Source organism: Polypterus senegalus, chromosome 18 (genome assembly GCF_016835505.1).
Source record: "Polypterus senegalus isolate Bchr_013 chromosome 18, ASM1683550v1, whole genome shotgun sequence".
NCBI lineage: Eukaryota > Metazoa > Chordata > Cladistia > Polypteriformes > Polypteridae > Polypterus > Polypterus senegalus.
In genome coordinates, this window is record NC_053171.1 from 93,237,759 (window position 1) to 93,381,937 (window position 144,179).

General features: G+C 37.3%; 1 protein-coding gene across 4 annotated transcripts; it reads left to right on the top strand.

Moving 5' to 3' along the window:
* The first annotated feature begins 4,836 nt into the window (after positions 1-4,836).
* On the top strand, positions 4,837-100,219 carry bcl11ba (BAF chromatin remodeling complex subunit BCL11B a). 4 transcript variants are annotated; one of them, XM_039741856.1, is made up of 4 exons: positions 4,837-5,809; positions 18,914-19,288; positions 94,395-96,352; positions 98,550-100,219. In XM_039741856.1, exons 1-4 carry the CDS (start codon positions 5,752-5,754, stop codon positions 98,592-98,594), a joined length of 2,436 nt encoding a protein of 811 aa, XP_039597790.1. In that variant the 5' UTR covers positions 4,837-5,751; the 3' UTR covers positions 98,595-100,219. The 4 variants fall into 4 exon arrangements, with proteins under 4 accessions (XP_039597790.1, XP_039597793.1, XP_039597791.1 ...); XM_039741857.1 differs by lacking the exon at positions 4,837-5,809 and adding an exon at positions 7,407-7,425; XM_039741858.1 differs by lacking the exon at positions 4,837-5,809 and adding an exon at positions 14,107-14,123.
* Positions 100,220-144,179: the final 43,960 nt, after the last annotated feature.

Genomic DNA, 144,179 nt, shown 5'->3' on the forward strand with positions numbered 1-144,179 from the left:
TTTCTATATATATTTGAATATTGAGTGTGGTTTCCTAACATTTCAATTCGTGCCAGTGTCATTTATTAGGTTATTAGGTCATAAAATCCACAAAGGCAATGAAGTGAAAACAATTTCTCCCCAGCAGGTCTATGAGAAAACGAATCACAAGAACTCTTTCAATTCTTTCCCACTGTTAAATTAACAAAGAAGAAAATCGCGAACGGATCGTTGTAAACGTTACTGAGAAGCATAAAGCCGTGCAATTCATGTATTGAATTAGTTTGACAAAAAATAGACATTTGAAGAAGCCTGCATTGATTCATACATGAGGCGCTATCATGTCTACATGTCTTTTTTTTTTCTACACACTAAATAGTGGAAACCAAATGGGCAGTTCCTTGAATTAAAAAAAAAAACCAAACAAACGGTATTATCTTCCGTCCGCTGTAATCACGTTCTGGGGGGCCGCCCGTCCAGAGCTGGCTTGTGCCTTTACCGCTGAAGCCCCCGAAATAAGCCCGTCTTGGATAGCCCTGGTTCTGAAATTGGATGAATGAATGATCAGATAGTGTTCAATGCTGGTACTTTCGAGTGAACTGTCAATCTTATTAAAGTTTGAGACTATAGGGGGGGCTGTTTGACAATACATGCAGATATGCCATCTTTTAGCACTTCGACTGACTAATGGCCTAAATCACACCAGATTTCATGTTGGATAGAAATATGCTGTGCGCTCCCCGTAAAAACAAAGACGATATAGAAAATGCCTACGACAATATCAAAAACAAAATAATAAAAATAGTAATAAATGTTTCGATTCTGCAAAGACAGTTAAATTATCAAGAGAAGGCGTTAACTGCAGTGCAATTCACATGTTAACATTTGAATCAAACTATTTCATAATGTGGCATCTCGGAGCAGTATGGGGGAAGGGCACTGAATGACAAATGAAGCGGGGCTGAGTATGTTTTAAGATGTACATTTTGAGCACTGTACACACAATTGTATTTGATAATAATTCACTTTTTTAAAATAAAAAAGAACACTTTTGGCGTAACTCATATTCGACGAGGGCATAGTGATGAACAGTAGTATACTTATGTACTGCATTTTCTTTTTCAATGTTGAATTGGTACCTGTGAAATAATCTTAAGTAGAACTCTAGCGATAAAATCTATGAAGGTTTGATTATTGACAGTTGATGTATCATTTATCTTTGAAAGGAAAATCTGAGGTTTGAATTGTTCTATCTATCTATCTATCTATCTATCTATCTATCTATCTATCTATCTATCTATCTATCTATTATATAGTGCCTTTCTTATCTATCTATCTATCTATCTATCTATCTATCTATCTATCTATCTATCTATCTATCTATCTATCTATCTATCTCGGATGTTTCCCCTCCCCTTCAGGTTTATATGATATGAATATGTAATTGAGTAGCCGGTTTGCGAAGTGGTCGTTGGGATTCTTCTCTCACTGTCTCTCGTGCACGTTTTATCCGGTAAGCTGATCCTCCGTGCCTGTTACGAAGTGCTAACCCACACACGTCTTCGTGTACCTGCTCCAGGAAAATCCCAGGAACTTTCGGCACACATGTCGCCACAGCACACAGGACCGTCGCTCAAAGTGCGTCTGATTTATCCATTTTCTTGAAGAAGCCTTCAGTACAGTCCTATCAGTGCACAGCTATTATTATTATTATTATTATTATTATTATTATTATTATTATTATTATTATTATTATTTCTGCCTAACTTGCACTCCAGAAATTATTTTATGAAAATCGCTTTATCGGTAGGAGCAACATGTGAATGACTAAATTCTTACTGCAAACATTTTCAAAGGTATTGGAGCTTTTGATGTCACCCCATGTCTGTTTTATATGATATAAATTTGCTGCCTGATTTTTATAGATTACCTCAATTTCTTGAAAAATATGTCTCCTTCCTAGGGACTTAATTAAGTGGAACCTCATAAGCAAAAACTCTTTTAAGATAAATGCTCTGTTGGTACAAAGTCAACAGCCAGTACAAAGTCCCATTATATGCAATTATAGTGCAACTGTTTCTTAACTAATGAGATAAACGTCCAGTGATATAACCGGAGTCGGAGAGTTCCGTCACAGTTAATGCGGAGCCATTGTCATACAGGTGCTTCTCTTTTATTTCGTCCCATAATAAGATGAGCGCGCACTTTCTATATTTTCTCATAATTTACGCAGCGCTTTATTGGCTAGCAAAGGATGTTTTATCTGGTTGAATTTGTCTAAATTATAAACGCTAAGCCAGGCCGTCGCCGGGATGGTATACTACAGTTCGCACTGCAGTTGGAAATTTGAATTTTATTAACACGAAAATGTACGCAATGACTCACTGGAAGAAAAATACAAATAAATCAATTTGTCATTAAAGCAAGAATAGCAAACGTGCGGAGACATAAATGGGACAATAAAATGTAACAAATTGACAATTTCAAATTATCTTGAATAGAACGCATACTAAACGTTGTTGGAATTGCATTTGCATCTTCAGGTGATTTTCAGATGAATTTATTCCAATTTTAAAACATGGACGGGGATTAAAATACAAGACACTAGGTTAAATATCGTTGAGGCTTATTTTAAAAGTAAGATATTAAAAACAAAATTCTTCACCAGAGAGCGTGTAAGATAGCTGTCAGCAGTCTAATCTGATAACAATTGGGAGTTTGAAGAAGCTGCGAGGAGGGTCAGCCATAAGTCGCTAATACGTTCATCCTCCACTTTATCTGTTTTCCATCTTTGCAAGTTCCAGGTCGTATTTGCTTTCTTAACCTTAACCTAAAGCAGTTACACTTGTGCCCACCTGTCAGCTTATTTTAGGGTCCTATTCTTCAGTTAATAACTATCAGTGGCAAGTACTTCCAAGAGCGACTCTTCCAGAGGTGTATGTCAAACTATAGAAGGTAATCGGAATCGTTTATGAAGCATTTGCGGCGTTTTTTATATTAATAAACTCGAGTGAACACGCACCGGACATTAGCTGAGCATTACCCGGATTCGTCCTGCAAAGCTATGAAGCAGAAGGCAGATTTTAACCAGATCAGTGCAAAGCAGTCTGCGCTGTCAGAAGACATGCATGTGTGCTATAAAGGCTACACCATCATATAAGAAACGCCGTTATTTTATTGTTACTGCGATCACCATCAGAGCAAACAACATAACATGATCCTCATTATTTTTACAGGACAAATTATAATTATCAATGAAAGGTTTAGAGTTGCATTGTGCATCCATCCGGCTATCTCATCCTGCAATGTAATAATAAAGTTTTCTTAACATGTCAGAAGGTTGACAAAAAAATAAAACAAAATACAATCCGCATTAAAAAAAAATCGAAGATTTAGAAAACGGCTAACTTTATTGGAAATAATATCTTAATGACGAACGAGTACATTTATAACTGGAGATTGCTGTTGAGAAACTGAGTAACATCAAAAAAAATGAGACGGGCGCAACACATGTCAGATCTCCACCATGCAAGTGAGCGATCACGGCCGAGGATTTCATATGAATCAAAAGATCTGAGCTGGGCATCTTGAGTACACCGTGCTGTTGGAATCATCTCGCTTCTAGTGGACAGGAAAACCAAAGGTAATAACTAAGACTCCAGATTTAGTATAGTCTAAGGCAAAAAAGTATGTCTACCTTTATTTTTTGGTACGTACATAAATCGTCCTTCTATATATAATATGAATCTGGAAAGTGTCACGGGGTGCCAGAACAAAATGTGTCGGCGATGGACGCCGCAAAGCAGGAACCAACCCTGTACTCACACATGCACTCACGTGCAAGGGTACCTTTCTTTCTTTCTTTCTTTCTTTCTTTCTTTCTTTCTTTCTTTCTTTCACTCATTATCGATCCCGCCACTCTTATCAATAGTTTTCAGCAGCACTACCTGACATAGAAGGGAGAGAATATCACTTAGATAGTAATGGCCCTTTCAGATCGATCTGTTTTTGCTTCAAAAGTGGCCACAAAAAAAAAAAACTTCATGCACCACACAGTGGGCTGCACTCCTGTAGCCGTCCACCCCTAACGAAGCAACGTAACATTATAAGTAATAGCAGTGCATTATTAAGTGTGCGGTTAAAAATAAACGTGAAGTGTAGGAGTAAATATCCCTTTCATCAACTTGTCTATAATTACACACGTTTATAACAACTGTATCCCTTGATAAGCCGAGGACTTCCATGCACGTGCCTTTACTATGAAAGGCGCTATATTAAATGGTGGGCAAGGAAGCACTGGGTCTGTTCCTTACAGTAATTTACTGAACTTGTTACACACACACAAACAAAAATCTGTATTTTAAAAATGAATAGAAGTCCACAATTTTTGGCCGAAATAATTTCTCAAAATCATAGCAGCTTAATGCCAAAGCCATTTTCTATGCAAATAATTAAGCTTCACAATGCAAAAACTCCTTCGAATTGAAACCTATTATTATTATCGTGGTTATTGTTATTATTATTATTATTATTAGCCATTGATCAATACATTTTATTTTTTTCACGTTTCCTTCTGTCGATCTTGTCACAGATTTCCTCTCTTCGCCGTTCATTCTAGCAGCAGAGAGAAGGCTGCTTTTCTCTTGGTGAGAGTGGTGAGCACAGGCGCACGATGTCCATGTGTGCTTTCCTTTCATTATTATTTTTTTTTTTTCTGCTTAGGTGATCCAATGTGAAAAGCCACCGCTAGTCGCCCCCAGTGCTCTTGCAGTCTCGCAGTCTCTAATTTTTCTTTCTCACTAGACTTAACGTCACGTCCGCACTTGAACTTGAATTTTATCCCATTGTACAGAGGCAGCCCCAGCCACAGAGAGACAGAGAGCTCCCAGAGAAGCAGGACTCCGCCATCTTCACAGTGAAAGAAAAAAGAAAAAAAAAAAAAAAGCCAGCGGGTCTTGTTTTATTTGGAAGGAGGTGGCAGTCAATGTCCTTGTTCTCCTCAGTGCCAGACAAGGGGAGCAAGTGAAAAGAGTTGGGAAAGGCAAAAAAGTAATTGGCATTCCATGCACTAGGGTAGTGTCAGTGCAGAGGCAGGAGTGAAGGTACCCATCGCAGTGCCAAAAGGACATTGGATTTTCTTTTTGAGAAAAAAAAGGTGAATTTTACCCTCTTTTAACACAAGATCTCAATCTGAGTGAAGAATATCCGGCGTACCTCCGCTGTCAAACACTGTAGGTCTTTTTTTATTTAATTTCTGAAAAGGGTAAAAATAATAATAATAATAAAGACATTTGCAGTAGTCTACCCACAACTGTCAGCCACAGGCACTTAAGGAATATTTTTGCTCGTACCTGGACACATTTAACTGGCAACATCGGTTTTCAGTAGGTGGGACATTTGAACATTTTTTTTGCTTTTTTTTTTTTGTGTGTGTGTTTTTTTTTTTTATTTTTTTGGACAGAAAACCAAGTTAACGATTTTTTTCTTTCTGTTTTTGGTCAACGAGGAAAGACTATACTACTACACTTTAAGTCACTGCCACTCGCAAAGACAGTTTCGGTCAAGGGGACCCTTATAAAAAAAAATCAGTACTCCTCGCTTGGAAGTCTAAACTGGAGTGCAAAGCCAGTTATTTATTTATTTAATTTTTTGGGGGAAATCCCAGGCAAGGTTACTAAAGGAACACAAAAAAAGAAGAAAAAAAAAAGGGGGAAACCAGCCAGTTCTTCTGAGTACAGGTCTCCGTGCGATGCCAGTGTAAATGCCAGGGCAATGTCCCGTCGCAAGCAGGGAAACCCACAGCACTTGTCACAGAGAGAAATAATCACACGTAAGTAAACCTGCAATGGAATTACTGTTGTCCTGTCCATTCGAGGAATCTGAACATATTTGAAAAAGTTTTGTTTCTACCTACCTAGGATTTAAGGTGGTTTGGACAGTTCAGTGTCCACGCGTATTAGAAAAAAAGTAGTAATTGTTTTTACGTGCTGGATGCTCTGTATTCTAGAGTAAGAAATGCTAATGATTTCCTATTTAAAAGTTAATCGTAACTTAGCTTGGGGGTGCGTGAGCGAGTGTGTATTTTTGACGGGGTGGGGGAGTAGTGCGATGTGAATAGTGGTGCTTGCTGGTGGCGGTAGTTGAGTAACTATTGCACCTCAGGGTTTCCTATGCCTTCCAAAAATATTAACGAAGGGAAATTAAACCTGAAAACCTCGAAGTGAAAAACAGTTAAATGAGCTTTATTTATTGATTTTTTTTTGGTGTGCACCAATTATCAGCTACAAATAAATGAATTACGTTAAGCCGAGAAAAGACTTGGGAGCGCATTTCTGTTTATAAAACGCTGTCTATGAAATCGTAACGCATCGCTGTCGGACTCGGTGTATACGGCCGGACGCGTGTGCACGGATCGATAGTTGTGCAGGCGATAGGCCAATCAGCTTGAAAACCGGCGAGTGTAAAACCTACATTTTACAGCACGCATTCGTTTCAAATTCCGGGGCATTTAAGACTTGGCTGAACATTTTCTTTTAATTTAAACCTCTGGAAAGTAAAGTGGCTTTTTTTTTTGTATCTGTTTTCTTTTCATCTTGGCCAAATTGTGTTATCGACGACCCTTTGACAATTATTTTTACCCTTCTTAGGTGCAAGGGCAAAGATGAAAATCAGTGTTGTTATTAAATGTGATATGTTAAGCGCAGTCACCTTCATAAAGGTAATGTGCAATTTGCATCGATCTTAATAGATCACCTAGATCAGCCCCTCTGTCTCTGTCTCATACACACGGACGCACACACACACACACACACACACACACGTTGGTTTCCCAATGAAGTGCTGCTGGAGACTGGCTCGCTTCCTTTTTAGCGCTCACATTTAAACTTACAGTACGTTTAGGTCGTCTGCTTCACTTTCCTCCCTTCGAGATCGGCGATCTAAAGTAATAATATTATTGATAAGAACGATAATAATAAGGAAGAAATCAAAAAACTCGAAAAGTTGCTAGCAAGTGCGAAGCGCGTGAGACGTGGAGAGGAGGTGGAGGAGGGAAGGTGGTGATGGGGGTTTGGGGGGTGGGGAGGGGGAGAGAGAGAAGAGTCCTGGCGCGAGACGCCCGTACATCCGAATATTTATGTTTTATTTTACAAGAGAATTTAAATAAATAAATATTATAGAGATTTCCCCTCCCCTGGCAAATCTACAGTCGAGAAACCATATCGAGACAGTCCAGCAAGCAGCAGCTTCTCAGTGTTTAGCGAGTCGTATTTTCTTTGTGCTTCTCTTTTTTTTCCCTATTTTTTGGGGGGTGGTTTCTTTTCTCCCATAATGTTGTTCTTTTCTTTTATTTCTCGGTTATATAAAGGCCTGGATTATAGGTATCAGATGCTCCGGCACGGAGCTTTAAATTTTATTCTTTCGCATCTGGTGCTCGTTTTGGAAAAGGTAATTATTATTATTATCATTATTATTGAAGCAATAAAAAAAAATCGCTATCCTTTTTGTTCTGTACTTTAAGAGATCAAACTGTTAACACTGCGAAGATATTAGCTTAATATTCAGCTGGCAAAAGGCGACGTTTTGTGGTATAAAATTCTTGCATGTTGAAAACGCAGAATGGCAATATCGGGCCAGTTTCACAGAGGAAGGGCGCATTTTTCGTGTGTTCCAGCCAGCTGTTTGGGTAGGATGGAGCCACGGTCTAGTGCAGTCGACATTGTCTTGATATTTCAATTATTTGTTACTGTCATAGCAGGCTGTTAAGCGAAGTATCTATTAGTCTCAAGTGATTTGTGTAGGACAATGGTGAATTTTAATGCACATACCTCCAAGGGGTGCAAAGCCAAGGTTGTAAAACGAAAAGGTAGCAAAGCAAACGAGAAGGTGGCAGGAAATGCAGACATTTTAGAAGAAAGGCAGCGTTTCTCTATGTATTTATTTACCTGACTTGTTATAATGCCCTCTGGAAGAAGGGAAACCCGCATCCCGAGCCGAGACTCCGTGCCCACAGCACAGGCACACTTCGGCGGGTTTGATTCCAGTCAAAGAAACAGAGGGGGAGCTTTGAACTGGGCAGCACCTCCACAAAACCTTGGTTAGAAACACTTCGCTGCACTTATGAAGACATCTTATGCAGGGACCTTACAGCCTTTTAAAATCCACAGAATAAAAAGAAGGGGAAGAAAGGTGCGAAAAGATAATCAAGAAATAAAAGTCGGTATATTTTAGTATGATGCTCAGACCTGACAACTTTAGTACATTCGTATTGGATCTATCTATCTATCTATCTATCTATCTATCTATCTATCTATCTATCTATCTATCTATCTATCTATCTATCTATCTATCTATCTATCAGTGGCAGAAAGGACATCCATCCCACAATCTCTTTATTCATAACCCTTACCATCTGACTCGAACCAAAAGCAGACCAGCTACATTTTTAGTATTTGATATATTAACTGAACAGTTTTCACAGTTTACTACATATGTCTGATGCAGGTAAACCCTTTTATAATGTAGTGAATAAAGATCCCAAAAGCAGCACATTTTTCCATATTCACATGCGACAGACAGTTGTATGCTAGGCCACTTGTCATAGTAGAAAGGGTTGGAAAGGCATTCAAGTACAATTGCTGGTGTTTAAATTTAAACATGAAAAATGACAGCGTCAAAATGTATTAAAAGCAATTGCAGTGCATGAAAGCGAAGCCTAATATGAGCTATCCTTGTGTTTTTATAATATTTTATTTTAAAACACAACTTCCTAATGAAAGCAAACCTATTTACTAGTTGCTCATCCATTTCTAAATGTCCAATAACTTTATCACTTTAAAATGTTGCGTAAAGAAATAAAACCTGGCAGGATTTCAGAAAAGAAAATGGAATACTTTTCAGTATGCTGAGTTAAGATTATCATACATATACACTGGGATATTCGTTCAGTCAGCTTTTTAAAAGACAAGGCAAAATGCTAGCCTAATCATAAAAAAAAAAATCAAAATTGTTAAATCAATAATGTGATCGCAAATATATGTGTAGACTATCAATTTTCAGCTTAATGGGCAAAAAAAGTTTTAGGTTGTAAACTTGTACTATTTCAAATAGAATGACACAATAGCCTTTCTGTACAGGAAAGCCATTGTTTTTTTCTCCGGCAGCTAGAATCAATATACCTGGAAGGTGAACATTTGTTTTGGCTTCCAACAGTCCATTTTAGAGGCTCGGCGTAGAGAGTATGTTGAGAATTTGTTTCTGAGTATTTAGAAGTAGGCTGTGCTTTTTTTTTCTTAATTGAAATTTGTACTCTGTGTGTGTGTGTGTGTGTGTGTGCATAATAAAGGGATGCATGCTGGTGCATGTTTATGTGAAAAGTAATAAAGAAGCTCATGATCTGAAATATGTACAAACATGAATTGTGTATATAGCAGATCTCCAGTTACTTACACAGAAATACAGTGTGTGGACTGTGAAAATGTGTTTGTAGATGTATGCATATTGTAAATTAAATAAGAAAAAAACAAAGAAAAATAGTCATCAATGAAAAACACCAAGTGCATCTGTTTTGAATGATATTTTAACTGATAAGGTAGAGACGTCTTTTAAATGTTGACTTTCTGTATTACACCTGACTGAATGAACAGATATTTTTATGAGCACAAAAGCATGAGTTATTATTTAAAAGAATTATATTGCCGGAGTTAAGATTCAGATATACTCATAATGAAGTATTTATTTCAAAAATGTCTTTTAGTGATTCCCAAATTATAGTCTATCTTTGGGAACTAAACTGGAAAGAGAAATGCTTCCAAACCCCAATTATGGCTTGAATTATGAGGGAAATTGATCACTGTGGACTCTTCATTTAGTAATAAAAATGCTTTTGCAGATCAGATAAGCACAAGGCTAAGGCATACGAGTAAAGAAGTAGATTTTTCCTTCTTATAGTCTAAGTCGATAAACAATGTGGCCGACTGTAAAGTTTAGTAGTCATGAAAAGCAGAAGCATATCACATTGAATTGAGTTCCATGAGCCCTAGTGAATGAAGCAGGACTGTGCAGAGGAGTCCCAGGGTTTCAATACAGAAGAGAGACTTAAGTATTGCAATGAAAAAACATCAAAAACTGTTGCTCTTTATTTTAGTGCGTGTCTTACAGTCAGAAATATATAGAGGTATTTTTTAATCTTATGAATTTGGGAACAGAATTTGCTTAAAAGGATCATACAGATGGAAAGCAATTTTTGCTGTCCAAGGGTCTGGGGAGATTCTGCACACAAGGAAACAGTTCTGGGTCCCGTTTTCTCAAAGTGCTTAGTTGAGCCACGTCTTTTAAAGCCGACTAACATTTCTTACTTTTCGTGAAAAGCAAAAATGACACCAAAAAATGTGCATTTCAAGTTTAATTTTCAAGTTGATTTATTAAGTAAATTATTAGTTACATATATATCTTGAATTTTTAGGTAAATTATTAGTTACATATATATATATATATATATATATATATATATATATATATATATATATATATATATATATATATATATATATATATATATATATATATATATATATATATATATATATGTAAACTGTGAGTTCCTTTAAACAGGCAAGTTTAAAGTTTTTATATTTTTTGACAAAATTGCACATAAAGGCTTCTTACACTTAGCAATAAAATGTAGGTGCCTGTCAGGTATATGCTGCAGGATTTATATGCTGCATAGGTTTTTCTTTTTTTCTTTGCAGTGGAGTTTGAAAATATTTACATTTTCAATTATGTAAAATATTTAAACAAAACCACATTTAACTTTTCAAGTTTGTCAAAAGTATTTCAGAACACAAGATGAGACCCTAGCTTTTCAGGTCATTTATTTTTCATTATTCCAAGTAAGCCTTATTTAAGTAAACCCAATTTGCATGCCTTTTTGCCCAATTTTTGTCTCCCAGTCTGATTATGGGCACATGCTGAGCAAAAGCTGGGCATCACACGTAAAGTTTATCACTTTAAAAGCAGGGGGGGTCAGACAATAAATACGTGAATGGGGCACAACCAAAATGCCTCCGTTGTTTAGACCTAAATCTTTGTTAGGCCGCTGCTCGATAGGAGGTGTACTGATGTTCCTGTGGCTTACAGTTAGTGAACTAAAAAAAAGCAAAATGCTTGTGACCGGGTACCTTTAATCTTGGGGGTGCAACATTTAGAAAGAATACGTACAGTATAATGTATATAAGCCCTCACTGGGAATGTGACTGCCAAGTCGAAAGTTCTCTTTTTTTTTTCTTGTTAAAATTTTCTTCCATTGTAGCCATTCTAGTGTATGTTTAGACCATAGCGTGTGTGCATGTGTGTGTGTGTGTATATATTTACATATATATATTCATGTATTTATTTATTGATATAGATGCTGTAAAAAGTCATATCTCCTCCTGGAGACAAATAAATGAATGAGTGGTGGTAAACAAGCAGATCTATCTATCTATCTATCTATCTATCTATCTATCTATCTATCTATCTATCTATCTATCTATCTATCTATCTATCTATCTATCATATAGCGCCTTTCACTTCTATCTATCTATCTATCTATCTATCTATCTATCTATCTATCTATCTATCTATCTATCTATCTTATAGTGCTGTATCTGCCTATCTAATAGTAAACCTAAAGTTAATGGTTGTAGAATAGCGCAACACATTTTACATCTGACAGTGCAGTGCAAACACTCCTGTTCAAGATTAACTAAATTCTGAATTCTGTTCACTTTTAAGTCATCATTTTTTATTTCAAATCTAGAGCATTTTTATTCTACCTGCCTAAGGAAGCCATTGACTATATTAACATTAACTCGCAATATAAAATTCACTATTTACAGTAGCTGTGCTATTATGCACAATTTTATCATGTTTTTTGTAGTTAATGTGTTTTTCTTTCAAAGGGTAATTTTTCATTTTTAAATTTTGCTCTTTGCACCATTCAAACGGTAAACCTGATCATCATTATTACAAATTAAAAAGCAACAATTCTAATAGTCTTCCACCATTCCACCATCTCAGCTGAATGCCCTGTTCTTTAAATGTGTGCATGCTGAGTATTTTAGTTGCCAGTGTCAATTAATATTTCATCACATATTGTTGACTAAAAAGAGAAATAATTAATTTATCCAGTTATGTAATAAAGTCTGTTGGCTTTTTACTAAAAATCCCCTTTCTTACTAGACAACTCTTAAGGCATGAATCTTCTGTAAGCAGTGAAAATGATTCCAGTTGTTCTAGTAACCTCCGATCTCTTGCACATGTCTCAGAAATTGTAGCACATACATTGCAATGTTGCGCAGAATCCAACTCTTTTCTTTATGAAGAGGAGGAATTCCACTTTACATTTTGAATCAACATCTGGTTAGTGCGATCCTTGCTTTGGATTGTGTTTCCTGATTACTTTGCTGCGTGCAATTCATTCAGTATATTTTACTCAATTTCCCCAATCCAGCTCAGTTCTCTTCTTTCCTAGAATGGCACTAAACTGTTCAACTTTCTTGCAAGGCCCGATCTGCCTAGAGTGTTATTTCTAAGTACAACCTGCCAGGGGGCGCTCACAGCCTGCGAGTCTCCGTGCGCGCGGCAGGAAGAATTCAAGCGCACATTTCTTATGTCTTTGTTTTCATGGGGGATGGGTGAAGGAACTTGTGATCAGTTGCCCCTTACAACTTCACCTATTTGTGCTTTTGATCTCCTCATTTGGAAAACTTCACTTATACATTTACGTGATTACGTTTACAGCTGCTGCTCTTATGATTATTTTTCATTTTAGCTAGTCATTTGCTTTTTAGAGCTTTTGCTACTCATTTAGAGAAGCACTGTATTTATATTGTAGATATCAGTATTGTTCTGTAATTGAAAAAGCAGTTTGTATATTGAAATATCGCTCCACCTGCCTAAACACTATTATTACATTGATGCACTTGCTAGATTCAAGAGGTCTTCACAATTAACTTCATTTCTGTATTTTGAAAATGCAAATCAGCCAATGAATACAGCACACGTTTTTCCAAATGTCTTTAAGATGAGTGATATTTCAGGTGACTGACTCTATTGCACTGTATTTGTACTTAATAACAAAAAAAATCTTCATTTTTAATTAGCGAAAAACATAAAAATAATGGTTTAGATTACATGGAGGAAAATGATTTCCTTTCAAGCTCTGAACTGCAAAATAATCTTTACCACTAAGCCCATTGGGTTGAGATAAAACGACTGTTTATTAGCCCTAATCATTTACCTTTGTTGTAGGCTACTTTCTCAGATTAAAAAAAAAAAAATGACAACATCTTGTGTAAATGTTTGCGTAATATTTCCTTCAAATGCTGCTGTAGATGTTATCTAAATCTGCACGTTTGCATCCAGTTTTAAGAGCACGAGCATGCCTTCGCTTGAAATTAATTGTTATTTCACAAGTGCATTTGCCTGCGACTATAAACGTATGCGATGTATTGTCAGTTTTATTGTGATGCTGCTTTGTAACCCTGCAAAAAAAAGGTGACACGTTATGAACATACAAAATGTTTTAATATCTGCATGTAAAAAATCAATAAAGCAATTATTTATCCAGCAGAATCAGTTTCATGCTGAAAATGTAAGTAGTCAGTAAACGTCTGACTGTGTGAAAGGTGTTTAATGTTTGCATGGCTTCAGAGATGCCATTAAACTCTCAATAGTAGAAGGATTTTTCGGGAATCATTTAATGGCCTACTTTCTAATTGAAAATTGAAGCCGTTTATTCAGAAGTACCTATAATTAGCATACCTGATCCTTATAATTGATCTCATTTCTGTTGTAGTTGTTTTAATACCTCTACACCATTTCCATTTTCAATGTGATGCAAGAAATATTTTTGGAAACAAGCTTGCATCATGGGCTGATGTGGCTTTTTTTTTTTTTTGCAATATGAAACACGCCTTTTTTATTATGCATTTATAGTCATAAAGGGTTCCTAATTATCCTCAATATTTAATATTACAATTCATCTGGCAGAGAAGATGAACATTCTAGTTTGTAAGGAGTGCACACAATTTATTTGGGACATTGGAAAAAGCCTGCAAATGCCATGTTATAATTCAGTTCAGGACACCTAGGAGCTCAGTGGGGTGAGTTTTTATTATCAGAGGTAATGTACGTATTCCTGTTAGATAAGGCTGCAGGACAGTGTGCATCACGGAGTCATAACTAACTTGGACAAATGCATTATATTTGAATTATACTGTATTCTTAATCGCATTGCTTTCACCCAAGCAAAGAGGCAGTTGCCCGTTTATTATTCTGATAGAATGATATTACGTATAATGATATTATATGAATGCTTACAGTGAGGCTACTGTAATCTATATTCATTTTTAGTGTGACAACAGAAGAACCTGCAGTCGATCGTTTAGGCTCCACGTTACATGGCTTCATTTGTTTGTAGACCATCTGAATCAGACGGCCTTTTGAAAACACTTTCTGTTACGCTAGACTCCAACTTCACCCCAGAGATGCAGCGAGTCTCCAGATTCTAATTCTGCAGGGCGTGGGGTGCCTTTCATCATTGATGGGGTTTGCATTTGCCCTTAGGTGACAGGCAAGGGGCTGAGAAATAAATGAAGATCCTTTGCTGAGAACTGTAGGCCTGGCTGCCAATCAGCAGCTGGCACTGAAATGCATTGGTTACAGGGTTGCCTGGAGCTACATGCCGCTATATGTTTTAGAGCAGTGGGACAGTCTGTAGTGAAAGTGATGGTCGGGCGAAGTGTTCATGAAAAATGTGATCATTTTTTAAATATGTCATCTTTAAATGAATGAGTGGTGGTAAACAAACAGATCTATCTATCTATCTATCTATCTATCTATCTATCTATCTATCTATCTATCTATCTATCTATCTATCTATCTATCTATCTATCTATCAATCAGCAGCAGAAAGTAAATCCATCCCATAATCTCTTTATTCATAACCCTTACCATCTGACTTGAACCAAAAGCAGACATGCTACATTTTTAGTATTTGATATATTATCTGTCTGTCTGTCTGTCTTGGTAGGGCATTATCATTTTGTCATTCCATTATTTATTGTAATAAGAATTGCAGTGACATCAACAGTTGTAATTAACTTTTTTTAAAAATAAAACCGTAAGAATCTGTCAAAATTGGGTCCCCTGTTTAGGCTATCATTATGAATTTTCTTCTGTCTGTGAAAGCCAGATTTATCTTTGATTAATATACAGTATATATTATATGGCATTCATTATGACAGGTGATTTCACTCTATTTACTTTTATTTCTAATTTCCTGTGGCTTTTTTTTTGGTGCCAAGAAGTTTATAGTCACATGTTAAAAGATCTACATCAGTGTGATGCTGTGTGTTTGTCACTTTTCTATCTTAACTCATGCTATGTTAACATTTGTGAATGTATTTTATCCTTACATTTTGCATAGACTGTAGAATCAACAATTGTTTCATGTATCCTTTGGTGCAATGCATAGATAGATAGATAGATATGAAAGGCACTATATAATAGATAGATAGATAGATAGATATGAAAGGCACTATATAATAGATAGATAGATAGATAGATAGATAGATAGATAGATAGATAGATAGATAGATAGATAGATATGAAAGGCACTATATAATAGATAGATAGATAGATAGATAGATAGATAGATAGATAGATAGATAGATAGATAGATAGATAGATATACTGTAGATATGAAAGACACTATATAATAGATAGATAGATAGTATTTGCCCCCAAAAGGAACTTAGAACTTTACAGAAACTCATTTTAAAAGAAATGAAAGCATTTTCTGTGCATTACTTTACCTCAACATGCACCTTCTCCCTGTGCCTAAGTGAATTTCCACCAGACCCTTAACTTTCGTCTAACATCCCAAAGATGTGCAGACTCCATTTTGACAAAATGGGTGAGCGTGAGTCTGCGTGTGCGTGCGTGTGTGTGTGTGTGTGTGAGTGTATCCAGCAGCGCTACTTCCAAGGTTTGTTCTACCACCCTAAACTGGATTAAGCTGGTCCAGAAAATGGATGGATGGATAGACGATTAGTCCGAGAACTGAGGATATTTTCCAGAACCTGTTGATCTGCGGCAGACTTCTTTTTGAAATGCAAGAGGCCCATAAAGCCAGCTAGAGATTTTTAATGTTCCAAATGATGTCAATATCAGGGCTACATCCTGGGAAGCTGAGGGCTAATTGATTTATTGGGATCTGCATATGAATCTTGAAACGATAGTATTAGTTATAATATCCGTGGAGGTTTCAGAATTCGTGGTGCCTGAGGCTATTTGGCTTCTGCTGATTCTTGTTTCTAGGCAAAAAGGTGCAGCAGCTTTGGAAGGTTTCTTTTTTTAATGAAAAGGTAAAAGATAAATAACATTTGACATTCCTTTTAGCTGAAAGAATTGTATGAAGTGTTTATTGAAGGATCAAGAAAATGATGCTCCTTAATGTTACCTAGGTGATGCATTGTTATCAGTGGCATATCATGGGCTGCTTGCAGGCTGTTGTGCTATACAATGTGACCAGTGTACTACATTGGTATTATTAATTCTACAAAACATAGATATTTTTAATCATTTGTGTAATTAATTATACAGTAAATCAGGTACTACACTTTGTAAGGATTACGTTATAAGTTATTGCATGGTAGGCAAAACATTCAGTCATATTGGGCAAATACAAACAGGACAAAAGAAAGCACGGACCACACGTTAAGGTGTTTTGCAAGGAAAATAGTGGCAAGCTCTATCCTGAACAGTTAAATAAAACAAGACAGACACAATCGTGTAAGGCGCATTTGCTTAACAATATTGACTGTATATGTTATTCTTGTAACCTTACACAGGAAGCCTGCAAGAGTTTAAAGCTTGTAATTTAACAATTCACATATATGAAAAGTGTAACACGATGTTTGATGCAATGGAGAGCATGTGCAGTCATTCTGCTGTCATCATCGTTTAAACATTCATAATTCTGACTGTTTTTAGGTCTTCATGCTACCAAGATGTACAGAATGTGGCACTGGTGCTAATCTCCTTTATTACCTTCTCTTAGCCCAATTTATTATATTTTCCTGGCTGTACCTAAATGTATTTATGTAAAACTGTACCACATATAGCCAGTTTTCGATAATCTCTTCAACATATGTGCATTCTTGCACTTCAGCAGGTTTCACTTTATAAAATGATCTGCTGACTCACCACCTTGTAAACACGGAAGCGAGAGGCCATTTAGTGGGTCTCATCACGTAGCACAGATAACCGTAGTGCCTACCACTATCTGGAAATATTATTGGTCCAGTTTATGACTTTTAAGAAAGGTGGGGTTATGTCAGGCAAGGGGGGAGTGGGGGGAGTTATAGAGAAGAAGAAAAAAAAAAAAAAAGACTGAAAGAGCCTGACATAGGAAGAAACAAATCTGTCAAAGCCCCTGATTGCCACTTTTACTGCACGGCATTTATTTATTTATTTTTTCACGTTGTCGTCAGGGCAGTTTTAGCAGGTGTGCACTTTAACCTTAGGAAGAGGTAAAAAAAAAGTTAACTGTAGCAATCCAGGGAAGTCTTCAAAGTGGAGAAAAATGCAAAAGGACAATCGAGGCCTGGACTTCCATAACACACTGCACTTGGGTCATTTTCTCTTTGGACGCATCCCGCAGCTTGCTGACTAATTCTCTCACGGGGCCACGGTTGTACAGAAACTGGAACTGGCACTGAAAAGCTGCTTTTATTTAAAAGATGATTTAGCTAATGTGGAATTTCTTCACATTGGTCTTAATTGTCAATCCGCAACAACTAAAAAGGATTCGATTAGGCTGATTTATTTTTTGCATGAGATCTGCAAATAAAATGCTGTTGTTAAATTCTTTCCTTAGGTTTTTTTTGTGTTGTCTATACATATTTTGATTGTGCCATTCAACTTTTCCTATCTATGTGTCTATTAAAGCATTAGCAGAATCCGAAAAAATAATGATTGCAAGATGAGTTTCATCTGTTTTTTTTCCTCTGTGTGGATATACGGAGAAAAGGGTTCATTAGTAACACGAAAGATCATTTACGCTAAATCAAGAAATCCTAACATAACATACATTCAAAAATTCAGTTCGTCCAAACCGTCAGAGTGTACCCTTCAAGCATCAGACGCAAGGCAGAAAACTACCCAGCACAGGTCGCTAGTGTATAATAATAATAATGAATTCTTTGCATTTATATAGCGCTTTTCTCACTACTCAAAGCGCTCAGCAATTGCAGGTTAAGGGCCTTCCTTGCTCAAGGGCCCAACAGAGCAGAGTCCCTATTGGCATTTATGGGATTTGAACCAGTAACTTTCCAATTGCCACAGAGCCAGGCATCCCAGGTGCTACTTGTGCACTCAGACTTAGGGAGAGCTGCTTACGTGCAGTTCATGGGCATCTGATTCAATCTCAAGGTTCTGAGTAAGCTAGCAGGGCTAACTACAGTGCCACTATGCCACCTTTGACAGATCTTGTGGTGCAATGTTTGTAGTTTTGGTTGACTTTTTAAAAGATTCAATCAGATATTTTTGTTAGCACTTTTCTGAATTTGCAGGACTAGAAAGTAATTTAGAAGCAACTTCACGGTGGCACATGACTGCAGCCGTCAAGAATGCTTACCTGTTCTGTGCAAGTTCAGAAACGTGAAAAACATGCGTCGGTAAGACACCAGTAGACACACTCGTGCTTCAAGAAGTCAAACCAGCCAAGTAGTACCTTTGGGTCAGTGGGCTTAGAAACGTACACCTTCCATTATAAAGCTTCAATGTGCTGTGTGTCCTCTATGCCCTCACTTTATATTTTATGAAAAGTGTATTATTCATGTTTCTAACGTGTATTCTTTTGATCTGTTTGTTTTTTTTTTCTCTGAAGCCGAAGTTGACCATGTGGATCCGGGGATCGCCGATGATGATATTCATAATATGCTGGATCCAAATGGCATTGGGTCCAGCGTTGGCATGGGGGACCATGATCTCCTGACCTGCGGACAGTGCCAAATGAATTTCCCACTGGGGGACATTTTGGTTTTTATCGAGCACAAAAGGAAGCAGTGCAATGGCCTCAGCAGTGTCCAGGGCTATTATGAAAAAAGCCTGGACAGGGGAAGCCCTTCACCCCAACGCTCTGAGCTCAGGAAAGTGGTGGAACCAGTGGAAATCGGCATCCAGGTCACACCAGAGGAGGAGGACGAGAGACTGTTGACTCCCACAAAAGGAATTTGCCCTAAGCAAGAAAACATCATAGCAGGTATGTCTCACCTTTCACTTCTTTCCACGAGTCCAAAAGAAATATGAGAGAAACACGAAACAAAGGAAAACAACAGCAACATGGCAGATAATTACATCAAGTGACGGGGCGTTTTTAGGACAAACGTTGATATGAGAACACTGCTCAGATGGGACGTGTTTTCACCATGAAGGCTGGCAGTACAGAAATGCATGTTGAACACAAAGTTTTGTCTTATGCTTAGGAAAGCTGAGGGGAACCTAAAGCTTCAAAAAAGGGCTTATTATGTAAAATAGTTTGTGCCAAACACACCATACTTTCTGGGGGGAATCCAGACAGAGAAATCTGCTTAAAAGGTAAAAAAAAAAAAACTCATTAAAATTCAAATACTTTAAGAATTGAAGAGGATTAAAAAGTCAGTCTGTACTGAGAAGAGTGGAGAAATATTTCAGTGAAGTCTTCAAGTAGTACACATTTTGAATATTGTAAAACATTATAAAGCAGATAAAAAAAATAAAATGTTTCCTAAGCTTATTTAATGCCTAATCTCTGGACCATTCAAAATAACATCCTCAGTACTGCGTAATCCAAGTCGGGGTCAGAATCTATACTGGCAGCACTGAGTGCAAGTCAGGAAACGGCCCAGTCCATCGCACCGCCAGTTTGGAGTTGCCAGTTAGCCCCACCTGCGGGTCTTTGGGGATGTGCAGGGGAAACTGGAGTATCAGAGCGCCAACACGGGGAGAACCCACCCAGCATGCTGTATCCGTGAGGCGGCAGAGCTACCCGCTGCGCCCCCCTGTGCCACTCCACTGTTTTAAGTAGTTGCTATCAATTTAACTTTATCATGTGAGCTGTTAGGCTAACCTTTTGTGAAGTTTGCTCTATAAAAGTGAACTGCATTGAATTTAAGCATAACTTGCTAATCATCTTTTGACTTCTGGTCAGCTCGATTGTGCCAGATTAGATAGACTTTCCTGTTAAAATATCAATTGCTTTTATTCTCATAACACCAAAACATTTAAAGGTGACTTTTTGTTAGGACAGCATGCCAGGCAAGCAAGCAATGCTTGTTTTCATAGCAGAAGGAACAGCCAGAAACTTCCTCCTCATACTAGAAAGAACACAAACAATCCCCAGGACACTAATGTAGGATCTGATACGTTTTAAAATGAAACACTCTGTAGCAAAGTATTTTGTTGGGATAATGTGGGAAACATTGCAGTTTCTGTATTGCAGAAAAATCTAAATAATTTATACTCTTTCCAAAATAAGGTTACATGAAATTATAATCATTATGTATCAATAGAGTTTCATTAAGAAAAGGGAAGATGCCTCCTATATGAAGCTGAATGAAACCTTGATACAAATTGTAGCACTGTCATCTTAACACAGCCAGCATGTTACGCCATGCTATGAAAGGTTTAGTAGTTATTACTATAGATATTATAGTTCAACACAATAAACATATTAAAAAATGAAGAAAGCTAAAGTAATATAACATTGTCAAAGCAACTTAATCCAGTTCAGCGTTGCAGGGGCCAGAGGTTATCAAGGCAGAAACCAAAACTTGGACAGGAGAAAATGAATTATTATACAGCATACACATTTACTGGTATTATCATAATCACATAAAAATTAAATCCAATGTATATCATTTAGTGGCTATTAAGATAATGTGTTTATTAGATAGATAGATAGATAGATAGATAGATAGATAGATGTACTATATAACAGTGATGAAAGGCACTATATAATAGATAGATAGATAGATAGATAGATAGTATATATTATATGGCATTCATTATGACAGGTGATTTCACTCTATTTACTTTTATTTGTAATTTCCTGTGGCTTTTTTTTTGGTGCCAAGAAGTTTATAGTCACATGTTAAAAGATCTACATCAGTGTGATGCTGTGTGTTTGTCACTTTTCTATCTTAACTCATGCTATGTTAACATTTGTGAATGTATTTTATCCTTACATTTTGCATAGACTGTAGAATCAACAATTGTTTCATGTATCCTTTGGTGCAATGCATAGATAGATAGATAGATATGAAAGGCACTATATAATAGATAGATAGATAGATAGATAGATAGATAGATAGATAGATAGATAGATAGATAGATAGATAGATAGATAGATAGATAGATAGATAGATAGATAGATAGATAGATTAAAAGGTGTTTTATAACATAGATAGATAGATAGATAGATAGATAGATAGATAGATAGATAGAGGTACTATATAACAGTGATGAAAGGCACTATATAATAAATAGATAGATAGATAGATAGATAGATAGATAGATAGATAGATAGATAGATAGATAGATAGATAGATAGATAGATAGATAGATAGATAGATAGATACTGTGGATATGCTTAAAACAGCCTCTAATTAGCTTTTCATAGATAAATCTGAATAGCTGCCTCTGTTGAGCCTTTCATTTTCTACGTGCGTACAATAAACCAGCTGTGTCTATCCAGTCTTTCACAACTGGCTACATTTGTTGCTGAATAAAATGTCAAACATCTGTATTTTTCAAAAGACATTAGAAGTTGTTATTCATATTTGTCAGAAGAAAGACTACAATGATGAAGGATAGTATTGTCTGGGTGTGGATGTTATACTGTATGTGTGTGTATGTGTGTGTGTGTGTGTGTGTGTGTGTGTCGGTGCCCACACCTATAAAGAGTGTGAGTTCCTGCTGCCTGGCCACACCCTCTGGTCTAAATTCTAGGATTACTCTTTCACAGTAACTGTACTGTATGTACAGTAGAAGGGAATGCACTGCACAGCCTGCCTTTTCTTTGGCCCAAACTAGGTGTGCTACACTTTTTAATGAAAACACTCAGTTTTTGATGTTTTTTTTTTTTTTTGCAACATGCAGATTAGAAAGGATTAGATTTTGTGAATTATCGTGTAAAACTTTTGAATGAATTTCTGCATTAAAAGGATTAAAATGACTTTTTTTTTTTTTAAAAAAAGAGAGCGTTGAGCCGATATTTTATTGAAATTGCACTTTCCTTCGTTATTTTTCTCTGCTAAAACCTGGCACGATATTATAATCCTGAGAGCTATGATAACTGCCATCACTAGAAAGGGCCTTTGGTAATTTCCATTTTTGAGCTACAGAGGCCTTGTCACCATGCTGTGAAAAGCTAAATTCACAGCTTCAACAAGACAAGAAAGATTGAAATAGCTATGGAGTGCTTTCAGATGCACACAGGTCTTCAATTTGAGCTGTAGACATGTTGAAATTCAACATTTATTTTTTTAGGGAAGGAGTTGTTCAACTGACACTCTTTGTATCTGCATTCACAGCTGGAGGGAAGAGATGAATTGCTTAAAGATTTGATGTGCGACACATTGTGTATGCAAGAAAAAAAAATGATAATAACTTAGAAATTAACATTTTCTCTTTCTTGATTTACAAACAGTTCAATGGCGGTTGGAGCAAATAATGACGTGAATATCAGTTTCTAAGTCGCTGAAAATCTTGTAATTCTCACGAATGGCCAAAGAAGCCCAGGCTTACCTGTATGTGCGTCTGTTCATTTTTGGTTTTAATCTGGCTTGTTTCATAAAGAAGACTTGTGTGTAAAACAGCATCAGCATGCATCGTCAGGAAAACGCTGTTTGCAGTGAATGTCTTGCAGTGATAAAATAATTGGCTTTATAGTGTGATATTTCATGTAATTGGTCTATAAATGCACAAAATGATAAAGTGCAATTGTTTTGGATTAATAAAGTGTGAAATTAAAAAAAAAGTACTTTTAAAAAATATATTTTTGTTTAAGTGATCGGATTTGAAATTTAATTTTATACCTGAACAGATTTTGTGTGTGTGTGTGTTTGTGCATTTTGTTTCTAGATTAGTAAATGTGACAATCCTAAAATATAACAACAAAAAAAAGAGTAAATCTGTCTGAAAGAAATGAAGACTTCGCCTGAATGTCAGGCTGGGTATGCGCTGAACTAAATATCTATTGTAGGACACAGTCTCATAATTGCCTCACAGCAGGTTAACATATTCTTTTATGTTAAACCTTTACAGCTCCATTTGCTCTCAACATGCATCTTAAATCCGGAGAAAACACAGGAAAATAAAAAATGTATCTGTTAGAAAGGTCCACTTCTTTATGGATTTGTCTTTGAGTAACTCTCATCTCACTCATGGAAAAAAAGAAATAAAGCGTTTCGTGCCGAGTCTGCTCTCTGATACACACCTACATTATTTGGGCACAAGGTGGATCCTCTCGAAGCAGACCCCCATCTAGTAATAAGACAAGATGGTTTAAGTCGACCAAAAATATGCCAGCATTTGTGACAGGACACACAGGCTTGATCATTTTCAATGACAGATTTATTTTTTTTGATTAGACAAGTCAATCACTGTGTGTAAATTCTCTACCAGAGGCTGACTGCCAGCCTGCAAACCTTTCTGACAGCTACAGGAAAGAGGGTTGGGCACCGAGCCCATATTACTGTAATTGCAAAACAGGCTGAAGCTCAAGGTAAAAAATATGATAGCATGAGACAACCCACATTTACAGAGTTATTCTTTTACATAGGCAGCCAAATTCATTGTATTACAGACATACAAGCTAAATATTTCACAAGGAGTGGTTATTGTTTTGGGAAAGTGTGTAACTGACTGCATGTTTCCTATCTGTTTGCTTAGTAGGTGGAGCACGGATAGCTCGTTCTGTTCAGGCAAGTGAGGAAGATAAATTCACACGTTGCAATAAAGTGTGAGAAAGACATTCTTTCAGAACAGTCCCGGAAATCGTGTAACTGACAATCCAAGGCTTACATAAGCGTTCATCCTTTGATATGTTAAAAGGGGGAAAAAGTGAAGGCAAAAAAAAAAAAAAATATATATATATATATATATATATATATATATATATATATATATATATATATATATATATATATATATATATGATATCCTGCATCTTTTGTTATTTGTACCAGTGCCTTTAAGAACTTTTTTTCATTTTCTAAAGCAGAATTAAAAAAATATATCTTATCAGTGCACTTTTTAAAATTTTAATATTTGCATGGAATTTAGCTAGTCTTTTTAATCATTAATTTAGTATGAAGCAGCCTCCAACTCCCTGTGTGCTGCTTTGAAAGGAAGTGAGGTTGGCAAGATGATCCAAGATCCAGTTAGTAAAAGGAATAAAAGGAATAAAGAAAAGATACAGTAGACAGATAGACATGAAAGACACTATATGATAGATAGATAGATAGATAGATAGATAGATAGATAGATAGATAGATAGATAGATAGATAGATAGATAGATAACTATATAATAGATAGATAGATAGATATGAAAGGCACTGTATAATAGATAGATAGATTTAAAATGTGCAGTATTTGTTCAAATATGAAAGATACTATCATAACAGACCAACATGAAAGTCACTATATTAGATATGCAAATATAAAAAATTACTATCACAGATTGATAGATAGATAGATAGATAGATATGAAAGGCACTGTATAATAGATAGATAGATAGATAGATAGATAGATAGATAGATAGATAGATAGATAGATAGATAGATAGAGTTGTCCAGAAAGTTTAGCAATATCATTTTTACTGTTGCAAATTTATCATGCATACTCATGATATAATTCAATGATTTTTTTCTATTTACTGCACTCCTCATTTTTCCACATAAGACATATCTTCAAAGGCCTTGCACCAGTGTGAACCAAGAGTATGTATCCTCTTCTTGAGCCAGTCTGAATCCGGCCATAACCTCGTAATCCCTCCCAAACCACCTTTCTCCAAGTCCCACAATTCATGAAGACCGGCGGTGTTTTAAATTTCTGCGTCAACTCTGTATATCTTTTCTAACCAGCTGTGCTCAATAGTGACTACTACTTCATCACTAGAAATTTAGCATTGGCCTGGTGTTTAAAATGCACTTCACTGCATGACGCTATTTACAGGATTATCTGCGCATGCACTAGCAAGCATTTTGTTCTGCATTTCTGCCATAGCAAGTGGGACATTTTAAGGTTACTTCACAATAAGGTGTAATCATTTGCTGGTAATTTAAAAAAAAATTGACAAAACTAATTTATAGATAGATAATGTATGTATGATCAGTTGCTTGATCAGCAAGGATTTCTCTGGAACAGACATGGCAGCAAAAAGGCCGAATATGGGCCACCTTCTAAAAGATGATCTCTCTAAAGCTCCTGGATATGATGGCATGTGTCCAATAGGGCCTCCAGGAGCAGCATCCCAAGGTGCTTGGCCCTTCAAAAATTTATTCAGTGGTTTTGGGACACCATGGATTATTGTGACCATTTAGCTCCATTTATTTATAGGGCCACATAAATATATCTGAGGGCACTTACAAGTGAAGACCACGTGGGATTCACAGTATCATATCCAAGCAGGACATGGAAAGTCTAGATGCGGTGATGAATATATCAAAGAGTAGATTGGAGTTAGCAGGCAGGTCAAAGACACAGCTAGCAGGTAGACGGGCTAACCTGATATATAGTCAATCAGGAGAAGCAATGGTGGTTTCTTCATTTTTGTTGTTTGATTCAGGAGGAGTAGAAATTCTCTCTCCTCCTCCTCCTTCTCCTCCTCCATTGGTGGTTAGTACTGAGTGAGGAGGGCTATAAGTTTTGGTGAGAAACTGAGATGCATACTGCTAAACCTCAGTGGTTCAGTAATTTGTTTTTTCTATTTATTTACTCCACTGTTATTCCACTGCATTAAACTTTCTGTGGTATTGTTACTCGAAACTTATAAAAAATTATCACCATTGATAATTTCATTGTTTTTTAATGAATCAAGCTAACTTAATTTTGTATGGCACATTTCTCAGGCTGCATTTTAAATAGCAGATAAGGATAGCATATAAAACAACACAAGATAACAAGCACTTGAGTAAACTTACAAGGTTATTCAAATACTGTATACGCTAAATCACAAGGAAACAGTGGGAGTCAGGAGAGAGCGTTTAAGTGTCCTGGCAAAAAGTCCAATTTTTATAGTAATAACTGAATGTACTGCATATGGGGGTTAGTAGGTGCAAAGAGTTGACTCAAACAATAAAGTAACACTAACAATTGTGTTGCAGGAGCAAAAAGTATTTTAGAAGTATGATATACGAAAAAAGAAGGTTAATTCAATAAAGAAAATAGTTTGTGTTATATTATATATGATCTGTCTCTCTTGGTAGGCTATTATCATTAGTTATTATAATAAAAATTATAGTATCATCAACAGTTGTAATTAACTGTTTTTTTTTTAATTAAACTATATAAATCTGTCAAAATTGGTTCCCCTGTTTAGGCTATCTATCTATCTATCTATCTATCTATCTATCTATCTATCTATCTATCTATCTATCTATCTATCTATCTATCTGTCTGTCTGTCTGTCTATCTATCTATCTGTTATTCTGTCTTTATATTCATATATATATGTGTTATACAGTACCTGTGAAATAACACAAAGAGCACCGCGACACGTATTTCACCCTAATTGGGGCTCATCAGGTGTATCCACCTTTGCTCTCCCTTGAACCTTGGTAACCATCCAAATAATCAGATTGCGATTTAGACCTATGAATGTACTGTATGTGTATATATAGTCACCAGTTTACCAGTCTATATACTATATATGTGTCAATTTGTTCATTTATAGATTTTCTTCATTTCATACACACACACATATATATATGTATGTATATTTTAATATAAACTATCATCACTTAAACAGAGTACAATGAAACTCTTATATGCACATGCTAATTTAGATGCATCACGTCACCACTCTCCAGCACTATGACTAGTGAGTACAATTTCCTGACCTGAACATTTCTGTCTTCCTTACGATAAAAATATTAGAGCATAGATTTAAATTTTGAAAATAATCCTAAATTTCGATTACCTGCGTGGCAACTGAAATTGAATCTGCATAGCAATTTAATAAAAGAATAGCATATACTGTAAGAGCTAATATGTCTGAACAGTTTACATGCGTGAAGTGTATGTATGTGTATTGCATTTGCACTTTAGCAGTGATATATATAATGATATATATATATATATAGATATACTGTATATATATTTATGTATGTATGTATTCATTTATTTATATATATATATATAGTTTTTTCTGTTTAAAACAATCTGTCCATTGTCAGCATTCAGTCCATCTTTCTCTTTGTGTTTGTTTAAACGACTAATGAAGATTTTCTTTTATGGAGACCTAAGGGCGCCACACAGACACTAACATAAGATCACCTCTTCAAAGTTAAAGTTAGTTTTTGTTTTGACTGAAAATTTTATTACCAAGGATCAACCAATGCTATTAATTGCAGCCATTCTTTTATATTGATATTGTATGTTCAGAGAGGGATATGAACTGTTTAATATGGTTATAATAATTCTAAGCTTATGGTGGTCTTGCTTGTCAGGGAGGTTTTGAACCTACTTTGCTTTTTCACAAGACGCCTTGTTCCACATTTGAAGTCAAAGAGTTAAGGCAGAAGAAAGCTGTAAAATTTAATATGAATGTCAATGTGGCTTTTGTTGTCACATAAAAACAGTAAAGGAAGTATCATAAACTGCGTTTTTTAACAGCACCAGGCTAAACTGGCCCTGTTCCAGCATATATTTTCCTAGGAAGAGAGACATTATGACCCAAAGTTGCATAGAGTAAAAGAAACACAGTCTTTTCTTTATTATTTTGCTCCGCTCCCTTTTACTTCTTTATTGTAGCTCATGAATTCTTGCTTGTAATAATCAATTATGACAAACTCGATGAAGGTTGCTCCCTTGTAACTTATGCAGATAATCAAGTAATGACTAAATAATATTATATTAGCACAAAGGTGAAAACAAATCACAGTGGCTTTTCAGTGTGATCTTAACAAACACATTTCTGTGCTACACAATATATTTCTGTATACAACAACAATTTATTTCTGGCATAGCCCAAAATCACACAGGGGATGCCTCAATGGGCTTCAGCAGGCCCAGTTTTTTTGACAGCTTAACCTTAAGAAGACAAGATAAAAAAAAAACAAGAAAAAAGCATGTAATCTATTCAAAGTGTATACTGTACATGCTTTTTTTGTCATGAACACTTAAACAATACTTTGTTTTAATATTATCTTCTCAAAATGTCTTCTGTGTGACTTCACAAGCACACAAAAAGTGCAACCTCAAAGACAAAAACCTCTCCATAATATATTGAAAATATTAAGTTCCAAAAACAGATGAATAGACAGTAAAAATTCACTCATTTCAAACTGATGAATACAGTAGGCTTGTGAAGGTTTAAAATATTTTGTTGTTTATGATGACAGGTTTCCTTTCACAACACTAAAGGCACATCTTTCCTTGGATGGAATATCATTGCTGTCATTGAGAAGCTAAGCTGTCAACAAAACAAGTTCAAATGAAAAGATATATTTGCGTTAAAAAAGTTAAATATGTTAAGATTTTATTTTTGGATGGTGCATAAAGAAGCTTGCCTTTCTTCTATAAATGAAAGTAGTGCATCCTGGAAAATATGATTACTGTCTTTCAAAACTAGTAGAAAAAGAAACAAACTATATGTGAAAAAATACCCCAAAAGAATTTGAATGTGTGGACGACAATTCGATTCTGTACTTGTAGGAGCAGAATCTGAGCAGCATGCTCATGTGTGATGAATGTTTTATTAGTACTATATTCTGTTTATTTTTTTAAATAGACCTTCTCAATACCAGTCGATTTCTGACACCGGTAGAAAGTGAAGTATTCTACTAAATTATGCTCAAAAATGTAACGCAGAATGAGAAAAACATTTGAAGATACGAGAGGATCTCAGCAGATCCGTATGCCTTAAGAGTGCCTTGGCACTTCCTAACAGCAGTCAGTATTGTGTGTTTGATACCTACAGTAGAGCGAGGTGGAGGAAGGCTCAGTCAGAGTGCGTGTAAAGCAGACAAAATGAGGAGTGGAGAAGACCGCACTTTAAAATATTTGCAATCATGGTTTTGTTCTTCAGGTTGTTATATTTCCTTAACGCTAATGTACTTCATTGAGTACTTCGTAATGTGTAATGAACATGTGTATTGAAAATATACAGATACTCATAGTAGTTTAATTGAGCAAATCTTTTAAAGTCGATTTTGAAAAAAATGCTGCAATGGAATATTGTAAAAATGTAAGGTATTTAACACCCAGTAGTTCATGATGCTTACCTAAAATAAGATAATGCACCTTCTTTCTAGCATTTAAACATGTAACTATCATTCAGGGCTTACCTGATTTCACTAACAAGGTGTATTGGAAAACTTTCGATGTCATGAAACCTACACACAGCTTTAACCAATTTGGTAATGAACCACAGTTCAAGTAAAACTGACAGAAAGAAGAGCTGCCCTTCGAGCAATTATGCATTTGTATTCTAACAGAAAAAATCTGCTTTATTTGAGATTGATGCATGCCAGAAGGTCGTTTAGGCAGATTTCTCAAATCATCACACTGATATTAATAAAATTTACCAAAATATACATGCAATCAAAAAAATCTCGTAAAGGTAATGTGCATCCTTCATTGCAGTTCCTTGTGAAGCATCTGACTGCTGTTTATGGGAATCATATTCCACGTTTCATGGCTGCAGTAAAATATTTTTAGTTTTCTTTGTGTGTATAGCTTAATAATGATATTCTGTAAATGTTCCAGAAATGTAGATTTCTTGAGACATTTTCAGTTTTAGCTAGAATTAAACTGTATACGTAACGTCAATGACAAAATCTGCATTATCTGGTATACTGCATTTGTATCAGCATACTGTCACTTTACATTTAATGTCTGTTTAGTTTGTAAAAAAGAGATGGGGAATATGGCACTGAAATTTACAAATAAAATGTATTTAATTTGCAATTAAAATTTAGGCATCTATCTATCTATCTATCTATCTATCTATCTATCTATCTTATAAAGTACCTTATCTATCTATCTATCTATCTAAAAAAGTAGGAAAAATAAACAATGTGGGAAAGGAACTGTGGACATCCGCTTACTGTTTAAGCTGAATATTCACTTGAGAATCAAACTGGAATTTACTTACTATAAACTAATGCACAAAATTCACATTTTTGAGAATGTGTGGTGTACAAAAGGGGTACTGTGTGCTGTTGAGGAGGGGGAACTAAAAATCATTTTATAACTCGGAAAACTGTAAAAATTGAAGTTCTTTGTAGCAAGTGATACTTTGTGAACACCACTGGGAATTGGGGCTGACTGGGCCTTAGTTGTATTTATTATGAACATAAATGAGAAGGGAACTGGGGGGGATGAGATAATCTAAAATATTTATATGATAACTGAGTGTGGGGTTACATGGGATTAATCAGGTTTTTTTTACTTTTTATTTCTTTGTATTGGTTATTTATAATACGTTTTGTTGTATGTGTACTTTAATATATATTGACATTTGTTATATTTTCTGGTTCAATAAAGTACTTTTAAAATTAAAAAAAAATCATTATCTATCTATCTATCTATCTATCTATCTATCTATCTATCTATCTATCTATCATATAGTGCCTTTCATATCTATCTATCTATCTATCTATCTATCTATCTATCTATCTATCTATCTATCTATCTATCTATCTATCATAAAGTGCCTTTCAAATCTATCTATCTATCTATCTATCTATCTATCTATCTATCTATCTATCTATCTATCTATCAGTGGCAGAAAGGACATCCATCCCCTAATCTCTTTATCCATAACCCTTACCATCTGTCTTGAACCAAAAGCAGACATGCTACACATATAGAAGATTTTTTTCTTGAATGAATAACTGTCTTTTGATGATTACAGCAAATGTACAAAAATATAAATGAATAATTAACTTGAAGAAGATTATCTATCAAGAACAATTATGAACAATTTTTGTTAAAAACAGCAGTGATTGAAATTCACATCTGTTTGCTACCTTATTCCATTTAGTGAGAGTATTATATAATCACATATGCATAAAATTCAGTTCAAGACACGGATACTTGTAATTATTTTTTTTTGGATAAGAGCAAAATATATTCACCACCTAAGTGCCAGCTGTATTTGCACTAAGGTATATTCTGAAAAGATATTTTTCCTTCTTAGTGTAGGGGTAGCATGAAAGTGTATGCAATATTATATTTAAATATCTTGATTGATATTTTTTTCCTCTAATTATTTCACATTTTAAGAACAACAAAATCTTGCATGTCATGCTAGGGACGTTTATGCGTAAAAAGCCAACAGTGCATACGGTATGTTGTTCAAAGATGTTGGTTAGGCAGACCACAGGGATGATACTAATCAGCTGTGCTTTAAAATACATTCCTACAGAATATACAGTAGTGTTTATTTTTTTAAATACTACTGTTGTAGATAAGGCTTACTATATGTATGTATGTATGTATGTATGTATGTATGTATGTATGTGTGTATGCATTTGAAAAATGTATTCTTTTTTGTCAGTTGTTGTAGGGGGAGAGCCACACAGGCCCATGCGAATGATGTGAAATGTACAGTGCTGTCTACTTGTTAGAATATTTTATCTTACCTTGGAAGATAACCTAAATTCGTACTTGGCTGAGGCAGCACAAAAAGTGCCTGGCCAATTTAACTTCCTGTTTCAAAGCGCTCTCTTCCTACCTGTTTTTGAATGCCTGCCCAGAAAGATTTGTTTCAGCAGAAAGCTTTCTCTCATGCCAGCTTCTGTTTCCCCTTGCCAGCTTGATGCTTGCATGGTATACCTTAGTGACATATTTTTCTAGATGTAGCAGGGAGGGATATTTTGCAACAAAATTAACTTTGCTGTTTAATTTCTTGCCATTTTATTTTAGCATCAGGTATGAATTAGAAATGTATCTTGTGCTGGATTTTATGGGAGGCAGAGTAATAACCCAGACCCTTAGTGTAAAATGGATGCCTGGTATATAACTGACTTGATAGTACGTCAGATAGCTGGAGCAGGTTCTCTAAGAGCTGAATGTAATCATTTTAAACAGCTAATGAATTATAGTATTTATCATTTGGAGCACTGAAATTTTGCTACACTGATACAATGCTGCCAATGACTTACTGATAAGTAATTTGTGCAGGGCGATGGGTTAAACTGGAAAATAAGCGGAATCATTTAGTCAGTCGATTAATTCCCTTAATTCATTCTTCCAATTTGGACTAGTGATATATTAAATCATGTAACTACATTGGTCAGTCAATTAAGCAATCATTTGGTCAACAAGTCATTTTACTTTTTATTTAAAAATCCATATATTAGTGTGACGTTGTCGTCGTCCCCCGTCCCCCTTTTTATTTTCCCATTTGTGTTTTCTCAAAATAGTAAGCGTGATTTACGCAGGAGTTATGATCTAGGAGGAGAGCAAGCCTGATTGCAGGCCCATTTTTCTCCCTAACAATAGCACATCTTAATTTTTGCTTAAAAAGCTATGTCTGTAAAATATTTGCGTCTTGCTTATTTCATTATTCTCCTCACAAATCGTACATGCACACTAGAGTATTTACCTGTATTGAATTTTAGCAATAAAACAAATCAGGCTTTGCCACGGTCTATTAAGAACTTGACATCAGCACAATGAAAATGTAAGTCTTTCTTTTTTTTTTTTCCAGATGTTAATTAAAGCACTGGCTGAAAGTCATTAGGAGATGGAGGGAGGATTTCTACTGATGTGAGAGAGGGGCTACTGTATAAACAGAATAAGCTCGCGTTCAACACAACATGCACATGCTACCAAACATACATATGATTCACCACATATTGCCTTTCACAAATATCAAATAAGAATTTTTTAATTTGCATGAAGACCTGCAATGGCGGAAGTGCTTGTCTTTCAACAACCATGGCATGATGCGGAAATAACAGGCCCTCTTACAAAGACACTGCATTATGGGGCTTTTCTACTCGGGGGTTCTTTAAAAGAGAAACTTTTCCTGAATTTGCACCACTTCTGTGATACATGTTAACACTGAACCCTTTTCATAGGGGTCTTGAGCACACAGTACTGTATATACACTTCATTCGAAGAGGAATATTTTCAAAAATAATCAAGGCAGCAAATGAGACATGAATCACAAGGGTACAAATGTCTTTATTTGAAGCCACCAGAAAATAAAAATACTGACAGCAGTTTCATCGATTTTTGTTTTTGAAACAAAAAGGTATTTTGCTAGCGTTGATGCTTTCTCCTGGTGATTCTATCACTGCATCTACTGATCCCAAAGTGTGATCTTCTTTATTTATCTTTTGTTAATTGGTTTATTTTATTTTATCGTGTCGTGATAATAGGTGTGCACAATTTACCAGCAGTACCCATAGAATGCTCACCTGTTAACACTTGCCATCGTACCGTCCTCTGAGGGTAAACGTCAAGTTGGCCTGTAGTTTAGAGTTGGGTGAAATAAGTCAAGAGCAGGAAGAATTAATAAGTGCGGTGGAGGTTCGAAGAGGCTGTGCGGCCGTATGTGTTCATGGCTTATAATAGGGAAATGGGAGCTGTATCTTGCTGGATAATGCAAGTTATACTGTACATATGTGTAATTATTATATATTTTTTTTCCCACGGCATCAAAATGTTTGTTTTAGTGTGGTACGAAATTTTCAATATGTAGTGGGACGTTTGTATTTTCACGTATTTCGTTATGTCAATTTGGATACATACAGTAGGTCCAGTTCACAAGTGAGACTTTGAATACATGGCTACAGTATATGAGTAGAAACTCATTGGTTTTAATATTCATTTCCATGTTTACTGGAAAACCAGGGTACTTCTTTTGTTGCATAAGATTCAGAAATTGATGTGTTAATTGGTAAGCAATTTAAGTGAGAGTTTTGAATAAATGGCTACATATATGAATAGCAGCTTTAATGCAGTGTCTCCCAGAAAATAAGAAATATCCTTTATTAAGGAAAGATTCAGAAATGAATCTGTTAATTGATCATCAATTTGTACAAAAAGTGTAAGCTTACTATGCATGAACCAGAAAATAATGTGGTCACCTCTGACCCTGAAAGATATGGGTGGATGAATGGGTAGAAATACATTTCTTGTAAATGTAAAAATGAAATATATTTATATTTTTGAACTCCCTACATATATTCATGCAGTGTTTAATTATAGGCAGCAGATGGCAGTGTTAATTAATCAGATTTCAATAAATTCATGCATTGTTTGAATCAAAAACCTGTATTGGATCTGTGCAGATGAAATCCGTCAAGCTTATGGCGGGCTTCGCAGTGAACTTCTTGATTGTCACTATATACTTTACACACCATTTTAGCTTTCACTAATATTCATATACTTGGATAATTATTTAGTACTTGAACCTGTTTCCAGGAATACAGTTATTTGGGAAACTGAAACCCAATCTGACAGCAACAGCGTAAGGCGGGATGCCAGTACAGTCACCGACATTGGCTTCATTTAGACTCAACAATTATCCCTACAGCCAGCATGAAGGCTGTGTGAGGAAACTAAAGTCCTTAAAGGAAAGCCACTCAGACACGAGAGATACTTTGGAAACTCCACGGACTACACCCACGAATCCAAGTGGGCTTAAGGGGCTGAGAGGCAGCAAGTGCATCCACATCTTTAAGATGCCCTAGAATATAACACGCTGCTGACATTGGTGACAGATTATTAAGCGTAATGTAACAAGTCCAGATGGGTAATTGTAACTCCACTCGCCCAATAATATTTTTTATTATCAATTACTCCTTCGCCTACTTTATTTCTTTTAGAAAAAGGTTTTTCCTTTCTCAGATTTGTTGTCTTGTAAGCTAGATCTTTGTTAATTCCAATTGAAACACAGGTTGAGCTTTTCTCACTTAAAAGTGTTAATTCCATTATGTTATGGAGGCTCAGCTAGTTAATCAATCTAGTTAAGGTTAAATGTTTGACACGACTAGCTACAAAGACTGTGAGGGCAAGTGGGTCTGACATGGCCTGGGAGAAGAAGCATTTTGGTATGCGATGCTTCTTATTATGCAATACAAATAGACAAAGAAAGTTAAATCACTGGCTCAGTTGGCAAATTTGCATGCTCCACTTACCTGATTTCGATAACATGTCTCATTTTTGGCTTTAGAGTGATACTATTGACTGTTATTGCGATTGGGCTGGCATTTTGATAAAACATTATCAGAGATTAACTAAAATGACATAGAAATGCCAAATTTGTCGGTAATTTGAAGAATCCATCTTTAAAGCTCACACCTACAGCTAGACATAAATCTCCTCAACACATGCAATCTCACTGTTATTCTCAGATATTTAAAGTAAAAAAAGGCACGTGTTTGTTATAGTCGTGAATGACGTGCCCGTAATTAACTACCGTTTTTCATGAAAGATCCATCCATCCATTTACTAACCCGCTGAAACCGAATACAGGGTCACGGGGGTCTGCTGGAGCCAATCCCAGCCAACACAGGGCACGAGGCAGGAACCAATCCTGGGCAGGGTGCCAACCCACCACAGGACACACACAAACACACAAAGCACACACCAGGGCCAATTTAGAATCGCCAATCCACCTAACCTGCATGTCTTTGGATTGTGGGAGGAAACCCTCGGCAGACACGGGGAGAACATGCAAACTCCACGCAGGCAGGACCCGGGAAGCGAACCCGGGTCTCCTAACTGCGAGGCAGCAGCGCTACCACTGCGCCACCCTACTATGAAAGATGCTATATGAAACGATCTGAGAAGCTGAACCTATACTGCAAAAACAGGACAAGATCAAAATGTCCTTTGAAAAACAACTTGGAAAGTGGAAGACTTATGGCATAAACGAAAGCGAGCATTTTATGGACTAGGACTGCTGACACAAAGGCCGGGAGACTTTTATTAATAACACAAAACAATGCTTATATCTTTTTCTGTTAACCTGTTGTTGAATGACATAACAGCTTTTCTTTCAAAATCAAATCTGTTAGGATGTGGTGGGCTGGCATTCTGCCCAGAGTTTGTTTCCTGCCTTGTGCCCTGTGTTGGCTGGGATTGGCTCCAGTAGACCCCCCGTGACCCTGTATTAGGATTTTGGATAATGGATGGATGGATGGATGGATGGATGGATGTGTTAGGAAAGACAAGCAGGGCAGGGAGCAGAATGTAATATTTTATTATGAATCCATCCATTGCATCATTGATTTCATGAGTAATATTCTGTAATGCCCAATAGTGTGTACAAACAAGACATGCTCTCAAATCCCAGTCGGTCAATTTTATATAACAGTAAACAGCACAAATCTTTTTACTCAGACTTTTGCTGGCGTGCAGTTTTGTCAACACACAATACATGTCTGAAGTCTAGCAAATTCAAATAATTTTTTTATTGCAATCATTCCATACAAATCAATCAATTTTTACAGAAAGTAGGATTGAAAACAAATTTGATTTTTGATTATCATTGCGCTTATTTATAGATTTTAGCATTTTATTACTTTAAACAAAAAGACAAAATAAAATTTTTCTATGTTGCATGAATATACATTGAAGCTGTAAAATCTACAGTAGACTACAGCAGACAAAGCTTTGCACCCACCATTCCACCTTTCAGAAATTAAAAAACGCGATTAAGCTCTGCTTTGATACACACGTCTGTCCTTTATGACTAAAGGAAATGTGTATTTGCTTCTCTACCGTCTTCCTTTGGAATTCATTTTTACAAACTAGCCGAGATATCTTTACGTCAGTGCTTATCTTTTGTCAATGAGTTTCCTCAACTGACAGAACCTGGCTGGAGGAGCCTCTTCATTCCCAAACATGCATGTGCTTTGCTTTCCCAGCTCAAAACTCATTCTGATTAATGTGCTGACAAGACCACGCCCCCTTGAGCACTGCCAGCACTTGGCTCGAAGACAGAAACGAAAGGACAATTGAGAAGCATGCCTGCAACATCCCATTAGGGCTCCGTTTCCTTGAATGAATGCTACATTTGTATGTGTAGCATTTACTGTGACTTTTGTGAATGTGGTATACGGAGTGAAATTCATCTTCCATATATGCCTACTCAGACTGGGCTCCTGCCTTCTTCAGGACGTGTCTACTTGTACTTATCCTGCTTCGATCTTTTGGAAACCAGTAAATGTTAAGAAGTGATAATAATAGTAGTATAATATAATAATCTTTATTACTATCCCTTCCTCTTCATACTTTTGGATATTATGTAGAATAATAATATTGCTTGAATACCTCTCTATACATGTTTTGGAACACCAGTTCTACAGTTAGAGGTTCAAGGAGAGTCAAATTTCTCCTGACCACAGCAGGACCAACATCAACATTTACTGTATTTCTAGGACACATGTGATGTAGCTCAAAGTGCTTTACAAGACGGCAAAGAAAAAAACAAATACAGTTTAAAAGGGTTTAAGTTTCAGGACAGAAACCAGTCGCGTTAGGGACATTGGCACATCACACGGCACACTTTCCGTGCCAATTTAGATTTACGATGATATGATATGGGAGAAAGCTGGGGAGAACCGGTGCAGGTATGGAGAGAACGTGCAAATTGCAAACAGGCAGGAGCAGGACGAAGAGCTGAACACAAGTTAGCCGGAGTTTCAAGTGGTGGTGAGAAGCGCTGACCCGCCATACTGGGAGATTACAACTGCTGCCATTCCTTTTCATTACATGCCAATTTAAATTAGAAAAATCAAGACATGTGTAGTAGATTTAACTGCCTGGCATGACAGTAAACAGTTAAAGAGTCTGTGGAGAAAGCCAGCTCTTGGTAGGCTTTTATGAAGCTTTGTACTACGTATAGTGTCATGAAAGGAGGGCATATAAAGTGAATGAATGAGGTAATAGATTTATTAAAGAAAGAAAGAAAGAAAGAAAGAAAGAAAGAAAGAAAGTGATTTTAATATGCTTTACTTTTTTGAACATGTGTTCTACACGTGGTCGAATTTGAAGATTTCCATTATTCTTCTATACAGTATGATGGATTTTAAACTTTCTGTCGTAAAAGTAAGAATCAAAAGAACATCCTGCCCCATCCAGCCTTTCCTAGACAGCAGTTTGCCAATGCTCCCTTTTCCATTCGGTATGTTTTCTTAAATACATATACAAATTAAACAGCCAGGTGGACACATCTGTTTAAAGCTACAATTAAACTAAGCAACAAAAATAATGTCAAGGGGTAGTTTCTGGGTATGTTAGAAGGATGAACAACAAAAACTGTGCTACTCTTCAGATATTCAGACCTGGTGCACACATTTCCACATCCATCTGGATTTCTGCAATCCATCCTTCTGCCCAGTCACCACGTGTATAGTAGTAGCACTTTGGATGAAAAACAGAACCAAGTCAAATAACCTTTTTCTCCGATCAGACCTGCCCTGTTAGTCAATAAGGATATTTGCCAAATTATAATTCTGCCCAGCTCAGTATTAATAATACTAGTGGTATGTGAGCCCATTGGAGTGTGATAATCTTTGTATTAAAATGACTTGTTCAAATAAGCTAACTAAGAGAACACATCGACGGATGAGGACCAACACTTTCTGTATGGGCCCACCTAAATGCATTTGACAAAATCATGTCCATTTCTGTTGTATTTGATCTTTTTTTTTTTTTTTTTGGGTAGGATGGCATAAACCAGGCAATCGTAAAAAGAAAGCAGCTGTTGTATGACAGTTTCTTTCTTTTCTTTTTGACAATATTTTGCAGCCCTGCTGCTTGCTTTTAACATCCTTATAGGGATTCCTGGATCTCCAGTTTGAGCTGCAGTATAAAAGAGTCTCCTGTAATTTCTGTGACAGTAGGAACCCATGTATTTGTCTATCTCAAGAGTATGAAGAAGGAAGACACCAAATGTCTCAAACCGTGACCAACTAGCAGATTAAGGTAATTTAATTTCGGGTAGCCTTGCTGTATTGTATCCAGAGAGCTGTCATCTTATGCTCCGTTTGAAATGATTTTAAAATCCTGTTGTCTGGTCGAAGTCCAGGAACAGCAAAAGCAGTTTGACTCATTAATAGGCCATGAAAAAGAAATGCAGCATCTACACAGTTCTTAGCGTTTCCAAAACCTTTTTATATTTTTGCCTCGTTGCTTTTTTTGTGTGTGTGTGTGTGTGTGTGTTTTTTTTTTTTTTTGCTAATCACTTTGCAAGCACTCATTTAAATATTAAAATTTTCTTTAATCATCAAAGGCAGCAAGCCTCATGAATATTCATATGCTTCTCCCAGCCCCAAACCCCCGCATTACAGGTTCATTACCTCGCTCTAAAGCCAAACAGTCATTACCAAGATCCAGGTTTTTAATTGCCGATGCCCAGTCATCATCGTCTTACTGCTAAGATTTTAAGTTTCACGAGAACATAAAACTAATTTCTCAAGTTTAAAATAACTTTGCATACTTGTTATACATTCTTTCCGCTTTAGGAAAAAAAATAGAAAACCTGTTCTCTGGCTCAAGCACTGAATATTTGTCAAGAGGCTTGACGAAAGTTTCATTTGCATAATGACTTTGTAGTTCTGCATTAATAAAATTTGCATATGAAGCCGTGTTAATTACTCCTGATCAGGCTTTTTTGCATTCATGCATGGTAATTTTCTGCGACTTGCGAGAATTGATGTCTTGGCGTTGGTGTTGTGATGGGATGGGGGGCTAGGGGTGTCAGAAAGGGGAGGATGGCACTCTCATATGTTTTTGCTCTTCTTTTTGTGTGTGTGTGTGAGTGAGTGTGAGTGAGTGTGTGTGTTTGTGTGATTTTTTTTTCTTTCTGCTTTTCTTGCAAGAACTTGTGCAATCAGGTATAATTATAGAAAGAAGATTTATTTCACTTCACATGAGTATGCCCAAATATTATACAAGCAAAGATTTTTAAACGTTACTTTAAAGGCAGAAATTGTACTGCTTAATAATTTAGCACCCTTCAGCTCGTTACAATACAGGTTGTCATGATGGCTCTAGATTTTAAAATGTGTAAAGTCCTTCTGGACATTTGTTCAGCCTCTCCCGAGTGTATAGTCAAATATGCTTTGAATTGTTTCTAGCTAATAACATCTTCCTAATAGGAATAAATCACTAATAATAATTGTGAGGCAGAAAATCAAAAATAATTTGGATACCTGGAGGCTCTTTCTTTCCTTTAAAGTTGGTGTCTGTATGTTAACAGCAAATCTCAAACATGTCTTTCATATACTCTATATGTTGTTTATGTATAAAAACACACACGTGAGACACAAGTAAACAACAACAGCACAACACATCTCATGCTGCCTTGATCCACCTCCGGTCATATACACTGTATGATCTGTGATATAGATATAAATATAGAAATATAAAGTATAGAGGCAGGTCATATAGACTGTATGATCTGTGATATAGATATAAATATAGAAATATAAAGTATAGAGGCAGGTCATATAGACTGTATGATCTGTGATATAGATATAAATATAGAAATATAAAGTATAGAGGCAGGTCATATACACTATGATCTGTGATATAGATATAAATATAGAAATATAAAGTATAGAGGCAGGTTATTTGTGAAATTAAAGAGACCGATATTAAAGAGAAATGTAACGTATGACATATGCGTCTTTCTACTCCTGAAAACATGCTTAGAAATTGTCATTTGTGAGGTATTTCCACACATTGTCTCTGGGATTTTTTCAATCAATCTTATTAATTTCATCAGTGTCGTTAATTTCATGACAAGCTTTGTTTATAGAAAGATATAGATATTCATACATTGACAAGGTTGTTCAAAAAGATTGTTCCTGTTTCAAATGAGTTTAATTCTGGTAGTTTCAACTTACAAATATGTGGTTTACACCAAGTGATTAGAAACTGGCTGAGATTCATCAGTTATGTAGGAGAAAAGTGTTTTTGCTTTCTGCCACTAGGTAGTGCAGTGAATAAAAATGGTAATGCCATATAGACATTATTTTTGATTTAAACACCTTATATATATGTAGATGTGTATATATATATATATATATATATATACAAATATAGTGCGTAGTGTATATAGTGTAAATATAGTTTATAAATATATATGTATAAATTATATATATATATATATATATATATATATATATATGTATAAATTATATATATATATATATATTATATATATATATATATATAATATATATATGTTATTTTCTCTCTCTTTGTCTCCCCATATATATACAGTATACACAAGCAAGTGTGTATGCTTTGTTCCTGAAAATGCAGAAACAATAAAGAAACACGACTACTTTCACTTTTAACAAAACATTTATTCTGGCACATTTTAATTTTTTATCAAAGCATGATTCAAACTCTGGCATGTCCAAAGCTGGTCCAGGGATATATAATAGAGAATCATTAATGGTTTGAAATAAAACACATAATCCTATTGCAGGTGTTCATATATCACACTAATGATTCCGTCTTCATTAGTGTACACACACACACACACACACACGCGCGCACACACACAGTAATGTTTGGATCTGGATCATCGCAAGAGTAAACAGCCAAGCTCACGGCTGGTGATATATTCAAATAAACGGCAGATCTCTCGTGGAAATCTGAAAGCACGTTTTTCATGGCATGTTTTCTTACCCTTTTCGTAATTATTCACTATCTACATTTGTTACAAGGCATAGTTTCTAATGCTAATTTCAAAGTATTATTTATGTTAATTTTCTAGTGACATGATTGCTTTTCTTTTTTTTATATTTTATCCTTCACTGTAAAGAACACACAGCTCTTACTTCTCTTTAATCAAGGAATCACTGGGTAAAATGTTATTCTATACCCTTAATTTTATTTTAAGCATTTCCCAGAAGATTAAACCATTTTGACTGTCCCATGGGGGCTATCGTATTGGCTTACAGTTAAATTTAAACCCCATTTTACAAAAGCACTTTTTCAGTTTAAAATTTTGCTCAGGGCCCTTGGAGTTCAACTATTTACTTAAGGAATTTTGGCCCTTCACTTGTGGTTTTGGCAGGAGGTTTGCAGAAATATGTGTGTGTGTGTGCGTGTGTGTGTGTATGTGTGTGCGTTTTTTGTAAACTGGTGGTCTCCCAGCCATTTAACATAACGACAGAATTAAACACAGTCCTTTTATCAACGTGGAGAGGCTGGATGCATTGCCAAGACAAAGATATCCACAGCAGGCAGACATTTAAAGCTGCAGCGTACTGCTGAAAAGCAGTTTTTAAGACTTGGCAGAAACAGTTCTGGAAACTGGAAAAGGCTTAATGTATGTCAACTGTTGTGATGATTGCACTGTAGAATGCGTTTGTGTAGCAATTAAAGATGACATAAAATGTCTGTATGGGAATAACAGGTAAGGTACTACAAAAACAAAAAAAAAAAAAAGCTGGTATTCTTAGTGTCAACATTTTTTTCTTTGAAAGGAAAAAGAATTTCTTTAGGAAGGCATCCATGGTAAATAAGAACGCTTGTGCTGCCCCTTTTAAGGAAGATAGATAAGTGAATATGTTACAGCCAGGTCAAAGTGCCGTTATTAAAATATCATTTGTAGCTTTACAATCAAAACAGGTCAGAGTGAAGCTGCTAACACCTTGTCTTATATTATGTCAATCAGATGTGCACATTATGTGCAAAAGTAGCCAAAGATAATTGATTATATATATTTATATGTATATATATACATATATATATACTGTATATATATATATATATAATAAGCAAATGTGTGTGTGTGTAAACACCATATACTATATATTCATGTGTGTGTATAACAATATATATATATATGTGAACACCATATACTATATATATATATATATATATATATATATATATATATATATATGTGTGTGTGTGTGTGTGTGTGTGTAAACACTATATATTATATATACGCATGTGTGTGTATAACAGTATCTACTGTATACGTGTGTGTGTATAACAGTGCATATATATATATGTGTGTGTGTGTGTGTATGTGCTGTATATACACACACACACACACCCCACATGTGCTTACACACACATATACTTATATATGTTCTAAAGTACATTTAAATCCCTCATAGAATACAGCAGAAGCTTAGCTGTTTATAGTGAAATTGTAGATTTCAAATGTAAAACATGGACAGTCCTTTTCCTTTGAATTGTATTTCACTTGTTCCAGCTGCAGTAGTCAGTTCTTTGTCTTTGATTGTTCACTACAGTTGGTCCCACTGATTAGAATGTGAGCTTTCAGGGTTGACGTCTTTCTCGTTTGAGAATTCAGAGCTGTGCTTTTTGCAGAAAACGGCTTTCACTTACATAACTCTTCATTCTCATGTTTGGCCGTCAGTGCACAATGAGTTAAAATATCCCACAGAAAGACTTCAAACAGTCCACATGTGGGTTAATGGTGGTCACATGGTGGTACATTTTATATTTTCCTACCACAGCAGGGGAATAAAACTTGCCACTAATTTGGTAGCAAATGCTTCAAAATTTCTGGCATATGCTAATAATTGGTCCAGATGTGAATGGATTTTGTTCCTTAATTGTCCCTATAAATAAATAAAGTTGCAGCAATACATTTTTCATCTATTTCCAAGAACCTTTTTTTTCCTAATTTTTATATCGTCGTTTTTTTTTTTTTTCTCACAAGAATGAGAGACATGTGAGCAAACCCTTTTGAAGGTGTGCCCATCTCTTTACAGCTATAGGCACCACAGCGCTTTATGTTTTGGACCTTACAGAATACAGGAGACGACGCAGTCATTACAGCAGAAAACGACACTCAGCTACTTAGCCAAAGCCAGGCCTTTTACTGATTGTTTTAATTTGGACCTTTCATTTTGTTCATTGCAGTGTTTAAATTCATTTTACCTCTATTACTATATCTACTCGTAATTGGCTTGAAATCAGAAAGTGGAATACAAAGATGAAGAGTGCATATTATGTAAATACACAGGAAAGGTCGCAAATATATCATGAGGGAAAAAATACATTTCAGTTATTAGTAGTTTAATTAGCACAAAACATTTTTTTTTTAACTTGGTAAGGTTAGTTTTCTTTACAAGTGTTTATAAATGACAGTGCCTGTCATGTTTTTTAAATATGCAAATATAAGAAAGGGGATATCATTCAAGACAAGAATTAAATTAGCATTTTTATTTATTTTTTTCTCATTTTTCATCAGTATAGCTTTTGAGAAATGAACAAACGCCATCTTGGAGTTTTTTATTTGCAGTTGCTCAAGGCACACGGTGTCACGTGCCATTGCTATTGAAACGGTTCTCATTACAAGACGCGTTTTTATGCTTGCTCGACAGGTTCTCAGAGGTTTTTGACATTACCTTTTATTTATGTTTATAACTTAAAATATAACGTTTAATGAAGCATTTCAGCCATTTTTTTCCCCCACAATGGATGTTTTCATTTAGCAAGACAAATCACCACTTAACAAAACCTAATTTTTCAGTCTGCTAACTAGCAAGGATTAATAATAGCCTACAATAATTCAAAATAGTGAGGATTTGCTCAGCGGTTCCAAAGAGTGACACAGTTATTTATTCAAGTGAATTTTTAAATATTGCATCTATTCACTAAGACAAACACATTTTTATAAAGGATTGTAAATGCGTGAAAGATGTAATTTCCATTGTGTTTTTTGGTTCATTCCAGAAGAGCTGATGATGGCACATATATTTTCTTGTCATGTCTATAGAGGTGAACGGATTAAAATAATTTATTGAACCCTTTGTCTACACAGTTTTAAAAGAAGAAAAAAATAAATAAAGAAATGCTTGCGTATGAAATATGTTCCTTAAGTTCTTTTGGAAGCTGTGCTTCCAAAAAGTGAATGCCAGCTCTGTGTGGATATGCAGACCTGTAATCATGGTCTCTTACAATAATTACTCTCGTCTGCGGGGTTCAGAAAATGCGTTCTATCAAAGCACAGGCTACGTTTTCATGGTAGATGCTGGCACAGCTATCATCTCCTTAGAGACATAATTCCAAGCAGAGTTAACTCCTTTATGTTTCGAAACTGTGCCCATTATTCTCTCTTTTTTATTTTTTTTTTAAATACTTCATTTACTCTAGAGGCTTTGGAGGATGGCCGATGTCTTCTCAACCACGGTTGTATTTTTAATGGCTGGAAAAGGGTGTCATTGTGGAGAGAATGCTTGATAGATCAATAATCAGACAGATGACGGCTCCTGTTTGCTTCCTTCGAGTCCTTTTTCCTGCCTGCATGGTGTGAACATTTCGTTCATTTCAAACATATAGGCTGCACTGTGTGATATTTTTCATGTGAGTTTACGCCATTTTATTTTGTACTGCATCTCTGTCACCCTTCTGGGGAGCCACACAAGTTAGAATTTCATTGCACTATGTATACATGACAATAAACTTGAACTCACCTCCAGTTGTTAGTCTTGTATTAGTCCGGAGCTGTCAGATAAGAAAAAAAGTAAATGTGTGTTCAGAAAGTCGTTTTGTGCATGTATATATGTTACAGCTGATTAAAACTGAGTAAGTAAAATGCGGTTGGTGTAAGTTTTAACAAAATCAAAATGCATTCTTTGAAGGGAAGGTATTATCCTGTTAATGATATGTCCTGGGGCGGCACGGTGGCACAATGATAGCGCTTCTGCATGGCAGTAAGGAGACCCGGGGTTCGCTTCCCGGGTCCTCCCTGCGTGGGTTTCCTCCGACAGTCCAAAGACATGCAGGTTAGGTGCATTGGCGATCCTAAATTGGCCTGGGTGTGTTTGTGTGTGTCCTGTGGTGGGATTGGTTCCTGCCTTGTGTCCTGTGTTGGCTGGGATTGGCTCCAGCAGACCCCTGTGTTCGGATTCAGCGGGTTGGAAAATGGACGAATGGAAGATATGTCCTGGCCGTTGAGTGGCGTACGTGGTGAGAATCAAAGATGATAGATAGATAGATAAATAGATAGATAGATAGCTAGATAGATAGATAGATAAACTCACTATATAATAGATAGATAGATATGAAAGGCACTAGATAATAGATAGATAGATAGATAGATAGATAGATAGATAGATAGATAGATACTTTATTAATCCCAAGGGGAAATTCAAATTCAAAGGATACCTTAGCTATGGCCACGCTTGATACATTAAAGATGGAAATAAGCATAAGTAACAATTGCACTTGCCTTATTTTGCCCCTGTGAGATGATAATAGGAGTGAGTGGTGAATGTCCTGACTTAACGTCAATATCTAATGAGTGATAGATAAGCCAAGCGATCAACACTATAGGGCTGCTGGGTAAGCTGAATGCCAGAGGCAGGGAATCTCGTGTTTTTCTGGGACTACTCACTGGTTAGCCCTTTGCTATTTCAGGGTTCCCTTTTGCAAACTTGTTCAACAGTTGTCTATAACACCAGTAAAAGTTTACTGGTGTCTGGAACACATCACTAGGCCACTAGGTGATAAACCATTGGTCATTTAAACAAATTTGGGGCAGCCCATTGGTGCAATGGTTAGTGTTGCTGCCTCACAATCCTCGGGCTTGGATTTGATTCCTTGCCTGGTTACGATCCCTCTGGACTTTGCCCGTACTCCTTGTGTGTTGCATTTCATCAGAAACTATGGTCACATCTAACTTTCCAATGATAAGCACCATCCATCTGTCCATGCATTTGTCAAGCTTCTTATTGATTTCAGGGTCCTTGGAAACCAGTGACTTTCCCATTCATACTTACATTAGTTTATACTCTCCAACTTGCATGAAGAAGGAGAAATTTTGATGACATAGTGAAAATGTGCAAACTCTGCCCAGGTGGTGCTTGGGCCAAAATTCAAGGCCAGAACTCCTGAGGGCTCTAAGTTGTTCTGTTATTAGTGAGTGGTGCTGTGTGTGTGTGCGTATGTGTGCCTAGTCATTCAATAACAAGGCTGGTTCTTGCAAGGTTTTGCTGGGGTCTGTGATGGAAAGGCAGGTTCATAAACTGGACATTTGGAGGAGTAGAAAATACGCAATTATTGACCTAATGCTTAGGTGTCAAATACAATTAAAGAGCTTCATTATTTCTTACGTTTACTACTGCTTGCCAAGAGCTGCCCATGTATATAAAATGGATGGTTGTTCTGCCAGAGTGAAAGATGTTGGACAGAATGAACAGACCAAATAAAATAAATCGCAGGAGCACACTGATATGGACCACATAAGTGTAACAGCTAGTTGGTCTATTTCTCCCAAAACCAAGAAATTATTGAAAATGTTGTTAATGTGGACTGTCTTACTAATTTCCCTAAACATTCATTTTAACCTAAAGCGAAAATTGAATACAGTGCACTGGTGAATTAATCACTAAAAAAAAAAATAGATGCCAGATACATTGTAAGCCTTTTTAGCATGATATCAAACAATGCAAAATACGAGTGATATATTTAAAACGATAGTACGTAAAGTGTTTGTATAGAGTGTGAATGGCTTGTTTATAATGGCTACCTAAGCTAAACTGTGACCCAGTTTTTCTTACCTTAAATAGACAAACAGTGCATGTTGTGGTTGGAGGTTTCAAGGTAGACATTATCTTAATTGGAGGAAGAGCAATGAGGTGGATCATCATAATTTTCATCATTTATGAAAAAAAGAAAACTTTAAACACTTCTTGCAGGGCTTTGTCAGTAGCAAACTAGAGCAGCACCGGATCAGCCCAGAACGATGTGCGTAGAGCCTCGCAGCTTCTGACGTACGCCGCTCCTTCCATTTGTCTTTGTTTAATTTACTGTACTATACAGTAAAATACTTTTCATGATTTTTACCCTGCGCACATAACGGTTCTGTTAAATGCAGATTCACAAGAATGTGTGTTCATGTTTGACTGCGTGACGTTTTCGCCTTTTTTTATTTTTTGAGATCACGGACGTATTTCCCAGGAAAAAGTTGCATAGACGTTTTTTGTAGCATCACATAGCCGGGCATATTGTGTAGTAAGTTTAGTAGCATGTCCTCCGACCAGGTTTACTGCTGATGCTAATTCAGCTTGGTAGGTTGTCATGTAGATGAAGGTTAGTTCCATGTTTTGTCTCAAATCGATATATTAGTGGAGAGTATACTCGTACTGTATTAACTAGTGTAAAGTCTGGTGGGTGAAAACATGACGATAAGCTTACTTTTTGCCTATACTATTGCTATTTTTGACATTGACAGGTAAACTCTTTGTTGTTTAAGGCACTGCCTTTTGAATTCTTAGAAGTCCATTGTGCTGTCAGGTACTTTCTTAGTTGTCTGTGACGTGGGCTGGTAGACAAGAGTCTTTTGTAGTATTGTCTAAAATCCTATCTGGCTTTTAAACTGACTGGCACATATCAATAATGCGTAAACTTCAAAATATCTCTTGGACTATCTACAACAAGTTTGGCGTGTATCTAAGTTCTCACCTCAGTTGCTGGCAGGCCAAGGATTAAAGGGTTTGAAGCGCTGGCTTGGTGTAAATGAGGCTAACTGTAGACCTCATTGTCAAAGGGACGCACGGACTAAAAAGGACCCATTCAGTCTTAAGGTGTTCAAGGAACTCACAACTATATGTTCAAAATGAAAATATAAAGGGCACCACACTAACAGAAGAACTGAATTTATTATTAACACTTTAGAATGCGATGAAAGCTTTGCAAAGCTCCTCCTCAATCTATTCTTTGAATAACTGAAGCACAGCAAGCACGTTTACCCACAGACATCATGAAAGGCACCTAAAAAGCCCTAAATGCAGTAAAAAAAACACAAAAAAAATGGAAGAAATGCGCAGCCATGATTAACTGTAGGCCTCACTGATCGCTAGAGGAGCTCTGATGCTTCAAGCTGCCATTTCTTTTGCCTAAATGAGAAGGTGTTTGACACACCTGGCATAAATTGAAGGTAATCTCTAGATAAAAGGCATACCTCTACCAAAATTACAGATGTTAAAGTTTTCTTCTATGGTTGTGTTTCTCCACCCTTAATTATATCAAAGTTTTCATTTTGCTATGATTATATCATTTAGAGTGGCCAAGTGAAGCAGGTAGACCACCCATGCTGTTTGTACACTTTACAGGGAGATACATCAGAGTAACAAAGCATCTTATTTTGTTTAGGGGTATTTTTCTGGATCCTCATAGCTAATTCCCTTCACAGTCGTCCCAAGAAACCGTGCCCAGCTATGTTTTTGCAAAGACGGAAGAAAAGAAAATAAATAAACGTTTGGCCATCTGCCCGATTTCAAGGTGAATAATGTTGTACACCGTGAAAGGCATGTTCATTCATTGTTTCATTCCCGTCTAAAAACTCTCTTTCGTGTCTTGGTGTAGTAATGCCTCTGATTATTTTGGAAGACCACCTCAGTGATTGGCATGGTACTGAAGCGTCTACTCTCTATCCACATGATGTGAGTTTCTCAATTGAACTAGCTGACCTTGTGGCTTCCTATAATGTGCTGCCAGCCTGTACCCATCAAAACTCCCAAAGAACGGCAGTTTCTGTTAATGTATACCAGTGGGGGCAATGGGGTACACAGAAGTTAGGCAGAAGTCTGTTTGAAACCACACACTTCAATGTGTCTTTACAGCTCAAATCACACAATTACTTTGCTTCCCCTTTTGTGTTTTTATAATGCATTGTTCCCAACTCACCACTCACCTCCAGAATACGTGGTGGTCTTCCAGAAAGGAGACCAGGGTTCATGTGCTGGGTTCTCCCTGTGTGGAGTTTGTAATGTCCTCCCCATGTCTGCTTGGGTTTTCCCCCACATGCAAGTTAGATGGATTGGTGATGCCAGTTTGGCTCTAGTGTGTGTGTGAGTGTGTTCACCCTACAGTGGACGGGAGCCCTGTTCAAGGAGTGTTCCTGCCTTACATCCTGTGCTTGCTGGGACAGGCTTCAGCCCCCCAGTGACTTTGCTTAAGCAGGTTTTGGAAATGGTATGGTATTACATTGTGACCCAGTGGCGACATTTCTTAATTCAGGCCTGCCTTAGATTTATAGATTCTTTGCTGAGGCATCACCTCATAGATCCTCCAGGCCTTTATAGCAGGTGTGGAGGTCTTCTGTATTTTTCAGACCCACCTGACAGTCACTTGAATAACTTTGAATATCACAACAGGCAAACAATCACAACAAGCCATAAATGGACGTGAGGACCAGGTAGGCCGGAGCCCATACATTAGCATAAGATGGACACAAGTGAGACAATCAGCTTAGTTATTTGTTCACTTAAAGATCCTCAAGACGTTTTTATAGTCATTTTTGCTTTATGTGGTTTCAGACTTGAATTTGATAAGGTCCTGTCACTCAAAGCATATATTTGTAAAAGATAAATTCAAATGGACAAATGGGGAGTTAAGTAAAAATAAAAATGTTGCTACTCTGAGGGATTGTTGTCTGTCTTTTTAAGGACTAAGCCACGTTTACAAAGAGACATTTTTTTTTAGTTTTCTACCATTTTTAGAGCTTTATAAGCTATAACAAATGTACTATACATACCGACATCTTTATTTCATACAGTGCCTTTCATAGATAAACCACAAAGAACATCAAGGCCAAAACTGCACTAACAAAGCCATGCATTTGAAAGTTTAAGGCTACAAGTTATAGTTAAGTAACAGAAGAAAGTTTGGACTGACTGTGTATTTGCTTCAAAACCATTTGCGATTGGTTAGTTACGGTGGAGTGACTTTCTGTGGCAAGAAGGAAGTGAAGAGGAAAAACCCTCATGGCGTAATGTGTGACTGGGAAAAAAAAAAACCTCAGCAAACATGACGACTCATGGAACACACCTCCTGCTGCAGGCTCCTCGCTACCTAAGTCAGCTCGGCTAGTTTTAACTGCCCCTTGGTAACACAAGTAAGCTGGGAACATGTCCTTAAGTGAAGGGGCGCATCTCAACTGCATTTGATTGATGCCTTGACCTGCAGTGTCTTGCTTCACGTGGTCCGCATAATGTAAACAAAAATATTGTTTAGCGTTCAAGACACTTTACAAAAAAAAAAAAAAGATGAGGTGACGCAGTCCATTCTGGACATTCAACACAAGACAGATTCTGAAAAGCAGTAAGTGCATGAAATACTAGCTAAGGCAGACACTTGAGCAACGCAGCTTCCAATAGGCTGCTTCAATGCTGAGGATAAATATTTTTTGCATAGTAATAAGCATTCAGCTCAATTATGCTACAAATGTTTGTTTTAGGAAAAGAAAGAGAAATAAGCACGTTTAATGCCTCAGTTGGGGTTGGACGCTTAAAACAGCTGGTGCTCATTACAATATTCTGTACACTATGAAAGAATATACATGTAATTAATTCAAATGCAGCTCTCTCTAGTCACAGCACTTGATGGTTTCTACTGACTCTGTTAACATAAGATGTGTTAGTTAAAACCGCTCTCATGACAGCTAGACACTTGTTAGAAGAGCAAATACCTAAGAGAAGACCAGGAAGGTGCATGAAGAAGCATTCAAATGATAATAATCTACATTATACAGCGTATTGGTTTGTGTCTGTATATGTGTACGAGTCCGTATGAAACTGGATCAACACACACACACACGCACATACACACATATACAGCATTAATGTAAAATAGCACAATATTCTCAAACCTGATTGGTCTAGGTAGAAGTTGGAATCTATCTATCTATTATATAGTGTCTTACATATCTATCTATCTATCTATTATATAGTGTCTTACATATCTATCTATCTATCTAACTATCTATTGTATAGTGTCTTACATATCTATCTGTCTATCTATCTATCATATAGTGCCTTTCACATCTATCTATCTATCTATCTGTCTATTATATAGTGCCTTTCACATCTATCTATCTATCTATGTATTATATAGTGCCTTTCATATCTATCTATCTATTATATAGTGCCTTTCACATCTATCTGTCTATGTATTATATAGTGCCTTTCACATCTATCTATCTATCTATTATATAGTGCCTTTCACATCTATCTATCTATCTATCTATCATATAGTGCCTTTAATGTCTATCTATCTATGTATTATATAGTGCCTTTCACATCTATCTATCTATCTATAAAATGAAAGAGTAAATCCTGAACAGTTATTTTACAGGGTGACACTGTTAGAATTATCGTTCATTTATCATGTAGCGTTAAAGTCCTTCATATCATTTTGACTAACCCTGTATATAAATGTTTCACATATACATAATATTTGTAACAGGTCCAGTGCCCTCATGGTTTAAAGGTCTAGTACTTGTGATGATCAGGTCAGCCATAATGCAGCTAAACAAGCAGTTTAGTTTCTAGAGCTAAAAGAAGAAATGTGCACTCAGACATGCATGCATAATCATAATTATTATAGACAAAATAAAATGTTATTCTCCATATATGAACTGTATATGTATATACATATATACTGTGGCTATCGATGCATATTTGTAACAATATAGAGTATATTATAAATACTCACTGCTGGTCTGTTCAGATCAAACACACAAAGACTAGTAGTACTTTGTAGTACATGACGTTAAGGGATGCACAATGGAATACACACACACAGACATATAGATACGTGTGTGAGCCATACTCTATATCCATCAATCCATTTGAAGTCTGAACTCACTTTTTCATTGCAGGGTCTTCAATAGCAGCAGCATCAACACTAGGTGTCAGACAGCTGCAAGCTATACACACACACACACACACACCACTGGTCCAATTTATTTTCAACTAACCTTACATGGATATCTTTGAGATATAAGGAGAATGTAGAGAATATACAAACTCCACACAGTGACCAAGCTGGGAATCGAGCATAGACCTCTAAAGCTGTGAGGCATCAGTGCTCCCTACAGCCTTTTTATTCTTATGCTTCACATATAAATATCATTATTTGAACTTATCCACATACATACATACATACATACATACAGTGTATGATGAAGTCCTCCATGAAATACACAATATAAAGAATCGCACCTTTCTTTCCCGCTTTTGAGCATGTCGTTGACTCCATCCCTTTGCTGACCTGAATCTATCAATAGACGTATACTGAAGCGTTACATTTTTATTGTAGAGTTTCGATCAGAGAAAATAATTTTCCTCTTGTGAAAGGTTTCTTGACTATTGTGTGCCCCACAATATTGAGAAAGGGGCCACAGGTACACAAACCACCCTGCATATAGAAGCTGCAATTTAAATCTTCTAAAATGAAAAGAAAAAAAAAAAAAACAGAGCAGAAACCTTAACTAATGCAATTTTATTTTTTGCAGTGCATCTTTTCATCTGACTGAAACAATGCCAAGAATCACAGGTCTCTCTGACAGAGAGGTTTTTCTAGTTATTTTTCATTGTCTCTCTCCTTCTATAAGGTTGACCTTAGCCCTTACATTTTTTGTTTGATGAAAAGGCTTTAGTGTGGGGCACCTCAAACATTCCTTGCAGCTTCACCTTTTTTGCTTGTTATTCTATACCATATCTTTTTTTTTTTCTTCATGTATTTCTTTTAGTGGATGCCATATCCAGGCAGAAATCTCAAGGATGCCACAGTAAACTTGTGCACGTTCTGTAGGCACAGGACCGATCAGATTATTGACAGTACAGTAGCGCACAGCATTTTATTTTGCTTTTGAAAGGAAAGCTGAACGTATTTACGAATAATTTCAAACAGAAGCAGATGTTTGTCAGGTTTTTTTTTTCTTTCGTTAGCATCACCAAAACAAACAAATAAATAAAAAAAAGACTTTTAGTTTATGAAAAAAAAGAAGTTTTTTTTTAGATTTTGCCAGCAGAGTCTGCCTCTTTAAAGTGCATGCAGGGCTGTTGTGTTTTTTAAAGTTCCTTTCGGCTTGAAAAGAGACAGAGAGAAAGAGAGAGAGTGAAAGAGAGAGAGGGAAGGAGAGAGAGAGAGGGAGAGAGAGAGAGAGAGGGAGAGAGAGAGAGAGAGGAGAGAGAGAGAGAGAGAGAGAGAGAGAGAGAGAGAGAGAGAGAGAGCAAGAGAGAGAGAGAGGGAGAGAGAGAGAGAGAGGGAGAGAGACGGCTCTTACAAATCAAAACAGATTGCACTGGTTATATGAGAAGGCCTGGTTTCAGTTATACTGGAGCCAGACTTACTGTGTGAATGCCATACCCCCCACTACCATCACCCTTTGCTCGGTTTACAGTCTTTGACATGTTTTTGCCAGAATTACTTCTTGCAATGGACTCTCTCTCTTTTTTTTTTTTTTGTTCCTTTTTCTATAACATTTTTTATTTCACCATTTAAGGTACAACATATATGAGAACAGCATTTCCAACCAAATATCTTGCTTACACTGGATGCATTTAATAATAAGAATATCTTCTTGCTTATATTTCTTAAGGGCTAAAATAAGTGTGTGCGTGCTATGGAAAAAAAGAAATATTTCACCATCTAGTGGCAGTTCTTTAAGCTCTCTTTTGTAAGCCTGTTCTTGTCTTTCAAAAAGATAAATTTTACAAAGTAACAGTACCTAAAATGAACATCAACAAGTCTGTTTTATGTATTGTCTTACATAACAGGCATTATCAATCACACAACACCTAACAAAGCTAAACACTACCATTCCAAATACCAAAACTTAAACAGATCAGTTTCTATTTAAAACAGGAGTAAAATATTACATTCATGTAGAGTACAGATATTAAGTCACAAAGTATCATAGTCTGGATTACTGCACATTTCAGTGGCACACATCTTCAGCAAATGACTTATTTCTACTGTAAGCCTAATAAAAACACGCACAAAATAGGAAATGCTATTTTAATCAAGTTCAGGGTTTTTTTTTTTTTTGTCATGTGCACAGAGTACAGTGAAACTCTTCCTTATACGTCGGACCAAAAATAAATCTGGTAGTGAATCTTATTTATTAAGCTTTCAAGAAGGAAGGCGGATGTAATTGTACCAAGATAGAGTGCAAAGGAAACCCTTTGGTGTGCTACAGTAATTGGAAATTCGAATTTAACTACACTTTGTCTTATTGTGGTACAAAGGCTTCAGTACACAAAAGCAGACACCATTACTGTGAGCAGCTTGGAGTCTTATTACATTTCACACATGAATGTTAAGGCAGCATATGAAGTAGGATGATGCCAAGATCATTTCAAAAAAGATTTGACTGAAATAGCTTTACACTTTGCATAAATATTCATTTTTTATTTTTAATTGCCGTGTCTTGTAGATAAGAAAACATGTGTACTTGATAACAGTGCACCTTAGATGTCAAGCTGGTGCTACACATATGTGTATAACACCTACATTTACAATTTATCTATCCATCCATAGGCTGATGTCTGTTACTATGACAGTAATTGTAATGTAATTGTTAATTTAGGTCTGTTTCCAATATCTACCTATGTATCAATAGACTTTATGTTTTTTAATATGGCTGTAATTGTAAAGTAATTGTTAATTTAGGTCTGTTTTCAATCTAAATCTAAATCTACCTGTGTATCTATAGACTTACTTTACGTTTTTTAATATGGCTGTAATTGTAATGTAATTGTTAATTTAGGTCTGTGTAAAATCTAAATCTATCTGTCAGTATACCTGTAGATGCACATTTATGCTCCAAAGTTGTAATCAAGTATTTCTGTACCTGCACAGATTCATTTAGTGACAAGATGGCTTTTTCTGCTGTAAACTAGTACTGGGCATCTTGTTTTTTATTTATTTATTTAAATTGTGTGTTTTCATAAAAGTATCTCTTAGAAGTCTAGACAGTTTAGTATTTTTCAAAAATGCTAAATGATCCAAAATTTTGTTCTGTTCTCTAACAAAGTATAACTATGGACGTATACTTTGGACTACCAACTTTGAAAAAAATGATATGTGGAAATACAAAATCTGATCAGATTAACTGCTACTTTTGGAGAGAAAGAGAGGGGAAAGGAAGCTCCCATCTTTTATTTGTTAAACATGTGAGGGTTGTCTGAATTTGTATATATTTGGTCATTGCTTGCTGTTCAAGGTTTGGTGTAAATTCCAAAACTGAAGGTGATTGGTTTCAACTCTTTCTAAACAGTAGTTAGATTTTCTTTAAATGTTTGGTTATTGGATTATATTCGGGTGGCGCAGTGGGTAGCGCTGCTGCCCCCCATTTTGGAGACCCGGGGTCGTTTCCCAGGTCCTCCCTGTGTGGAGTTTGCATGTGCTCCCCGTGTCTATGTGGGTTTCCTCCCACAGTCCAAAGGCATGCAGGTTAGATGCATTGGCGGTCATAAATTGTCCCTAGTGTGTGCTTTGTGTGTGTGTGTGTCTGTGTGCCCGTCCTACCCGGTGTTTGTTCCTGCCTTGTGCCCTGTGCTGGCTGGGATTGGCTCCAGCAGACCCCCGTGACCCTGTGTTAGGATATAGCGGGTTGGACAATGACTGACTGACTGACTGGATTATATAGTTTTGTTTTTTTTTTTCTAAAATGAACAACAAGAAAGCATGAAAAAACTCGATCAAATATGTTAGCGGCAGTTATTTACCATCACATATTCCTTTCACGTTCCAGAGACATGCTGTCCTAGTCAAGAGTGCCTCAACATTTGTACACGTACACATTTCATGTAGGACCGTCGCACACACACTCTTTGCAATGGCAGAAGTTGCCATTCTTTTAAGCTTTATGTTTCTAGTTGCATTATTAATCAAAATACTTCTGCATCAGTTCAGGCATTTTTCAACCTGCTTTTTACATCAAGGAGCTGGAGTCTATCCCAGTAGCATCAGGTAAATGGAAGGAAGCAAGTGGATGGGATCAAGATGCCAGTCCAACACAAGGGCACACACTCACTCATGTGACCTATTTAGAGTCATCATTTAATTTTATTTAAACATAACGAGACACTTATGAGAGCATGTGTGATGTTGATAAAGTAAATCCATAAAAGCATTGATAAGGTAGATCTTTCAGCTTAAGGGTGAATCACAGATTTGAGGACATCTGTGGAAATTAAGGGGAAGTGCATTTAAAACTCAAGCCGGGAAAAACGTCTTTACACAAAGAGTTGTTGGACTCTGAAACAAACTGCCGAGACATGGAGCTGAAGCAGAAACCCTGACAACCTTTAAGAAGATTGGAACAGCTTAGCTACCCTATTAGCGAAACAAACGAGCTTGATGGACTGAATGGTCTCCTGTCGTCTGTCAAGTTTTGTATGCTCATATGTTGTTCTTATGTTTGGATACTTTTCTTATGTACAGTATCTCACCAAAGTGAGTACACCCCTTACATTTTTGTAAATATTTTATTAGATCTTTTCATGGGACAACACTGAAGATATGACACTTTGATACAATGTAAAGTAGTCCATGTACAGCTTGTATAACTGTAGATTTGCTGTCCCCTCAAAATAACTCCACACAGCCGTTAATGTCTAAACCGCTGGCCACATAAGCGAGTACAGCCCTAAGTGAAAGATTTCCAAATTGTGCCCAAAGTGTCAATATTTTGTGTGGCCACCATTATTTTCCAGAACTGCCTTACCTCTCTTGGGCATGATGTTCACTAGAGCTTCACAGGTTGCCACTGGAATCCTCTTCCACTCCTCCATGACAGAGCTGCTGGATGTTAGAGACCTTGCGCTCCTCCACCTTCCAATTGAGGATGTTCCACAGATACTCAATAGGGTTTAGGTCTGGAGACATACTTGGTCAGTCCAGCACCTTTGCCCTCAGTTTCTTTAGCAAGGCAGTGGTCATCTTGGAGGTGTGTTTGGGGTCGTTATCATGTTGGCATACTGTCCTGCGGCCCAGGGAGGGGATCATGCTCTGCTTCAGTATGTCACAGTACATGTTGGCATTCATGGTTCCCTCAATGAACTGTAGCTCCCCAGTGCCGGCATCACTCATGCACCCCCAAACCACGACACTCCCACCACCATGCTTGACCGTAGGCAAGACACACTTGTCTTTGTACTCCTCACCTGGCTGCCACCACACACGCTTGACACCTTCTGAACAATGTAAGTTTATCTTGGTCTCATCGGACCACAGGACATGGTCCCAGTAATCCATGTCCTTCGTCTGCTTGTCTTCAGCAAACTGTTTGCGGGCTTTCTTGTACATCATCTTTAGAAGATGCTTCCTTCTGGGACGACAGCCATGCAGACCAATTTGATGCAGTGTGCGGCAGGCGTATGGTCTGAGCACCACCAGGCTGACGTCCCACCACTTCAACCTCTGCAGCAATGCTGGCAGCCCTCATACGTCTATTTTTAAAAGACAACCTCTGGATGTGATGCTTAGCACGTGCACTCAACTTCTTTGGTCAACCATGACGAGGCCTGTTCTGAGTGGAACCTGTCCCTTTAAACCTGTCGCTGTATGGTCTTGGCCACCGTGCTGCAGCTCAGTTTCAGGGTGTTGGCAGTCTTCTAATAGCCTACGCCATCTTTATGGAGAGCAACAATTCTTTTTTTCAGATCCTCAGAGAGTTCTTTGCCATGAGGTGCCATGTTGAACTTTCAGTGACCAGTATGAGAGAATATGAGCGCGATAACACCAAATTTAACACACCTGAGACCTTCTAACACTAACGAGTCACATGACACCGGGGAGGGAAAATGGCTAATTGGGCAGAATTTGGACATTTTTCACTTAGGGGTGTACTCACTGGCTGTGTGTTGAGTTATTTTGAGGGGACAGCAAATTGACACTGTTATACAAGCTGTACACGGACCACTGTACATTGTATCAAAGTGTCATATCTTCAGTGTTGTCCCATGAAAAGATATAATAAAATATTTACAAAAATGTGAGAGGTGTACTCACTTTTGTGAGATACTGTATGTGTAGACTTTCTTCCAGGTGCTCCAGTTAGCCTTTAACATCCTGAAGATGTACGTATTCTTCCGATTGGCAGTTTCTTAAAAATGCTGTGATATGAGTGAGTGTGCCTTGCAATGGAATGATTGGCACCTTAACATGCAAATTTCTTGGGATAGGCACCAGCACCCCACGGTCCTAAACTGGAAAAGTAGATAGAAAATTAATGTGTGGATGGATTCCACAACTATGCTAATTAGAGGTGCTTATTGCTACATCAAATAAATCAGGCTTAAATACACTGTCCCTTCAGTATGTAATAAAATATGGCCAGTAAAGCTCACAACCAGGTTAGAAATGCTGAGACAGACTGGAAGTGTGCGGTGGTATGGGGCTTGGTGGGGGGGGGGGGCTTGTGTATATGAAGGGTTGACGTATCAAAAGCGATCAACGGGTTAATTAATTTCAATTGATTGATTAAGCATGGCCAGGAGCATGTGAGCCTTAGGGATGTTAATCTGTGGCTTGCAGAAGTGGTAAATGTTTCTAATTAATCAAACAATTAGTTTCATGCAGTTTGTGATAGCTTGGCTACAAGTAGGCACTGCTGTCCGTAAGGACTGGAGACAAGGACTCCTGACTTAAGCTGTTTTTTAAGTATTCCCAAAGTAGTAGATTAATTGAAGTGTAAAATACATATTTGGCTAAAATTTTTATAAATCGGAAAATAAAATTAGGCCATGTATTAACCCGGCCTATTTTAATGTTAGGAGTGTAACAGGGCTAGTGTCTACCCCCAAAGCACCAGGCACAAGACAGAATCCAACCTTAGGTGGGCATTTGTATTATAAAATGGAAAATGTGCCCATCCATTCTCAAATCTCCCGTCCATCCATCCAGTTGCAGTTTCTTTTTTCTTTTCCATTTTGTATACAGGGTCAGTGGTGCAGACAGGCAGCAGCGCTCACTAATGTGCAACTGTGTCACTCTTGCACATATATTCACAAAACCTAAATATTGGATGAAACTGAAGGAAATGAAGTAGTGAAGGGTACAGCGACCGGCAAAAAAAAAAAGATTATAATCACCTAAAGGAAGCTTGGACTCCTAGATGTGATGTAGGAGCAGACTATTACAATATTACTTGGTATTTACGCATTTGCCTTTTTTTTTATCGAATTCAGAAACTTGATGCAAGCTCATTACTTACTAAAAATCCTAGTCGAGATTTCTTGGAAAAGATAAAGCAGAGTTCTCCAGAACCTGTAGCCATGCTGACATGACTAATGCTTCGGGTGGGAGTGATAATTTGATCACCAGTGGTTGGTGGAGGTGGTCTGCTGTACGCCCGTAGGAGGGGTCTAGAGGAACAGGCTGCAGTTATAGGCTAACACTAGGAAAGATGAGCAAACTATGAGCTTTTAATGGGGTGTGTAGTCTTAAACAAAGATATCATTTTTCCAGTATCTGTTCATAGATAGATAGATAGATAGATAGATAGATAGATAGATAGATAGATAGATAGATAGATAGATAGATAGATAGATAGATAGATAGATAGATAGATAGATAGATAGAGGCACTATATAATAGATAGATAGATAGAGGCACTATATAATAGATAGATAGATAGATAGATAGATAGATAGATAGATAGATAGATAGATAGATATTAACACCGTGTAAGTTAGATACAGTATTTTAAAAGCCAGCAGGCAGTTGAAGAGGTCTTTTATTAATTAGTAACTTGTCTTACCGTGCATCATGCTTTTCTGACTTCAATCCACAAATATACCGTATATAGGTGGATTAATCAGGTACGTGTTATACAACTCCTTGCAGGGGACTTTACGTACTGTACATAATAATCTTGTAATCCAGACAGTTAGCTGACAAACTGATATTCATCTTGTGTGATGTACGATAAGACCGTCGGCCAGTTTCGGGACTTAAATCGATAAGCTTTTGGTTTCATGTCTAGCTCCATCGGGCCGCAGTGTCTTGCCTTATGAAGCTGTTTACCGCATGATCACTTTAGAAAATTGTATGGGTTATAGATATACATTATGTGAAAAAGGAAAGTTCCCACATGTCGGTCAAAAGTTCCTGCTTCAAATATGTTTTACCTTTCATTATTATTTCATGCAACATATATTATTCCTTATTCTACTTTCCATTAAGTTTTCAGCGCGTTGATGATATGGTAAACACAGCTGCTGTCCCTAGTGCAAATCCACTTAAACTGTAGACTGAGTGATTAATTACTTTCGTTAATAATTTCTTCAGTTCATTTATAGTCAAGCTTGTCGTCGGAGGAAATTTGTTATTCTGTTTGAAAGAATCAAAGCTGTGCAGATTAAAAAGAAAAACCGTATCTAGTTTTCAGTTTGTGCATTTGGAGTGTTTGTAGTAGCAGTTACTTAACAGTGAATAAATGCATCTTTTTTCATCTGTGCTGCACTGTTAACAATGAGCGCCTTAATAAATACGGACTTTTTTTTTTTTCTTTTTTTTTAAGAATGAGCAGCTGAATAGTTTTACACCATTTCATTGAGATAGCTGATGAATTAATACACAGCCTTATTTTGAGTCAGCTGCATTTCCCGGATTTTTCTGGATTCACGATATCGATGGCCTGTGTTCATTATTTTAGTTTTTTTTGCACCACCCCTTGATGTCTTTGACATGGTCACGAAGATAAAACCCTTCTGTAATAAAGCCACGTGCTTCATTAATTATCGTGATTTGGTCATTTGATTACAGCTTCTCAAAGAGACCAAAGTGGTTGGGCATCCTTTCACATAAAAGACGTTCGAGTTTGTACGGAGTCTCAGTCCCCCTTGAAATAGGTCAACTTCCAACTGTAAAACTACATTAATTATTTTATATCATTTGACTTTCAGCACATGAAGGCTTCTAATACCTTAAGCAGGTTTAATTTATTCGTGTACAGTTCACTTCCTTTGCTCACAGGAGGCTGCAATCTCGACAGGAAACTGTGGCTGTGACAAAAGCGACCTGTTCAAAATATTTACTGCTCTATGCCGTTTCCTTTAAACCGTACAGAACTCTCACAGTCTTAACAGTGGTCCCCCTGAGCCATGGAGCACCACCATTTGGTTCTCTGGACTTTTTCTAAAACCTTTATTTTGATACTTGTATAGATGTTTTTATTTTAGGCTGCTTAAATTCCCGCTGCTTAAAACAAATAAAACATTACTAGTGAAAAACATGAAATCTATCATATACAAGAAAAATAATCAATTAAAAATATGCGCAGCCCAAATGTACATTACTGGTGCAATTACAATAAACTCTTTATGCACAAAGCAGAAGTGTTGCACTGTACACTCCATCTGCCTGGCCGTGTACGCCATCATATTTTGCAATGTCGGTACTAAAGCGACCATTCTTGTGTGCAGCCTTCTAAATATTCACTGCCTGTCAACACCATTGAAGCAATGTGGAGGATTGCATTAAGAGAAAATGAACCTTTTCCACATAACATCTATCCCGGCTTGTGTCGATAGATTTTTATTTCTGGATTTTAAGCAATTTATAATCTTCCTCAGGGTGGGATGGTGGATAGCGCTGCTGCATACCAGCTTCAGACAGCTTGTTCAGATTTCATCCCGAGGACACTCTGTGTGAATTGACTTATTCTTGTCATGTCTGTGTGTGTTTTTTTTCTGGGTACTCCAGTATTGTTCACCCGTCCCAAATGTGCGTGTTAAGTGAGTTGGAGAGTTGATACTGACCCGTTGTGAGCGAGTGTTTCCTAGGTTGATTCCTGCTTTGCTCTCAGTTACTACATTTGGAAGTTACCTTACCCAAACTAAAAAACAAATAAATTTTAATATAGTCAGGGGTCGAATTTTCAAACTTTAGCCCAGACATTGTATTTGTGGAGTTTATAGGTTCTTCTTATATTTGTGTGGATTTATTTGAGGTAGCGTACTCTCCTCTAAAATCTCAAAGACATGCAAGTTCTTTTGAATGGAGACCCCCAACTTTGGCTTCAAGTGTGACTGATTGTGGATAGTGTGAAATCCAGCGATGGTTACCACCGAGACTCATGTGCTACACAAGCCCATAATGGAATGAGTTCATTAGGTTTCAAGAGAAAATCTGCTTACTGTCAAATTGCAGCCACAGGAAGGAGCAGGGTGTGTTTACACGTTATGTAAAATGGGTTTGTCTTTGAATGGGTTTTTAGAGGAAGTAGTTGGCTGTGGCTTACGTTTATTAAAATGTAACATTTTGAACAAGCAACAGGTATAAAATCCGGATATTGTTACACACTCCAGTTACTGTTAAGTATATGTCAAATAATCTGTAAGCCATATCTTGCTAAATTCAGGTTCTTTCTAAACACTTTTAGCATTTTAGGTACACTGAGGCAGGTAGGGAAAGGGAGTTGGCTTCATTGAAACAGTAATGGCCAACAAACAGTTCTTGTGTTTAGTTTAATGCTTTGTCTGCACGTCTACGCCATTTGCTTTGCCTGAATATTTCTCAAATATAAAGTGTTCCTTTGAAATGAGGACTATAAAGTTTTTCTAAACGGCCTTTATCTTACAAATATATATCAGCAATTGAGTACTAATTATATTCTCCTTTAACTAATTTCATTATTCTTGAACATTTTATGTTATGACTGTCACATGATTTGATTTGTTTATTGATTGACTGATTAATTGAACTGACATACCTGCTGCTACAACAGTTGCTGTCTATCTATCTATCTATCTATCTATCTATCTATCTATCTATCTATCTATCTATCTATCTATCTATCTATCTATCTATCTATCTATCTTCTACAAGGAGTGCAAAGCCAAGGTTGTAAAACGAAAAGGTAGCAAAGCAAACACAAAGGTGGCAGGAAATGCAGACATTTTAGAAGAAAGGTAGTGTTTCTCTGTGTATTTATTTACCTGACTTGTTATAATGCCCTCTAGAAGAAGGGAAACCCGTATCCCGAGCCGAGACTCCATGCCCACAGCACAGGCACATTTCGGCGGGGTTTGATTCCAGTCAAAGAAACAGAGGGGGAGCTTTGAACTGGGAAGCACCTACAGAAAACCTTGGTCAGAAACACTTCGCTGCACTTATGAAGACATCTTATGCAGGGACCTTACAGCCTTTTAAAATCCACAGAATGAAAAGAAGGGGAAGAAAGGTGCGAAAAGATAATCAAGAAATAAAATTTGGTATATTTTAGTTTCATGCTCAAACATGACAACGTTAGTACATTTGTGCTGGATCTATCTATCTATCTATCTATCTATCTATCTATCTATCTATCTATCTATCTATCTATCTATCTATCTATCTATTATATAGTGCCTTTCATATCTATCTATCTATCTATCTATCTATCTATCTATCTATCTATCTATCTATTAGTGCCTTTCATATCTATCTATCTATCTATCTATCTATCTATCTATCTATCTATCTATCTATCTATCTATCTATCTATCTATCTATCTAATACAGTATATGTTGCATACAGCAGAATAACTATAAAAACTGCACATGTAAAATACCTTTCATACAGGCTCAGCTCATCTTAGCTTTTTTGTTCTTGCAACTGTAACACCATTAAGTGATTTGCATGTAATTGTTGCCTTAGAGCCACCGTCAAAGTCGTGAATGAGACATTAGAAATGCAAGGTGTGGAATTAGTGGCTGTTGGGAGCTTTAGATCACACAGATGATAATGAACCTCAAACTAAATAATGCAAGAAATGTCAGGAAACTTTAAAGGAGTCAAAAAAGCAAAGACACATTATCTTCAGATATTGGCAGCCTTTCTTCCAACATAAAGTAGTTGCCCTGGCATTGCCAGAGTAAGTACACTCCACTAAACTAACAGCAGTATCAATTAAGAATTTAAATGATAGATTTTATGATTTTTTTTTTCTTTTTAGTGTAGCATTATTTATTTATCCATCTCCTCTTTTTCATTTTCAATATGATAATGGACTTGTGTTTTGTAGCAGCAGCTTTGTGGTCAGCAGATGAGAAGCGTCACCCTTTCCTGTATTTAACTTTACCACAAGGCTGAAGGTCCTTTAAAGTCATACACAAGACATGTACAAAATAAAGAGGTGCTTACTGAAGATGTGAGAAAATATGAAAAACTGACACTTCAGTTGTATAACAGACAACACACAAAAGTTTAGTTAATGTTTTATTTACATTTTATTTACATGCAATTCAGTAGATTACACTTAATAACTGATACAAATACAGTATAAGTTTAATACAAACAGGGAAAATTCATAAAGTAACATACTTTAAACCCTCCTGATCTCATCCCTGCAGCACTGCGCACAAGTCCGGTAACAGCAATAAACAGGGCATCAGATGGGCCTACTGATTCACCCACCCACACTGGGCCGATTTGAAATCACTAGTTAACCTCAACTACACATCTTTGGTGATGAGGAAGGAAAACTTGGGGAGAAAATGCAAACTCTACTCAGACAAGGACTATAAAAACACAAGAAATCTGAGAAACGAGAGGAGATCATTGAGTCCATCAAACTTGTTTGTCTAGCTAGTAGCTAACCAGTCCCAATATCTCATTCAGGTTCTTCTTAAAGGTTTTCAAGGCGTCTGCTTTAACTGCATGTTTCAGTAGTTTGTTCCAAATTCCCACAATTCTTTGCGTAAAGAAGTGCTTCCTGGCTTTATTTCTAAAAGAGGTTCCTTTTAATTTCCACTGGTGTTGTTGAGAACTTAATTCAGTCTTAAGGTGAAAGAACTACGCTCAATCTACTTTATCAGTGCCATTCAGAATTTTAAACACCTGGATTAGGTCTCCTCTGCTCGAGTCTAAACAGGTTTAATTCTCTGAGTCTAGCAGAGTAGGACATGTTCTTAACTCCCAGGATGCACCTGGTTGTTCTCATCTGAACAGCTTCAAGTGCTGCTGTTTTTCTTGCAGCGTGTTGACCAGAACTGCACATAATACTTCACAAGTAGATTCATTACTGCATTATATAGTTTTAAGCATAACATCCCTCGATTTATTCACAACAGTTTTTATGACATAACCTAACATTTTATTTGCCTTTTTAATTGCTTCGGCGCATCAATCAGATGATGAAAATGTTGTGATAACATATAAAGCCCTAAATCCTTTTAAGAGGTTGCTTCCTCTAGGACAGTGTCTTCCATCTTGTACAGTATTTATAATTGACATACCTTTTGCTCACATGTAGGAATTTGCACTTTTGAACTTTTACATGCATTTTCCAAGTGTTCACCCAGTTCTGAAGCTTGGCCAGGTCTTTTCACTTATTTTTTTGCTACCTCCTCAGTGTCTGTCATTCCTCCACTTTTATTGTCATCTGCCAGTCTCAGACGTTTACTAATCATGCAAGAATCAATGTCATTAACCAAGTCAAAGATCTGAACCTAGGATGATGGCTGTATAAGATAGGAGTTCTGAACACTGTACTGACATACTTCCCAATCAAGGAAAAGAATGCTTTAAAATAATAAACCTTTAATTGTTTACTTATATTATTATGACCGATATGTTCATTGATTTATGAATAAAAAAGGTAAAACCTATCAGGCCAGTCATTGTTAATGGACCGCGTGTATGTATATGTTGAACTTAGTTTCTGACCCTTTGGTTTATTTAATGTTAAGGCTCAAAGTCATCACTTACTTGGGCCCTGTTAAATTTTTTAAAAATAATTCTGGTCAGTGAAGTATGTGCTGTGGACATCAAGTATGGGCAATGCAGTGTAACATATTATTCAAGTGAAACCTCTTCTCTGCCCTTAGCAAATGCACTTTTAAAAGTTAGGTTTCGTGTTATATTTTTTGAAAATGTCCCATCCTTCAATGAGTAAAGATGGTTGTCCTTTAGTCTCACCTTCAGTTGAATTTGTGCATGAAATTTGCCTTCTGTATCCGTCCATCCATTCATTCACTGAACCACCCTGATCCCAAGTGTTGAGAGTCTATCCCAGTGGCATTGGGCACACAGCAGGAATTCAAACCCTGCTTTGTGGAGTTGTGATATAAATGCACTAACAAGGGCCACTAATGTCACAAATGTCACCCTTGAGCTACACCATCTAAAATACATCCCTTCCTCTTTGATGATCCAGTGAGGGCTGATGGTATTTGTTGTCATTCTTTTCCTGCCAGTGTCTGCTCTCCCAATGGCATCACATAGTCACACTGTTTGGAATTTTGTAGAGAGAAAGTCAGCTCCAGCATTACCAGTAACGTCAAACGGTTCACCGACAAAAGCGCGATAGACATATGCACCCTGACAAAACCGGGACCAACAAATGAGCGGCGACAAACCCGCTAATTGGTTTTCGACAAATGCGCACCGACAAAATCGCCACGACAAAATCGCGAGAGAGGCCAAGAGAGTGGGACGCCCTTGTTGCAATTCTTCCTACATATGCAGGGCGTGATCTTAAGGACTATCTGCGTGCCGTGCTGATGGCATGCCGCGTCTCATAAAATTGAGTTATAAAATAAACATTATTATATATGCTTTAAACTAGTGATTCATATTTAATGAAAATTTTGCAATTTTGTCGGGGCGATTTTGTCGGCGTGATTTTGACGGCGCGTTTTAATCGGTGCTATTTTGTCAGCGCGCATATGTCTGTCGCGCAAATGTTGTGTCGCAACGTCAAACTGAATCAACTAAATTGTGTTTTTTGCTAATTATCTTGAGAACATAAATAAAGTTAGATGCATTTTGTTTGCATCTCTTTAATATATCTATCTTAGTATGTGCTTAATTTTCTTGCGATTTCATGTTTTTAACGCAAAGTATGTTGGCACAGTTGTAAACACTGCAATCTCACAGACTTGGAAGCTGGCATTAATTCATAACCTTTTTTCTTGACTTTTCTTGTTTTCCTTTCTCTCGACACCGGATTTCTTCAGATACTCGAATGCCCTTCAATCACTTCCCAAAGACTTTGCTGTCAGATAAATCTAAACTGGCCCAGTTTGAATATTTGTGGAGTCTGCCTTGTGACAAATGGGACTCATGTTCTGGAGTTGCTTTCATTTTTTTGTGTACTCATACTATTGGGATTGACTCTGGTACTCTGTCAACCTGAAATGGATTTAACATGTTCAGAAAAATGGAAGTACCAACACACATGTAAAAAGAAATAAAGCATTAAAAAGACAAGAGAAGGAGCTAGGGTGTATTTATCACGTATCATTCATTCAGCAAACGTTCATGGAAGAATTCTGAACCGTAAACTCACCTCAGAAAAGCAAAAAACGCTTTACTTTGGACAGACTGTAACACAACTGTGAATGCCTAGTTTATTTAAACTGATCCTGTCTGACCTGAATTTAGTATCGGTAATGATCATTTAGGTCCAGCCATCCATTACACTACAATGTAACGGAGAGAGTAATAAGTTATATTTTATGAAATCTAAGTTTATTGTCATGTGTACACAGTACAAGACGTACACAGTCCAGTGACGTTGTTACTTGCGTGTCTCCTCAGAGGAGTTGACAGAAATACCCAAAAATAAGTACATAGCCTGCAACATACTGTTTATATAAAAAAATATGCACACACACACACAATGTTTGTTATGTTATAATATTTGTTCTTAGGATTGGCTGTTCAGTAAACGTACGACTTGTGGGTAGAAACTAGCTCTGAATCTACAGGTGTGAATGCCGATGGTCATGTACCATTTGCCAGAACGGAGGAATAAGAAACATGCAGCATGTCATCTCAACTTTTCAGGGGAGACACAAGTACATAGTTGAGTGCTTATGACTGTCAGCCTGTCTGGTCACATAAAATACCCAAACACACAGAGTCAACTTTTATTTTTGAGTATCTGATCAATAAGTGTAACATTTTGGCTGACACAGGAGGAATGAGTAGCATGTTGTAAAGATTCAATAAGATCTACACCATGTAATTTGAATTCATAATTCTATTTTACTTAAAACCTTAAATTGTAATTCTGAAATTTCTTATTTTATGAGAAAACACATTCACTGTTTACGTTTGAAAGTTTCCTCCATCATTCTAGTTAAATAAGATGAAGTTTCATTAACCATGTATTTGAAATTTACTTTATTGTAATTATAATACTCTTTTGTAATTTGTGATTATCTTATTATAGTATATGCTTACGTAACACACTGGAACAGGTGTATATTTTGTTACAAATGAGATAGAACAGATGAAGCAACATTGGTGTCCCAATTTTGGAAAAAAATCCTCTTTATTGATGAGTACATGAGAGACTGTGGGATGTGCTCAAGTGACTACTGAACAGAAGATGAGATATGAGTGGAGTTTCTCTCTTCTAGTCAAAGACAGCCTGACGTAGATTATCGGGTGCTAGTTATAGCGTGTGTCAGGTAGGGGACAGAGTTCTTCTTCTAAGATGACAACAGGCAACTTCACCTCTTCCCTGGTGCCAGCTACAACCCCGTCCTATTTATTTTAATCTCCATAAACACACTTGAATGGCCACACTCTGACCACTAAGTACTCTGGACTTTATTTGTCAGTGAGCGTTGTGGTGGATGGCTGGGGGTCCTGCCCAGCCGGGTCACCTGGAGGGTCCGGGAAATGAGCAATACCTTCCCCAGGCCATGAGAGGGCAGCCGCCATGGTCTGCGTGGGAGCCACGGGAGCAGAGCTTGGAAGCTCATCCTGGTTGGGGCCTGTGGTCTCCGCGTTTAAGTACTTATGGAGCCCTGGATGGCAGCACTTCTGCCACACCAGGAAGTGCTGCTGGAAGAAGATTCCCGGTACACCCGGACTGCTTCCAGGTACAATAGCAGGGCTTCTGCCACACTAAGAAGTGCAGCTGGGAGAAGATCAGGAAGCACCTGGAGCACATCTGGGGAAGGTATAAAAGAAACCGCCTCACTCCACTCAAGGAGCTGGAGTCGGGTGGAAGTGGATAGAGCTTGCCTGGGAGGAGTTGGAGAGAAGAATAAGAATAAGAATAAGAAGAAGAAGAAGGAAGTCTAAAGGACTGTGTGTTGGTGATTACTGCACTGGAGTTTGGGTTTGAAAATAGGGGTAGCAATTAAACACGTGTGTTTTAAGATGTTCTGTGTCTGCCTGTGTGTGTCGGGCCCGAGCATTTCCAAAGTGTACAACAGTATTTGTATTTGTACTAGCAGTATTAGTATTTCTTGGATTCTATTTCTCTCTGGATGAGCTAGTAAACTGGAGTTAGCTGTTAGCCTTTGAACAATAATTTTGAAAATATTCTGTGCATCCACCTAATACATTCTGCCCATCCATCTGTCCCACCATCTATTCAATTCTTCATCTATCCATCTGTCCGTCTGTCCTTCTGTCCTTCTCTCTGTTAATTAATACAGAGTATGTATCTATCAGTTAAACACTCATATTTAATAGTACACGTTTCCCAGGTAGCACTATTGAAGAGTACTATGAAGAACAACTAAGAAAAAAGGCCACCCCTGAAGTGACTACACACAGGAGTAGACATACGGTAAAATATGGACAGGAAATTAATGAAGCCAAAGTGTGGATTGTATAAGAAATTTCGTGCTCACAATTTTTTAGGTTAGGAACAAATATTTAATTTATTGTTTTTTCAATATGGAACCATGTATTTTTATTTTTTAGTTATTTCATAAAAAAAACAAACAAAAAGTAATATAAAGTAGTGTATATATATACATATATATACAGTATACTGTATGTATGTATATATATATATAGTGATAAAAATGCAACACAGACGTCATAAAGATTTGGGGCAGCCACCCATATATTTTTTCCCGGCTGCAAAAGTTAAGTTGATGAAGCACAATGTGCATAGAACAGAGTCCAAAACAGAACTGACTACAATAGCCTCCAAAGATGGAGGCTTTAAAGGCCCGTAGAGGAAATGACGTCATCAAAAGTGCTAGAACCAGAAGTGATGTCATCTGGACCGGAAGTGATGTCAGCAAAGGGACCGGCTCCGGAAGTGATTTCTTCTGAGGCGCTGGAACCTTGCAGGATTTCCCGGGAAAGGTCTGTAGGGAACTGAGAAAGACAGTCTGTGCACTCCGGCGCCCCCGCTCAGATGTTTTATTACAATTACTTCGACAATTTAGCTGCCTCCTACTCGCACGTGTGTGACAATATATATATATATGGTATTGTATATATATATTGTAAAAGACTTAACAACAGACAACATAAAGGTTTGGGGTTTCCGGCCCCATATATTGCTGACAAATCCACAATTCAAATCTGGTCAAAATATAAACAAAACAGTTCATATGCGCGACGCCATACAAGGAGTCGGCGGCCATTTTATAAGGGAGGAGCCAGAAGTGGAGGAATGCTGGGAAGAAACTGTGAGGGAGGATGGGACTGATGACGTCAAGAAAGATGGCGGAGGAAGAGCGGAAGTAACGTACTGCGGAAATGAGGCTCATGGTGGCGGAGCGTCTTATTTCCTGGTAGAAAGCGAAGGAGAAAGGTTAGTACCCCGCCACTCCCTGCCGGCAAACGTCTTCCAAAGTGTGTTAAGGTCCGTCTGCGGTCTCCTATTCGCGCGTGCGTGACAATATATATATATATAAAACATATTTTGGACTTTTAGCATCTTTAACATGCTGGAAATGAAAACAATCTTCTCAATACATTTTGCAATGCAATCACAGTTACAAAATGCACAAAAACATAGTGAGTCTATGTAACAGCAGATGTGAAAAGGACAATCATGCAAATCATTCATTCAGACATTTTGATTAAGTGAATAGTTTGTGATTTTGTGTGCCTACTTGCACATATTACATTATAAACCAATCAGTGTTCAGTATCAGGTGACACCAAATCATCTTGTTACACAATAGCACCATTTGCCTTGAGCCCTTTTCTGGGTCATTCATATGAGATTTTGAATCGGTTAAACCGCACTTTTTATAAACTGGTGAATATCTCTCAACATCCAATTTCATTTCCTTCTTCAGCTCCATTGCTGCTTCTGCAGCAGTAGGTCCTTAGACATGAAATCAACACCCCAAGGATTTTTCCAGGCTTTCCACTTCACAGAATGCCAAGTTTACACCCCTACAAAGTTTGAGTTGTTGTGCCAGTTTCAATTGTTTTTGGACCAGTACTTGCATTGTCCAGACCTTTGGAGAATGATCTCCTGAAACAAAAGCAGTAAACTCTGCTGTGCCATTTAACTGTGGTTGTGAGGGTATTCTGCCAACAGATAAAAGAGTGAAGGTTAAATCTAAACAAAATGCAATATAAAAATGCTACTCCTAGGCTTTATTGTTTTTTTAACATATCATTCTCTGGCCCATTTAATCCAGTTCAAGGTCAGAGAGGGTCAGAGCAGGACAGAATTGCCAGATGAAAACTGAAATAAACAATTTTTCTTTCCCTTTAATAGTAATTATTGGCTGAAAGTGGATAATGAGATGCTGATGTAGTCATCTGATGAAACAACGGTAAAAATACGTGCTTCCTGCATTCTTGTAGCCGTCACCCGAAGATTAAAGGGCAGGTGTAAAGTCTTCCATTTCCTACATAGGTAGAGCAGTCAGACGCCTTTCATTTCACAACAAGAAACACTTAGCATCCTACTGCGAGGATATTATCTTTTTTTTTTTAATTATTATTTTTCCTTTTGCTTTTTTCACGCAGTGTATAGTTCTTCCTAGTTTTGGTATGAAATGACTCCCAAACACATTTGTCTTGTTTTGAGCATTAAAAAAAATGTTATAATTTGATCGTTCTGCTCTTCTGACATTAATCGTAAACTGTCTGGCTATTGGCACTTCCTCTCTAATTGAACACTGAGAGGTAAACCTGATTCTGAAGCGATGCAGTGCAGCCTACCATAATAGCAATGATTTAATTTAGCTATTTAACCTGTAATTCCAGCAATATTTATTGAAGAACGAGGAGAGAAAATTGGGCCATTAGGAGCTGGCGATGAATACATTGAGATGAAAATGAACACTCCTAACTGGTAGTTGACCTTCGCGTTTTGTAGCAGTTTTTATTAGCGCAGGCCACAGTAATTACTGCAAATTGAATCATAGTGAAAACTGAAATCATTCCATAATGAGCATTTTTATTCGTTATTGCACTTTCCAGCTATGCTCTGAAGTATGACGTTGGCTCTGTCTGTGACAAGGCTTTTGTATTTTGCTAGATTCTAGTCAATAGTAGAAATTAATTGAATATTATCCTAGATTTTTCTTGGTAATATTTTTCTAGGCTGAATGATATATGAGTTACTCTGGTTTGCAAAAAAAAAAAAATCATATATAAAATAAAAAGACAGAAGTTTATACCATCTTTTGAATGGAAAAGGGTTTTAAAATTCTCAGTCCTACATGAATGACAGCTTACACTGAAATAACGGCATTGTCACCCTAGCTGGCTCTTACCCAATCAGCACCCAACGGCTTTTTTTTTTTAACCTCTGTCTTTTTAATAGCATATGGCACATCCTGTAAGATGATTAAAGATGCAAATTCTGAATGTCTGACTTTAAATTAGAGCAAGGGAGGGTGGCGTGAATGTTTTTAACATAATATGCTACATGGTTCTGAAGAGAACAGCAGGGCGCCACGTCTGAAGCCACCCACATTCCCATCCAGTGCACAACAGTTTATTTATCTAATATTTAGTTGTGTTTTCTTAGAAAATCTATTTTTATTACTGAATGCTGCAAAGAACATAACACAAAAACGACCATTTGAGTTTATTTTCTTTTTCCCTCTCTTTTGTCGGCAGTGTTTTATCATTTGAAATACAAAATGGACAATTTTATACACACAGTCACAAATAAGTACAGTGTTAAACGAATTTGAAGTGGCATATACTGCAATGAAAAGCGCAGCTCCTCTTATTACTAAGTAGATCTGAAGGACATATTACAATGTATTTAAATTTTTCTTTTGTTTAAATGTATTTGTTACAAGCCCATGCTCATAGTAGATTTAGTTCTTATTGGTCATTGTGCATTGCCTGTTTCCATCAATCTGTATTTTCAATGGCATCATTAATGCATCAACCATTTAAAAAAAATTCTAAATACAATATCATACAAAGTAACGTTTCCTAAGAACCATCTTTAGGTCCTCTGCTATAATCCCATGTGCCAAAGCTGTATGCATTAGGTGAACCAGTGTTAGGGTAAATGTAGAGCCATTCACCTACTTTCTCAATTATACCTTCTAGCCATCCTGGGGCATAGACTGCTGACAAGTGCCCTCCACGCATCTCTATCCTTTCCTGTTGGCACCATCCTCATGGTGTCTGTCTCCAGGTCCTGGCGCCAATGTTTCTTGGCCTTCCTCCATTCCTTTTGCTTTGAGGATCTCACATTCCATGTTCCTATGTTGATTGTCCCGGCTGAGAGAAAGCTGGTCGGTCTTGTAGCTTCCATGGACTTGTGGCTTTCAACACACAATGCCATGCAGTATTTCTTCTTGTAGAAGCCCCCTCTCTTTCCAGGACAGTGTTGTCTTGATCACTTGTAGGTGAATCGGTATAATGTTAATGGGTTGATGGCCCATTGCAGAGCCTAACTTGGAGCATCAGGGTGTCTGGCCTCTACCTCTACACAGACACGTCCTGCTTGGGTAGACCTACCAGGAGCTTTAGGCTGCCATACCACAGAGCTCTGAGGGGTCACTGAGGCACGCCAGCCATCACACCACAAACAAGGCAGGCGGCGCACCTTTGTGACAGGGCTCCAATGCCCGGGATCTGGTAAAGAATAACCAAATAATGCATGGCTGAATGGATCACGAGAAAACTTTTATAACCTCAATTGACTTTGAATGTGATATAAAAAAAATCATGCAGTTTTGGATTAATTGCAGCTATCATTCACTTTTAAGATTTCTATTCCCATTTTGAACTATGCAGTGTGAATAATCTTGATCTATGGAGCATAAATGCACATTATGTGCAAACAGAATTGTGCAGTAATGAGAAAATAAAATAATATTTAAAATCTTTAAAAAGCCTTGCCATCCAGATGCATACACATCTATCACTGCAAGTTTACAGCCGCATTTTGTCAAAGATCTGCACCGTTTGAAATAATCCTGATTCATGAAAATGACAATGGCTGTTGTCCACCGTTATTTATTATGACAAATTATTAATTGGAATTGCGAGACCAATCAATCAATCAATCAATTATTCATTCATTTTCCAAACTGGTTTATTTCAATTCAGGATGATGGGAGTAATGCTTATCTTAAGAAGCACTGGGCAAAAATCAGCAATGAAGTGAGACTACTGGAAGGCCCCCATTAAGAGTCACCAATGCAAGTCCAGTTAGGATCCACTAGTCACCCTGACGTGACAGGAAAGTGGCATATATGGAGAAATGAACGCAGGGCAAGGTGAAAAGTCCACATTGACAGTGAACAGAGCGGAGTATACAGCTGTGAGGCAGCATGCTAACCACTACACCACTGTTCCACCCATCAATAAATCTATTTTGGATTAATTAGTGCCTTTCATAGTGAGTATAATCACTGGGTACTTTGCCACACACTTAAAAATGTGACTAAACCAAACTAAAGGAGTAAAACAGGAGCAAATATGAGCAGAAATCCAATGTCATTAGATCAGAAATGAAAAAGAGAAGAAAAAGGGAGGAATCCAGTTGTTACACATACCATTGGTAATTTGTAAATGTTTGAGATAAGAAGCGGGTGTTCATTTTGGTTTTCAAACGAAATAATGACTTTTAAAAAATGAATCACAGGATAAGATGTTTGCCATGAGTGAGGACGTCACGTTTGTCTTCATTAACGTCAATGCTGCCTTCATCTCCTAATGCAAGAAGAAAACACATCTATGAAGATGTGTGAATGATTTTTAAAGAGATATACCTGTGCATTTTTTTCTTTGTATACCCAGCAATAATAAAATGCATGTCCATGGTAAGTAATATTGCTATTATTGCCTTTTGTGCTAATGGTACATACAACATTTAAGCGATGGCAACCTTAAAGCGTTGCCAAGGGAAGTATCGATGCTGTTTTGGGTGGTCTTTGGAAAGTTCATTTAACAACTAGTGGAAACTTCAAGGCCAAAATATGTTGAAAAAGGATAAGATGTTTGCCATCTTCATAAAAGAAATCAAAGCAGGATTAGCTCACATTGCTTCAGAGCTCTTTGAATATATAACACATTTTGGACTGTAAGCTCCATGGATGAGATGTAGAGGCCTCTAAGAAGGAGGCCGTAGTTTATGCTCCAGCGTGTCTTACATTTTCACAATATGTTGACCTATTGAGGATGCAATTAAAACACACGCCACAGTTAAATGTCACTAATGACAAGGCTACTGCACGTTTAGAACTTGGCTTCTTATTATGTTTCTGTAAGTCACATCTTCCAGGTACAGCATGTCCACATCACCTTCCTTCTGTGCTTTTCAGTGGCAGGTGTATAGCACAGTATATATACTGTAGTATTATCAAATTATCATTAGGTGTTTATACACACAAATCTAATTACTATCACACCTTTGCGGTGTGCTATTAAAATAAATAGACACATAAATACATTAGTATCTGCCATGTTATAAAGAAAAAAAAAAAAGGATTATAAAAGTAAACCTTTCATCGCAAAGATCAGGGAAATTTTTAGAATATAAGTGAAAAGATTAAAAATGACATGATTTTTTAGTTATATGCTACAACTAAATGTCCCCCCTGGCCATTGAACCTTACTCTTATTCGATGTTAATTAATGTTGATTTATTTTGTTTTATAATTGTGTCTTTCATTTTTCTATTCTTTAATATGTAAAGCACTTTGAGCTACTGTTTGTATGAAAATGTGCTATAGAAATAAATGTTGTTGTTGTTGTTGTTGAACTAAAGCAAGCAGAACTCCTCTTGTGCAATTCCATGTAAAGAACGGGGATTTTTCCCTTTTAAAACAGGTTATCCTGACTGAATGTTTTAACATTTGTTACCTCTTTTTACACACTCATACCAGGGCGTTGTGTCTTGATCACATGTTGGCGCCTTTATTAGAAGTTCTACAATCCATGACCCACGTATGTTTTCCAAAACCCAAGGGTTATACAGCAGGTTACCTATTAGTACGAACCCATCCACTACAGACAGACATATCTATTCTTTTTCATTAACGTTGCCTAATGAAATGTGAATTGGTGCCTCCGTGAACATATTTGTATTCATGTGTGCATAACCCTTAAAAATATCAAACCGTATTTACGAGACCTGGAAAATTATAGGTATAAATTGCCCTGCAAAATCAATTTCTAGTGAGCCCCCTGTGATTCACATTTATTTTATGATCAGTGCTAAATCTCAAATGGTCCTTGATACCTCTTTTTCTGTTCTAATTTAATGGAACTGCAGTCACTCAGCTCTGGAGAAAAGTCACATTTATTTGTATTAGGCCGTCTTAGATTTTACAAGAGTTTCAGATAACTAAAATATTTCCATTTAGCTAAGTTTGGCAAAAAAAAAAAAAAAAAGTTTTGATACAAAGTGAAATTGTCTAGGGGGCGGCACGGTGGCGCAGTGGTAGCGCTGCTGCCTCGCAGTTAGGAGACCCGGGTTTGCCTCCCTGCGTGGAGTTTGCATGTTCTCCCCGTGTCTGTGTGGGTTTCCTCCCACAATCCAAAGACATGCAGGTTAGGTGGATTGGCGATTCTCAATTGGCCCTAGTGTGTGCTGGGTGTGTTTGTGTGTGTCCTGCGGTGGGTTGGCACCCTGCCCAGGATTGGTTCCTGCCTTGTGCCCTGTGTTGGCTGGGATTGGCTCCAGCAGACCCCCGTGACCCTGTATTCGGGTTGGAAAATGGATGGATGGATGGAAATTGTCTAGGCCCATCACCTCACCTGTTTAGACCAGCACGGCTATGTGTGTAATGTCACTTGTCTTTAAGATACATGTATCGTGTTTGAGTGCACTGACATTACATTCTACTGAGTGCACGTTATTTAGAGCAGTTATCGTTAAATCTGTTGGGACTCTTTTCATTCAGACTTTGCTGAGATTGTTGTGTCTTTTCCTGGTAAAGACACAACAATGATGATTCAGCTTAGGCCACACCATAAGGAAAAACGAAATTTGGCTTTATTTCTAGAACATTTTGTGACTGGGATTAACCAAGATATTTCATAATAAGAAAAAGGAGCTGCGAGCATCTGGGATTTCTCTCTTCTCACTTTGTTCATAGCTTATTTGATTATAACACCTTTATAATTTGAAACAGACCTTGAATTGATAAATATTCTTGAGCATTTAAACGAGTTTAAATGTTAAGTACATAATGACTGAAAAAGGGTGACAATAATACCATCTGTAGTTCAGTAACAGACAATAGCTACAATTAATAAGCACCAATTAACTTTACATTACGACCGATACTATTCTAGATAGCTTTAGAAATTGCCTTATTTAGGTGTCAAAAAACCCAGCCATTGATTAGTAGTTTGGATCCGAATATGCTTTGCATGTGAAGTGTGGTGCAATGTGCAGCTTTTATTGCAGTGCCACCCCTTTAAGCATTTTGTTGCTAGGCAATATACCTTGTGATTCCTGCACACCTGCAGCTCTTTAATTAATGAATATTATGGGATATACTCTGCTAGTTTTTGTTTTGAATTTCCACACAACTTCCCAGCTTTGCGTTCCCGGTGCTAATGACCTCTGTGCCTGTAAACAATTTGCCTTATTTGCCATATTGTCGCACATTTTGCTAGTCTGTTCATTGATTCCCGACCATTAATGATTAGGGTCAATTTTGTCAAGTGTTAAGTCTCTTACGTTAAAAAAAAAAAGTTACCATCATGTAACAGCTGATGTTTATGTAGAGGTATAGTATCTTGTGACATTATGAGCAAAGAGTACATAAATGTGGAGGTCGGCAACATTTTTATTGAACTGTTTTATTTTATTGAAATTATTCATTTCCAATTATACGAGATCTTCCACGATAGAAGTTTCCTGGCAAAAGGAAATACTGTTGTTTTTCCCAAGAGGGGTTTTGTTTGCTTCTCTCTGTCTGGATTGCATGTAATGGCTGCTGTTAGGTTGCCAGGATGGAAAATACAAGGGATGACTGACATCTAGTGTTTCTTGGGACAATCCTAAATATGTGTCCTAACCTACTCTTACAGCGTTGTTATTTCAGACGTGACTAAATGATCAATGCAGTAGCCTATACAGATGTGGCATTGTTCAAGTTTTTGTAGGCTGTGTTATAGAACACTATGTTAAACTTCAACGTGTTTAATCTTTTAATCAGACAAAATGTGACCAATCAGATGTCTTCTGATGGTGAAGCTCATGTTTTAATTAGCCAGATAGATTGATAGCTTAAGAAGAAAAGTACATTTCAGTCAGAGGGCAAGCAGCCTCCATCTAAGAAAGAATGGCTTTTGTAGCAGAGTTTCCAGGGATCTAAAATCCTAAATACATTCTTAAAGTTTGTGGTTAGTGGTTTGCATCCAATGAAGTTCATAGCTTGCTTTTTTGTCGTTATTATTGGTTTGACACATGTAATGCATTGTTTGCCCTGCGCTGCTAAATTAAAATGAGTGGCTTTTTAGAGCTTTCTAGTGTGCTCAGATGGTTTCAAATAGAACATCCTCAACGTCTGTTCAAATTATTTTCATCTGGAACCTTCAGCTTCTTCAAACAGTCCAAAATTTTTGGTGATCAGTGCCTGACCTTGCATTCACGGGATATACTGTATGCATGCATGTGTTTGTAGAACAGTCGCTTTATAGTGATTCTTTTCCTGACTTCTCTAATGAGGAATAGTGATATTTAGAAAATGGATTGATATAAATAATTTATATAATGTATATGGTGTATGATGATGATAAACCTTAAGCTCTATTGTGGTCTTTCAGCCTAACATTAATTAAAAACATGTCAGACAACAAACCATTAAACTTCTATTCCAGCAACTTCATTCTATGTCTATTGTAGCCTCCTCAGTTTGTCCGTTATCCTTAAATCGGACAGCGGTAGAGGCCTGCTTTTATAAATAGATAGCCCCAGGACATTAGGAAAAGCTTTAACACATTTACCTCTCAGTCAGAAGGTTGTGTTCTTGAATAAATCCCATATTTTTTTTTAGATGATTGTTTTCTAAACCCATTTTAATATCCTGGTTTATCCTAGAAGAATTGGAAGGCAAAAATCAATCTTTGATGGACTTCAATTTCTCCACACATCCACCAAGATAATTAGTATAACTTGTCTATTTTTGGGATGTTGGGGGAAACAGGGAGTCCTGAAAAAATCCTTGTGAACATATGGAAAATGTACAAACTCCACATAATGATAGGGCCCAGAATGTGAAGGAGCTCCAGTAACCTCTTTGTCACCCAGTCTCTCATTTGTCGCCTATTGCATAAAACTATGCTGTCAATATTTCCCGACTTACCATCATTGCAGCTTGACTGATATCGAGGGAACCTGCTGTGCTAAAAAAAATGACAACCTTGTAATTAAAAGCCGAATTGGTCACTGCAGTGGAGCAGCTCAACTGGCTAAGATTTAATTAATGAATTAGATTTATATACTGTTATTCTAACAACTCGGAATGGTTTACATAGACAATGGGGAGCCACTTCAACCACCACCAATGTACAGCATCCAGAAGAATGACGTGACAACAGCCATTTGCATGCCAGTTTGCTTACCACCCTTTAGGTGGTCAAGGGGTGAGAAAGATAGTTAGCCAGTTGGACACATGAGATAATTAGGGGGCCAGAAAAGACAAGGCCTTAATAGGCAATTTAGCCAGGACATTCATGGGACACCCTGCTCTTTTCGAAAAATGCCCAGATAGTCAGGACATCAGTTTTATTTCTAATACAAAGTACGGCACTAGTCTTTACAGAAAAGCATCCTCCGACACTGCACTGGGGCATTGCTGTCCACACAGAGACCATGGGGTAAGTACCCCCTGCTGACCACACTAAGACCAGACAGTAACCCAAGCTTTCCTGTTTGGTCCCCAGTCCTTTCACATCATTACTCAGGCTCAAACATGGCTGTAACCCTCCGCTCGGAGTTCACATGCAACAGTTCTGAAGTTGCAGCGTGGAACTTAGAGGGTTTCTGATTAAACAAACTTCTTGGAGGCAATGGTGGCAAGAGGGGTGAGCGCACCATGTCTACAATGGCTGCAAAAACAAGATGCTTTTCGATTCGAGAACCCAATTGGTCCCTAGAAAGAGAAAATGTCCTCCTTTAACTCGACTGACTGCTAATCTCTGAAAGCCCGAATCCAGCTGCACAAGCTGGCGTCCGTCCAGCTGCTCTGAGTGAGGGTGTGCAACCCAATGGAGTGCCACCTGAGCAAATGTCTTGCCATTAACCGCTACCTTTTAACTGATTCATGTGCATTTTTAAAAGGCATTTTTTGCTTTGCTTAGAGAGTATTCACCATATCTACTATAGCATGCAAAAAGAACATTTCTTATTTCGTTCAGATTGCTTATCAAATGTGCCCTGCGAGTAAGGTTTTCTCACTATTAGGTTCAGTTCTTCTTACTAAACAGGCCCCGAGTTTTGAACCAGGAACTTTTAAATTACACACATACTGGAAAGTTAGGTTCTTTTCTTGTCCTTTGTTTAGCCATATACAGTATATGACCTAACATACACCAAGTTTCCTTTCCATTTTGATACCTTTACAGTTTAACAGTTGAGACTCTGCTTAGTGGGAAGCAATAGGCTCATCTATAAAAAAGGAGTGTGTGATGGACACCCATTAGAATGAGAGTGCTACTCTACACAAGTGATTTTATTTATTTATTTATTTTTTTTCCCTTCTGTAAGCCATCCAAGAGATTTCCTGCCAAGGCAATGTATGAACGAAAGCCAAACAAAACACAGGCGCCCTTCCAGCCAAACAAGGCACGCTTCCACTAATAGAGAGAGAAAGCCTTCCAGACCTAACACGGTACTTACAGGAAACCAAAATTCTTTACGCTAGATAATAGCTTAATGACAGTCTAAATGAAGTCCCTGTAGTAAAAATGAATGTCAGCAAATGAGCACCTCATTACAAGATGCAATATCCTTTTTCTTAGGTTTAAATGAAACCTCACTATGTGGAAAGACAGTCCTGATTTTATTTTATTTTATTTTATTTTTTTTCCCCATTTCTGGCCACATTGTCGAAAATGTTTGTTTTGTTGTGTGATGTGGAGTCATTTACAGTTCATAAAATGCTGTTCCCTGGTGTAATCTCTTTATTCAATGTCCATGATACCTCAGAGACCAGAGAAATATTGAAAAATAAATTCATTTTTGAGGCAGCTTCTGTTGTTGTCTTTATATTGAAACTAAGTGATGGAGCTAAACAGTCTGAATCAGAATTGTCAGCATAAAACACACATCACTTGTAGGCAATGTGATATCTCTTACAGTTCCCTTTATTATTTAAGCGTATTGCAAATACTTGAAAAAAAATAGGCTGATGGTAACTGACAATACTGTATGTGGAATTAATATATTCTACATGAAGATTAATTATCGCAAGGATGTCATTCTTAAAGGAGAGAAAAACAGTTTACAGTGAAGATAGATTTGCTTCATTTTTCAATGTCATTATTTATTACTTAATCCAATAAGAGGAGTGCAAAAAATTTAAATTCTGTTTAAGATTTCAAAACAGTTATTGTTAGTAGCATTCAGGTAATTAAATCAAAGCTACATTATCATGACAGATCAGCACAGAGCCTATAGACCGTTTCAGTGATTCAGACAGGACTACTGCTTTATGAGATCTTGGCGAATATCCTACACCAAATGCATCCTTTTCAGGGTGCAAAATGTTCAGAAAATAAATAAATAAATAAATAAAAAGCTCATCACATTGCAAAATAAAATAATAAAAAAAAAAAGCATTTGCCTCTAGAATGAGGCTCTTTGCCCTGAGGAATTTCAGATGGCCTTGCAATGCATGCAAAAATAATTAATGGCAAATAAGCACGAGTAGCTCATAATAGACACCTTCTAATATACTAGTGCTGTCTCATTTTTTAGGGCTGCTTTCTTTTCTTTTTTTTTAATTTTTTTAGCTTTTGTTTTCACTTTTCAACCAGAAACGTGTGTTTAAGCACCCAGATATGTAATATGTGAATATGCGTGTGAGCTTGAGCTTAGAGAGATTCACACTGCCACACAGGGCCAAAAAAACCCATCCACGGCAGCAGAAGAAGTGCCGCAGGTTTTTCTCTTTTTTTTTTTCATATGGAAATGTGAAATAATGGGGTGATTAAATAGAGCTGTATATTAAAGTACAGCTGACATTAGAATTAGCATAATGCGCTCTCGCCTAAGGCTGAATACTTTATTTGCCATCTGCGTCGGACTGAAATCCCCCCGGGAGGGCAGACGCTGAACAGTTCTCAATAAACTCACGCCCCAGTCCCTTTATCGCACAGGAGAAATACCATTTGAGGCAGTGCACACTGATTCGTCTTAATCGTGGGGCAAAAATGAACATTCAGCCCCCTATGACTCTTGTGCTCTGTTAGAAGTTACATTTGCAGTTAAATTCACACCCAGTGTATTATGCTAAGAAAAAAATTCCAACCTCCACCAAACAAGGATCTCTTTTTATTAATATTTGATAGACAGACAGACAGACAGACAGACAGACAGATAGATAGATAGATAGATAGATAGATAGATAGATAGATAGATAGATAGATAGATAGATAGATAGATAGATAGATAGATAGATAGATCCAGTTTATTTATTTCCGCTACATGGATGGAATACTAATTCTCTCTGTTTCTGGAGCCATTGTCATTTAAAAGTCACACGCTCAAGCAGACACTGCCTATTTAAATTTCAGATTGACATTCCCTATGTAATTTATACCGTTGTCTTTTTGCGCCATAACCCCTCGATATCTGGACAGTGCTATGAAGGTGGACAGAGCGCCTTTATTTATTGCCTAGGAGTCAGTCGTACAGTAAAATAAGCTAAGCGTATGGAGCCTGGTTAACTGAATGTCAATACTGCGATACCCATTAGACTTGTAAAATAAAGAGGGCTGTCTGAGCACTTGGCTTTTTTAAGGTTTGTGCCAGTTTGAGGCAAAAGAAGCTCACTGCCTAATTCTTTCAGCGTTGTTTGCGTATGTGGTGAAGCACTCACTGTGTGAGCCGAATGAGCTTTTTCCAAGAGAGTTAGTGCTGAGTGTTTTGCACCTAGGTTACATTCCACCATGCCACCATTAAACAACGTCATCTGATAAGGTGAGGCTTGTAGTATTGCAGCTAAAAAAAAAAATAAAATCTGTGTTTTGGAGAAGAGAACTGGGGTTTGGTGTGCAGTTTAGCTTAGCTGTACTTAACTTCTTTTCTTTAGACATTTCATGTTAATAGTTAGATAATTTTAACCTGTAACCCAGAGATGCTGCCTTACACAGATAGGCAATAATAAATCCCTTTTTCCTTTATTGTCGTTTTATTGTATTCTATAAAATGGCAATTTACTACCGGGGCAGGTCAGACATTTATTTAGTACCAAAGTATGCCATTATATGAAACCCATGGTTTTAATCTGTAGCTAGATTAGTTATATTTAAAAAAATAAAAACACTATGACTGCCATCCATTTCACATATTTTTTGTGTTTTTCCAGCCTAAAATGAAATACTATTTACAGAACAGATAAAACGTCTACATGATCTGGTCGACACTTTATTTTCACAAAACATTGATAGATGGGCAATATGCAGTAAATGTTGCAATTACTTTTTTAGTTTTTGATTTCTTTTGTGAGATAGCATATTTAAAAATGCTGTTTCTTTATAAAATCAAAAATGAATACTCCATAATACACCATTCATTCTTAAAAACAAAAGTCCTAATCCAGTTTTAGGAACAGCACCAATAATTTAGCATGGCCTAAAACCTAAAAGAAATTAAATGTTCCAATACAGCAAGTAAAACATTATTCTCCTGCTGACTGAATTTGATGATGTTTAATGTAACATTTTATGTCCTTCTGTTAAAAACGGTGATTATGTAAATAAGGTCAATGTAAGTATGCACATCATTAATTTCACCAATCTATCCTTTTCCTAAACCCACTTATTCCATGTTAAGGATCAGGGCTGCTTTATCTTATCACTGCATTGCTGAATGCAAGTATGGAACCAACGAAGGGTGGGTCAGCAGTCAGTTGCAGGGCATACACACACACACATATCAGGCCAAATCAGAGTAGCCCATCATGCTGTCCATCTTCAAGCTCGCTTCACCCGGTTCAGGGGGGATTGTGGGCCAGAGACTGTCTCAGTCTCAGTCACATCAGACACAAGGCAGGCAACTACATGCAGATTCCACACCGACGGAGACTGGGCTGAGCATTGTAGTCACTACCCCGGAGCTGCGAGGTGACATCTCTAAACACTCTGTCACTAGGACCAACCACATTGGCTATTTTATTATTTTATGCAGAATCTGTTGCTTTAACAATTATTACAGCGATCAAAGATTGTGCAAAAACGATTCCTTTTTTTTGGATCAGTATTTTTTAGGAATCATAAAAGAGAACTATAAAATATGGAAGAAGTCTTAAAAAGTGTAATTTTCCACATCATCTTTATTATGTCAGCCTGTGGGAACAACTGTTTTGCATGTTATAATGAGATGTGTGATATAATGACGGTGACTCTAATAGGATTTAATGTTGCTGGAAGCCAAGGTATAGCCATAGCTGTATGAAAGAAAAAAAAATGTTAGAATAATGGAATGTGATCAAGACAGACTTTATGTCTTCTTTCAAATCAATTATAATTTTAGTTTGGACTTAATTAATTATGTTTAAGGGATGTGCATGTTCTTTGTCACTAAAAATAGGCCCCTGTGGTTTACACTTTCCTTGTGAATAAATGAGTATTTTTAGACGGCTCCACCTGATTATCACTACTTTAGAATGTCTAAGCATTTGAGCAGTTTTAGTAATTTGATCTGTTAAAAAACAAATGATGCAGTTCAAACTAGCTGTTCAGAAGTTAACGTCCATCCGACTGTTTGCACAGCTATCCATGCATCTGTCCAGCGGTTTTTGAACTTACCAATCCAGTTCAGAGTTACAGCAGAATGGTCACCACGCTATTACAGAGAAGACTCACACACACACACCCAATTTAGTGCCACTAATCCACCCAACATGGAGTTAAGTGGACACAGAAATGAAAGTGAGAGGATCCAGCACTTCCCATACACAGGGAACTCCAGCAAAAAAATCACCCAGAGTCAAGTTGTTGGTATCAACACTAAATTGAGTGCCACTGGGCTAGCAGCTAATTATTATTTTTGACCATCGTGACATTAACAATCTTGGCAGATACTTCTATACTGTTTATGACCGAATTCGTATGCTGCACAGTTTGGCTCACAGGTCAGATGAGCTTCTTCAGGCATGGCTGACGAGTGGAGAGTACCTGTACTTTATAAAGCTGTCCCAGGGTGAGACACTTACTTCTGCAAAAAAAACAAAAATAAATTTTGTTTGAGGTACTTTCTGAAGTTATGTAGAGTGTTCATAATTAATACTAGAACGCTCAATCCATCAGTGAATTTGCCTATTATGCTAATAACATTTTGATGGAATTTGCACATATGTTTTACCCAAACAAAATATAAAATGGCATTCTAAAGCCTACTTAATCCAAGTTAGCGTTCTGCGGGGTATAACCTATCCCAGTGAACATGAGCAAATGGCAGGAACTTATTGTAGAGAGGGCTGCAGTCCATTACGTGTACTACTCATGTAGGATCAGCTTGGCATCACCACTTGACTTAACCTGCCTGTATTTAGGGATGTGGGAGGAAGAGTGGAGTACCCAGAGGAGAACCCATGCAGACATGGGGAGACAGTGCACACTTAACTCGGCCAATGTCCAAGCGCGACATTGAAGACCAGCTTGAAGCGATATCCACTGGGCCACCTCCAAGCAAAGTATTCTATTCTTTAATTATAAGTTCCTTTAAAAACCGGTAATTGTTTTAGAGTAAATTAATGGTGTAACAGAAGTAGTGTATATGTTATGACCCTGTGATCTGTACTCCAACATGCAAAGCAAATTTTCCACATTTTCTACCTTTCCTTTAAAGAGATCACTTTATTTCCATTATAAAGCTAGCTTTTTGGAATTCTGTTTTGTGAAAAAAGACATGTTCTATTGGAGAGCTAAAAGTGACCTTTATTGTGATGTTTCAAGACAGATCTAATGTTTCTGCATTTTAAGCATTCCTGGAAGAGTTGCCACATTTCAGGGAAAAATGTCAAGTAAATTCACAGCAAATGGGCTAATGAACCATACAGAAAATTTAATTCAGTTAGTCTGTCTGTCTGTTTTATAAATGTGGGTCTCAGAACAGACAGGTTCATGGCTGGAGTCAAACCCTAGACAGAGGTGGCTTCTCCAGGTCAGGGTCACATTGGACCAGTGTCTGCCTCGGCAGGTTTAAGCAGAAGGCAGTAACCAACCTGTCAGCCCACCAATAGCTCCACTCACCCTCATTTACACTTTAGATTTGCCAGTTTTTATATTGGATACTTCCCATTAGTCAGATACGAAGTTCTGCACATCCTTACAAATCAAACATGTTTAAAATAAAACACGACATCATGTCATATATAAATATATACAGTATATATACATATATGTGAACCTGATAGATAGATAGATAGATAGATAGATAGATAGATAGATAGATAGATAGATAGATAGATAGATATATGAAAGGCACTATATGATAGATAGATAGATAGATAGATAGATAGATAGATAGATAGATAGATAGATAGATAGATAGATATGAAAGGCACTATATAATAGATAGATAGATAGGTAGATAGATAGATAGATAGATAGATAGATAGATAGATAGATCTGCATATTATATTCTGTGTTTTAGCAGTTTTTTATGACTTCTGGTGATGTCTTATGGTACACACTAAAATGTCTAGTGTGATAAAGTCTGAAAAGCATGTTACTAAAACCAGTGTGATTTTTGTACATACTCTACTTACTTCAGCTGTCACTTCTTTTGTAAATAAGCATCTGACACATGCAGTAAGTGAATAGGAATTCTGTTCATCTTCATTGTGTTGTAACTTCCGGACTACAATGACCGAGCTAAGGTGGTCCTCAGTCTAGACAAACGGATTCTGTAGTAACGCATCTTCCACTTTCATCTTGACTACCAGCATTCAGCCTTACAGTTCAAATGGACTGTAAACATAGACACGTGTTCAACTATAGCATGTCGGTGTTGTGGATTACATAAATTCAGCATTATCTAATTTAATGTTCAAATCTGATACTTTTCCAAATGCTTACATGTTTTTGTGGCTGCTTTAATTTAATTTTATTTTTATATGTTTATGTTTTATCCCACAAGACCATGGGGGTTTCTGTGTAACATCTCTTCTTGATCGGTATTATGTATTTCACTGATTGTTGCAGTGCTGCTTTAATTGAGTCCCTTTTGTATCCAAGAATCTGTATAACATAAAATAGCAGGAACATCAATTAGTCATGTGTAGTTAAAGGTACACAACACTCCACTGTTTTCTCCGTTCTGGCCTTGTCTGTGATTGGATTGCATGTACTCAGGGAATACTGTACATGAAGCTTTTACAGCAACTAATTATAAAAGATTTAGTTCATTGCAAATGATTGATAAATTCTGCTATACGATCATAAAAACTTTCAGACAAAAAAGTAACCAGTTAATCGATAGTCAATAAACATTCTGTTATTGTTTTACTGACTTATTAATACCAATTAATAGTAAAATAAATCACCTGCATAATTTGAAATGCTTCCATATTAAGTAACATACAGTATATCACACTGATGTGCCTTAAGTAAAACTACAACACACTGAAACATTGTCATTGACGTATTTGTTTCTTATTTGGAAACTAATGAATGGGTAGGTTTAGCATACTTTTAGTATAGAATTTTCAAATTTGAATTGAGGCGAAGAAGGAAAATGAAAGGACTGACCTTTTTCTGCATTGTATACTGATTTTAGAATTTTAGTCTACTATTGCAAAACTATCCTGGAGTGTAATTTTAATTCCTAAATAGACATTGGCAAATACAGTTTTAGGGTGAGTCCTATTTACTGACAGAAAATGTTTGAATTCATTTGATTTTTGTTTTTAAAATGTTTACATAAATATTCTGTTACTTGCTGATATAAGTAGTGTGCATTCACATAGATAGATAGATAGATAGATAGATAGATAGATAGATAGATAGATAGATAGATAGATAGATAGATAGATAGATAGATAGATAGATGGGAAAGCAATTAAATACTTTTTAAGTGTCTGTATTATCCATGTTTTTAGTCATCCAGATATTAAATCTGTTGTCTGTCTTCCCCCACCTCCCCAATTAAATCAAAAAACGGTTGGTTACAGAGACCTTCCCTTGATATCCTTCTCTTGGGAGTCTGATAATAAAGTGAGTGAAATTATTTCTTGCAAACAATCCCTAGTTTAATCCACAAAGGGGAAAAATCAGTGGGGATAACCATCTGCTGTAATTGATTAAATTTTGGAGGCCAAAGTGACACTGAAGACCCTAAGGCCATATTTTAAATATTAGTGACTAAATGCTAGATAACAACTAGCGCAATTAAATAAATTAAATTGCTGTGCTGTATTTATTTATTTATTTAAAGATATTTTTTTGATTCAGCTATTGAGTTTTTTTAAGTAATTTATATTTTTGGGTGTAAAGCATTTCTAAGTTGTTGCGTTAGAGTTTTAAATAAAATACTTTTAAAAAGCAATATTTGCAAGGGCTAGTGTTAGACTTCAATAATGTGAGGGGTAAATTTTTGTTATAAACTTCTAAGGTGCATAGACCATAACCAATATTAGTAAAAATGCAAATACTTTATACTGCTGCTTAAAACATGCAAAGTGAGGCATGAAAGATGCCAACTGAAGATGCTGCAAGTAACTAGATATATCAAGACTCCACATTTCATATGCAGGTTGAGATTTGAATATTTGGTAAATATGCAAAATATTGTACCTGACCAGTTTTAATAGACAGTGCTGTAACAGAAAATATGGGAGGAAAAATAATATTTGTATTTGGTTTTATAAATTAATTACAAGTCAGATGGCTCACTGTGACTGTGACTGCTGTTTTTATTGTTAGCCCAGTTAGAAGTTTTCTTTTTTTTAATAATTTTGGTATGTATTTGGTGGTTGTTATTTGTTACTATACCTATATTTTATTTATAGAGCTTCTGCTAAATTTCCCCCTTGGGAAATAAAGTATATCTATCTATCTATCAACACTTATTATATAGTGCCTTTCATATCTATCTATCTATCTATCTATCTATCTATCTATCTATCTATCTATCTATCTATCTATCTATCTATCTATCTATCTATCTATCATGAAAATCTAACATCCTCATCCAGTTTTGTTTCATAAAATAAATGTTTGTTATTTGCTACTGGATTCTTGATTTTTTACTAAAGAGTAAAAATTACCCACATTCCAAGGTCCCAGTCCTCTGGTGTGCCACGCATCAGGGTGCACCAGAGACAAGCATGTCCTCCCCAAGGAACATAAAAGTAAAGAGATTCTAAAATAAGAATTGTTTTTTATTTTTTTGAGAAAACCTAATTTAAACACTCCCACAATGTGTGAATTCATGCAGGATTTTTTTAATCTACTCAGATTGCTGGGCAAGGTCCTGGATAAGCCGTTGAGGAAGATAGATGGATATAATTTGCAACAAATTTACTTATTAGTGCTCAATTGTCATAATGTTATGTTGTTAACTACCACCTTGATTAAAACCATAATTATTAACAGTGATAGTGTATATTTTGGGTGGCACCATGCACACCACTTCTACGACACATACAGAGTGTCCTGGTTCTGATTCTCACACCTGGATATTACCCGTGTAGTTTGTATATTTTTTCTGTCTTGATGTGGGTTTTCCTTCAGACACTCAGTTGTTTGCCCACAATTTCAAAAGATATGTTAGGTTAACTACCCTGAGATGGACCTTGGTGTATCCTGCCTTATGCCCACCACTACTGGGATAGACTCTGTCCACTTCCATGATACTGAAATGAGTAAGCAAGGTCGAGAATGTTATGATATTGTACATTAGTATTATCTATCCATCTATCATAAAATCCTTTCAAATCTATCTATCTATCTATTATATAGTGCCTTTCACATATCTATCTATCTATCTATCTATCTATCTATCTATCTATCTATCTATCTATCTATCTATCTATCTATCATATAGTGCCTTTCATATCTATCTATCTATATATCTATCTATCTATTATATAGTGCCTTTCTACATATCTATCTATCTATCTATCTATCTATCTATCTATCTATCTATCTATCTATCTATCTATCTATCTATCTATCTATCTATCTATCATTCATAGAGCAGTGCCTTTCATATCCGTCTATCTGTCTGTGAGTAGTTACTATAGCTGTAAATAAATTCCCATTATTTATTAGTATTATGCAGGGCTCTATGTTTGGTAATATTTCTGTTTAGGCAGACAGTTAAAGGGCTGTTGCACTTCACAAACATCAATACAAGTACACATCGGATGCCATTAAAATGGTAAAACACCAAATGTACTGTAGTACTTAGGCAGTTAAATATTTTTAACTTAAAGTGATCTTTACAATATTTAGCTCAGAATCTGACCCTCGAGCTCAATGAGTAAAAGTCAAATGGAAAATCCTTAGGTAATAATTCAAACAAATAGACCAGTTTTACTGAATATAGACTTTTGCAAGTCTTTGTGTCTCCTAGCCCCAGTATATACATAGTTACAGCTGTTTTCACATTCTATCAGCTCTAGGATTATTACGGATGTGATGTTGCTTCCAAACCCAATTATCTGATCTGTTTTTATCAATTTTCAAAGGCTACATCTGCTCAAGGAAACACAGTTATATTCGTTCAGTGAAGATAGCTTCTAACTGAGTGATTTTGATTAGCAAAAATGTTTTATGCAGCAGATATCAGTAATCAAAATACATCATATCTCTAGGTAGTAATTTTTAGAAAATTGTCTAAGTTGGTGAAAATATACAGTTATATGGCGGAAAAAAATACTATACTATATGAGTGGAAATTGATTTTTTTGGCCCACTATTAACATCTCAGGCATTTGTTAAATATTGCAGACAGCAGAATGGCAGCTTCCTTTGAGGTTGTAAGCATAAAATGTTTTCCTAAATTTTCTAGAGACAGAGAAGTAGATGCTCAACATGTTTTAATTAAATGTTATAATTCAGTGCAGAACACACATATCTTCCAAGTATATATATCAATGAAAGCACATTTTGAAACCATTAAACAATATTAATTTAGAATGAATATGGAAATTAGAAAGTATTAAAGAGCAATTGACAGCAATTAAAATTGATTACGAGATTAAAGGTTGAGAATTGAATCACATCTAAGTCATTATTATCCACCTCGGCAAGTGCTCGTCCATTTTTACCAAACTATACTTCTCTTCTGTGCTGGAAAAATAATTATTTGTAAAAATGATCGATAACAGTCCAGGGCTAATACGTAATAAAATGTGTTTATGGATTTTAATGTTCAGTGTATTTCACTAATTTCTCAGTCGTATTTAACGCGTAACCTTAATTTTTTGTTGTTTTTATTTTTCTGTCCTTGTTTGATGAGCGGCCTTAGAAATAGTTCATCGTCTTCATATTGATGTATGTTTGATATCTTTCTACTTAACATTCTTCCCTTTTCCTAATTTTTGATTTAAAGAATCTCGTTTCTTTGTATATTTTATGGTATTTACAATATGTTTGACTGAAAATTCTGAAATCCTTTTAAATGAGAATATATAACACTTATAGTCTTTTGTCTTGACTCAATGTCTATTGTATATAATTAGAATGTTCTACTAATAATAATAAAGTTCATTTTCCCCAGGGACCCTTACTGGTTCCCTTTCAAAGTTTAACGATGGGCTACTTGGCAACTCTAACTTGGCTCAGTATCAGTATATGTGGGTACGTAAACTGTAAGTGTGCCCTGCAATCGACTGGATCTCGCCTTATGCCCGTAACATCCAGCATAGGTTAAAATCTCTGGCAACCCTGTACTGGTTTAGAAAATGAATGTATGCGCCAGTTTAAAGTGATCGACATGTAGTTGAAGTGGAAACGGCGACATTCTTTAAGTAGCATCTGGATAGTAGCTAAACAGACGAGCTTGATGGACTGAACGGTCCCCTCTCGTTTTATCAGAAGACAGGATGAAAGCATATTGCTGCGTCAGGTCTACATCGTTGTAGTAGGCCACCAGGGGACATCTGGGAGCTTGAACAACTGCTTAAGTAAACAATGGGATATACAGCCAATCATTTCTGTGGCTTCCATTTATGTGTTATAGTGTGGAAATGTGCATTTAGAATTACCACAATGGACGGAGGGAAGACGAATAAGATCTTCCATTTGATCAAAGAGAATTGGGTTCCCTGAATGAAAAACATAATTTTTCCCGTATTAAAAAAGATAAGACAAACTTTAATGTATTCAGGGAAAAATCAGAAGGGGGCTACCACATACTGCCATTACAGTTCATACATATAAATAATATGTTTGAATAAAGTTGTGCTTCTTTAGAATAAAGCATTATATAATGCAAAAACGGTGAAAACGCACATCTACCAAACATAACCATATAATTCGTGTGACAAGTACAAAGAATTTGCTGATGCAGTCATCTCACCTTAAAACAAGGTTATTGTTAGCCACATGTTTCTGGACCACTGCCTGTTCTTTTGTAGTTTCTTCTTTTTGTATTTTTAAAATTAAATGCTCATTTTTACCTCATGCATATGCAGATATTCACTCCACAATTTATTTTTCCAGGCCTTACTAGACACAAAGGAAAAGAAAAATTTGTAAAACTATTACATGATGGGGAAAAGTTTACTTTTAAGGCTCAGTCAGAAGCAGTTATCTGTAAACTTGTATGTGGAGAAAAAGTTTAGTTGCATCCCCTCTTAGACGACTCTTCTGTCCCACAGTGTCGTTTAATAGATGCCTGTGATTTCACTTCATGGCTCCGGAATATATCAGTAGGTCTTTCCATGTTTTAATGCATGGCAGGATGTTGCAGTTGATGGTTGGGTGTGCAAGTAAGAATTTCATTGTGTATGTGACAATACTACTACTACCACCACTACTGCTGTTGCTGCTAAATTTTTAAAGGATAAATGCAAAAAATGAAAATTAAATTACAATTTTTTTTTTTTCTTTTATTTCTCTTCCAGGTCGAGATGAGCCTTCAAGCTATATTTGCACAACCTGCAAACAACCTTTCAACAGCGCCTGGTTTCTCCTCCAGCATGCCCAGAATACGCATGGAATTCGCATCTACCTTGAGACAAATCCATCTAGTAGTTCTTTGACCCCAAGGATCACCATCCCTCCAACGATGGGCTCGGAGCCTGTACCTCAGTCTCCTCTAACTAACTTTCTTGGCGACAGCAATCCTTTCCATCTGCTTCGAATGACAGGACCTGTGCTTCGGGAGCCACCGGGTTTTGTAGAAAATCGTCTTCCGAATACACCCCCTTTTGTCAGCCCTCCACCTCGCCATCATTTGGACCCCCATCGCCTTAGTGCCGAGGAAATGGGTTTGATCTCCCAACATCCCAGTGCCTTCGAAAGAGTTATGCGCCTGACACCCATGGCAATAGAGTCCCAGTCGATGGATTTTTCTCGGCGACTACGGGAGCTTGCGGGAAACAACAGTTCCACGCCACCACTTTCACCCAGCCGCTCCAACCCTATGCATCGCCTGCTCAACCCTTTCCAACCGAGTCCAAAATCTCCATTCCTGAGCACTCCACCACTGCCACCGATGCCACCTAACAGCACCACTCCTCCTCAGCCCCAGTCAAAAAGTAAGTCTTGTGAATTCTGTGGAAAGACTTTCAAATTTCAGAGTAACCTGGTTGTACATCGGCGAAGTCACACAGGAGAAAAGCCCTACAAGTGCCAACTCTGTGACCATGCATGTTCCCAAGCCAGTAAACTTAAAAGACACATGAAGACACACATGCACAAGCCTGGCTCTATGACAGGGAGGTCTGATGATGGGCTCTCTACCACTAGTTCTCCTGAGCCAGGTACGAGTGAGATCACGGGTGAGGGGATAAAAAGTAGAGAGGGTGAGTTTAGGAATGAAAGTGAGCCTTCCCTAGGGCAAGAAAATGAGGAAGAGGAGGAGGAAGAGGAAGAAGAAGAGCTAGAAAATGAGAGCAGGCCTGAGTCAAGTTTCAGCATTGACTCTGAGTTTTGCCGTAATAGGGAAAATGGTTCTAAACCTCCACCAGATGACAAAACCCTCTCGTTAGGAAAGATTGTGGAGAATGTGGGACTGAGCACTATACAGCAGTACAATGACATATTAGGTGACAATCGTAAAAGAGGACCTTTCTCCAAAAGATGTTCAGATGTCCAGCGTGACACAAGAGATGATGATTCAGTTGTAGGGGAGATCGATCGCGTTGAAGTAGGTGCAGTGAATGGCAGAAATTTTGGCTCAGGTGATGCTTTCTCAGGCCTGTTTCCTCGCAAGCCCACCCCAATTACGAGCCCCAGTTTATCCAATTCATCAGCAAAGAGAATTAAAATAGAAAAGGACTTAGACTTGCCACCAGCACCTCTTATTCCCTCAGAAAACGTCTACTCACAGTGGCTAGTAGGTTATGCAGCATCAAGGCACTTCATTAAGGATCCATTTCTTGGATTCACTGACTCAAGACAATCTCCCTTCGCCACCTCATCCGAACATTCATCAGAAAACGGCAGTCTGCGTTTCTCTACCCCACCAGGGGACATGTTAGACGGAGGTCTCTCAGGGCGTAGTGGAACGGCAAGTGGTGGTAGTACCCCTCACCTGGGAGGAGGACCTGGGCCAGGTAGGCCCAGTTCAAAGGAGGGCCGGAGAAGTGACACCTGTGAGTACTGTGGCAAAGTTTTCAAGAACTGCAGCAACCTGACAGTCCATCGGCGCAGTCACACTGGAGAGCGTCCATACAAGTGTGAGCTGTGCAACTATGCCTGTGCTCAGAGCAGCAAGCTGACCCGCCATATGAAGACACACGGACAGCTTGGTAAAGAAGTGTATCGCTGCGACATTTGCCAAATGCCCTTCAGCGTGTATAGTACCCTTGAGAAACACATGAAAAAATGGCATGGAGAACATTTGATGACGAACGAGGTAAAAATTGAACAAGCAGAAAGAAGCTAAGTCCTTCTTCCTGTCCCCCTCCTCCTCTCCACCTCTTGAAAGGAATTAAGGGGGTAGCTGCATAGCATGATTTTTTTTATACTTTTTGTTTGTTTATTTCTTTTGTTTTTCCAAAAATAACTGCCAACTGAGAAAAAAACAAAAGCCGGCCTAAAACTGCCTCAACTGGCGTTTACTTTTTTAAGTAACTATCTGAGGGTGACTTAACAGTAAAGTATATGTGGAGCCTTTTAACTGTGCAATAATTTCTGTATTTATTGGATTTTGTAATAATTTTGGCATGTGCAGGTACTTTTTCTTCTGTTTTAGTTTTTTTTTTTTTTTTTAATTACTGGGTATAGTTAATTTCTTTTACCCAGAGAAAAATCCTGAGATTTTGTATTTTGAGGGAAATAGAATTTTTCTTTTTTTGTTCTTTTAATTATATTTTTGGGCCGCTGCTTCTAGGAAAGTAAATTTTTAAGCTATACAGATGTAATTTCTTGAGGAGAAGCCGAATGATTTAAAACATTAAAAAAAAAAAAAAAAAAACCTAAATATTACCGAAAATGGTAAACAAAGGCGAAAGTAACAATCCTTTAAAAATTGTAGCATTTATTAATTTGTGTAATTGGAAATGTAGCACTGAATGTCACCAGTGACATTAAAAGTCAGGATGGGGCATGGGGTCTCTGAAAAACAAATGCCAAAATGAGAAAAGACACTGTAAAAACAGACATACACAGAGGCAGCTGCTTATTAGGTACAAAGTACCAGGGTAAAAACTCTATCTGTAGAATTCAGTTTTATTATTATTATTATTATTATTATTACTTATTCAAATTGGCATAACTGTAAGCAAAACAAAAAAAGTTGTAGTTGTTTACGTCATTTTTAAAATGAACGCCCCCCCCCAACCCCATGTAAAATCTTCTGTGAGAAAAGAGAATAAGAAACAATTACACCTTGACTTTTATTTTATTTTTTCACATTTTTCAGTTACAGTAACATAAAAGAAACAGACCAGAAAGATAAGCTGGTATTAGAATAACTGTGAAAGCTGAACAGTCCAGGATATTGTATTAGTATCCTTTCTGAAGTTTCATATAGTCAAATAAAAAGTTAGCCGTCTTGGAAACATACATTTTTCCGTTGTCAAGAGTTTGTCTCCATAAAGCTTCATAAAAAAATAAAATGATTTTTTTTTTTTCATGTATGTAAGTGCAAAATATCTTTTAAAAGTGGAAATTTATATTAGTAGTGTGTGACATTAGAGGGGAATTTATTATAAGCCAGGTGATTACATACAGTGTGTACATGTATTTGTGTCTGTGTATGTGTGTGTTTGTATATGCAGAGTATATAAATATGCGCATACACTGTATATATATATATCTATATATTTATCTATATATATATGTGTGTATATATATATATATATATATATATCTCTATATATCTATCTATATATATATATATGTATATATATATATATATACATATATATATATATATATATATATATATATATATATATATATATATATATACAGTATATAGAGCCACTGCTATGGTCATTATTATAGATTATTTAAGAAGAGCAACAAAAAAGAACAAAGCACTTCATATTTATATGTTTTTCTTAACAGCCCAAAATGATTTAGTGAGAAATGTTTTACTGGTTAAATGCAACAGCTAATGTGACTTGCTGGGCTTTGTATAGTCTTAGAAAAGGGCTGGGTGATTTTGTCAAAAATTTTCAGCCTTAGCAGATGTTACCTTGTTAACCAGATACGACAAGCACCTAAATTATAAATGTGCATGAAATGAATTTTTGTAGTATAATTTTGGATTTTGAGGTTACAAGAAATATCCTGAAAATTAAATATACAGGAAATATAGAGCATATATATATATATATATATACCTGTTAATGTTAAAACTAAAACTGAAAAGAGGGAACTTTTTGAAGAGCTCCTTTTGGCTCTGGGCGAGTAGCCCAAGTGGATGTGGTTTAAAGCTCAATCTGGTGCATTATGGACGTGGTGAATATTTCTGGTTAATCAGGTTACATCCCCACTGAATAGAGTCAATGCCAGTTATCTAGCTTAGTTTATCACACAATAGAAGTTATTTGTTGATCTTTATAAAACACTTACACTGTTTTGTTTTTCCTTTTTTTCATTAGGACTTCCCATATAACATGCTAAGACGCTTCAACTTTGTCACATAAAGAATGCACTGCTCATTCTGAGTTTTGGAAAAATGCCATTGCCAGCAAGCACCATCTTGCCAATTATATAACACTGCATTATTTTAAATAATGTATTCTCAACATTCAGTCAACTTTAGATGTTAGGAACATTTATAACGGTGTATAAATAGCTACTCCTATTTAGTTGACCCGCACTTTAAAAAAAAAAAAAAAAAATTGTTTTTATGACAACGGCTTCTGTGCAAGAAATTACAGTTAATGGATCAACTTGGCCTGGTAAAAAGGGTTAAAGTACTAGGGAGCATCTGAGATTTAAGTGTCAGTGTTGCTAAGCTTGGCATTCACAATACTGGCACTATAAAATTTAAAAATTAATTTATTGGGACAGTTTTTGTACTGCCATTCAATCTGACGTGAGTGTGCCTTGAATACTGATCTTCCTATCTGATGTCTCTTGAGACGAATGCAACACTTTTGTGAAGCAAAAGGATTGAAAAGAGGAAAAAAAAAAAAAAAGATGTATCAATTTAAGGACATAATTCCTAGTTTGCATAAAAAAAAAAAAAAATTTGGTCTGATAACATATCAGGCAAGATATTTAAAAACAAACAAACAAAAAAAAAAAGTCAAATGAAACTCGCAAATAGGTAAAAGTACCCAGCACAACTTTTGCATGTGTCTGTTTGTGTATATATAGGCATATACACATACGAACACATAAACAAACCGAATTCTTCACTTCAGGACAACCCTGCCTCCCTCGATAGAATCTGCCGGAGTGAATTGTAATACCACAGATAGACAAGGAAGAGACTGGACAAATATCAGGAACAACAGCATCTTAAAAAAAAAAAAAAATTAAAGAATTTAGTGCACTCTGTCTTAAAATACGTTTACAGTATTGAAATAAGTACAAGGGTAAAAAAAAAAAAAATGTGTGTATGTGTGTTTTGAACGATCAAGTATTTTTTTTTCCAAGTTTGCTTATAAAGTTTTCTGAATGCCATAGTGGCTATGTGTATATTGGTTTTTTTGGTGACGGGGTTTTAGTAAATATATATAAATATATATTACAATTTTCTTGTTTACTGTAAAAGTATACCAGTATTTGTAATATTGGAGAATGCCTGGGCATTTTACAAAAACAGAAAAAAAAATGTTTTTTTTTTTTATTTTTTATTTTGCAGTCAAATTTAAAATTGTGGGTCTATTAAAATGTTTTTGTCACTGTAACTGTAAAAGTCTTGAGTTTTAGTATATCTTTTATTCTGCCTTGGATGTAAAAAAAAAAATAAAAAAGAAATCCAGAACTGTAAACAAATTTGGGCGGGCGGGGGTGGTGGTGTGGGGGGGGTGTTTGGGGATATTTGGGATGACAACCAGCTACACAATGTAGACAATTCCCTAGCAGAATACATGATGGTTCTCACTTTTCAGGGAAATAATCACTTTCCTGAATTGTACTTATTTTATTATTTTGGAATGGATATTCTAAATGGCTGGTTTAAAATAATTGTGTAGGTACTTGCTGTCTTTTTACTGAGGCTTGTATTTTTTAACTTGGTATGTGCATCCTTTGCAGAAAAAGGTGTAAAATACCTTTTCTCATTTTTTTGGGGGTAGTTAATTGAGAAAAAAAAAAATACAAAATAGATCTCACAAGCTGCCATAATATATTTTTTTAATTTGGCAGGATAAAATAGTGCAAAATAATAATAATGATAATAATGACATTAATAATAATAATTATTATTATGATGATAATTTGTATGCTTAAAATGAATCCTATTGTACAGATGGGTTTAAAAGGTTGTTTGACAGCCTTTTGGCTACGAGAAAATGCAAAAGTAAATGTTTTGTTTACTAGTATTTTGGTTGTAAATATTTTTTATGATTGCCCTGTTTTCGGTTGTGTTCTGACAGGTACTGGCAGCAAACTCTGCTTTTTTTTGGACCAACCATAGAATAAGACAAAGCCTGGTTTTTAGAACCACCTGCCCCAAAACCATAGAGCACAAACATGAACTGTCCCACCCACTCCATACTCCATCTATTCATACAGTGTTGTGTCTGATGGACTGTAGAACTCCTTACCCACCCAAAGACCCCCGTCCCACATCGTGATCACTTTGAATCATGGGAGTACGAGATAAGGTAGCCAGTGCGTAAGCACCGATAATCCAACGGCAACAAGGATAAACAAAAAAAAAATCACTTGGCCTTCGACGTGATGCTCCCCTTAAAATGAAGCTCTCTTTGGATGCTCCATTTGGAATTTTGGCCCTGGTATCCCTGACTGGTTTACATGCTTCAATGGTGGAATTGCCATAAAACACAATTTGGCCTTGGCATGCACAGCCCTCGATCTTAAATACATGAAGCCTGGACGTCTTACATGGAGCCCCCTAGCCCTGTCCCTCTCCTTCTTCCCCACAGCAGAAAGGGTCCACATGGTGAACCAGTAAGGATGTGGGTAGTCCAACTGGTACTGTACATTTAAACCACTGAGAAATATATCCCAGCTGCTTTTTTTTTTTATGTTTTTTTTGTTTTTTTTTTATTGGTTATCGTTCATCATGACAAAACACTTGAAACAAAAATCTGGATTTTTTACAGTGCTGAATATTGCTGTGTCCACTTGCAGATTTGACTGTGTTTCGCCTATAATTTCTGATTTCTTGTTTTACAAACTGAGCTTATTTTTCCTGTACATTATCCTGTGGGCCAGCTACTGAGAAACACAGACTCACTTCAAAGCAGAAGCAACTAAACGCAGTTCCTGCACTCTGCTCGGGTCTAACAGACTTTATAACTACAAAATGTCCTCTTGTGCTTGGGGAGGTCCACCTCCTAGTCAGACCAAGACAACTTTGATATGCAGGTCTTGCCAGTCCTTTGAAATAAAAATGCTTTGCTGCTGTTCACTCCTTATTTGACATTCCATTATTTTTTTTTCCCCCTATTATTTGTATTTAATGACAATACAGGGTTGGGATGAAAAATCTGTACCTTTTGATATGTCCTAATGTTGGGTCAGGGGGCGGGTGGGGACGGGAGTAGGGATGTTATGCATACTGTGTGTGTTGTCACTTTATTTAAATACATGAACTGATTCTATAGGTAATGGCTCGTGTTGTCTATCACGTCATTTCAAGGTAAAGCCAAGAACATCCTGCTCAGACAAGGACCGCACATCTCATTTGGCATCCCAATTGGGGAAAAGCAACTTGAAGACGTTTAGTCTCACGACTATCAGAGCGCGTCTCGTTGCTTTCCTGCAGATCTCTGAGCCACATATTGTCCAACGTGAATTCACCACACAGTAGTTTTACATGAAGCGGGGTCAACGGTCCTGCATCTTCAGATTTTTTCAAATCGATTTTTCCATAATGTGCCTTTAAATCATTTAGTGTCATTTTCAGTTCTTCTTTTTTTTTTTTTGTGAACTCAACAAGTAACTCTCATTGCCCACCCAGCCTCAAATTATCATGATAACATTTAGTCATATTAAGAATTTTATATATGCATGCCGCTTTTTTGCCTTTATGAATATTTACATTTTACAGCTAGAATGAAATGAGAACTGCAGGGTGTCTTCTCTCAGCATCACCGCTCTTGACAGCGGGAAGTAACAGTTATTGTGATCTTATACTAATTCACAATCATTAAACCATTATTAATAGAGTACTTCCTGTAGTGTAAAAGATAATCATTAAATGGGAACACAAGGGTCTCGGCTCTGCCTTTGCGAGCGTTTAATGAGTTGATTCTCACCACCTTCAAGGCCACAATTTGGATGTTACACAGAGAAAAAGAAGAAGAAGAAGAAGAAGAAAACTAATGAATTGAACTAAAATGGAAAGGCAACTTCCTATTCTGAGCAACAGAGTCAACTCGCACAAAGCCTTCTTGTTCTCACATTTATAAATCTGCCCATTGCACAACCGCAGACCTCTTGCACTGTCCATGACACTCCCAATATGGGAAGAGGCTAACAGTTTTTGGAAATGGTGTTGCTGGAACCTGTGAAATAATTGTCTCAAAGCTTCAGATACCACTTGAAGTCCAAAATTGCACACAAAGTGCTCTCTCCCTTAACTTCTATACCTGTGTAAAAAAAAAAAGAATCAAATATCTGGGTCTTCTAATCAGTTAATAGCCTTTTCAAGTGGCACAATACAATGGGGATAGTCTATATACCGCGGCGGCTGCTGAACAGTGATGCGCTTACGCAAATCTAACCTCTCGCCGCCGCCGACACAAAGCCTGGACTGAATTGCTTTGGTTGAAAGGTAAGAAAGACTTAACAAAAGGTACACACACCATTTACGAGCTATAAGGACTAATCATTTTCTAATAATCTGCTCTTTTCACTCTTTGATCAAATCTATATTGCCAGCCCATTTCCCCAATCCACAAGACAGGCTAAGACCTCATTCAAACCTTCCTGAGTTATTATCAGCTTTCACTCCGAGACGGAGCTTAACTTCTACTACAATTTCCTGTTGTAAAACCCAGAGGTAGAACACCAAGGGAGAATAACTGTACCTGACGAGGGACATTTTTTTAATGGGGTATCACTGCCAAGACGACTTTTATAATAGACCACATTCTTAATCACTGCTTCTTTAATGTCCTCTGCCAAAAGGATCATTTCAAGCCCATGAATACCAAAATTAAGACCAGATTGAGCCGAGGAATCTCGTGTCATGTTAATTGCTACAAATACACCGGTTTCAAGGGAAAGCAGCGCCGTCTTACATTTCGCATCGTTAGCTTGGTATCACTGCACCACACGAAATCACACACATGGAAGCTTTTAATTCTGGAAATATTCGTCCAAGTTCAGAAATTAATATCAGAATTCAAACAACAGTCGACATACTTTCAACTCCTTCAGCCAGAGGTGCTCTCAAAAAAGGTGTTGGACAAACTTTTATTAGCAAAGAAACACATTTTTATTTTCATATTTTTCTTCTAGCAAAACCTCTTTCATATATTCTTTAGCTATTTATTTTTCTGCATGTGTGCTTGGTTTGATAAGTAGGATTTCTTTACATTTTTTTTTTTAACCAGTTGCTGACATGACCTATTCCTTGATGGATTTCTGTATTTATTTATTTCTTTTTTTTTTATCACATTCTGGCATTACATTTTTTTTTGAGTTATAACCGTTCTTTTTATATTTTGTTATCTGTAAAATGAACAACCAGAAAATAAACAACGAAAAAATAAATTGAACATTAAATCTGACGTCTAACATACAGTAGCAAGTCTTGCCCAATTTCTGTATTTCTTAGAAACACACTGAGCAGTTAATAGTTGGACTATAGGACCACCCCATGGTTGCTTTAATTTCTCTTCATTTTGATTTCATTCTTTCTGGAAGCCCAGACAAAAATCACGGCACAATTAATGAAAACCTCAGACATGCTGTACTGGATATTTCAATTGCTGTTCAAAGAAAATATTCTCATTTCAATATTGGATTAATGGGTACAGTGAAATATAAACCCTTTGAAATTATAACGGATAAAAAACATTGATATAATAAAATAACATCTGCACTCTAAAAAATAAAGGTGCCAGAGTGGCTCTTGAGAGTGATGCCATAGGAGACCCATTTTTGGTCCCCAAAAGACCCGTCCACATGAAGGTAATCGAGAGAACCTTCACTTATTTAGATCTGTAACAGACTCCATACAGTAAACAGATCTGTGAAATATTTAATGGCTCGTCGTTCTAAAGGGGCTCTTGCTGCAATTATGTCCAGTGACGCAGTCTGAGTCCAGACTTTCTTAATCTGTTAGTCTCCTGCAGCTTACCATACATTAAGGATTTTTTGTTCTATATATATTAGGATGTTCTTCAAAGCACAAAAAAAAAAAAACAACAACTTCATATGCAAAGAAGCCTTCCCTGAATGAAATGGTGCTTTGTCAAGCTGGAGCTCCGAGGAACCACACATATAGTGACATTTCAGAGCCATAGCTTTAAGATTGTGTGAAATTTTTATGTGTATATAACTATTGACTGTTGGATCCTGTGGTGGGCAGGCGCCCTGCCCTGGGATTTGTACCTGTCTTGTGCCCCGTGTTGGCTGGGATTGGCTCCAGCAGACCCCCGTGACCCTGTAGTTAGGGTTGGACAATGACTGACTGACTGTTGGATCTATTTTTACTTCCCAAGTTATTTTTAAAATAAAAATTATGTGGGCTAATAACAAAAAGAACACTGGACCAATTTACACTTTATATTCATTTTTGTCAAGAAACATAATGAAAATGTACCTCTTTATTCCATTGTTAATATTTCTGGTTTTCTACTTGCAGTCAAAACAAAATCCCTTAGTGGTAGCACTGCTGCCTCGCAGTTAGGAGACCCGGGTTCGCTTCCCGGGTCCTCCCTGCGTAGAGTTTGCATGTTCTCCCCGTGTCTGCGTGGGTTTCCTCCGGGCGCTCCGGTTTCCTCCAACAATCCAAAGACATGCAGGTTAGGTGGATTGGCGATTCTAAATTGGCCCTAGTGTGTGCTTGGTGTGTGGGTGTGTTAGTGTGTGTCCTGCGGTGGGTTGGCACCCTGCCCAGGATTGGTTCCTGCCTTGTGCCCTGTGTTGGCTGGGATTGGCTCCAGCAGACCCCCGTGACCCTGTATTCGGATTCAGCGGGTTAGAAAATGGATGGATGTTTCTTAATGCTTGCTCCATCTTAGTGGATCTCTCCCATACTTTCTAGCCACAGATCAAAGCATGCAGTTAGATCAGGTAATAACTCTAGAGCAGTCCAGGCCTCCCCATGTTTGTGAGCACCTAGTGATGAACTGGCATCTGAGCTGGCACCTCTATTGGCCGTGCTTCTGTCATGAGAGACTCTGGTCATTGGCTGGATCAAGTGGGCAGGAAAATGGATACACCGCATATATCATTGTATGCATATGTGTACAAATATTACACACTCAGTTAACCTTTACTTATTTCTTTGCTATAACATAAAGTTCTCAAACCTGCTTCATCCCATTCAGGGAATCAATTCTGGGAGCACTGGCAAGGCTGAATCAATTCTTGATCAGGCTCTAGTGCATCACTGGGCCAATTCACACACACAATCACCAACGCTGTTACAATTTAGTATCCAATGTCTTTATGGACGTGATAGGAAGAAAAAACAAGGACCTGCAGGAAAAGTCACACAGACTCCATGCAGACTCCAGCTGCGTGCGGGGTTCAAAACCCAGAATGTGCTAACAAGTATAACGCCATACTGTGGCATTTTTGCTTTGGTGTTTAAAAAAATCAATTCTTAATATAACTCTTCTTAATATAATCTTCAGACTTCCATAATCCATATCAGGATCATATTGTTGGATAAGGGGCTATACAGCTTATTGTTGCACTAATATAACACATGGAAGAAAAATAACCATTCCTTTATTTTATTCTGGGGACACAAAATACCAAAACGTCAGCTCATAAAAAGGAGTTAAAGGAAATCAAATAAACCAGTGACTGTAAAAGTTATTAATAATTGAGGGGGTTTTCACGTTCAGTCATGGACCCCTGCTGTGGCTGCAGGTTCGTACGGGGGCAGCTGGGCCGCAGACAATTTGGTGAAAAGACAACACGGCGACATCCTTTACCAGTTAGGTAATAGTTAGGTTCAAAGAGACTTTTTAACGATATTTAAATGATGTGTTGAAAATAAATTTATAAATGTTGAGAGTAAAGATATTCTTTAAGCCATAGTCGCAGGTCACCTTATGTATTCTAAATATCATTATCATACGATTACAATCAATACAATTTATATAAAGGATTAGCAATTTTGGTTGCAGAAAATAATGTAAGATAGAGTTTGTTCCATCTGCAGAATAAAGTTTGGTCTTCAATTATATAAATTTATTTTCAACGTTTTAAATCACGTTGTCATTTACATATAATTAAAAAATCTCTTCGAACCTAACTGTTACCTAACTGGTAAAGGATGTCGCCAAGTTGTCTTTTCGCCGAGTTGTCTTTTCGCCGAGTTCACTGCCATCCAGTTTCCACCAAACCCTGCAAGTTTCTGTTCCAACCAACACCACAATCAGTGAGTCATTTATAAGTTTAAGAGATCCCATTGTTTATTTAGCTGCTGTTTTTCCTTTTCTCATTTTGCATTCAGAAAAGACAAGTAGTGGTGTGAGATTTATGTTTATAAAAAATTTAAGATTTTTTTTTCCATAGCTTTAAGTGCTTAACTTTGCTTTGTCATTATTATTGTTGTTTTTTTATTCATTTTTTTGGTGCGTTTGCTAAGCTAATTTTATCCAAGTACTGACAGCTAATGGTGAGCGGAGTGGACAAATGACACTAAACACTAAGGGGCGGCAGCTACTTCAGTGTTATCCACTAAGGCACTTATTTGCGAATAATGGCTTAAATAACCAGAACTTAAAAAAAAAAACAGCACCAAAATATTAATGAGCAAGACGAAATGACTACTTTCAGCCCACTCTAACATACTGTACATTACTGCTTGCTTCATTCAGACACACAAGAAAACATGGAAACTGGGATATAACAGCTTGCTTAAGGAATGGAGGAGTCCAGGTGAAAGAAGAAATTGGTTGGGATGTAATCCTGCAGTACGCAGAAGGGCTCCCATGATTGAACTTAAATTCCCCTGTCCTAGTGGAGCTATAGACAGACACCTATGGTGGATTTAAGTCAGCAGACACCCAGTCAGCAGCCTTTCTCTTCTCTTTCTGAAAGTACTTTCATGACAGTGACCTCCTGGTCACTTTTAGGTCACTAGTGCTGTGGCTGGTGAACTCTGTCACTAGATGGGACTGCCAACATGCTTGTTACAAAAAGCAAGAATATACCTGTTTCCATACAGTATGTACTATATTTTGTAAAATTATATTTTTTTGAAATCTCATTCAATGAAATGGTTGTTAGGCCCTCCCATGCTCCTTAGCGCATCAGTGCTCTCCAATGGACTCGATCAGCTGCGGCAAGTTCTGCTTCATCAAGTGTTACGTGGCCTGCCTGATTTCCGTGTCCTCTTTGGTGGTATCCAGTGCATGGCGAGCTTTGGAATACATTGAGTCGGAAGACGTAGGGTTCAGGTTTTATTTAATACAGAATAATTGCAATATATGATCACAAAAGTAAATATTATTACAATTCCATATGAAACGGAACATTTTGTGAGTAGAATAACATAAACTGGAAATTTAAAAACAGTACTTAAAAGTTCTCAGTATATTCATCCACATAAATTAAATTATTGTATTACATATACACAGATAACATTATGCTTTGCAAATAGTAGAATTCATTTAAGAAGCTATATCACGCTCAAATATACAATATTGTATTTTGTAGAAGAAAGTCAACAGTGAAAGTTGTGTGTCTTTAGCTCTGATTTAAATGTTACCATTGATGGACCCTGATAAAGAACTTGAAAGGTGACGGCCTAACAAGTAAAAGTGCACTGACCAAGCAACTCAAAGTGAAGCACCTGAAGAACTTAGCTTCTTGGTTTCTTACTCTTGGTGTCCAGCGGCATCAGTTGGTCAAGAGAGAGTCACTAATCATGACTTTGCCAACGATGCTGTGATCTTCTCAGAGTCAATTGGGGCTCTCGAGAAACTGAGCGAGGAGTCTGAGTGTCTGGGCTTGCGAGTGTCCTGATAAAAACCAACATCCAGGCCTTTACTGACCTCTTAGGCACGGCCATCATCAGTGTGTCTGTCTGCGGAGAGAGTGTCGACCTCGTCAAGAGGTTTACCTACCTCGGCAGTGACATTTATGTCTCTGGTGACTCTTCCTGTGAAATCAGCAGACAGATTAGGAGAGCATGGGGGGGTCATAAGGTTGCTGGAAAGGGATGTGTGGTGCTCCCAATATCTATGCAAAAGGAGAAAGGTCCAAATCTTTAGAATCCTGGTGATTCCTGTTTCGCAATGTGGTTGCAAGACATGGACGCTATCCGGTGATTCTCTTTGGAGAATCCTTGGGTCCCGCTGGTTTGACTTTGTGTTGCTGATGGAGTCCAGAATGAGGCACATTACCTGCATTGAGAGGGAGCATCAGTTACAGCACTGCGGCCATGTGGCGCATTTCACCGAGGGTGATCCTGCTCACGGTATCCTCATTGTTGGGGACCCAAGTGGCTGGACCAGGCCAAGAGGACGCCCACGTAACACCTGGCTGTGGGCAGATAGAGGGTCATTTCGGGATGGCGAGACTGGACTGCATGTCTGCCTGGGGGGTTGCCAACCAGGATCCTGAGGTGTTTTGCTGTCTGGTGGGTGCGCTGTACCAGCGTATGCTCCCCAACCTGACCTGACCTGACCTACAGTTCTGAATACTTTATTATTCCTTCCCTCCATATTTCATTTTCTTTTTAATCAGAACTGATATACTTCATAAAAAAAGAGTAGAATGTTTTGCTGATACACACCTTTGAAAGCACAAGCAATCATTTTTTTCACATTTTCTTAATGCTGTCATCTAGTATAAGACAAAAGACAGCTGGAAATGATCCTACCAGAAGAACCGTGCCTTATTTCTACAGGGCCACGTAGAGGGGTGCCGCTGTTCTAGTCAAGTCTCCCATAATGTCAAGATGAGCTGCTCTCATTATGTTTTTAGCAGGCATACGGGTGCACGTTAAATAGGATTATATCAACTTTATAAACCCAGCCCTGCTACTTTTCCCTCACAACATAATCTGACGTGCCTCTCCATTTGAAACTGTAGTAGTTTGTTGCCTTGAGATATTCACAGCTAAAAATTCTTAGACTTTTGTCCTTGGGTTTGCTTCTTGGCTTTTCACAGCTAATTTCATTCAGTCATTTCCCATGGCCCTTATTTTACTACCAAAGACGAAAGTGTTACAAGTGTCAAACGGTCTTATTCCTTTCACTCACACATTCTCTATGACAATCACCTTAATTTTCCTTTGACTAGTTTCTTTCATCAACTCGCTGTCTCTTCACTCTTCTACATCTGAAGACTGAGGGCATTTCATTTTTTATAGAAGTGCTAATTACCACCTATTCAGCATCAGCCCCACCTAAGTACTCAGGAATGTCTTTTTGCTGATGATAACTGCTGGGTGGCTTAGCATATATATTATTAAATATAGTAATGTAAATACATCCATTAAAGATACAAATATAATTGCAGAGAAAACATGGGGGTGTGTTATAACCGGGACTTTACGCACAAAACTTAAAGTCTCTGTTCAGTCATATGCTTTGGATGCATTCTAAAATCGCTTAACCAAGCAGAACTCAACTTGGCATGAAAAGGTGTACTTACCTAAGTGTGTTTTTTAAAGAGCGGTCGGAAAAAAAGGTTTATTTAACAGTTAATTTAAATTAAATGAGAGAATCAATAATGTGGTGCCTACTAAAAATAAAAGCAACCATGAGTTGAAGACAGGCCAACCACAAGGGTAGTTGCTACAAAGAAACTTGAACAACCAAAGATTCTGACTGGAAATTAATTCACCCGTCCACTCATTTTTTAGAGCAATGCTCCCTGGGTCATAACAAGCATAAAATAAGTAAAATTTAGGAAACCACCAAACTCACTGGAGCAGTTTGCAGCCGAGTGTGAAGTGGCGGGGATGAGAGTCAGCACCTCTAAATCCAAGGCCATGGTTCTCTGCAAGAAAAGGGTGGGATGCTCTTTCCGGGTTGGGAACACATTACTGCCTCAAGTGGAGGAGTTCAAGTATCTCGGGGTCTTGTTCACGAATGAGGGAAGAATGGAGTGGGAGGTCGACAGACGGATCTGTGTGGCATTCGCAGTAATGCAGGCTCTGCAATGGTCCGTCGTGGTGAAGAGAGAGCGGAGTCACAAGTGAGGCTGTCGATTTACCAGTCGATCTACGTTCCTACCCTCAACTATGGCCATGAGCTTTGGGTAGTGACCGAAAGACCAAGATCGCGGATACAAGCGAAATGAATTTTCTCTGCAGGGTGACAGGACTTTCCCTTAAGAGATATGGTGAGGAGTTCAGTTATCCGGGAGAGACTCTGAGCAGAGTCGCTGCTCCTCCGCATTGAGAGGAGTCAGTTGAGGTGGTTTGGGCATCTGGTCAGGATGCCTCCCTAGGGGTAGTGTTCTGGGTATGTCCCACTGGCAGAAGGCCACAAGGCAGACACAGGACACGCTGGAGGGATTATATCTCCCGGCTGGCCCTGGAACGCCTCAGGGTCCTCCCAGAAGAGCTGGAGGAGGTGGCCAGGGAGAGGGAGGTCTGGGCTTCCCTGCTTAGGCTGCTGCCCTCCCGACCTGACCTCGGATAAGCGGTGGATAATGGATGGATGGATGGATGGATAGGAAACCACCTACAGACATGATGGCAGCCCATTACTAGCAGCAGCCTCACTCAGTCGTCAAAGTTTGAGTTGCTAATCAATTTCACATCACATTTTTGCATTGTGTTAAAAAACTGCAAGAAAGCAATGCAAACACAGGCAAAATAAGCAAACCCCCCAGAGAGAGCACACCAGCAGGCAAAGTGGTAAAATAACAATAATTAAGAACAATCAGGAACAAACATAAACACAAAGTTTACTTCTGCTAGTTCCTCCTTTCATACATAAAGAAATAAAACCACACACTTAACTGCCCACACTTATAAAGGACACAGTCAATTATAAGAATTATTGGTTTAACTACATGTCTTTACACTGGAAAAAAGAAAAATCAATCAAATCATCCCACATAACTTAAAAATTGCAATCATTTTCATGTAAAAAAATCATTGCTATTAAATATTATTCACTTCCTAGCACTGACCATATTGCATTAGCATTATTCATTCTACATTTACTAGAAACATTAAGCCTCAAATTTTATAAAGACAAATCAATACATAAGGAAGGGGAAACTGGGAGTTTGTAGGATGCAACCATCTGGACACACTGCATGTTAAAACTGCATATCAAAGTGGCAAAGTCGTGTAACTAAAAGATAAGAGACCCATTTGTAGACTTAAGCTTGATCTTTTGGTCAATTTCAGACATGATTGACCTTTAAGTATTGGAGAACCAGGGGAACAAACTTCTATCAGCAAGTTCCATTTCCAGAAACAAAAAGCTGGACCTGCTCTGTTGAAATGTTAACGCCTTTAAATGTAAACCAGTAGCACCACTGGGGCTGATCTGACCTCATCTTACTGTCGCCTACAAGCCGGTTATGGACAGCAGCAGCTCTCTCTCATTATCCAAGCCAGAAGTTCTGATGTGTGTTTGGAAGGGCTGTGGTCTGTTAGAATAGTTATATTTTTCTTCAGTTTCTGTAAAGTTTTAATATCCCTTTGAGGACAAATTAGACAGATAGATAGATATTAAAGGCACCAGATAGATAGATCAATAGAAACCTGTCTGTCTATCTATCTATATATCATATAGTGCCTTTCATATCTATATATCTGGTGCCTTTAACATCTATCTATCTATCATATCGTGCAGTCATATCCTATCTATCTATCATATAGTGCCTTTCATAACCTATCTATCTATCTATCTATCTATCATATAGCGACTTTCTTATCTATCTATTATATTGTGCCTTTCTTATCTATCTATCATATAGTGCCTTTCATATCCTATCTATCTATCTATCATATAGTGTATTTCATGCTCTATCTATCTATCTATCTATCTATTGCCTTTCATATCCTATCTATCATATAGTGCCTTTCTTATCTGTCTATCACATCCTCTCTAAACATATACAACTTACTATTAAAAAAGCAAGTGTTAGTTACTCTGCTCAGTGAATGCTGATATTAAGTGATGTGTACCATCAGCCCTCTTACTCATGTACCACATTTTATAATATAATATTGCAAATGCAGTCCTGAATAATTCCCAGATTCATACAACATATCAACACAACTGTGAATTTCCCCAACTCCTTAAATCTGTTGAAGATTAAGAAGCCTGATTTTGATTACATGACTGGGGAAAAAGGATAGAATCCACATTGCTCCCCTTGATCTGAGGTTTACATACAGTTGACAATTTCTCTTAAAGTATTTCTCAAAAGTGAAGGCTGAAGAGTGGGCCACTTTTATAAATAAAACCTTTCCTTGCATCTTGCCTATTGTTATACATAAATATATGGATAATAAGCATTCACTCACACCATTAAAAGTTTCCTCTTTTATACTGTACATATGACTTAACTGTATGTTATTGAGAATTTGTCCTATTTAGGAAGTCATTCAGTAAATTTAAAAAGCAAAAGTACTTTCATCAAAATCAAAATGCTAAGAAAAAAACCTGCAAGTCCTAACACTAAAAAACAAAGACAGTCACAAAATGGAGGTGACCATACAAAACAGAGCACAAAATGGCATTGCTAAAATAAAGATAAAAAAAAGAATTTAAAAAACAAAATAGTAACATCAGAAACAATCCACAATGTTAACAAATGCAAAAATGAGTAACAAACATCCAAAGAGCAAGAATAATGACAAAGACTCTTTTATTTTCATTAGGAATTTCTCGTTCAGACCCCAGGATGTCCCTCCGTCACATTGTCAGTTTCTCCCAAATGAAAATTCCTAGTTACATTATTTAACTTTTGACTCTTTTTTATTTAATAACACAGTTTTTCCAATGTCTTCTTAAATAATATTTGTGAGGCAAATTTTTGAACCCTGTCCCTTTGAATGACAATTCTACTTGGTGCTTAGATATTTAACCTGTGCCCATTGTGCCCATCTATCAGGCTATCAAGAAAATAATATTGTTGTTCCTCTTTTATTTGCCTGACTGGGTTACGACGTTAAGAGGCAAGTGTTCAAATGAAAAGTGTGTGGATGGGTGTAAAAAAACAGCAAACATCCTTTTAATTTATGACAAACTTTAAATGAGTTCACGATTGGGGTTCCAAAAGAATTAGTGCTTGGTTCACTGCTTCTTTTAATTTGGAATAATTACATAGTATGATTAATAAGTAATTTCAGTTAAAAGTTAAATTGCAGAAGACATGAAAAATTGGTAAGATACCAGATATCCCAGCATCAACAGAATCATTTTAGTAGGACCTGGAGAATATCAAAAGTCTCCCCATCCATATTAAAGTTTCCCCTTTTTTTAATGCAATGGCCAAAATTAGGAGAAATGACATCACAACTTTTTGACCTTTATTAACATCTTATTGCCAACAAGTGAAAAAAATGATCATTTTATAACAAACATTAAAAATAAACAGAACCACACTGAACTCTGGGGGGTAATTTAGCCAGGCTAAGCTACCCAAATATGACAACAAGCCTCCCTACCTGAGCTGTGAGAAATTTGTAGGATTTTGACGCTTTATCACACCACATCGCCCCCTGTAGTTCAAACGCCCATCTTACCATTTTGGTCTGGGCTGAACAAAACTCTTAACTCTGGGGTTCCTTTAGCGTGTGCGCTCTTTAATGATGCTTCATGGAAGTACCCTTTGCTCTAGAGGGTATACGTCCATAGGCATGAGTCTCAATTAACTTTGCAAACCTGGATTTTGCCACGTTATCCTAGTCTTTAAGCTCGGTTCAGTTATGAGGGGGTCTTCCTGAACAACACCCTCTTTGGCTTTCAGGACATTGAAAATTCCTTTTTGAAGCCATTTCTTATTCGAGTTGGATGTGTTCTTCAGATCATTGTTCTTTTGAAATTTCTCCTTAACTTCCACTTTTAAGCAGAGGTTCCAGAACCACGTGCCTTGATGCTGCCCCCACCATACCAAGAGTAGATGTTGTGTTCTTTAAGTGATATGCTGTGTTTGTTTTGGTCCTCACATGTTTTCTGCCTTGGGTTCTTCTGATCGTAGGACATACGGTTTTTCCTTCTTGCTAAATGTATACAGGAGTGGATGTTCTTTTGTCTTACCGCCCTACCTCACAGGTTTTAGAGTACGTGACATGGCATTTATATTCAGGATGTGTGCATTTCCTGTCATGAGCTTCTCCAGTTCCTTTAAGATTGCCATTGACCACTTGGTCGCCTCTCCACCGAGTTGTCTTTTTTCCACAATTGTGGAGGGGCACTCTGATCACTGCAACATCCTAGTGGTGACATTTTCTCCACTTCTTTAAAGTGTCCATGAAACATGTAGTCAATTTGACCTTCTTTGTCATTCTTCTGCTGATCTGTGACATTCAAAAATAGGATCCCTTAGATCTTCTCTTAACTCTGTGCTATGTCTACAATGTGGAATTAAGAAAGTGCCTTTGGAAAATAATGCCAGAGCAGCTGATTTCATCATGGCCTTCTCAGAATCACTTTATTTGATTTCCAGCTAGAGGCAAATGAATTCTTTATATGATTTGAAATGTGACCAGTTAAATAAAGCACAATTGTAAACTTCCAATACACTGAAAACTTTTTATTTGTAATTATTTTTCCAGAAGTCAATTACAAGATCTTAACAAATGTCAAAAACATCTGCCTTGTTTGCGGCTTTTACCCCTAAAAGTTTCAATTGGAGTGTGCACATTTATGATAACATCTGTGTATGGTAAATTAAGTTTGACTTAAATGAATGTATACTTTTACTTTAAATGAATGAATATGATTATAAATTGGTAAGTCTCAATTCAAAAAGCATGACTTTGCACACCTAGTGGATTCATCATTATCAACGACCAATCAGAAGTGATTACAAAGGCTAATAGGATAGAGGATTTTACAGCACACTGTGTGGATTGTACGTCAAGACTGATTATGCTTAACATGCATTATGCATTGCAGTGGCCACCTTAAGCAGAATACTATGTACATGTTTGGTCCCCATCTTACCGCACTGGAAAATGTCCAAAGAGCAGCACACCATATTAACTCCAGGAATGCAGATTCTGATCTACAAAAAGTGAATGATTTATAAAAAAAAAAAAGTCACATTACAGACATTGTTAAATAAGAAGGTGTGTTTCAGCTGTTACTTAAACATACATTTTCAATTAAAAAGAGGAGCATAGCTTCATTTTCAGTTTTTCTGTGTAGCATTACTAAAAAAAATTTAAAACCTATTTATTAAAACTGGGCTAAACAACTGGAAAGTATAAGTTTATCTTTTATTTTAAGGTTTGCTTAGGAGGGGAGCAACAATACTTAACGCTGATGATGCCCAATGATGTCCCAGGTAGTTACTTCTCAGCATATATTAATATACTGGTTGGCATCCAGTATTTGTCATTTCTAAAATAATTAGAATTCATCAAGGAACGAAATGTGTGTTGATGGCTTAGCCCATTTCAAGAAATGTTTTTAAATGTTGCAATTGCTTTGCTTCTGTTATTTTACAGCAAGGGTTTTTTTAACTGGTTTAAATGTGTTTTCTTTTTCTTAATTGTTATGAATTATTTGGTAAACAGTATTGATTTTGTATTAGCTTTTTTGTTGAATGTATTGTTGATAGATAGATAGAGATGAAAGGCTAGATAGATAGATAGATAGATAGATAGATAGATAGATAGATAGATAGATAGATAGATATGAAAGGCACTATATAATAGATAGATAGATAGATAGATAGATAGATAGATAGATAGATAGATAGATAGATAGATAGATAAGGTACTATATAATAGATAGATAGATAGATAGATAGATAGATAGATAGATAGATAGATAGATAGATAGATAGATAGATAGATAGATAGATACTTTATTAATCCCCAAGGGTAATTCACATACTCCAGCAGCAGCATACTGATAAAGAACAATATTAAATTAAAGAGCAATAAAAGTGCAGTGCAAGTTAAAAAATTCAAGGTGGAGAGTGTGAGGCAGGTATAACAGTCTATAATCTTGTATAATTTTAACGTTTGGCCCCCCGGGTGGAATTGAAGAGTCGCATAGTGTGGGGTCTCCTCAGTCTGTCAGTGGAGCAGGACGGTGACGGCAGTCTGTCGCTGAAGCTGCTCCTCTGTCTGGAGATGATCCTGTTCAGTGGATGCCGTGGATTCTCCATGATTGACAGGAGTCTGCTCAGCGCCCGTCGCTCTGCCACGGATGTCAAACTGTTCAGCTCCGTGCCTACAATAGAGCCTGCCTTCCTCACCAGTTTGTCCAGGCGTGAGGCGTCCCACTTCTTTATGTTGCCTCTCCAGCACATCACCGCATAGAAGAGGACGCTCGCCACAACCGTCTCATAGAACATCTGTAGCATCTTATTGCAGATATTGAAGGACGCCAGCCTTCTAAGAAAGTATAGTCAGCTCTGTCCTTTCTTGCACAGAGCATCAGTATTGGCAGTCCAGTCCAGTTTATCATCCAGCTGCACTCTCAGATATTTATAGGTCTGTAACCTCCGCACAGTCACTTCTGATGATCATGGGGTTTGGGAGGGGCCTGGGCCTCCTAAAAAAAAGTATGTTGAGATTGTTTATTAATTATTTTGTGTTTATATATATTGCTAGTTTTTTTGTGCCTTGTTTTTTTATGTATGTTCCTTGTATTCATGTGGAACCTGAGGGGGTGGGGCCACCTGATGCTGGTATTTAAAAAGAAACTGCGCACAAAATGGCAGCTTTGGCATTGTGTTTTTTGGCCTGTTACTTAGATTGTCAGTTTGTGGTTTTGTTATTGAACCCGTCATTTTTTTATGTCCTGGCTTAGTTTTATGGCACTGAAGGTACTCATTTTGGATTTTCCATTTTCCATCAGTTTCTTTTGGCAAACCTGCTTGATTACTTTTTTTGCCAGTTTTTCTGTGTTTGCTTTCTTTTGTCACATTTTTGAAATTTAGAAAACATCACACACACACACATATTCATATATATATACAGTACAGGCCAAAAGTTTGGACACACCTCTTCATTCAATGTGTGTCTTTCATTATTTTCATGACCATTTACATTGGTAGATTCTCACTGAAGGCATCAAAACTATGAATGAACACGTGTGGAGTTGTGTACTTAACAAAAAAAGGTAAAATAACTGAAAACATGTTTTATATTCTAGTTTCTTCAAAATAGCCACCCTTTGCTCTGATTACTGCTTTGCACACTCATGGCATTCTCTCGATGAGCTTCAACAGGTAGTCACCTGAAATGGTTTTGATGCCTTCAGTGAGAATCTACCAATGTAAATGGTCATGAAAATAAAGAAAACACATTGAATGAGGAGGTGTGTCCAAACTTTTGGCCTGTACTGTATATATATATGAATATGGGTGTATATATATATATATATATTTTTTTTTCTTTCAATATGGGACTGTTTAACATCACACCCTTTGTTTACTGTATTAGGAGTGTACTATCATACGTTCTCTGCATCTCCATAGGTACTGTTTAACATTATGCCCTGGATTTATTCTTTCAAGACTGTTTAAGAATATATTCTACTGTATTATATTTGGACTGTACTGCGAATAAATCTCTACTTTATTTCTTCCACACCACTGCTTTGGGGCTTGTTTTGTTCTGGACGTGCTCTGTCTCTAGGGATATCATAGGACTGGGACTTCGTGAAGTCTGATTTAGCCTCACTTGGGGTGGAAAAATGGAGGGCGGGGGTCTGGGGGAGGAGAGAAAGTGAGCAAGCTATTTCTGATCTATCCTTTTCATCCCCACAATTGTAAGTGACAACACAACAATAGGCTTCATAGCCATAACTCCTTGCAATAGTATAAATTAAGGCTAAAGCTATCATATTTAATAATGTACAACCTTAATTTAAAATTATAAAATGTCAACAAAAGATCAGAACTGTAACTTTTATAACCTGGAATGTCGAAGGTCTCAATCAAGAACTAAAGAGGAAGAAAGTATTCTCTCACCTAACAGGTCTAAATGCCAAGATAGTATTTTTACAGAAGACTCACTTAATCAACAAGGATCAGTTTCGGTTGCAAAGAGACTGGACTGGCCAAATATTTCACTCCAGCTATACAAAGAAAACTAGAGGTGTGGGATTCTTAATTCACAGAACAGTTTCATTTGTGGTATCAGATTAAGTATCAGATCCTGAAGGGCAGTACATGATGGTTATGGGTAATTTATCTAATTGTAAAGTGATTTTGATAAATATTTATGCACCCAAATGTGGATGATAAAGACTTCGTCCAAACTGTATTTGCATCCATTCCTAACTTGAATACTCACAAAATTATAATGGACGGAGACTTTAATTGTGTTTTAAAATTTAGACCTAGACAGGTCTTCAGCTACAGGGGTGACAACATCTAACACAGAAAAAATAATCACACAGCTTTTAATTGATCATAACTTATCAGACGCATGGAGATTATTAAATCCATACTTAAGAGCATTATTCTTCTTCTGACCAGCACATCATTGTTTCTCAAGAATTGATTATTTCTTAATAGATAACAGTTTCTTGCCTGTGATTAAATTTTCCAAATTGGACGCTATTGTTATCTCCAACCATGCCCCTCTGATTATGGAGCTCACGTCGCTATGTCCCACATACTCATCTCAGAGCTGGTGTCTTAATCCCCTGTCATTAGCTGACGAGAACTGTACAGAATTTATATCCAAGCAAATATATATATTTTTTAGAGACAAATGCATCCTCAGAGGTTTCTGCAGGAATACTCTGGGAAACTCTGAAGGCATTTTTAAAAGGACAGATTATCTCATATCATTCCCACAAAGATAAATTGGGAACCAAGAAGGTTGCATAGTTAATCAGTGAAATTATCAGAATAGATCAAGAACATGCCAGGTCTCCAAATGAGGCACTTTTTAGGGAAAGACAGGCTTTGCAATCAGAAGTCAACCTCTTGACAACAAAAGAAACAGAACAAGTCATTTTAAAATCATGACATCATTACTATGAACACGGAGAGAAGGCTAATCAGATCTTAGCACAGGAAATCCTTAAGCAGGAAGTTTGCAATGCAATATTAGTAATCACCAACATAGATGGAGATAAAATCATTGGCCCTCAAAATATAATGCACATGTTTAGTTTAAATAACACAAGACACAATCTAATGTGTTTTTATACACTATCGATACCACAGCTAGATACTCTAAGTGCAGAGGAATTGGATAAATCTCTGACACTATCAGAATTACTAGAAACTATAAACTCAATTCAGAGCGGGGATGCACCAGGTCCTGATGGCTAACCTGCTGAATTTTATAAAAACAAAAATTAGCTCCCCAGTTATTAGCAACATTTCTTCAAGCCAGAGACTAAAATCTACCTCAAACTTTTCACCAAGCATTGATTACTGTTTTTTCATAAGAAAAATAAGGACTTATTACAATGTGCATCATACAGACCAATCTCACTTCTGAATAATGATAAGATACCCTCTAAAGTCCTAGCCAGAAGGACTGAGAAAGTGCACCCTTCAGTAATATCACAAGACCAAACCGGATTTATTAAAGGTAGACATTTGGCTTCCAATCTTCGATGCCTATATATATATATATATATATATATATACATTTTTTCACCCATAAATTAGTCTAACACCCCCGAGATCATGTTATCTTTGGAAGCAGAAAAAGCATTTGATATGGTTGAATGGGATTACCTGTCCACCACTTTGCATAAATATGGGTTTGGCCAGAACATTTGTGCATGGATCAAACTACTGTATACCAGTCCAGAAGCTTCAGTTTGTATTAACAATATTATTTCAGAATACTTCAAACTAGAATGTGGCACTAGACAAGGATGCTACTTTTCACCACTGCTATTTGCAATCGGCATTAAGCTATTGGCTGTTCACTTTCAAAATGCATCAGAGATAAAGGGGATTTTCAGAGAAGGACTTGAACAGAAAATGTCATTATATGCAGATGATATGGTATTATATATCAGACCCCCACAATTCTGTGCCTACAGCCCTAAATGTGCTAGGAGAATTTCAAAAGATATCTGGACTCAAAACTAATTTGAACAAAAGTGTGCTTTTTCCAATGAATTATCTAGAGAGAAAAGTGCTATATAAATGTAAAGAATTATTATTTTTAGCAAAGAACACTAGATTGGACACTTTCCCTTTTATCATTGCAAATCAGTTTAAATACATAGGGGTCAGCATCACAAGTAAATATAAAGCTCTTTTTCAACCAAATTTTGCTGTTTGCATGGACAAAATGAAACCAGACGTGCATAGATGGTCTACCCTCTATCTTAATTTAGCAGGGAGAATTAACATTGTCAAGATGAATATCCTCCCTATATTCTGTTCCTATTTCAAAACATCCCCATATACGTTATCAAATCTTTTTCTAAGAAATCAGATTCAATCATAACCTCATTTATTTGGAATTTGAAAAACCCACACATTCAAAAGTCAGCCCTACAAACAACCTAAATCAGAAGGCGGCATGGCTCTACCTAATTTTCAGTTTTATTACTGGATGGCAAATATATAAGCTATAAAAACCTGGCCATTAACACAAATAGAAATGAAATCCTGCAGTACTTCTTTATATTCTTGCTTTGTACCCCAGTAAATACAAGTTATAATCGATATACTAACAACCCAATTGTCCTTCATTCACTCAGAATATGGATCCAATGTAGGAAGCACTTTAAGTTAGATAATACATGATAACCACCTTTTTCCACCCTCTCGAACTGACACAGTTTTTAATATTTGGAAAACGAATGGGATTAAATCATTAAATATAGATGTTGGCCTTCCTCTCTCATCGGAGGAGGTTGATTTGAGTTTAGTTTTGTATATAAATAATGTCTTTGCATCCTATGAACAATTACACTCCAAATTTAGTCTCCCATCAACACAATTTTTCCACTATCTCCAAATTACAAACTTTGCTAAATGAAATCTGCCCAGTTTTCTTCATCTCCCACCTATTTCTATTCCAGAAGAGATATTGATCAGTCTTAGGGACTCAGGCAGCATTTCTATAATATAGAAAGTGGAAGGCAGCCACACACAGAATTCATTAAGCATTCATTAATTCAAAATCTTTTATTGAGCATATCTGTCTTGCTTAAAATTTTCCAAAATATTTCCAGGGCATGATCCAACCTGCAAACGTTGCAATCGAGCTCCAGCTTCATTGGGCCATATGTTTTGGGCATGTACCAAATTAACATCTTTTTGGACAAAAAGTTTTAAATGCCTATCCACTAACAACTGTGTTTGGTGTCCATTCCAGATGGGCTTAAAGTGGAGAAGGACAAACAAACTGTGGTTGCCTTTACTTCACTACTAGCACATAGACTTATCTTGCTCAACTAGAAGAATCCTAAACCGCCTCTTTTAAGTCAGTGGGTAACTGATGTTATATACTGTTTGAAATTGGAATAAATCAAGTTCTCACTTAGAGGATATGTTCAAAACGTTTTTAAAACCTGGCAAGACCTAATCAATAATATTTTAGAATAGGCATTTATGTTGTCCGGAAAAACGCTCCTTTCTCTCTTTACTACTCTCAATACAGTAGTTTTACTCTGGCTGTTGGCCTTCCTCTCTTTCTAATGGGAGTGGGTTGATTTGAATTTAGTTTTGTTACATTTTGACTTGATTGTATGGAATTTTATATGTTTTTAAAAAATTCAAGATAAAAAAAGAATTACTGAAGCATTGCACATGTTTTATCTATTTCATTTTTCTAATTAACTCTTATTAGAAGCATCATGAAGTCTTTCTCAGAAATATACACTGATAGTATTAATAATTCTGAAACTCATCAAATGACCTTTTCCTACTTTCCCTTTGTCACACTGGTGAGTACAAAATGAGATATGAATAGTACACAGAAAATATCAAAAAAGGATAATAAACCTCCCCAAAAAGACTCACAAATCTGGAAATTCATTAGCCTGCCTAAGAGAGACTACAGAGGTGGAGAGACCCCAAAGACTACAGGCAGGCTTTAAACCTATACAGGCCCAAAAAGATTGTAGATGGTCCAAAACTATATACAAATATCCTTCAAGGGAAAGGAAATTGCTAAACCTCTGGCCTGAAAGAGAAGTATGACAAATAATCTTTATATATAACAAATGTATAAGAATTTTACAAAAGAGGAATGAAAAGGCAAAACTGATTGACAAAGAAACAACCTACAACTAACAAATCTTAATCTATAATGCAGAAATCCTAACCAAAAGCAAAATAATCAGAAAGCAGAAAAAAATGCACCTGTCGACTGTCAATGAACCCCAAGGGACCTCCTCCCAGTTTGAAATACATAGGCTGAGGACAGGCATCAGCAATGACATGATGGTGACCCTGCTTCTTGTGGTTTCACCCACAGAAAACAAGGACCATAAGAGAACACACGATTCATAGGTACAACATAACAAATAGAACAATATTAACAAAAAATAATTACAAGAAATACATGCAAAATAACACTTAAAGTAAATGTAAATGACAAAGAGGAAAATAAACACAAGTACAACAATAAGAGGTCGGACAATAGCAGTTTTTCTCTGAGAGGCATTTATTTAACCTCCCACATTCCTGCCATTAAGCCGCAGTTTATGACAAATAATCATCAAATGTAAATATCATAAACATAACTCACACTTCTTCTACACCCTGCCCTTTTCTACAACAGTTTATAAATTTGTCAAACACACAGGCTTGTTAAGTGTCTTATTGGGATCGATTAAAAGATTCACAAGAAGAAAGCTGAGGATGTGACGCAGCATTTAACTTTATTTCTCTTCCTGTCTCTAGAGACTTCCCTTAGTGCCACTTCTGCTTCAGCCTGGATTCCTCTTCTTCTGGTTTCACACTATAGGAAGAGATGACAGCCGGGAGTGACCGACATACAGGAGTAACAGTGCAGCTCCAATCACCAAATGCTTCAAAAGACACAAACACATCTTCTGTTTTCACTGACATCCTTTCTGCTTTGTCTAAGGCAATTAAACAGAGATTTTCACGGATGAAATCCCAACTCTTTTCAGGTGCTTTGTTCATAATTTGTTTTGTATATATACAAGCAGTGTATATTGTTTAGCACGGCTGCAACACACAGCCACAGTGCTCTGGTAGATCACTGCTCTGGTTCTTGTTGTCCATATGATGAAAACCCATTTTCCCCATGTCTGTTTTTTTCTCAAGTAATGTGTATGGCCTATGATGAACTGGTATATTTGCTAAGTTAGATTCAGACCCTGTCCCAAACACTAACCAGGATTACATGGGCTTGAGAATTTAGGTTATTTGCTCAAACAATGAAGTAGAGCTCATCTAAGCACACATTTTTGCCATACCTACTTTTCTTCTCACCTTGCTTAAAAAACATTTTTTCACTCTTTTTGCAGATTCTACTGGATTTCTCATTCTTTACATGTGATGCACCATACTGCGTCTACTAAGACTCCATATCCCCCAAACCACTTTATCTGGCTATATTGGGAATTAGCTTCATCCCCGGATAATGTTACTTTTCTGCAAATTGCTTATGCTTCTGCCTTCCAGTGACAACTAATGGCTTTTTCCATTTCCTGTTTTTTGAAGATGACCACAGGCCTAAAATTGACACATGTAACCTTGTTTTCCTGTAGCCTAAGTTCATTTATACTTCTATGGTTACTTTCAGGCAGATACTCTCTTTATTTCATACATGTCTTAAGAAGCACAGCAGGTTGCTGCATTGACAAGCTTGGTCAAAGAAATATGTTCATCAGGGATCTTTTTCTGCAGTGTGAATCATTTTGTCCCTCAAGAATTATGGAATCACATAGCACTTCAGTCAAATATTCCTAAATATTCTTATATTGTGTCCTGTAGGGGGTGTTTTACAACTTCCAAACCCTTGACACAACCTTACAAACACAGCTTTGGTGCAAACAAATAATTGTATTTTGCAGTACCTTACACAGGTCTCTTCTTCATGCATACACAACTATAACACACATCACTTTCCCTCCACTCCTTCCAGGTGAGTTTATTCCAACTCCTCTCCTGACCCCTGAGTAGATGGAGGCAGCCCCTTTTATTCCAGAACTAGGAATATCTCTGGTGTCAAGGAGGAACCACTCTCAGGTCAGGAGGAAGCCCCTGAAAGTATGGACAGCCCTTCCTTGCAGTTCCCCCTTTCGGCACCCAGCAGGGATACCCCATGGGACTGCAACTCCCAGCATGCTCTGAATTCACAGGAATGGGCATACTGGCTCAGGAATGCAACCATCCAGCTTGTTGGTGGATCATGGACTCTTGAAAGGCTTTATGTGACAGGTGTCTGGTCACAATTACAGGTAATCTAACGTAGACACCGTTAAAATATCTGACTACGCCACCCAGTTTTATTAAGAGACTGGGATCTCTTAAAATTTACTGATAGTAGCACACAGGTTTGTTTAAATTGGGCGGTGAGTAAACACACAATGAAAAACACAACAGTAATTTCAGGAAAAGCAACAGTATCTTCTATTTCACAAGACAATATAAAGTACATTTAAAAGATAAACGAACATAACATAAACTAAAAATACCAGGAACGAATTTCCTTTTTTTAAAAAAGATAACACACAGTCCACACTTTAAAAGTCCGTCAAAAACAAGAATTGGAGCTTACAACCTTTAGTGGTGCAGAGTCCAGTTTGCGCACTGTTACACCAACAATTAATCGTCCAACTGTCCACCGATACACTCTGCTCACCGGACACTCGTTTCCCAACAGAAATTTTGTCAAAATCGTGAAATCTCCTTGCCGTTCTTTTTCTCCACTCTGGCCTCCTTGTGTTGTTGTGACCTAGGCACACCTCACTCCTCGTCCGCCAGCTCTGCTTGGTCCTCTCTTGCTGGACCCACAACCGTCTTCTTGTGGAGCTGTCTCTTCCTCCCTCAGGGTAAGTGTTGCCGCCCATGTCCCTCATGTCGCACCAGCCATGTACCCCAGTGTGCCAGCGAGCCCCTGTGCTCTCTGCGAGTATCTTGGCAGCATTCTCAGTGGACTGTCCCTCCTCTGCCTTCTTCTCCTGCCCAGAAGTTTAAATCTCCTTCAGTCCCTGCTGTTGTCAGTCCGGGACAATCGGTTTAAACAATGGCACATCTAAATTTCCTGGGTTTAAAAATTAATTAAAACACAAGTTAACAAAATGTATTGTTACCAACCATGAATAAGTGAAGATATACTGATTAGAAACCAATATTGTCAGACAGGTAATCTCCAAGTCAGGTGAATACAAACCTCCTCCAAGGAAGGAGCAGGTCTGTTATCACGACTTTGTATTGTTTGTAATCTTAACCAGCCAAAACCTCAAAGTGGCGACTCCTTTGCAAGACAGCAAATACCAACATCCTGCAGACAGCCATGACAACAATCAGTAACGGGATTAACCAGGAAATCCAAAAAATATCCCCCTCTAACATGCCCACCCCCATCCCGTCCACTACATTGGCCTCCGTACCGGGATGTTACCCTAGCCCTGCTGTCCATCATAGTATGGATACTGTAAATAAGTGATTGGGGGCTTAGTTTAAAAGAAAATTTGATCACAAGCATTCAATTAAAATAAATTAGAAACATTCATGTAAATTGTTTTAGTAGGGTGCTGGGACACTTCAAGTACTAAAAAGCTTTATTGTGACTTGTAGAAATTCAGTAAGTATCAGGAATCATATTCCCTCATATGATGTTTTTACAATGGTGTTGAAAATATTGTCTCAGGGTCCACTCCAAAATCAGTGCCCATCAGTTGGGTGGAGATCTGGGGAGCCATGCCATGTACTGTAGCTTACATTGCACTCCTGCTCTTCACCTCATTCATTGACCTGCAGGTAACAGTATTATGATTCTAGAAAATTCCACCACTCTCAGGACACAAACACATATCACGCCATACTTCATGAAAGGAATATTGTGATCACTAAGAATTATTTTCTATTTATTTGCATTCTCCTTCTCTCCTGTGGAAATTAGTGCACCTAAACCATGATAGGTAAATGTAACTTAATCCTAAGAACCATTAATTATGGACAAAAAACTTATAGGCAAGTAAAGATTTGGATGCCTTTCATAGCTGAGAACAAGGTAAAAAGCTGCTACCATGTTATTTTTCCAACTGCTAAATAGACCTGCTTTGTTGTATTCCTTGCTTGACTTTACCTACATATGCTGTCACGCTCGCGCATTAGGAGCCGCGTAAAGACCCGAGGTGCAGCACGAAAACTAATGCCAAAAAGGAAAAGTGGGACACTAACCTTTCTCTCCTTTTTTCCTGCAGAAAGAAAGAAGCCACGCCGCCATGAATGTACTCATACTCCCTAATCCTAATTCCTAATCCTGTGTTGACACTTCTGCATTCTTTCCCTTCCTTTCGTCTACCTCAGATGACATCATGGTTCCCATCAACCACCACGGTTCCTTCCCAGCATTTAGTCTGTGTCATTTCTGGTCCCGCTCCATAAATGTTCCCCTGTTTACCATTACAAGTTGTCTGTTGTTGTATTCCTGTATGAATATCACTGACCTACAAAACAAACTTTACAGTATACAGGGCCAGCCAACCCCAAACCTTTATACTGTGTTTGTTCTTTATTTCGACAAATCAATTGAGGGGTTTATGCAGTACAGCTAGCAGTTGATTCTATCTTTCATGACAGAAACCCTCCAGCTTCTTTATGAAGACTTCTTGGACAACTTTCTGCAACCTGTCTGTGAATCTTTCTTCGTAATCAGTGGCAAACTCCCCACAGCTCCTACTCTGTGTGAAACCGCTGCCCCAAATGAAGTCTCTGGCACCTCCCACTCCTACCCACTACATCTTTCACTTTTTACGCAAATATCTGTTATATCATAAAATGCTAAAGGTCTGTGTGTGTGTGTGTGTGTGTGTCCGGTTCCTTCAAGCAACCTGATTGGTTAGTTTGGCATTGGTCATGCAATCAAAAGAGGATGTACGACTGTGAGACGCAAGAGGAGGAGTTAGGCATAGGAGGCACGCTGAGAGTCGCCTTGAAAGGCAGGAAACATAAAACCGCACAGCAAGGTACCTTGAAACATCAGATTCTGAGAAGCAGGCTTTATGGGAATGCGATGGAGAGCAAAACTGCTGGTGACGAGAGGTTCAGACATACAAGGATACTGAGGAAAGGTGCTGAAGGTACATGTCATGCAAGAGATATCAAATATTTTTCAAAGTATCCTATTACCTAGTATCACCTATTACTTGCTAAGTAAAGCAGTTCTGGAATTCACTCTAGTAAAAAAAAGTGTTAAAATTCCCAATTTGCCAATGAACATGATGGCGTTTTTTTCAAATTACTGGTGAAATTCGTAATTACGGTTTATCTTAAAACTTTGAAAATGACTCCACTTGGACATTTTAAATCTTAATATCTTGTATGCTTGAAGTGCTTGTGAAGACAATGTGTCAAAATTAATGACTGCCGTTGTGTCGTTTTACTTTTGACTAGCAACTGGGAACCCGATTGAATCGGGCTACAAATTCTACGTTTGTGAAATCCATACTTTCTCTGCAAAGAATTATTTGTTTTTCTAAGTCCTTGAAATGATTTTGTTATCATGGCATTGATTTATGCTTAAAATAGACCTTTTCGGCCGATGTAATATAGAGCCTCCTGTTTAAATAGGGCTGCGAGACGTGAACTCAGCTCTTCAGTGAACCTCATTTGATTTTTTCCGGCAAACAAATTTTCAGAACAAACTATATTTTATGACTCTAATCAGAGTCGGAGTAATAATTATGTTGGCGTGGTCATTTTAGATCTGAGATCGGCTAAAATTTAAACGGGGCTGCGAGACGTGAACTCAGCTCTTCAGTACACCTCATTTGATTTTTTTTGGTAAACAGATTTTCAAAACAAACTGTATTTTACGACTCTAATCAGAGTCGGAGTAATAATAATGTTGGCGTTTATCATTTTTAGATCTGAGATCGGCTAAAATTTAAACGGGGCTGCGAAACGTGAACTCGTTTCTTTGGCGCACCTCATTTGATTTTTTCCGGTAAACAAATTTTCAAAACAAACTGTATTTTATGACTCTAATCAGAGTCGGAGTAATAATTATGTTGGCGTGGTCATTTTAGATCTGAGATCGGCTAAAATTTAAACAATGACTGTTGTTAATACCCAGTGTCATTACTCAGTTTGCCAATAGATGTCAGAAGGACGGATGCCAAACCCGAACTGCCCAAAGATAGATTTCGACATACCAAGCAAATGGCGATACGTTCTAAATTACTTACATGTCCGAAGCTGTCGAAGGGTTTAAGTCAGTCGATGATGTTAGTCCTGGAAAGTACGCCCCACCAAACCAATGTTCCAAAAACCAAACAAAACTTACTGTTATCTGCTCGAACCAACACCAACTTACTATACTCGGCTGTCCAGCGGCATCACTGTAGTATTCGAACATTCCTAGCCAATCATGCAATACTGTGTCCGCGTTTGTCACGTTATGTTCTAACTACAGAGGCAGAGTCCCATTGCATGGTTCTAAATAATATTGAGTCGAGGTATTGACGTGAACACCATACATACGGGGTATTGACGTGAACAGCATATGTACGGATAGTATCAGATTATATAAAAGGATTTGACTTGCACCAAATTACTAAAATGATGTTGCCTAAAACTAAATAAAACATAAAATAAAAACAAGATCAAATAACCGTCGTTTTATAAATAATGAATGTGATTCCAACCACTGATCCCTCAGAAATAGCTCAGCAATGCTCAAACTACCAGAAAGGGTGAGGATAAAGCAAGCGTGAGGTGGGTGGACACATCGGAAGGGTGAACTTTGACTGTGGCTGGTGACATGCAGTCTCCATCCATCCACCCACCCAGTTTCTAACGTGCTTATCAAGTTCAGGGTCATAGGGGCCATGAGTGTATGTAAAGGAGCAAATTGTATACTTATAAGAAGGCGATCAAAGCTTAACAAATACAGGCATGCCATGTTAACCATGAATAGCAAACATGAGGCATTTATTCGTGCAGATAAAGAATGAAAAAAAAAAAAGTGGTCAGAGTTGGCTGTTCTTAATTAAAGCAACAAATTCAACATCTCAAGGGAAAATAAAAGCTCTGAATGAGGGTGTCATGGCAAATTAGAGATATTCCCGGAGCAATGCTCCTAGTGCAGTATAATGATCCAGGCATGTCCTTACCTGATTGATTGCTATGGTATTGGTGTGCCTGCTTAACACATGCAGGAGATCGCTTCCTTCCTGCATTATGTGCCACAGTTTGCCTCAAATGGGAAATACTTACAGAGGGATTACAGGGCACTTTATATGCGAGGTGATTCCTGACTAGTAACTGATACAGTGTTTTCTGCCTCTACCAGCCTACTGAGCTAAACATCGTCTCAGACCATTATGAAATGACAAGTTAGGGCACGTAATCCAATCTTTGACTCCCTTAAGAATTTTTTTTTTTTTTTCTTTCAGGAAATCTGATGTAATATTCAAGTCAGGTCTCTGGTGGGATGAGAAAGGAGTGGGAGGTGGGGGAAGTGAGGGATTTTGTGGATTGGGAAACACGTCAGTGGAGAATTGGACTATATAAGCGTCAATAGGTTTGGTGCATCTGCAGAGTCTGAAGGCACCATTGGTTAAAGAGTGGGCAAATATTCATCCATCTGTTGGCCCCCATCCATAACGAAAAGAAAACAGTATTACATAGGAGTTGAGTTTAGAAAAAGAACTTTTTATCCACAGTGTGCTGAACTGTTTGATTAGAAATGCATTCTTAAACACATCTATTATAATTAGTCAAAGCACACATATTGATTTATGTATATTTGTATGTGTTTAAAAAAAAAAAAAAACTGCAACAAAAGAGAAAGTTATTTAAGCTTGCACTCACAAGAAATAAAACTGGTCCTGAGGTACATGGTGTCTTTTTGATATTCAGATTTGCCTGCCTACACAGAGCATTATGACACATTTGGATGATCGCATTGTAGGATTAAGAGGCTGCCTTGTCATTTTCAACAACAATACCGCGATTTAGGAATGCTATTTCTCGCACAGTTCCTCGCATTAATGCAGGGACTGAAGATTTACATAAATCTTTGTCTTAAGATGAAAGAAAGGTTTGAGACAATGAAGATAAGCTTTAGAAATGGGGAAAAAAAAAAGTCAGGTAGCAAAAAAAAAAAAAAAGAAAAGAAAGTTTGATGTGAAATTTCCACTGCACCCTCGAAAAAACAAAGATGCATTATTATTATTATTATTATTATTATTTGTTTTTTACCATATCATTAACAAAAACATTGCCAAAGAGAAGTATCAACCATACTTGTTAGGAAGCAAGGAAAGAAAAAAAAATCTGTTTTCATTCATCTTTGATTTAGTGATCTATTTTACTGCTCTACTTTTCTCCTTAATCTTGTTGCCTGTAGCAGTCATTTTGAAAACTTGCCTAGAATGTTGCGCCTTCTTTCCTCTGATTGGATTTACCCTGCGTGATTGTGAATTTATATTAAGCTTGCAGATCAAATCTGGATTTGACCACTAAAGGCATAATATGATAAACAAAGGCGGGTAAGAGCATGATTTAACTTTATAATGATTTTTTTAAAAACAAGCCAAGACCCTGGCTATGGAAAAGTTTATCACCGTAAAGGAGCACCCGTAGCTCATCTGACTTTAAACTACCTGGCTCCTCTTTCTGTTTGGTAACATTATGCATGTATTTATTTCATTAAAGGCTCCTTTCACATTTATATATGGCTGCTCACATAATCAGCCCACGCTGAATAAATCTTCAGGCCTTTATTTCAAATATATTTCTAGACAGAGAGCAGACACAAGCAACTAAATCTGCATACCGTTCAAAGTAAAAAATAATAATTGTATGTAGAGCCTTGCAATCAATTGCTTATTACCATGAAAATATGTTTGGCGATAAGAAAGCATGTTTTACGATATCTAATCTTATCTGGGATGGCACAGTGGAAAAATGATAAGTGCTGCTGCTGCCCTCCACCTCTAGGAGCTGGGTTCAGATTACAGCCTGGTCACTGTCTTTGTGGAATATACACGTTCACCCCATGTTCATTTTAGGATAATTGCAATTTGACCCAAAATCAACATCAATCCTGTCATGTATTACACTCAATGTGGCTTACCAAAGCTCTGTGTTCTTACATTAGGTATTTGAGTTGATCAGAATGAATGAGTAATCTTCAATTACTATAATTATTTAGCACGCTCAGTAATATTCACTTTTATTCAATGCCCCAGGGGATGGTTGGGTGTCCTGCCCAGGACGTAGGTGGAATCCTTACCTTGCCGGGATGCCATAATGGAAGGATGGACTAAATAGAGGCAAAAATCTTATGATTCCCATCCTGATTGAGATGCCCGAAGGTTACAGAAGCCAACAAGAGAGGATGGCAGGGAGAAGTTCATCCTCCACTATAACAGGTTGCAGTATTCCTCCTACAGAGACCCAGTTTGGATACCCACAGGACTCCATGGATGTTGGAGTCCAGATGTGTAGAGGGCACTACAGGGGGAGGGCCTCCCCGGCTTTTTTACGACCCGGAAGTAATTCCAACTGGCCACATCACGTCACTACCTGGTATTATGTTACCCGGTCTAGCATAAAATGAGTCTGCTTCCATAGCTCGATCAGTGGAGACAGGCAACACTCAACTGGAGGGGTAGCAGTGTGGTAGAGAGATAGAAGGAGAAGAGAAGAAACACCTTGTTATACAAGGTTTATTTATTTTATTTTATAATAATCACCATTTAATTTAAACCCAGGGCTGTTTTGTGTGCTTTTGTTTGGGGTTTGCGGCTCTGTGGCATCCCCTACCCTTCACAGTAGATAGATAGATAGATAGATGTAAAAGGCACTATATAACACATAGATAGATAGATAGATAGATAGATAGATAGATAGATAGATAGATAGATAGATTTTTATGTGTAGTTGGTATTATTCTTCTGTTATTAGAAGGTGGGACACACACAAGTAGGACTTTCATTGTGCTGTGACATTATGCTTGAACTGCATTTTTATCATCCTCTTAATTATTTCTTTACACTTTTTTCTGATGTGAATCACTGCAGTAACACCAAATTCGCCACAAGACCCCCAACACCATGGCTCTCTACCAGCTTTACTGGACAATACCTGAATGCTCCCACTACAATTTAGATATTTAATTTAACCACAGCGTCCTGGACATGTACCTTGGTTTTCAACCTCTGGGCCTCCCTACAGGATACAGGAAATGCACAAAGCACCTCAATTGATTGATAGATAGATAGATAGATAGATAGATAGATAGATAGATAGATAGATAGATACAAGAAAAAGAAGAAGAAAAGAACAATATTAAATTAAAGTGTGATAACAATGCAGGTATATCTATCTAACAGACAGTAACTTTGTATAATGTTAACGTTTACTCCCCGGGTGGAACTGAAGAGTCGCATAGTGTGGGGTCTCCTCAGTCTGTCAGTGGAGCAGGACGGTGACAGCAGTCTGTCGCTGAAGCTGCTCCTCTGTCTGGAGATGATCCTGTTCAGTGGATGCAGTGGATTCTCCATGACTGACAGGAGTCTGCTCAGCGCCCGTCGCTCTGCCACGGATGTTAAACTGTCCAGCTCCGTGTCTACAATAGAGCCTGCCTTCCTCACCAGTTTGTCCAGGCGTGAGGCGTCCTTCTTCTTTGTGCTGCCTCCCCAGCACACCACCGCATAGAAGAGGGCGCTTGCCACAACCGTCTGATAGAACATCTGTACCATCTTATTGCAGATGTTGAAGGACGCCAGCCTTCTAAGAAAGTATAGTCGGCTCTGTCGTCTCCTGCACAAGAGCATCAGTATTGGCAGTTCAGTCCAATTTATTATCCAGCTGTTCTCTCAGGTATTTATAGGTCTGTACCCTCTGCACAGTCACCTCTGATGATCCCGGGGTCCTTGAAGGGCCTGGGCCTCCTAAAATCCACCACCAGCTCCTTGGTTTTGCTGGTGTTCAGTTGTGGGTGGTTTGAGTTGAACCATTTAACAAAGTCCTTGATTAGCTTCCTATGCTCCTCCTCCTGCCCACTCCTGATGCAGCCTATGATAGCTTGATCCGAAGAAGCAGCAGACCAACTCCATGGTCTTCCACTATAACTGAAATTTTCACCCTATCGCTGAGAATGAGCAAAGCAGTTCTGTGCAGGAACCTCATTTTTGCCTGGTGTGTTCACAATGTCATTCTTTCAGTCAGTGAGGAACGGGTGTAGAATGACTGGTAGCCAAACAGCTTCATACGCTCTTGATTAATGACCAGAGTTCTGTACAACGGTTGTAAAAATTCTGCACCGTAATAATTCATTGGTTAATCTCATGGTCACCTTTACTCTCACTTGTTACTTGAAATCCTCTTATCTGCAACAGCCCTCAGATTTGTAGGCGTTGACTCTCATCTGAATGGCGTCAACACTTGAGACTGAACTGTTTCGCTGTGTGCTGTAGGTCATTATTTAATGAGGCTAAGAGGACTACAAATATCAGCTGTGAAATCCTTAGATTCCTGAACTCAATACCCAGCAAACCTCTGCTGCACCTTGCTATTTTGTCCATAAGATCACAAACAGGGGGACATAAAAGGTGCACCCTTGGCGAAGTCCAACACCATTGTTGAATATTTATGATTTAATGCTAAGCATGCAAAAACAACTTTCAAATACCATATGTACCAGATGACCCAGGGCTTTATATTCTTGGAACATCTTCAACAAGATCCCATAGAGTACATGGTCACAAACCTTTTTCAAGTCCACAAAGGACATGAAACTTTTTGAACCTTCTCTTAGGTCTCTTTTTATTCAGTTTACGAAAGTACTTGTGTGGTCGGTTTCTTCAAGCCTCTTGGAGAACTTGCCACAGTCACACTGCTCATATTGGCTATCTTACTTGTTTCTGTACCTCAAGTAATCCCAGACTGACCCAATGATGTTAAGTTCAAAACTTTGTGGTGGTCAAATAGTTTTTTTATAACTTTGGAGGTGTAGTGCTGCAGAATAAAGCTGGGACTGATCAGAGCATCCCCGATGGTACTGGATAAGAATCTGCCTGTACTTCTAAGCAGTGAAGGGGCCATCAATTTTCATGAAATATCCAGGCCCCAAGCCTGCAAGGAACCTCCACTGTACTTCACTGTTGCCTGATGACATTATTCCCTGTACCATCCTCTAGTCCTTCAGCAAAATACCTTCTGTTAGTGGCAAACCATTTATATCTAAACTAATCAGTCCAGCACACTTGCTGCTGTTTTCTGTACCTGAGTCATTTTGTTTTTTGTGCGTGGGTCAGTTGTTGGGGTTTATTTCCAATTTGTAGGAATGTTTTTGTTTGCAAAAGACCGTTTCTGATAAGACTTCTCAGGGTTATAGATGGATGTACCAGGTTATTAGTGGTTTTTGCCAGTTCCGCTATTTTGTTTTTTTTTGTTCTTTATTTTGCCTTATACAATTTCTTGTATTAGGAATTTGTTAGTTTTCGCATACCCCTTGGGGTCAGAGTGCAGGGTCAGCCATTGTACAGCACCCCTGGAGCAATTACAGGTTAAGGGTCTTGCTCAAGGGCCCAGCAGAGTAGGATCTCTTTTGTCAGCGGCGGGGATTCAAACCGGCAACCTTCTGGATGCCAGCACAGATCCTTAGCCTCAGAGCCACCACTCCGTTATCCTGGATATCTTCTGATCTCAAAGGAAAGTAAGCCTGATGTATTCTTCATTTGCTGACCCCTGACCACTGCCTTTCCTGTCCTCAACCTCTCCTCTTTGTTTTTGCTTCTGCAGAGAGCATGAACAGCACATATGAAAATACTTGTCTGCCTAGGAGTGACTTTTGATGATACAGGATGATCATCGTGTGTCTTGTTGCTATGCTCACCTTTGCCATGGTGTAAGATTTGCAAGTCAAACTGGCACATCTGCTACCACCTCACCTTTTTATTCCGGTTTCCCCTTGTCCAGTTTTATTTCTTGTGCACTCCTGTTTCAGTTATTAGCTTTCGTTCAGCCCACACATGATATCATTGATGTTTATCACCCATTTGTTACAGTTGCTTAATCAAGCACTGGGCTATAAGCCTACAAAGATCTCATGGTTTTTAACTACAACAACAACAACAACATTTATTTATATAGCACATTTCCATACAAACAGTAGCTCAAAGTGCTTTACATATTAAAGAATAGAAAAATGAAAGACACAATTATAAAACAAAAAAATAAAATAAACTAGAAAGTGGTCTATTGCTATTTTCACTTGTTTCTTTAATGATGTTCAAATATATTATTATATTGCTTCACTTTATGCAAACGGAAAGTTTGGGACTCTAAAATACACATCTTTTCCATTGACACTTTAATCCAGATAACTGTCTAAGACAAATATCTTTGTGAACATGTAACGCTGTCCTGAACCTGATCACTACGTAAAATGATTCCTGAACTTAGTATTTAATAAATAAGAGGCTGACTTTAAATATTGGCATCGGTTATAGACTCCACATACAAAATAATGCACCTTTCACAAGATGTATTCAATCAATAGAACATGGAAATATATGAAATTACAAGCAATCGACATACAGATAACAAGACACTGTCCCAGTTTTGAAGAGTCACTGCAATAAACTTGTAAAATAGATGTATCCATTTGGCAACATGAATTCAGCATAAAACCAAAGTAATCCCGGCACTGTTGCAATCTTACCAAAGAGTATTAACATGGGACTGCTGCGATGTAGAAATAGGCCCTCCACAACACTCCTAAATTCAACTTCTGTGGTCCTTTCCTTTTCTTCTTGTGTGGTTAAGTTGTTATTAACGCCTGTCTTGAAACGATTAAGCATGGTTTGCCGCTATCAGGTACGTCTTCCTTACTTTTCATCATTTGGTGCCTCCGCTTTAAATATTGCTTCCTGTATTGCCTTTCTACAGTGGCCTCAAAAGTCCAAGTTCAATGGTTTACCATTGCATTCATTCTTTATTCACATTGAGAAAGAAAACAAATCATGACAGCACAGATGCAGACAAAAACGTACAAAAACAAATAACATATGACAGTCCCTGTTTAACGTGTATGTCTTTTACAACTCTGTGTAACTTTTGTGCTTAAGACTTTTGCAAGGTACTATACGTCCATATGTAGTAATCCTTCACTCTCCACAGGTTCATTTTCTGCGCTTATGCTTATCCACTATTATAAAAATGCGGAATCCATGTTGTGACACCCACGGTCTAATCGTGCCTTTTCACGGACATGTGAAGCAAAAAAGAAAGTTCAAGAGGACTATTGCATAACAGCAAAACATGAAATTGACCAATAACTGGTCTGTGATGAATTTGGATGTCTGGGGTCTGAACGTGCGCTACAAAGTGAGTCTACCGAGTGCCCAGAGGTGTGGGGAATCCTTGGAACCCTATTTTTAATTCAGACTGAGCCTCCAGTTGTTCCATAAAAATGACAAATTCCCAGTAAGTACAGACCATAAACTTGAACTGATTAAGTCCCTGCCCTTTGTATACACCGCCTATTGCTGGTACTGATAGGATAGTTTGGTGAGGTCCTCAGATTGGAGCTTCAATGATCATTTGCAGCCACTGGCAGAACTCCTTGAAGAAAATCAAGCTTGGTTGTAGAGAAAGTAAAAGTGGTAACCAGGTTTACATAAGTGAACCTGCAGAAAGGGCATTACTGAGCTTCGAAGGACAAAAGCAGAGGGCTGATGGATTCACTTCACTTTATTGACACCTGCCAGTCATCCCCCAAAGCTGACATCCTTTCGGAACCTAACCCTACTTTTCTAATAGGACCAATGCTTCAGTATTTGTGGTTTCTGTATCTGCTGCGTTTTTCAGGAATGTAACCCCTGAGGGTAGCATACTGAGTATACATATACAGTGGTACCTCTGTATACTGTACATCCACTTTGGAATAAGTCCAACTTGGTATACGTCTTGTTTGGACAAGAAAAACTTTGCTTGGTATACGACCTTTGTTTGGAATATGACTCATGTGCTAGGACACCGCGCGCTACCCTTTTTTACCCTCTCGAGACAAAGCCACGGCTGCCCTTGCGCATGAGTACGCCATTGGCTTGCATTCAGTGAACAACCCACGCTATAACTCTATATAATTTTCACATGATTTTTGTGTTTTTTCACGTAAACTTGAATTGATTGTTGAAAAGTATGAAGGTGGCTTGCATATCCGGGATTGGCTGCTGCATACCGTATGCCGAGAACGATCGTATCTACGATTGTGAAGAACAGAGACATTATTAAAAAGTAAAGTGAGGTTAAATTTTCACTTATTTCATCTAATTGCTTTTGTATTTATGTATTTTAGTATTAAGCAGTGTTTCAATTATTTTATACAACCCCATCAATGTATAATATGCCAATAACAATAGGATTTTTTTTCATGGGAACGGATTAATCCCTTTATTTCTTATGGGAAAATTTGTTTGGTATACGTCCTGTTTGGTATAAGTCCAAGGATCTGGAACGGATTAAGGACGTATACCGAGGTACCACTGTACCTACCTTAATAAAAGTACAAGTGTGTCTGTGTGTCCGTCTGGTTTCTATGTCTCTGTCACTCCAACAGATGGCACATCACAATCATGTGTAGTAATAAAATGTTTTGCATTTGTCATTCCAAGAGATGATGCATCACATCTATCAACACTACTTTTATGAATCCTATTCTAAATGGTATAAATAAGAGACAAATGCATTGTATTGTATTTCCAACAGATGGCACATTACAAACATTTGTAGTAATACATTTTATTATTTTTACATACATTGCAAAATACATTTCTAATAGATGTTATGCTAAAGTCAATATTGATTATTTATGTTCCAATGCATCCTAAATGGGGAGCACAATTTGTGTAGAAATAAGCACACACACACCTATGTAGTTATACATATTTATTATACACAATAGCCTACCAAATCATTTTGAAATCAGATTAATCCAATTCAGACTCACAGGGCACCAGTCAACCACAGAGCCCACAAGTGCACACACGCATACAGTAGGACGTTTGAAAATCATGTCTAATCTGCATGTCTTTGGAGGAGAAGCCACACGATCACAGGGAGAAACTCAGACAAGAAACTGGTATGGGATTCGAACCCAGAATGCCAGATTCATTAACCACCAGTGGTAACCGCTGCACTACCACCCTGCCCCTGTATTCATGTGAACAATGGTAAAGGAATCAATATTTAGACAGAATGAATCAATATTTATTTCAAATTATATACATAGTATATGCATTTGATATTCAGTAACAAGGGTGGGTCCTCTGTTAGTTTCCCTAAATAATGTCAAGGAGGCCAAAACACACAAAAATGGTGCATGTATTAATAAAAGAAACTTGAGAGGGATGAACAAAATGATAGTAACAATGACCCTAGCCAAGTAACCATTTGCATCTTTTTTTACTTATGTAATCAGCGTGTGATAGGTTATTTAGGCCAGAGAGGTTTGCAGCAGGCATCTGATAATAAAAGGATAAAAAAAAAAAAAAGAAAAGCGCTTTTGCTCCGCGTTACACAGCTCTGGGATGTTTTTTGTGCATTCTGTTGTGATCAGTTCCCGAGGTCTGGAGTCCTCAGGAACATGACATTGTAATCTTGGCCATGTTTTATTTATGGACTCTACTGGAGCAGATAACGGCTGTTTTAACAAACAAAGATGATTGCTTCAGGGGCCACTCACTCGTCCTGAGGTAATTAAGACAAAGTAGCTCACTTGGCCAGGGGTGGGATTTATGCAACCAGGCAGCTATTATTTCCTTTCTTTTTTTTTCCCTCTCTTCTTCTTTTTAAAGGTCTGCTAGAGCCAAGTCAAAAGGGTCGAAATCAAAAGGTTCTTTGTAATATTTTATCTTTGCTTAAACATTCTGCATCTCTTTCATGCGTCCGTGATGAATCTGTTAAAATAAAAATAACACTGCTATCCAGAAAGAGATCAAAATAAAAGTGTTAGGTTATGCCTAGACAGCTGTACCACAGCGCTTATCTCAACTGATTAATTTTGCATCTTCAGTCCACATTCCCTATTGACAACAGAAATTATTTTGCATCCTTTAAGAAAACGAAAGCAAAAAGCTGGGCTTTGGGATAAAAAAAAAAAACCCAAAACAATAAGAGCTATATATAAGCAAATCAGTGAACATTTACATGCATGCATTCCCTGTGATGTGTATAATAAATAATTAGAAGTCCTGCTGGTCTGTCTACATTATATGGCAAATACAAAGAAATGATTGCGCCAGTTGGCACTGGTAGTGGATGTTGTTTAACCCCTTCTTAAGCAGTCAGCAGTTGTAAGGAAAAAATAAATACAGAAATAAGTAAAAGATAAATATTGCCATTTATTTTCTGATTAATGCCTTTGATTGGTTGTCTGCCCTAAATAGGCGGGCAGGACATCATAAGCCTAAAGCATCCCTTCAGTCATGCCAGTACCATGCAGCTTCTACAAAAAAGACCTATTTTCGTCTTTCATTGCTGAAGGGGACACACCAGCCAGTCCCAACCACCCTCAAGCAAGAAAGCAAATTGGCCTCTGTTTTGCTTCTGTCAATTCGTGCTCTAATAGTATCAGATGGCCTTCGTGGGTATAATCCTGTCCTGCAGAGTATACAGACAGAACACTGATTGGGACAAATATTCTGTCTTTTCTAAGATGAAGAGGTGCTGACAATATTCTAAAATGCACAAAGCAGGAAGGCAATTGCTGCAAGACATTGAACGTGGCCAAGAGAATGAAGTGGGCTTACCGTCAAAATAGTTTCATATTATTAAACTGCACACCTTTCACTTCAATCTGTTATGTTATTATATAAAGTAAGAGTATAATAATAGTTATATAAAAAATCATTAGTAGCAAACATTTGATTTTAACAAGGGATCAGGCACATTCTTCGTGTGTTTCCACTGGTTTCTTCTTATTATCACTGAACAGCCCAGATGAGTCCTCTGTCTATGACAGACCAATTTCAGATGTCTCAAAGTGAATTTACGATATCTAGAAATGTGGTTCAGCTGATCAGATATCTGAAATGTATTTAAAATATAGAAATAATTGTCATGGGCTCAGTGCAATTTTGATCTGTGATTTTTGTAACTAACCCATGCTGATGCATACCTTGGCCATTACAAAAACTATTATTATAATTTTAAAATAAAAACAGTGTAAACCTTTGACAGTTGAATATAGTATCTACTGTTTATAACAGTCATCTGCTTTATGGATACTTCTCACTCACTGTACATTGTTGGTTGTTGACTAGTAAGTCTTCATGTCCCTCTGTCCCTAAACTGGATTGAAAAGTGTTTTGTAATTGATGGATATATATATATATATATATATATATATATATATATATATATATATATATATATATATATATATATATATATATATATATACAGTGGAACCTCGGTTTGCGAGCATAATTCATTCCGGAAACGTGCTCACAGTCCAAAGCACTCGTATATCAAAGTGAATTTCCCCTTAAGAAATAATGGAAATTCAGATGAATTGTTCCTCTATTCATATAAAAATGATTATTACAAAATATAAAGTAAAAATACATAATACAAATTAACCTGCACTTTACCTTTAAAAAGAATCATGGCTGGTGTGAGTGAGTTTCTAAACTCTTGTGGGATTCCATCCAACGGGACGACATGTGGAAGTGCGTCCCAAAACAATCGCAGTCTCCCAGCGCTGTAGCAGTTCGACGTATAAGCGTATCCAAAAAGATCGTGGACATGCGGAATGAGAAAGAGACACGCGAGCGAGTGAGATAAGGAGAGAGAGAGGCGCGCACGAGCGAGAGAGAGAGAGAGAAAAGGAGAGAGAGATAAGGAGAGAGAGAGAGGCGCGTGGAAGCGCGAGAGAGAGAGAGAGAGACGTGCGCGTGAGAGAAGAACCATCAGCTCAGTTGTGATCACATGACGCTCAGCAGACAAAGTGTATCCATGCTACTCATATTGCAAGACATCGCTCGTTTATCAAGTCAAAATTTATTAAAAAATTTAGCTCGTCTTGCAAAACACTCGTAAACCAAGTTACTCGCAAACTGAGGTTCCTCTGTATGTATATATATATATATATATATATATATATATATATATATATATACTGTATATATATATATATATATATTTTTTTTATTGGAGGAAAATAACATTCCGTACAATCAAGTCAGACTTAACAGAATCGAACAACCATCGCCCAAGAGAAAGAGAGGAGAGCAAACAGCATGGGAAAAAAATAAGAAAATGTTAAAAAATATAAAAAAATAATGCTTATTCTAAAATTTTATTAATTACATATTGCCAAATTAAAAAAAAAGTTCTGAACAAATCTTCTAAAGGAGAATTAGATTTTTTCCAATTTCAAATAGTATAGAACATTGGTTACCCACTGACTTATGACAGATGGGCCTGGATTCTTCCAGGTGGGCAAGAAAAGTCTACTTGCTAGTAGTGTGGTGTCGGCAATTACAATCAAGTTGTCCTTGTCCATGTTAAACCCATCTAGGAGTCCACCAAACAGAGCTGGTAGTGGGGTTGGAGTGATTGTGACACCAAGGCTGGCTGATGGGCATTCAAAATTTTTTGTCCAAAATGATGTTAATTTAGTGCACGCCTAAAACATGTGGCGCAGGGAGGCAGGAGCTAGATAGCAGGTTTGGTCTTGCCCTTAGATATATTTTGGACAGTTTTAAATGAGATAAATGTGATTGATGAAATATTTTAAGTTGAATGACTGAATGCTTTACGCATATGGTGCTAAAGTATATTCTATGCATGGATGCCTTCCACTCCTTTTCTGAGATATGAAGTAAAAGGTCCTTTTCACACTGTACCCGAGGATCTTCGAAGGGAGAGATATCAAGATATTTTTATATATTGTAGAGAAGACTGATCAGTATTTCTTCTGGAATAGAAATAGTTGGGAGGTGTGAAAAAATGGGTAGGTTCGTTTAAGAAAACAATTCTGATATGAAAGTTGAAATTTAAAGCATCATTGTTCATATGATGCAAAAACGTTACCTGTACACTTGTACAGTTCTCCAATCATTTTAAACCCTGATGTTTTCCCAAGATTAAATGCTGTGTGAGTTTGATAAGGTGGAAAAAGGTGATTGTCATGTAGAAGTGCAGCAGATAAAAGCTTTTCTGCATTGGTTCCATATTCTGAGTCACTGATTGGATTATTGGTATATTGATGATAATTAGTATTCATTGAGGCACAAATCAGGGCAGATAAAAAGTACAGCAAGATTTTATGTCTATTGCAGAGCAGGCTTGGGATCAATTTCTGTCACTTTCCAGGACTTTATAAATTATATATTTGCCGCCCAGTAATAAAGGTAGATAGTGCCATGCCACCTTCTGCTTTAGGTCTTTGTAGAGTCGCCTTTTCAACAAGTGGACGTCTTACGTACCGGATAAATGAGGTTATAATTGAGTCTAATTTCTTAAAGAATAGTTTGTTATTGTGCAGTATGTAGGAAAACTCCGAAATAGAAAAAGAAGCTTGAGGAGGATGTTCTTCCTGACAATATTGATTCTCCCTGCTAATGTGACATGGAGGGTAGACCATTAGTTCACATCTTGTTTGAATTTTTTTCCAAGCTGATAACAAAGTTGTGTTGAACAAGATCACGGACAGATATGTTTTAATTGTGGTAATGCTAAAAGGTGCTATTGTCCACTGGCCTAAGTGTGCTGCAAACACCTGAAATGCACTGGCGGTCTTTTGCCCTAGAAACCATGGCAGATTTTGTTAAATTAAATCCATTGTGGTTCAATGTTGTATGAGAATAAAATGTGAAAACTTCCAAGAGTTGAATACTTTTTATAAGCATTGTAAATATATTAAATTAAAAGCAGCAGTTGCAAAGTACTTGTAAAGCAGATGAAGATTATTTGAGGTGCTCAGTGTGGTCTATCATTTCCGCACAGGCCCACTATTTTAAGGATGTATGGTCTTGTCATAATCTGTTTTTGATTCCTTGTCTCCTCATCCAGATTGTGGTGTCCTCCATAGCCTGTTTATACAGAAAAAAGGAGAATTCATTTAAGATGTGGAAAAAAAAAAATCTTATTTTTGTAAAACACATTTTATAGGAATGTATCACTCTAAATACAACAAACCTTGAAAGAAGTAATTTGTAACAGAGGTACAGCTATAGGATGTAAATGTGTGAACTTCACATACAGACCCCAGACATGTAACTATGTGACATTTTACAGATTCACCTGCCCTTCTATCCTTGCATCATTCATTTTGTTTGCTCAAATTGAGTTAGGTTGTAGCGGGGCCACATAGTTAGTGTTAAATGTCAGTTCTGAGTGCGTCTCGTTTCATTGTCCCGTTTGCTGTTTGTATGTGTATCCCCCACAAAGGAGGACGGATGATAGAAGGAGACCACAGCCGCAAACCTGGAAAACACCTGTTCTTAATTAATCAATCACTTAGACTATTTAATTAATCAGGAAGGAGAAGAGAGGAGAGAGGGAAGGAGAGAAGAAGGAGAAAGGAGACCATTTTGTTTCAACCACGTTTCAACTTACTTGCTGTTTTTTGACATCGCGCCTTTTCACCAGTTTGCTTTTCATTTTGCTGGACTGTCTTTCAACCTCCA

Excerpts from the sequence above, each read along its gene's own strand:
- bcl11ba (XM_039741856.1), top strand. The coding sequence starts at position 5,752 with ATGTCCCGTCGCAAGCAGGGAAACCCACAGCACTTGTCACAGAGAGAA. Across the intron at positions 5,810-18,913 it reads ACAGAGAGAAATAATCACAC|CCGAAGTTGACCATGTGGAT; the intron begins GTAAGTAAACCT and ends TTTTCTCTGAAG. Across the intron at positions 96,353-98,549 it reads AACATTTGATGACGAACGAG|GACTTCCCATATAACATGCT; the intron begins GTAAAAATTGAA and ends TTTTTTCATTAG.